At 37.3% G+C, this 144,179-nt stretch overlaps 1 protein-coding gene across 1 annotated transcript; it reads right to left on the bottom strand.

Moving 5' to 3' along the window:
* Nucleotides 1-34,598: 34,598 nt before the first annotated feature.
* On the bottom strand, nt 34,599-99,888 carry LOC306662224 (pregnancy zone protein-like). The gene is given in 38 exon segments (XM_079141754.1): nt 34,599-34,846; nt 35,421-35,462; nt 36,231-36,333; nt 37,034-37,102; nt 37,736-37,826; nt 38,843-38,970; nt 39,145-39,363; nt 41,245-41,468; nt 42,212-42,392; nt 42,812-42,886; nt 43,538-43,694; nt 44,549-44,636; nt 44,925-45,101; nt 45,364-45,447; nt 46,577-46,628; nt 47,099-47,220; nt 47,565-47,691; nt 48,538-48,766; nt 49,428-49,575; nt 53,776-53,878; nt 54,317-54,481; nt 58,256-58,405; nt 59,630-59,761; nt 59,763-59,773; nt 66,346-66,367; nt 66,369-66,410; nt 66,627-66,866; nt 68,202-68,363; nt 69,497-69,606; nt 69,759-69,873; nt 70,195-70,306; nt 94,042-94,126; nt 94,575-94,743; nt 94,950-94,970; nt 95,853-95,905; nt 96,075-96,234; nt 96,910-97,093; nt 99,734-99,888. Coding segments are annotated over 38 exon segments (4,458 nt in total). The 5' UTR covers nt 99,817-99,888; the 3' UTR covers nt 34,599-34,823.
* Between the last annotated feature and the right edge of the window lie 44,291 nt (nt 99,889-144,179).

A 144,179-nucleotide genomic window follows, 5' to 3' on the forward strand; every position in this document is an offset into this window, starting at 1 on the left:
CATGGTGCACTATCTTTTAAATATATTTTTGTATGTGATTTGCTAAAATTTTGTTGAGAATTTTTGTGTTGATGTTCATTAAGAATATTGGTCTGAAATTTTCTTTCCTTGATGTGTCTCTGTCTGGTTTAGGTATCAGGGTGATATTGGCTTCATAGAATGAGTTTGGGAGGGTTCCCTCCTCTTCTATTTTATGGAATACTTTGAGAAGTATTGGAATGAGCTCTTCTTTAAAGGTTTTGTAGAACTTGGCTGAGAACCCATCTGGTCCCAGACTTTTTCTTTGTTGGTAGGCTTTTGATGACCTCTTCTATTTCATTGCTTGAAATTGATTTATTTAAGTTGTGTATGTCCTCCTCGTTCAGTTTAGGTAATTCATATGTCTCTAGAAACTTGTTGATGTCCTCAAGGTTTTCTGTTTTGTTGGAGTATAGCTTTTCAAAATAGCTTCTAATTATGTTTTGTATTTCACTTGTGTCTGTTGTGATATTTCCTTGTTCATTTCGAATTTTAGTAATTTGAGTTTTCTCCCTCTTTCTCTTTGTTAGTGTGGCTAAGGGTTTATCAATTTTGTTGATTTTTTCAAAGAACCAACTATTTATTTTGTTAATTTTTCCAATTGTTTCTTTTGTTTCAATTTCGTTGATTTCGGCTCTGATTTTAACTATTTCCTGTCTTCTACTACTTTTGGTGTTGGTCTGCTCTTCTTTTGTAGGGCTTTGAGCTGTAGTGTTAAGTTGTTTATTTGTTGATTTCTACTTCTTCTGTTGAATGCGCCCCATGAAATAAATCTTCCTCTAAGTACTGCTTTCTTAGTGTCCCAGAGATTTTGATATGATGTGTCTTTGTTCTTGTTTACTTCTAAGAATTTTTTTTTATTTCCCTCCTGATGTCTTCTGTTATCCATTCATCATATAATAGTGTATTATTTAATCTCCAGGTATTAGAGAAGTTTCTGTTTTTTTTCTCTTTCATTTATTTCTAATTTCAATCCATTATGATCTGATAGAGTACAAGGTAGTATCTCTATCTTCTTGTATTTGCTAACCGTAGCTTTGTGGCATAAAACATGGTCTATTTTAGAGAAGGATCCATGTGCTGCTGAGAAGAAAGTGTATTTGTTCTTTGTTGGATGGTATATTCTATATAAGTCGGTTAAGTCTAAATTGTTGATTGTGTTATTGAGATCTATGGTTTCTTTATTCAATTTTTGTTTGGATGATCTATCCAGCGGTGAGAGAGGTATGTTAAAATCTCTTAGTATTATTGTACTGTGGTCTATTTGATTTCTGGAATTGAGAAAAATTTGTTTGACGTACATGGATGAGCCGATGTTCGGGGCATAGATATTTATGATTGTTATGTCTTGCTGATTTATGTTTCCCTTAAGCAGTATGTAATGTCCTTCTTTATCCCTTCTGACTAGTTTTGGCTTGAAGTCCACATTATCTGTGATGAGGATGGATACTCCAGCTTTTTGCTGTGTCCATGTGCGTGGTATGTTTTTTCCCATCCTTTCACCTTTAGTCTATGACTATCTCTTTCTATGAGATGAGTCTCTTGCAGGCAGCATTTTGTTGGATTTTTCTTTTTAATCCAATCTGCCAGTCTATGTCTTTTGATTGATGAGTTCAGGCCATTTACATTCAGGGTTATTATTGTGATATGATTTGTATTCCTGGTCATTTGGCTCATTTTTGTTTTTTTGACATGATTTGGTTTCTCCTTTATTTGGCTATTCCTTTAGGCTAGTTCCTCCCATTGCTGATTTGCATCATTGTTTTTCATCTCTTCCTCATGGAATATTTTGCTGAGAATGTTCTGTAATGCCAGCTTTCTTTTTGTGAATTCCTTTAGCTTTTGTTTATCATGGAAGTATCTTATCTCATTATCAAATTTGAAAGTAATTTTTCTGGGTATAAGATTCTTGGTTGGCATCCGTTTTCTTTCAGGGCCTGGTAAATGTTGTTCCAGGCCCTTCTAGCTTTTAGGGTCTGGATTAAAAAATCTGCTGATATTCTTATTGGTTTCCCCCTGAATGTAATTTGATTCTTTTTTCTCGTGGCCTTTAAAATTCTGTCTTTATTTTTTATGTTAGGTATTTTCATAATAGTGTGCCTTGGTGTGGGTCTGTTGTAATTTTGTATATTTGGAGTCCTATAAGCCTCTTGTACTAGGTTTTCCATTTCATTCTTCAGATTTGGGAAATTTTCTGATATTATTTCATTCAATAGATTGTTCATCCCTTTGGTTTGTTTCTCTAAGCCTTCCTCAATTCCAGTAATTCTTAAATTTGGCCTTTTCATGATATCCCACAATTCTTGTAGATTCTCTTCATGATTTCTTACCATCTTCTCTGTTTGTTCAACTTCGTTTTCAAGATTAAATATTTTGTCTTCAATGTCTGAGGTTCTGTCTTCCAGGTGTTCTATCCTATTGGTTATGCTTTCTATGGAGTTTTTAACTTGGTTTATTGTTTCCTTCATTTCAAGGATTTCTGGTTTTTTTTTTTTTTCTCAGTATCTCTAACTCTATTGAAGTGATCTCTTGCTTCCCGTATTTGCTCTTTTAACTGTTGATTGGTGCGATCATTTAATGCCTGCATTTGCTCTTTCATCTCCTCCTTCAATGCCTGCATTTGCTCTTTCATCTCCTCGTTTGCTTCCCTGATTGTTTTAATTATGTATATTCTGAACTCCCTTTCTGACATTTCTTCTGCTGTGCTGTCATTGAGTTTTATTGATATAGTATCTAGGTTTGTTTGGGACATTTTCTTCCCTTGTTTTTTCATATTGGTCAGATGTCAGTGGGACTCTCTGATATTGCAGATTTCCTCTATTGGCTTATAGTGTCCCTGTAGATTTCCAGTGTATCACCTCCCAGCCTTCAGTAGCCTGAAGTCTTGGAGTAACTTGATAATGCAGTGCTTCCGAAGAAAGCTGTCCCTAGCCTGCTACTGGTTCCAGGGCTTGGAGCTGGCTCTATGTGGAAAGGCTCTCACTGGGGGGCCTGCTCTGAGAAGCTGGCCGTGTGGGAGGAGCCCACTGCTGGAGTGCCCAGGGCTGCCTGGAGAGGACTCTAGCTGCCCTGCCCTACTCTAATAAGCCTCCTGAATCCGGGCCTGCTGCCCTGGCTGAGATTCACCGGGTGGGGGAGACTCACCCCGTGGTTCTATTTTAGTCCGAGTCTCTCAATGCCTCCCCTTCTTGAATCCTGGGCACTGGAGCGACTGGAGATGCAGTCACCCTCTAGTCTGCCATCTTGGATTGCCCTGTTGAAAAAGCCTGTGGGCCGGAGGGGGGCAGGGTCGCCTGGAGAGGTCTCTGGCTGCCCTGCTCTGGTCCCAGAGGCTGCTTGCGGGTCGGAGGTCTCCGCTGGCTTCCAAAATATGTAATCTTGAAAATAAAGTTGACCATGGAGAAATGATGTTAAGAGACCAGGAAGAGGACTTCCAAGAAGTAGGGGATAACCGCTTGGGACGAAGAACCTAAGTTTTCCAATTTCCAGAGCCCAATCCAAGTATTTTTTCGAGGCTATGGTGAATGGGAAAATTTCCCTATTTCTTTTCCAGCAGATTCATCTTTGGAGTATAGGAATGGTATTGATTTATAAGTATTGATCTTGAATCCTGCTACTTTGCTGAATTCATTTGAGACTTCTTCTGGTGGAGTTTTTTGGGTCTTCTGTATATAGATCATGTCCTCAGCAAACAGATAATTTGACTTCTTTTTTCCCTATTCATATCCCTTTAATTTCCTTGTCTTGCCAGATTGCTCTGGCTCAGTTTTCAAGGACTGTCAAGTAGGAATGGTGAAAGGGAGGCAGCCTTGTCTTACTCCTGTTTTTAGACAGAATGCTTTCAGTTTTTGTCCATTCAGAATAAGTACATTTGGCCATGCATTTGTTATACATAACCTTTATAATATTGCGGTAAGTTCCTTCTATCCCTAGTTTTCTTAGTATTGTATATATGAATGAATGCTGTACTTCTTCAAATACTCTTTCTGTATCGATTGAGATAATCATGTGATTGTTGTCCTTAAGTCTAGTTAAGTTGTGAATTACGCTTATGGGTTTCAGCATGTGGTATCAATCTTGCATTCCTGGGAGGACACCCACTTTATCATGGTACACTATCTTCAGTGTGTTTTTGTATGTGGCTTGACAATATTTTATTAAGAAGTTTTTCATTTGTGTTCGTCAAGGATATCGGTCTGAAGTTTCCTTTTCTTGATGTGTCTTGATGTATCAGGGTCTTTAGTATCAGGGTGATACTGGCTTCATAGGATGAGTTTGGTGGAGTTTACTCCTTTTGTTTTTCATGAAATAATTTGAGTAGGATTGGGATTATTTCTTCTTTAATGGTCTGGTAGAGCTTGACTGAAAATCTATCCAGTCCTGGGTTTGACTTTGTTGGAAAGCTTTTGATGGTTGCTTCAGTTTCATTACTTGAAATTGATCTGTTGAAGTTTTCTATATCATCATGGTTCAATTTGAGTAGATCATGTCTCTAGGAATTTGTCAGTATGATACCATTTAATAATGGATTTTCAATTACCGTATTTAATCTGAGATACTATCTTTTTTGCTAATGCACATTCTCAATACACTGACTGTATTTCTAATTCCAGTTTCTCCCTTGTTTGTGAAGCAATTGGAGTGAAGAATCTTCCTAGATTTCCATTTCCCCTTAAAATTTCTAGTTACTTCCTCTATAGCTAATTCAACAGCATTTTAAAATTTTTGCAGGAAATCAAGATTAACATTTTATTCTACCAAATTGAAAGAACAATATCAAAGACTACTAGGGCTGTGTCAAAGGGACTCAGTTGCCAATTGTAAAGGGTTTATATTGGCAAAAGATGGAACACCTTGAGTTTAATAAAGAGATGCATTGTATTTAAGCACTTTCCATATGTTCAAATTCATGAGTTCATAACATCTTTTTGAAAACTCTAATTGATCACTTTATTTTTAATTGACAAAATTGTGTATGCTTATTATGTACAACATGCCATTTTGTAATATACATACATTGTAGAAGGGTGTCAATGACATCTGTAGGTGATTGTTTTCCATTAAGTCCTTCCATAATCTTTCAGGTTAGTTTTTGTATAAAAATTAAGATGCTTTTTATATTTTTATTTTATCAGTTCATGCAATGTATTACTAAATTGATCATTGTGATAATACAACTAGCATAATAGATTTGAGAATATACAATAATGTTTCTGAATAAGCTTATAATACAAATGTTAGCAAAAGTATGTAGGGACCTGGGGTCGTAGCTCAGTAGTAGAGTGCTTGCCTAGCATGTGTGAGGCACTGGAATCGATTCTCAGCACCACATATAAATAAATAAACGTTCATTGACAACTAAAAAAAGATTTAAAAAAATACGTAGGGATAATAGAGATTATGATTAGCTACAAGCATTTGATATTTCACTGATTTCATTTTCTGGAATGGAGAATATTATTTTATCTGGTGTATTTTAAATGAAGATTAGTTAAGAAAATTTTACTGCAATTCATTTAAACCTTATATAAAATGGTATTCTACTGAAATTGTTTTAAAGCAGTAACAACTTTAGATTTCAAATTTAGAACAAATTTTGCTCTATCAAGCAGCTCCTCACGTGACACAGGATTTTTTAGAAGGAAATTAAAATCTGTCTGCTATTTTTTATGGTTCATTTTTTTACAAACCAGGTGAGAGTCCTGGTATAGGCTCCTTATTTTTTGTAGAAGAATGTATAACTTTCCAGCTGCCCATGTGATTCATAATTATGGATCTATCCCACATAGTGATTCAGAATACTGGAACTCCAGGTCCTCATCAAAAGCTTAGACATGGATGATGTCTCTGAAGGCACTGGACAGCTCCAAATCTGGAATTTTACCTACAGTATTGGATGCCTCTTCCCTGTTCTTGTCTCTAACTTGGAATACGATGGTCTACATTTTTTTGCTGACCACTGCCTGTCTGTACATAGATAGTTCTCTTGCCTGAGATTCTGTTACCCTTTTATAGAGGCAGTCATAATTTCTTTTACTCCTCTGTTCATTTAGTCTCTATGTCATCACCACATAATTATGAATCAATGCATTAGACTTTGCTGAAAAGGTTAGAGCAATTAATTCAAGGAAGCATTACAATATGAAAGGAAAAATGCAAAACTACTTAGTAAGTATACCTTTTCCTATAGTCTATGAGTTCTAGGATATTACATTCTTTATAAAAGGTTTGTCATGGGCACACTCAGCTCTTAACCTCAGTTCCTTGTTGTCACCTTACATTCTTTTCCTCTACTCTTCTAGCATTCCTTTTATTTATTTCCCTGTATGTATTTTTTCACTGGCACGTTATAATTATACACCAATGTAGGATTAATTGTAGTATAACCACACATACGCATACTATATTTGGGTCTATTTATTCCCCACTTCTTACCCTTTCCCTCCCTTCTTCCCTCTCCCTTCATCTTCTTCTTGTCCCCCCTGCTTATCTCCCTTCTATTTTTGTAAGTTTGCCCTCCATTTTTAATTCCTTTTTTCTCTCTAGCTTCCACATATGAGGAAAAACTTTCAACTCCTGACTTTCTGAGTCGGGCTTATTTCACATAGCATGATATTTTTCAATTTCATTAACATCTACAAATGACATCATTTCATTTTTCTTTATCTCTGAGCAGAATTGCATCAGATAGATGTACCACATTTTTTATAATCCACTTATCTGTTGACCTATACCTAGGCTGGTTCCATAACTTGGATATTGGGAGTTGCATTGCTATAAACATTGGAATTCATATGTCACTATAGTATGCTGATTTCTGTTCTTTTGGATAAATATCTAGGAATAAATAGCTGGGTCAGATGATGGCTCCATTCCTAGTCTTTTGAGAAACCCCCATCCAGATTTCCACAGGGATTGCACTAATTTGCAGTCTGAGCAACAATGCTTAAGTATTCCTTTCTCCCCACATCTTCACCAGCACTTATTATTTATAACAAGATAGTTGCCATTCTAACTGGGGTGAGATGAAATCTCAGTAGTTTTCAGTTTGTTTCTCTGATTGTTAGTGATGTTGAACTTTTTTCCCATATATTTGTTGGCCATTTGCATTTCTTGTTGTCCATTTATTGATTGGACTATTTGTTTTTTTGGTGCTAGTTTTTTAGTCTATGAATCCTCTATCAGAATAACTGGTAAATATTTTCTCTCATTCTGTAGGCTCTCTCTTCATTGTCTTGTTTGTTGTGTAGAAGCTTTTTAATTTGATGCCATCCCATTTATTAATTCTTTGTTTAACTTCTTGCATTTTGGTTGTCTTATTATAGAAGTCAGTACCTGCACCTAGATTTTGGATAATTCCTATTTTCTTCTATCAGTTACACAGTTTCCAGTCTAATCCTAGGTCTTTTGTCCACTTTGAGTTGACTTTTGTACAGGATGATAGATAGGGGTATAGTTTCATTCTTCTACAAGTGGCTATCCAATTTTTCTAGCACCATCTCCTCCTTCTGTTTTCAGCATCTTAGTAAAAAATGAGATGAACATATCTGTATTGGGTTTGTCTCTGTGTCTTCTATTCTATTGTGTTGGTCTTCATGCTTGTTTTTATGCCAGCGTCATGTTGTTTTCATTACTAGAGCTCTGTAGTATACTTTGAGGTCTGGTATCACAGTGCATCCACCTTGGTCGTATTGCTCAGGATTGCCTTTTATTCCTCCATATGAATTTTAGAATTATTTTTTTTTCTAGTTCTATGAAGAGAGTCATTAGAATTTGGATGGGTAGTCCATTGAATCTGTAGATCAGTATAGTAATCTGGTTGTTTTAACAATATTAATTTTGCCTATCCGTGAACATGACATTTTGTAATGTCATCTTCAATTCCTTTCCTTAGTGTTCTATAATTTTCATTGAGGTATTCCACCTCCTTTGTTAGATTTATTCCCAGGTTTAATTTTTTCTTTTGAGGCTACTCAGAATGAATTTTTTTTCCTGATTTATTTTTCATCAGGTTTGTTATTGTATAGAAAAGTTGTTGATTTTCAATGTTGATCTGTGTCTTGCTATTATGCTGAATTTATAATCTCTAGAAGTCTTTTGGTAGATTTTTTTGGTGATCTTCTATTAAAAATTTATCACAAATATTGCTGAAATACAAAAGATTATTAAAGACTGTTTTGAAAATAAATTCCAATAAATTGGAAAATCTTAACAATATTGACAGATGTCTAGATGCACATTGTCTACATGCACATGATCCACCCAAGTTGAACTAAGAGCATATACAAAACCTAAACAGACCAATAACAAGCAACAAGATTAAAACAATAATAATAAATAATAAACCTTCCAACTAGGAAAAACCCTGGACCAGATGGACTCTCAGCTAACTACTTCCAGACCTTTAGAGAAGAACTAGTATCAATCTTCCTCAAAATATTTTATAAAATAGAAAGGGAGAGACACTACTAGATTCATTCTATGAAGTTAGTATTACCCTGATACCAAAACAAGCTAAGGACACACCAAGGAAAGCAATGTACAGACCAATATTCATCATGAATATAGATGTAAAAGTCATTAACAAAATTTTAGCAATCTAACACAGTAAGAAGATTGTACGTCATGATGAAAATTGGTTTAATTTTGGGTATGCAAGGTCAGTTCAACATTCACAAAAAAATAAATGTAATTCATTACATAAATAGAATTAAGAACAAAAGTCACATGGTCTTCTCAATAGATGATGAAGAAAAACACTTTGACAATTTCAGCACCCATTCATGTTGAAAACATAGAGGAAACAAGGGATAGAAGAAACTTATTTCAACATGTAAGTGCTATATATGACATCTAAAGCCAATATCATACTGAATGGGGAAAAGGGAAAAACATTTCCTCTAAAATCAGGAGCAAGACAGGGATGTCCACTCCTACCACTTCAATTTAGTTCTTGTCATTTTAGCTAGAGCAACTAGGCAAGAAGAGGAAATTAAAGGGATAGAAAAAAAAGTCAAATCATTGCTATTTGCAGATTATATGATCCAATAAACTTTTCAAAGCAACTTATTTTTTAAAAGGTTTTTCAAATATTTCTTGGACTATAAAAGCAGTGCATGCTTATTGTGTAAAATACATAGGTATGAAGAATAGAAAATAAGATGACTTTACCCAATATTTCCAATATCTTGTATTGAAGATACAAATTTTTCTCTCTATCCATCTTAATCATTTCTAAGTGTATAGTCCAGTGGTGTTAAGTATATTTGTAATGTTGTGAAATAGATTTCTAAAAATCTTTTATCTTGAAAATATGAAAAACTTTATATTCATAAAACAACAACTCCTTTTTTTCCTCCTTCCCTAAAACTCTATCATAAACTATGATTCTACTTTCTATTTCTAGGATGTTGGCTATTTTAAGTGGTAGATTTCAATTAGCAAAGTGTTATTGATGTTCATCTATATTCTAGCTCATATTGGAATCTAATTTCTCTTAAAAGAATGGATAGCATTCCAAATTATGTGTATAACACATTTAAAAAATCTATTCATCCATTAGTAAGCATTGGGGCATTGGGGTGCTTCCAACTCTTGGATATTGTGAGTATTTCTGATTATGGATGTGCAAATACCTTTTCAGAACCTTACTTTCATTTTTTTTTTTTTGAAATATGGCTGGACCTCCATATTGGTGGATTCTACATCCATGGATCCAATAAACTGTGTTTGGAAAATATTTGGAAAAACGTTCTAGAAAGTTCCAAAAAACAAACTTGATTTTTCTGCAGGCCAAGCACTTTGCTGAATCTTTATGAATGAAGTGATGTGTAGGCATATATGCTGTAGACTCCTGCCCTATCACAGATCCTCAGTTCCTCAATCTTTCTCCAGCACACTTTTTTAGCATTATTCACCTCATGTTGGTTTGTGTACTATGCAATTAAGTCCATGGCAGTTATGTCCATTCTGAAATATACAGGCATCTTTCCTTTTCCTTCTTTGAACAATACAGTATAACAACTATTATACTGTATTAGTTATTAAGATTTATCTAGATATGATTTGAAAGATAGAGGATAATGTGCATAGTTTATGTGCAAATACTATATTATTTTATATAAAGAACTTGAGTACCCATAGATTTTGATATCTGCAGGGGTCTTGGAATCAATCCCCTATGGTACTGAGGAATAACCCTGTACACTGAAGTGGAAAAACAGAATGGTAGTTTTATTTTCTATTTTCTGAGGAACCTTAACACTTAACACTGCTTTGCATAACTTCTGCATCATTTTACAATTCCAGTAACAGTTCACAGGGTTCTGATGGCTCTACATCTTCATTGACACTTACTATTTTATTTTTTAATTTTTACAGTGACCATTCTCAAAAAACTGCAATATTTCATTGCACATTTGATTTGCATTTCTCAAATAAGTAGTAATTATAAGCATCTTATCACATGATTATTAGCTATTTTTCGTCATCTTTGAAGAAATGTTTATTGAAGTCCTTTGCCCATAATGAAATCACCCTAATTGATTTGTTGTCAAGTTGTAGGAGTTCTTTATACACTATAGAAATTAACCCTTTATCATCCATATGATTTGCAAATATTTTCTCCCATTCCACAGATTATCATTTCGCTCTCTTGACTGTAATCTCTTGATGTTTAAAGTTTTACAGTTGATGAAATCCTATATATAAACTAGGGGTGACTTTTTAATATAGTCTGGTCAAATTAGATGCAAGTAGAAAACTGCTGCCTGGGGCTCATGGGAAGGGGCTTTGCATTTGCTTAATTAAAGATGAGAATTTCAGTGGGCATACCATTGAGTGTTCTTTCTTACTCTTCCTGCATTAGAAATAGATATGCTGCTTGAAATTTCAGTCACTGTCTTGCAATGCTGAAGCAACAAGCATGAGAATGAAGGTTTGCTTGCTAAGCAAATTCAATAGATTGATAGTGTTGAGGTCCTTACCAGCAACACTGGGCTATTGCATCAACCTTGGAATATTAACCTATGGACTTCCTTATTTGTTCAAGCAACTCTTAGTTACTTTTCTGTTATTTATTGCCAGAGGAATTTCCAGCTGACTTGCAAACAGATGCAAAATATATTCTGGAGAGATAAGTCAGTGAGACCAAAAATACATGATTATGAAATAACATGGGTGTTAGGTAATCTGCAACTAAAGAAAGGAGTTCAGATTCACTGGGATTTAGGAATAAAATTAGAGCGAGAACTGGAGATTTGTGTACCAGAATGAAGAATCTGGATTTAGTTATGTAGGCAGTTGTTAGGCAATATAGTGATTTTAGGCATGGAAGAAACATAATCACTCTGGCAGGAATGTGGCATATGCATTGGAGGAAAGCAATGCAAGAGGGAGGGAGATAATTCAAGGGACAATTTCAATGTTCAATTGAGAGAAAATGAGGGTCCAAAAGTAGTTAGAACTGTGGAGAGAGGGAGGAAAGTATGCATTTGAAGTATATTTTCTATGACTTAATACTTTGATATTAATCAATATATTGGACAGAGAAATCATATTACTGCATTTTATAACATCTTAGACACCATAAATATAAAGGACGTGGTTTTCAAATGTGTTCCAGAAGAAAATCCCATTTAATTAAATTATCATAATACTGATTGAAAAACACATCCTGTTTTCAGAGATGTGAAAAGATATGTATCTTAGAATTGACAAAAATTAGTAATATCTAAAACTTGCATATATTATGTTCCAGGCATCATGATAAGCACTTTGCCTTGGTTGTTTCAGTTAGTGCATCTGAAACTTTATAGATATATAGGTATGGACTTTTATTTTCCATGTTAAATATGATAAGTAGAGGATCACTCTAGGTTTCTTACTAGGACAAGTGCATGGATAGTCTTGCTAATGAACGATGAAGGGAAATAGTAGGAAGAATCTTAGATATACTGAATTTGAGGTTCTTTTGAGATATCCAGTGAAGCTATTGAGTAAGGAGTTGGATAAAACATTCAGAAGTTAAAGAAAAGAGATTGATTAAACAAATCATCTATTCAATCAGTCCATATTTAAGAGCCTAGAGTGAACCAGGTTCTTTATTAGGTACTGATGATATTATTGCAAGTAAAACAGACTAGTCTATTTTGTTGGCGCATATGTTTATCTGTATGCCAGTACCATACTATTTTTATGAATGTGACTTCATACTATATTCTGAATTCAGGAAATATGATACTTTTTGTTTCTGCTCTTCTGTCTCAAGATCGTTTTGTTCTGTGTCCTTTTTTTTCATGGTCGTGAATTGGAGAACTGTGTTTTCTCTCTGTAAACAATGCCATTTTGATTTTATTAGAGATTGCATTGAATTTACAAATCACTCTGGATAATATGGTCATTTTAACAATAAAAATTCTTCCAATCCATGGACACAGGAAGTCTTTCCATCTTTTTATATTTTCTTCAATTCTATCATTGATGTTTTGTAGTTTTCAGATACAGGTCTAACTTTTGGTCAAGTTTAATGCTAAGTTTTTTATTTTTTTGGTGCTAATGTAAATGGAATTGTTTTCTTAATTTTATTTTTGCATAGTTTATTGCTAGAATAGAAACGAAGATTTTGGGATGGCTGAAGAGAGTTGCCTAGGGCTTATCTCTTTCTCTACAAAGCAGAACCAAAGTAACAGGTGTATAGCTGCATTTTGAGGTTAGTGACTGAGAAAGAATATTCAAAATCAGCAAGAGAGACCGGAACTTTGTAAGATTGATGGATTGGGAACTCAGAATAGTAAGAGAAACAAAGGATCCCAGCCTCTGCCACCCTGGCTCCATAGCTGTGGAAGGGAAAGCTTCCCCTCTATGTGAGTAAGGATGAAGGAGGCAGTCCTAGCAAACTCCACCAGCATAGGTGCTGCAAATCCTAGCTACTGAAAATTTTCACAGTCCTCACATATTGGCATCTCACTTAGATAAGTATGTCACATCCATCCCCAATGAACCCCCACACATGAACCCTCAGAGATTTTGAGAAGTGAGCTATTGACTCAATTTGGATGTTCTAGGGGTCAGAAACTCCTGGATAGTCCCATTTCTGAGACTCTACAGACATTCCACTGCACTAGGTGGGCAGGTAGCTGGTTCATGAACCAAACTTGGCCCAGCAGAATGATTGTGCTGCAATCCTCCTGGCTGCCTTCCACTTTAGGTGAAGGGTGTTGTGACATGGAGGGGAAGTGGAGGATGTAACTCTTGAGAACCAGGGCCATTACCAGTCATGTTTGGATTTGCACCATGCCAGAACTGAAAGCAGGTGCCCATGCAGTTCACACCTCCTCTACCCCTGCGCTGCACTCAGACACCAGTTACTAGTGGGAGGACACCATGGTTCTGCTGCTGTCCCACCCACAGGAGAGTGATGAGGCAACTTGCAACTTCAGCTGTCTCCCTATCTCCCCCACCCTCCTGTGAACACAGCCACAAGAGACCCTCCTGAGATAAACTTTGTCACGCTCTGTGTCCAACTCCTGCTTGCTTCCAGGCAAGCACTATAGTGGAGTTATTGTAGTTATACTATAATGCTCTAATAAAAGAAAGAATAAAAGAGAGAAGACCCAAATAAAATTGGAGATGAAAAGGAAAACATTACACTTGATACCACAGAAATATGAAGAATAATCAGGGATTATTTTGAAAAACTATATGTTAATCAATTAGAAAACCTAGAAGAAATGGACAAATTTCTAGACATATATGACTTACCAAAATTGATTACATAAGAACATTAATAGGCTAATGAAAATAATAAGCCTGAATCAGTAAATAATTTTCTAACAAAGAAAGCACAGGACCAGATGGCTTTACTGCTGAATTTTACCAACTTTCAAAGAACTAATTCTAGCTCTTCTCAGACTATTCCATAAAAGTGAAAGGGAGGAAACTCTTCAAATCTCATTCTATGAGGCCAGCATTGTCATGTTGTCAAACACAAGAACAACAAAAATAGAGCACAACAACAACAACAAGAGAAGATCAATATCCTTGACAAACAGATTCAAATTTCATCATTAAAATACAGGTAAATCAAATTCAGCATCACTCCTCGAAAGAGAAGCAAGGATGACTCAACATATGCAAATCGATAAGCATAATACATCACATAAACAGAATGAAGCATAAGAATCATACAATTATCTCAATAGATTAAAGAAAATCATTCGATGAAATTCAATATCTCTATTAAGAGACATCTCTATCATCAGATAAAGACCCTGAACCAATTTGGTGTAGAAGGATTACATCTTAGCATAATAAAGGCCATACAAATTCCCTGCCAACATACTAAATGGGGAAAAGCTGACAGCATTTCCCCTAATACACGTGTTTACTCTTAGTGATCTTATTCAATATTTTACTAGAAGTTTTAGCCAGAGCTATTAGACAAGAGGAATAAATAAAAGGCATAAAAAGGGAGAAGGAGAAAGTCAAATCATCTGTGTTTGCAGATTGTGTGATTCTAAATACAGAAAAACCTAAGGACACCACCAAAAAAACTATTATAACTGATGAAGAAATTTCATAAAGTAACAGTATACAAAAATCAACATACAAAAAGTCAATAGCTAGCTTTTCTGTATATCAACAGCATTTACTGAAAGAAATAATGAAAGCAATCCCATCAATAATAGCTACAAAATTTAAAAAATAAAATATGTAGGAATAATCTTAAGGAATTTAAAGACCTCTTCTATGAAAATAACAAAATACTGATGAAAGAAATTTAAGAAGCAAAGAAAGATGAAAAGACCTCCTGTGTTCATGGATTGGAAGAATTAATATTGTGAAAATATTTCTATTATCTCTTGTGTTTTGGATATGAAGTTTTTCCCCAAAGCTTCAGTAATATTCAGAGGTAAAGTGATTGGATTGTGAGATCTGTCACCTGATCAGTCCATCTGAATTTGAATGTACTAACTGGGTGGTAACTACAGTCAGGTAGGGCATGACTGCAGGAGGTGGGTCACTGCACTGGAGTTGTGCTTTGGAAGGGTTTGACCTTCCCCCTGGCCCCTTCCCCTTTCTCTCTCTGTTTCCTGGCTTCCATGAATGGAGCAGTGCCTCTCATCCACACCCTTACACCAGGATTTTCTGCCTCACTTTGAGCAGCCTATCATGGACTAAAATAACCAAAATAAACTTTCCATATCCAAGTTGTTCTTGGTATTTTGGTCACAGCAATGAAAAGTTGACTAACATACTACTCAAAGCAATTTATAGATTCAATGTAATTGTTATGAAAATGCCAATGTTGTTCTTCACAAAACCAGAAAAAACAATCCTAAAGTTCATATTAGAGCATGAAAGACCCCAAATAACCAAAGCAATCTTGAGCAAAAGCAACAAAACTGGAGGAATCAAAATACATGGTTTTATGAAATATGGTACAACCAAAACACAGTTATTGGCACAAACCAGACACAAACCAGTGGAACAAAATAGAGATATCAAAAAATATCAATGTATTTATAGAAAACTGATTTTTGACACAGGTTCCAAGAACATGCTTGGAGAAATAAAAGCCTCTTTAAAAAATGGTGCTGAGAAAACTGAATATCCACATGGATAAAATTGAAACTTCACTCCATCTTTCCATCTTTCACCCTGTTCAAAAATCAAATCAAAGTGAATAAAAAACCTAATTGTAAGACTGGAAACTCTGACATTAAAAGGAACCATAAGGAAAAGAGTTGAAGACATTGGCACAAGAAATGATTTTCTGAGTAGGACCCCCAAAGCATAGGAAACAAGAACGAAAATTGACAAATAGGGTTACATCAAACCAAACATCTGCTGCACAACAAAGGAAACAATTGAGTGAAGGGGCAACTTAAAGAATGAGAGAAAATATTTGCCAACTATTAATCTGAAAGAATATTAATATACAGAATATATGTAGAACTAAAAAAGATTAACAGTATGGAACAAATAATACAATTACAATGGGCAAATGATCTGAATATTCACTTCTCAAAGAAAAAAACACAAATGGTCAATAAATTCATGAAAAAATGCTCAATATCATTAACCATCTGGAAAATACACCCCAAAGTTATAATGAGAGGCAGTATCTCACCCCAGTTAGAATGGCTATTATAAAAAAAAAAATCTAAAAAATAACAAATACTGGAATGAATGTGAACTAAAGGAACTGTTATACACTGTTGGTGGAAATATATAGTAGTATAGCTGCTATAGAGAACAGTATGGATGTTCCTCAAAAAGCTGAAAATAGAACTGTTATATGAGTCAGGTATCAAACTCCTGGGTATATGTTCAAAGGAAATGAAATCAGCATACCAAAGTGACACTTAATAGCCCATGTTTATTGCAGCACTATTCACAATTGCTAAGATATGGAATCAGTCTAAGTGCCCATCAACAGATGAATAGATAAAGAAAATATGATGTATTTGCATAATGGAGTATGTCACAGCCAAAGGAATGAAATCCTGTAATTTGTAGTACAATGAATGGGACTGGAGGACATCATGTTAAATTAAACAACCCAGACGAAGGAAGACAAGTATTGAATATTCTCTCTCATGTGTAGAAACTAAGAAGACCAAAACAAGAGTAAAATAAAACAAATTATAACATACACACACACACACACACACACACACACACACACACCCCAAAACAGAAGAAGAGGAGGAAGAGGAAGAAAAAGACGACCTGACGAGAAGAAAAGGGATTACGAGGGACTGGGAAGGGTGCCAGAGTAGCTGGGCAAAGGTAGAAGAAGAGTGGATGGGTACGATCAATGCTGGCTGTAATGCCCATATGAAAATATCACATTGAATCCCATTAATATGTACAATTAATATGTAAAAAAAGAAATGCAAAGGATTTTTGTATTTTGATTTACTGAATTTATTAGTTCTAACAGTTATGTAAATGGAGTCTTTGGAGGATCTATCTATATATGCATATATATGTATAATATATATATACGATTTTATATAATATATATAATTATGCCATCTGCAAATGGAGAAAATTATACTTCTGATGTGGATTCCTTTTATTTATTTTTCTTGACTAATTGCTCTGGTTAGGACTGTCATACTATGTTGGACAGAAGAGGGAAGAGTGGGCATCCTTGCCTTGCTCCTGATCTTAGAGGGAAAGTTTTCAACTTTTCACCATTGGGTAGGATGTTAGTTATGGGTTTTTCATATATGGCTTTATTATGTTGAGGTACTCATCTTTTAGTTCTACTATTTAAAAAATTTTTTTAGAGGAAGAATGCTGAATTTTGTGAAGTGCTTTATCAGTATCTTATCCTCTTTATGTAGTTTTAGACTTCTTATAGATGTGCGTGCAAAATCATTCTTGCATCCCAGAGACAAATCTAACCAGGTTCTTGTTGTTGGATTCTATTTCCTAGTATTTTGTTGAGGACTTTTGCACCTGTATAGATTAGGGATATTGACCTGTAGTTTTCTTTTCTTGAGATGTCTTTCTTTGGCTTTGGTTTCAGGGTGATACTAAAAATATTAAATAAGTTTGAAGTGTTTCTTCCTCTTTATTTTTAAAAGACAAATTAACATTAATTCTTCTTTTTTGGTATAATCCATCTGTGAGGTTACCTGATCCTGGACCTTTTTGTGTTAGGATGTTTTGATTATTCACTTAATCTGCATATTACTTATAGGGCTGTTCAGACTTTATATTTCTTTATGATTATTCTTGGTAAGTTTTCTATGTCTCATAATTTATCCATTTCTTCTAGGTTATCCAACTTGGTTAAAGAATTGCTCTTATATTTCGTGGGAGAGTTGTAAATTTCATCTTTTGTTTCTGATTGTGTTTGAATCATCTTTTTTTTCTTACTTTAGCTATATCTACGATTTTTAAAAAATTTTTTTAAAAAAACAACTATTAGTTTCATAGTTTTTTTTCTATTTTTATTGGCTTCATTTATTTATTTTCTAATTTTTTTTACTTTCTTTCGTGTAACTTTGGGATTAGTTTATTCTTCTTTTTCTAGCCTCTGGGGGTGTAATGTTTGGTTGGTTGAGAACTTTCTTCTTTGTTAAGGTGTTTATCACAATAATCTTTGTTCTAAGTAGTGCTTTTGCTGAATACTACAAGTTTTAGTATGTTTTGGGTTTGTTTATATTTGCTTAAGATATTTTTAAAATTTCCATTTTGATTTCTTCTTTGACCCAGTGATTGCTTGAGAGCATCTTTTAATTTTCATGTATTTGCCAGTTTTACAGTTTTCCTTCTGCTGTTGATTTCTAACCTAATTACACTGTGGCCAGAGAAGATACTTTGTATGATTTCTACCTTCTTAAATTATTGCAACTTGTTTTGAGACCTTATATGTGACATAATTTGGAAAAAGATTCTTGTGACTTGAGTAATATGTGCATTCAGCAGCTGTTGGGTAGAATATTTTGTATTTGTCTGTTCATTTGATCAATTCATGTCTGCTGTTTCCTTGTGGATTTTCTGTTTGAATGATTTGTCTGTTATTAAAACTGTATTGAAATCTTTTACTATTGTTGTATTGCTATTTCTCCCTTTTAGTTCTATCAATGTTGGCTGTATATGTTACTACTACTATAATTTTGCATACATGTATAATTGTTATATATTCCTGTTGAATTGGTCCTTTATAGTTATAAAATGTCACTTTTTGTAAGTTTTTGACTTAAAGTCTATTTGTTAATTCCTTTTTGGTTACCATTTTCATAGAATATATTTTTCCTTTCCTTCACTTTCCAACTATATGTGTCTAAACTATATGTGTTATCTAAAGTAAGTTTCTTGTAGATAGCATATATTTGGATCTTATTATATTATTTATTCATTGTCTATTTGTTTGAGGAATTTAATCCATTTACATTTAACATAATTATTGATAGGAATGGATTTACTATTCCATTTGTTGGTTGTTTATTATTAGTCTTGTGGTTATTTTGTCTGCCGTTTTCATCTTGCTGTCTTATTTTGTGATTTCTTGATTTTTTTTTTTTTTTGGTGTCAATATGCTTTGATTCCTTCTCTCTCCCTCTTTCCCTCTCTCTTTCTCTGTAACTTCTATAGTTTTTTTGCAGTTACTTTTGAGTTTACATAAAATATCTTATTGGTATGGAGAGATTGCAATGAATCATGGAGTCAATCTTAAGGCAGGAAATGGAATCATCTTTATTCACCAGTTGACAGGATGGAGGTGCAGTCTGCAAGTCTACATCCTTCGACTCCCTCCAAGGGTAAGAGTACACATTTTATGCCATAAATAAAGCATATCAGTACATTAATCATAGTGGCTGTTGCTATGACAATCAGAGAATGGTTACTAACATTTAAACAAATGTTAGGGTACACTGCCCAAGAAAAATGGAACCCAGAGTGAGAACAATATTACATTGTATAAGAACTGCCATTTTGTGCTGCCAAACATACTATGCTAGGCAACTGTTGATGGATACATATGGTGGAGTTTTCCCATGGGAGAAGCATTTACTACATGACATGGAGTTTTAGGGTAAAATGGAGTCTGTTTGGTTATTGCCCATATAGTCTGACCCATAGCATTATAACAGTCTATTTTAAACTGATAACAGCTTAAATTTAATTGTGTACAACATGTATACTTTACCATCTGACTCCACATACCTTGTGTTATTTTGAAAAGTAATATCTATTTGTGTTTTAAAACATATATTTAGTTATTGTTATTATAATACTACTGTCTTCTTTTATGCTACAATTAAAAGTGCTTTACCTACTGCCATTACAGTATTATAGTATTCTGTATTTGTCTTTACTCTTACTTTTACCCATCTAGGAAAATCTTTGTTTCCTTCCTTTCTGAAGAACAGGTTTGTTGCAGATAGCACTCCTGGTTGTCTGGTTTTTGGAAAAAAAAACCATTTTGAATATATCATTACATTCCTTCTTTTGCAAAGTTTCTGATGCAAAATTGGCTCATAGTTTATAAGGATTCCTGTATATCTTACAAGTTGCTTTCTCTGTTGTTTTCAAAATTCTTTCTTTTACTTTTGATGGTTTAATTATAATGAGTCGTCATGCATTTCATTGAGTTTATCTTATTTGGCAATATTTATATTTCTTTGGTTTGGATTCTATTTCCTTTTCTACCTTGTGAAGCTTTTAGTTATTATTTCTATAAATAATCTTTTTAGATTTGTCTCTTTCTATTCTTGTAGAACTCCCACAATTTGTATAATGGTTCACTTGATGGTGTTACATCAGTCATTAAGCTTTGTAGACTCTTTTTTTTCTTTTTGCTCTTCATACTGACTTGCTTTTAATTACTGACCTTCAAATTAAATGATTCTTTTGTCTACTTGACCTAGTCTGCTGTTGAATTCCTATGGTTAATTTTCAGTTCAGTTATTGTGTTCCTCAACTCTATGTTCTCTTTAGTACCTTTTAGCATTTTTGTTTTTATAGAAAGTCTCACTATTCATATATTGTTCTTTTGAACTTTCCTGAGCATTTTTACGACAATTATTTTGAATTCTCTGTCAGGTAAATCTTATAACTTCACTTAATTAGAATTAATTTCTGGAATTTATCCCTTTTTTTTTCAAGCATGTTTGCCTGATTTTCCATTTTCCTTGATTCTCTGTGTTGCTGTCTGTGCATTAAAAAAAGGAAAGAACCTCTCCTATTCTTCCAGGAATAGTTTTGTACAGAAGACCTCTACCAATTAGTATGGGAGCCTCTAACAACATTTTATATCCTAGGGGAGAGAAGCAGGCAGTTGTGGATTTTGTATGTGAACTCTGTGCTGAACTGGAGGAGCTACGTCATCTACCAAATCACTCTCTCTGTTCTCCCCAGGAAATTAAATTGTTCTTGGGGTCATTAGAGCTCCCTATATGGCAAGAAAAATGCCAATTCTTGGACTGGTCTCAGAGAAGTTGGGGTGTTGGATGCGTGGGAAAACTCTTTTGCTCCCAAGAGAAAATATAAGATGATATTTTTATTCACCTGCTGATTGATAGCAGGGAGAAGGATCAATAACATCTACCAGCTCAAGATGTTGCCTCCACTCTTTGCCAGGTGGGGCTAAACTGTGGAGACCCACTAAAGTTACCTAGCCATGAAAATAAATGCAAGTTCTTTGGGATCTTCCAGAGAAATTAAGGTTTTTGATACATGGATTAACTCTTTTTCTCCCTGCGGAAAAGCTGAATTTTTTTTTTTTTTTATGTCTATTCACTGTGATGAGCAGAGAACTGTCTATGGTTTCTACCAGTCCAACCTGGTGTCTTCCTTCTCCATCAGGTATTTACACTGAACCAGTCCTGTGAGAGCTCCATCACTGGTAAGACAGGAACCAGACCTCTGGGGAGACCTCCTGGAAAAGTTGGGATGCTGGACATGTGAACCAATCCCTTCCCTCTTCTGGGATAAGCTAAGACCCAGGGAATCTTTTCCTGATCAAATGACTCTGTGCCAGAGATAGGGATTCTGGAAAGAGTGAAGCAGGGACTACCACAGGGACCAAGGGAAAAATGTACTTCTGGATCTTGGCTCATTGTCAGAGATAAGAGTTTGGGGGATATGATGCATGCCACTCTCAAACAGTTTCAGCTTTGCGTTGTTGAAGTCAGAATGCCTTATATGTGTTCTCTTGAACAACTGCAGTAACCATTCTTTAGCACAGGGCAAAAGGCTTGCATTGAGTATATGTAAGGTCAGTTAACATCCCACCTCTGAAAGTAACCAATAAAATGAACTCCCTTCTTTTATTCAGGGAGTCAGCCTAAAGTCTTATTCTTGGAGCTGTCTTCCTTTCTAAACGGAAGCTCCAATAAAAGTGGCACCTGCATATTTTCTCACCTGACTCAATTTTGTTTCCATTGCAATCAGGTCAAAAGATTCAATGCCCTGCATCAAGAGGATGAAATGAATCTGTTCAGAGATTTCAGTGGGTCTGGTTTTGTATATTTGTTCAGGGTGTTGAAGATTTTCAGTTGCTTTCTGTATTTCTCATATAGGGAATTTGTCCATGAATTGTTGCTAAATTGGTGTGTTTTGGGGTGGGAAGGAAGATTCACATGTTTCTACTCTGCTATCTTGCTAACTTCATCTATTCTCCCAGGTGTTTTTCATTAGTCTCTCATTCTTTTATAGATTCAAGCTTATTCTAATATAATCCAATTTTCTACCCTTCAGTGTGGTTTCAAATCCTTGAAATTCAATTCTTTTAGACTTTAGAATCTATTACTAGCAAAATACCTGACATCCTTCTCCATTTTGCCTTCAACTCTACATTTCAAACATGGCTTCCCACTAAGAATTTGACTCCCTTTATATCTTTATTAAAAGGTGACCATTTTAAAAACTAGAACATAATAATTATACACATTTATGGGCTATGGTGTGATAATTGTATGCACACATAAATGTGTGTAAGATAGATCCAGGCAATTGGCATTTCCCTCTCCTTAAACATTTTATCCTTTCTTTAGTTGGGAAATTTCAAACTCCCCTTTTGTAGTATTTTATAAAATATATAATAAATTGTTATGAACTATAGCTACCCTACTATGCTATGAAACATGGGAACTTATTATTCCTATCTGATTATATTTTGGAACCCATTATCCAACCTCCTTGGTATTTTGATAGGGATTGCCTTTCATCTGTAAATTGCTTATGACATTGAACATTTTTCATATGTTTATTAGTCATTTGTATTTTCCTTTTGAGATATGTCTATTTAGACGTACTCAAATATTACGAATTGGCAACTCTTGGTCTCTGTTCTTAGTTTTTCAAATGTGATTCCAATGTCCACAGAAGCTTGTCTTTCCCAGCATTGTGTTATTTGCAAAACTGATAAGCACTCCTTTTGTGTGTTTAGTTACTGATAGAACATGTAGAACTAAAAAAGCACCACTAAGGAACTGTAGTTTTCTAATAAAGAGCAATTGCCATATTAAAATTTATTTATTGACATTCTAGGTACAGTAATTCAAGTGTGTATTAATCTAATGAGTTCATTAGATTATTTGTCAACATTATGTTAGAAAATTGCCATATTTTCATCCTGGATGACTTGGAAGTAATACCGTTCATCTATACATCCACAGCATTTATTGAGCACACACTGAGTTCAAGGCAGATAAAGTCCTTGAAATCAAATGAGGTTTTTTTCCTTTCTGAATTCATGTGAGTGGTTCCATGGCGTAATGGTGAGCACTCTGGACTTTGAATTCATGTGGTGTAAAATATTGGCAATACACAAAACACTGATATCAACTTGAACAAATATAACCATCAGAGTGGCAACTGAGGAGGAATTTCTCACAGCAAGCTAAACAATTTCTTTTTTCAAATTATTTTTATTTTTACAGACTGTATTTAGATTCATTGTACACAAATAGGGTACAACTTTTTGTTTGTTGTTGTGCATGATGTAGATTCATATCACTTGTGTAATCATGCATGTACATAGGGTAATGATGTCTGTCTCATTCCACCGTCTTTCATAATTCCGCCCACTCCTCCCTCTCATTTTCTTCTATATAATCTAAAGTTCCTGCAATTGCAATGATATTGAACTTTTTTTCAGAATATAGAAACAACATTTTTTAACGAACTGGTTATAATATTGATATCAGATCTTGGTAAAGATAATATGAATGAGAGTATTCTCACGAGTGTGATACTTAAAATTAAAAGTTAGTAGATGTAATCCAGTAGCACATTAAAGAATTAATCATTTTTACAACATGATCAAATTGATTTTTTTCCATATAGAAAGACTTTTTTCAAATAAATACCCACTCCTTACAAAATACCTAGTAAAATAATAATCAATGGATAGTTCTTTAACCAAATATAGTATTTAATATATATAATCGTATATATGTATATATAATCTTCTCCTAAAAGCCAATAACAATAGTTAATAAGAAAACATTATTCATAAGTCAGAAATAATGCATACATCTATCTTCATTAGTCTTTAAATTTGCACTATAAGTTTCAGCCAACCTCCAAAAATAAATAGAGATAGTAACTATCATGACAAGTGAAATAGAAAGTAGTTATCATGTTATTATGAAATAAATAGATAGTAATTATCATGCTAAGTGAAATAAGCCAGTCCCAAAAAACCAAAGATTGAATGTTTTCTTTGATGTAAGGATGTTAACACACAATAAGGGCGGGAGGGAAGAATAGAAGTTCACTGGATTAGCAAAGGGGAATGAAGGGAAGAGAGGCAGGATGGGAATAGGACCGACAGTAGAATGAATTGAACATGACTCTCCTGCATTTATATATGAATACACAACCAGTGAAAGTCCACATCATATACAATCACAAAAATGGGATACTAATTAGAATAAGTTATACTTATGAATGCATAATGTCAAAATACACTCTACTGTCATGTATATCTACAAAGAACAAATAAAAAGAAAAAAAAGGGAAGGTAGAATTATATCTAAATTATCATAGTGCAAACATTATCATAATTTGAATGTGAGATAATTTTATTTCTGTAAAAGACAAGAAAAATCAACAGAGAAATGTCTGAGAACAGTGGGAGAATTCAGCATGCTATCTGGACATATTAATATGCAACAGTATTTGTCAATATATCAAAATATCTATTAAGACTACTATTGCAAAAATCATTCAACTCAGCAATTACATTTCTAGGAATTCAATCTGTACTTATGCTTGCACACTGATGAAATGATGTATGTTCAAGGTTATTCTCTGCAGTATTGTTTGTAGTGGTAAAAGATTGGAAGCAGCCCAGATTTACATCAATAGGGAACTAGTTAATGAATCATGGAGTAGCCATACAATTTAATGCTGCGAAGGTGTGTTATCAAAAACAAATGAAAATTTCTATGTACTAATAAGGAAATATGTACAAGATGTATTATGAATACAAATGAAAAGAGTGTGTTTATACTTTTTATGCTAAGGGAAGGATAAGAATCAATAACCATATTTGCCTGGGTATAAATTAAGAAAAATTGAATGACTACCTAAAACACTAAACCTGAGTTACATAAAAGGGGAAGGGGATGGGAATTGGGCAAAGAGACCAAAATGAAAGGATGACGTTACTATAATTTTTTTACATTCTAGTTTTTTGAACCATATGGATTCTACTATTAAAAACATAAATTAAAAATTCTAGGGGAAACAAGGTAACTTCTGAAACATTGGTTGAGTCCTGAAAATTATTGTTAACAACATATCTGAAAATTTTCTTTGATGGACAATTTATAAATCTACAATGAAAATAGATACATACTACAATGCCTCTTTATATAAACAATTTGATCATTTTACAATTTATATACTACCTGCATATGAGGTGCTCTGTGATTCCTGAGAATAGAAAGCCCTATGAGAACTTAAAATTTGATAAGAGAGTTGAGTAAATAAATATCAGGACCATTCTATATTAGGTGCTTCGAAAGAGTTAAATGTGGAGTATTACGGGAGGGGACAGGAGACACGTAAATCCAGGAGGAGAGAAAGTTCCTGGGGATAATATCTGTGGGTCTTAATGTAAAAGGAAAAATAGAAGTTGTTCAGAGAATGGTTTGGGAAGAAGAGAAAAACGCATGGAAATGTGATAAAGTCTGGCTTCGTTGATGCATGGTACACAATCAAGAACAGATGTGAGCAGCAAGTGAGGCAGAGATAGGGAGCTGAGGAGGAGGCAGCAGTGGCCCGAAAACAAGGGCCTGGGGCAAAGCTAAATGCCATCAGTAAAAGATCCTAAAACAGAGAGGGTGAGGTGGCCAGTTTTGTGCTTTAGTACTATTATGTAGGCAGCAATATGGAATACAGATTAGTGGGTATCCAAGAGGCAGACATTGTCACTAAAGAGATATTGGCAAAACAAAACAAAACCAAAAGCTTGAATAAGTCTCCATTAATGAGAAGATGGATGAGAGACTGGTTAAAGAATCTGAGTGACAGGATTTGAAGATTTTAGGTGAGGTGCAGAACATTATTATCACTAATTATTTCTGTAAATCTTTATTGAGAACATGCTGTGTGTTTGGCACTATTGAAGGTTGAGTGTAGGACAAAACAAGAGAAGGTGACAGGTCGTGTACAGTCTGCATTTTAGTGGAAGGAGATGGACAGCAAACATTCATGTATATAGACAGAAAATATTGATAAATACCATTGAAGAGTAGCTTAGAGTACTGTGAAAGCAAGTGACTGACTTTGTTAGATTGGATGTTCAGAGATATCCTTATTGAGAGAATTGTGTTTAGGATGAGATCTGACTGACGAGAGGAAATTTAAAATAATGGGGAATATCATTCAAGTAAACATAACATCTGTGGAATCTAGGATGAAGAAGTAGCCTGGCATATTGTAAAAAGGGCAAGCAGACTAACATTTCAGAAAACTAAGAACAACACAGGGACTTAAAATCAGCATTCTACAGTGATAAAGCTTCGTCAATGTTTATAGCAGCTCAATTCACAATAGCTAGATTGTGGAACCAACCTAAATGCCCTTAAATAGATGAATGGATAAAGAAACCATGGTACATATACACAATGGAATATCAGCCATAAAGAAGAATAAAATCATGACATTTGCTGGCAAATGGATGGAACTGGAGAATATCATGCTAAGTGAAATAAGCCAATCCCCCAAAACCAAAGACTGAATGATTTCTCTGATAAGTGGATGATGATACATAATGGGACAGGGAGGTAAGGGAAGAATGGAAGAAGGATGGATTGTGTAGAGGGAAATGAGGGGTGGGGTGGGGATGGGGGGAAGGAAAGATAATAGATTGAGACAAAACATCATTACCCTATGTACATGAATGATTACATAAATGGTATGACTACTTCTTGTACAACCAGAGAAAAGATAGTTGTATCCCATTTGTGTACAATGAATAAAGAAAGAAAGAAAGAAAGAAAAAAGACAGGGAGTTACAAAGAATTTGGGATTTATTTCCAAGTTCAATGTGAAGCTAATGGAGAGTTTTAAGCAGAGGGCTGATATGGTCAGATTTATGTTTTAAAAGTATTATTTTAATTATTGTTGAAAAAGTCAATTGCAGGGGGCAATAACAAGCATGAGAACTTATTAGAAAGTTGTTATAATATTACAGGGAATATATCAGTGGTAAAGACAGAAATGGAGGTAAGCAAACTTAAGACTGTTTTGTAGGTATAGCACACAAAGTATACTGGTAGACTGTATTTTGGAGTGAAAGATGAGTTAAAGATTTGATTTTGAGCAATCTGAATAAAATGTGTTAAAAATTTATGTGAGGAAGAGTTAGAGGAGGAGAGTTTAGTGGGGAGGGATTCCAGAGTTAGAGCTCTGTTTGGGGCATGTTAAATTTAGGCTGCCTACTGGATAGCCAAATGGAGAGGTCAAAAAGCTGTGGGTTATTGTATGTAAAATAGCCCCACAGTGTTGATACTGAAGTAGAGATGAGAATGTTCCAAGGAGGGAATGGGCGACTTTGATGACTATTACTGGAAGTTGGGTAAGATAGGAAAGATAAAAATGTTGAAGCAAGGTTCCTTTTCAGTAATGAATCAAACAATCTTTAACTCAGTCTTTGCTGATCTTGTTTTCAGACAGGGTTAAGTCTAGTGAGAGAATCAGGTGCAAAGGAAATTATTTAATAAACAGATAAATCATTACAAAGGGCTTGCATGTTAGAGGTAGGGGAATTGAGGCTAATTCAATTGGAGATCAGAAAAGACCTTCTTAGGAACTGATATTTGAGCTGATTTCTGAAATAAAAGTAAGAGCTAGTCAAGACAAAATTAAAGAGTTTTCCAAACAGATGTGTTGTTACCTGTAAAAGATAAAAGGGCAAAAAATCTTGGTGAATTTAAGGTTGTGAAAGAAAACCAGTGTGAATGGAGGAGAGTGAACAAAGATGTGATATGAGTTTTGAAGAAGCAGGAAGGTGTGAGTCATGCAAGGACATTGAATGTGATTCCAATTGTGAAGAGAAGTTGCAGAAAAGCTTTGAAGCAAACTGATATGAATCTATATTGTGCAAAACCATAGAAATGAAAATTTGTATCCCCCCACAAAAGGGTGATATAATCTTACAGACATTAAAGAAAATCATTATGTTGAATGCTATGTGGTGAATGGATTTGGGAGAGAATGTGTTTTAGTTATCTTTTTCGTAACTGTGACCAAAAGACTTGACAAGAAAAAAGTAGGGGAGGAAAAGTTTATTTGAGGCTCACAGTTTCAGAGGTCTTGGTCCATAGATGTCTGATTCCACAGTTGCAGAACATCATGGTGGAAGGACATGCATAGAAAAGCAACTCAGAACATGGCAACAAGGAAGCAGAGAGTGAAAGAACTCCACTCACCAGGGACAAAGTGTATACCCCAAAGGCCTACCCCCAGTGACATACCTCCTCCAGCCACACCCTACCTGCCTATAGCTAACACCCAGTTAATTCATATCAGTGGATTAATCTACTGACTAGGTCACAAGTCTCATAATCTAATCATTTCACCTTTAAATGTTCTTGAATTGCTCACATATGAACTTTTGGAAGACACTACATATCCATACTATAACAGAATGAAAAGAAGCAAGGAAGTCAGAAAGAAGGTTCTTGCATTGGTAGAAGATGATAGTTTAGGATTTAGAATGAAGATGAAGAGAGTAAATTAAATTGATTGATAAGATAGCACTATTACCAAGATAGTTCATATAGGCAAGGGAAAGTTGGGAAGGTTTGGGCAGGAGTTTGATGTGCTTATAAGACATAAAACTGTGATGTCTGGAAGGCATTTGTATCTTCAGAAGAACATCCTGGAGGTGATACTGTGTTCTTATCATATCTGTATGCATTTTATTGGCCTAGGTTGCAGGTGGGGTTGCACAACCAGTTGGCATGCAGCTCTGTTAGGTGAGGCAAGTTTTCTGTTAACACTGGGCATGGGGCCCTGACTGTGGGAGTGGGGTGCCTGTTAGTTTCAGAGGTTGTATGGGTGGAGCCACCTAGAAGACCAAGGTGAGTGGTACAGTGTGCCCAATAGTGGGGTAGGGTTCCTACCAGTGTCTGAGGGCTCCGTTGGGACTGCACTGTGCCTGTGTGCTCGGTTGGAGCACCTGTCATTGTCTGATGCTTGCACTGGTGATTTTATGGGGTGTACAGGGACCAACCTGGATGGGCTGCCTCGCTGCTTTGTGGTGTGTTGAGGGTAAATGGGCAGGGCCAAGTATTTGCTTCTCAGGACTCAGTGACTGAACTTCTAAAAAGCAGCTGCCCAACTGCTTCTTGGGGCCACAGGAGAGTTAGTGAGACCTTTCTGTGGAACTTTGCTGGCTGTACTACTTAGGAAAGTCTACTTGACTGTTTTCTGGGGTCATGGATAGTGAGTAGGGCCATTCCTCTGTTTCTCTGAACCTCTGTGAACTGAGCTGCCTGGAAACTGCTCCCTGGCTATGTTCTGGGGAAGATGTGGGTGAATAATGCCACCTGGCTGCTTCCCATGAGACTTGGCAGACTGGATCACTCAGGGTAGGTTGCCTAGTTGTTTACCAGGGCCAAGGGAGCAAGGGTAGAGCCACTCAGCTGCGTCTGGGTGTGCAGAATTGCTTGATTGATTTCTAGGGACCTCTGCAGGCCTAACTGCTCAGGGTGAATGACACAGTTTCTTGCTTGGCTGTGGGAAGGCAAGAAAAATCTCCTGGCTGGTTTAACAGAGCCAGGTCAGTAGAGCTGCTGGAGGGAGCTGCCTAATTGTTTCTCAGTACTCTGGGTAGGCGAGGTTTCAAGATTGACTCTGTGTAGTAAGGGCCTGGGTGGGGAGGGATCACAGGAGCTGGACTTTTCCTTTGGGGAAAGAGTAGTGTAGTAACCCCACAGCTTAGCAAACTGGGCTCAGGGTCTATGAAGGGCATAGGGTTCTCCAGGAATAGATGTCTCAGATGTTTGTAGCATGAGTGGGAGTGGGGAATGACTAGGGCTTCCTACTTATCCTTTCTCTGCCAAGTGAAGTGCGTCTTGATTCAGGATTGATTTGAGAGAGAGAATGGCAAATGAGGTGTGCTTAATTTCTATCTTTATAAACTCATCCTGTATCTCTGAGTTTTGCAGCACCTACTCCTGTGCACACTTTCCTGCCTGTTCCCAGGTGGGAGGAGTTTTCCTCTATGCTGTGCTGCCTGAGGTTGAAAAAGGGGTATTGGAGGCAGTTTCTTGGCCACCTGACTAGGAACATTTCAGAGGTTCGGTTTATGGGCACTGGCCTAGGGTCAGGGACCATGCAGTTCTGATCAGCTCATGGTTTCCTTGTGTTTGACTTGGTACTAGGTTTGAAATCTAGGATCTGGAGGTATCTTCTTGCACTCCACTGCTTGGAGTTGCGAGTGTGGCGATTTGGGCAACTCCTTCCTTCTTGCCTTCTTCAGTGCATCATTTTTTTTTATTGTTACATTAAAAACATACAAAAAGTCTCTTACCTGGCTTCCTCAGAGTAAACGTAAAAACTGATATTCAAAGGAGGAACCAAGCCAAGTTAAAAATCAAAAATAAGCCCAAATGACTGGGAATACAAATCACATCTCAATAATAACCCTGAATGTTAATGGCCTAAACTCATCAATAAAAAGACATGGACTCCATCTCACCCCAATTAGAATGGTGATTATCAAGAATACAAGCAACAACAGATGTTGGCGAGGATGTGGGGAGAAAGGTACACTCATACATTGCTGGTGGGGTTGCAAATTAGTGCAGCCACTCTGGAAAGCAGTGTGGAGATTCCTTAGAAAACTTGGAATGGAACCACCATTTGACCCAGCTATCCCACTCCTTGGCCTATACCCAAAGGACTTAAAATCAGTATACTACAGAGATACAGCCACATCAATGTTCATAGCTGCTCAATTCACAATAGCCAGACTGTGGAACCAACCTAGATGCCCTTCAGTTGATGAATGGATAAAGAAACTGTGGTATATATATACAATGGAATATTACTCCGCCATGAAGAATGATAAACTTATGGCATTTGCAGGCAAATGGATGAAATTGGAGAATATCATGCTAAGTGAGATAAGCCAATCTCAAAAAGCCAAAGGACGAATGATATCGCTAATAAGTGGATGATGACACATAATGAGGGGAGGGAGGGGTTAGTGTTAGGGTTAGAGTTAGGGTTAGGGAGGGGGGCAAGAATGGAGGAAGGAAGGATTGTATAGAGGGAAAAGAGGGTGGGAGAGGTGGGAGGAAGGGAAAAAATAACAGAATGAATCAAACAACATTATGTAAATTTATGATTACACAAATGGTATGCCTTTACGCCATGTACAAACAGAGAAACAACATGTATCCCATTTGTTTACAATAAAAAAAATGGAAAAAAAATTAAAAAACTCCTATTCTCCAAGGAGCTACGTAACTGGATCACTAAAATACAGATTCAAATAAGAACAATTCAGTCATAATAAAAAAAAAAGACATGGACTGGCAGAATGGATTAAAAAGAAAGACCCAACAATATGCTGTCTTCAAGAGACTCATCTCATAGAAAAAGACATCCACAGACTGAAAGTGAAGGGATGGGAAAAAACCTATCATGCACCCGGACTTTGTAAAAAAGCAGGGCTTTCCATCCTTACTTCAGATAAAGAGAACTTCAAGCCAAAGATAGTCAGAAGGGATAAAGAAGGACATTTAATACTGCTTAAGGAAACCATAAATCAGGAAGACATAATGATCATAAATATTTATGCCCCAAACAACGATGCATCAAACAAATCCTTCTCAATGCCAGGAATCAAATAGACCACAAGACAATAATTCTGGGTGACTTTAACACACTGCTGTTCCAAACAAAAACTAAACAAAGAAACCATAGAACTCAATAACACAATCAATAACCTAGACTTAATAGACATATACAGAATATTCCATCCATCAACAAATGAATTCACTTTCTTCTCAGCAGCAGAGGGATCCTGCTCGAAAACAGACCATATGTTATGCCACAAAGCAGCCCTTAAGGCAATGCAAAAAAAATAGAGATACTGCCTTGTGTTCTATCGGATCATAATGGAATGAAATTAGAAATCAGTGACAATAAAAAAACAGAAATTACTCCAATACCTGGAGACTAACTAATATGCTATTGAATGAAATATGGATAACAGAAAACATCAGGGAGGAGATAAAAAAATTCTTAGAAGTCAATGAGAACGACGATACAACATATCAAAATCTCTGGGACACTATGAAAGCGGTACTAAGAGGAAAATTCATTGCATGGAGCGCATTCCAGAAAAGAATGAAAAGTCAACAACTAAATGACCTAACATTACAGCTCAAAGCCCTAGAAAAAGAAGAACAGAATAACAGCAAAAGTAGTAGAAGACAGGAAATAATTAAAATCAGAGCTGAAATCAATGAAATTGAAACAAAAGAAACAATTCAAAAAATTGACAAAACAAAAAGTTGGTTCTTTGAAAAAGTAAACAAAATAGACAAACCCTTAGCCACAGTAACAAAGAGGAGAGAGAAAACTCAAATTACTAAAATTCGTAATGAAAAAGGAAATATCACGACAGACACCACTGAAATATATAACGTAATGAGAAACTACTTTGAAAATCTATATTCCAACAAAACAGAAAATACCGAAGACATCGACAAATTTCTAGGGACATATGCTCCTCCAAACTGAACCAGGAGGACATACACAATTTAAACAGATCAATATCAAGCAATGAAATAGAAGAAGCCATTAAAAACCTACCATCCAAGAAAAGCCCAGGATCAGATGGATTCTCAGCCAAGTTCTATAAGACCTTCAAAGAACTCATTCCAATACTTCTCAAAGTATTCCAGGAAATAGAAAAGGAGGGTACCCTACCAAACTCATTCTATGAAGCTAACATCACCTTCATACCCAAACCAGGCAAAGACACATCAAGGAAAGAAAATTTTAGACCAATATCCTTGATGAATATACACACAAAGATCCTTAACAAAATACTGGCAAACTGTATCCAAAAACATATTAAGAAGATAGCGCACCATGATCAAGTGGGGTTAATCCCAGGAATGCAAGGGTGGTTTAACATGAATTATATATTTTTAAGTAATATGGATACAGATTTGTAACATATCTATTTATATTACAAAAGTGGATATAAAGCCAAATCAAGAATAATTTAAGGGGCTGGGGAGATAGCTCAGTCGGTAGAGTGCTTGCCTTGCAAGCATAAGGCCCTGGGTTCAATCCCCAGAACTGCAAAAAAAAGAACAATTTAAAATAACTTATGTTCTGAGAAAAAACATATTCATTAAGGTGCTAGGGGTATATGTAGCTCAGTGGGGTATATGTAGCTCAGTGGTAGAAAACATGCTTAGTATGTGCAAGGCCCCAAGTTCAATCCCGAGCACCAGAAACACCAGAAAAGTTGTTCATTAATCTGGGAAACCTTCACTTGAGAGGAAAAGAGAAAAGTAAATAGTATTGATTAAAAATTAGGATTACACAAATTTTTCATGAGAGGGAATTCCTAAGCAAAAGCATCAAAAATAAACTTGAAGAAACACTAAAATGATTGGAGTAATTAGAGAATATGTCAGAAAGAGGCAATAATGTACAGTTGTCAGAGTCTAGACACAGGAGCCAGACTTCCTGGAATTGAATTCTGACTCTAGCCTGCCTGCCCACCTAAGTCACTAAGACAGTTAACTAACCTCTCTGCTTCCATTTTCTCATTGAGAAATGAGGACAACATCAGACTATCTCAAAAGACTATTGTTTATGAGGATGTGCCACTATCCTGAAAAGAGAAATAGCTGAATCAAACAATAACTCATAAAGCTTCTGTTCAGATGAGGTGTATTTCAGTTTTGTGTCTATTTTGTTTCTAAAACATGTTATATGACCAAGCCATGTTTACGTTTCATATTATTTTTTGTGTAAAAATCCTTATCTTTTAGAAGTATGTACTGTAATACTTATGAATCTTGCTTCAAAATAGCAATAGGAGGGGTAAAGTGATGGGAATATATAAGTAGGATGTGGGCAGGCAAAATTGTACATGGGTTAATAGCTATTGGGGCCGGTATGGTAGGTTCATTTTACTGTTTTAGAATTATAGGTACATCTGGATACATTATTCTATTTTTATAATTTTATTTCTCTCTAATTTTGAAACTCCATTGTAGATAGAAAAATTATGAGTAAATAAAAAATGTAAGTTACAACTCTATGTATAGAATTATAGAATTGAACAACAGAAACATTATATATCAAAATACTTGGAATATTTAAAATGAAACTCAGAATAATATTTTATAAAACCAAACTAAATGTATTGAAAATGAAAGATTTTAAAGTGGGATCACAGGAAAGTGGGGCAAGATGGCAGCTGAGTAAGATCCTCCATCACTATCTCCCCCATAGAGACACAGTTGGAAAAGATATTTGCACACCAGTTTGCCTTTTTTTTTGCATTTGTTTCTTTTTTTTATTATTAAAATAGATATGTTACAAATCTGTAGATATGTTACAAATCTGTAGATATGGTACAAATCTGTATCCATATTACTTAAAAATATATAATTCATATATGAGCATGCAATTAATATTTGATGAATGAATACATGATTGACCAGAAATGCACATTTATTCAGCACTCATTTTGGGCATTTATAGGGAAAAACTCCATTCCTTCTAAATAAAAGTATATGACAGGGAATCCAGCAAGATATGCAGCCTAAATCTGGTCCTCAAACATTTCCATGCTTTCTATCTATGGAGAGAAAAACAGCAAGAAAACCCATCAGGACATTGCAGGGCTTCTTGAGGAGTATTCTTGCAGATGAGTGTGGTAATAGAGTAAAACAGGGGACAATAAAACTTTTTCTATGATAAGCCAGGTGGTAAATATTTTTATTTTTAGGCTTTGTGGGTCATATGGCCATATGGTTTTGTCATTACTAATCAACTCATTAAGAGAGTCATAAACAATAGTAAGAGAATGAGTGTGGCTATGTACTGAACAAACATCTTTTACAAAAAGAGGTGTTGGACTAGATTTGCCTTGAGAGTTGTAATTCATCGACCCTTGTGATGAAGGAAACCCAAGTAGCTATGATACAAAACATTGCCTATTAGGGATAGTTGTCATTACAAATAACAAAGCTTATCGATTTTTCTCAGAAACTGGAGAATCCACTACAGAACAAGTGCTTTACTTGTAAGATTTTTCTTTGTGCGAGAACTCACCATATGAATTATCTCAGATTCTACAGAATTTAAAATTTAAGGGAATGCTAGCAAGCAAGGTTAACAGCATATAAAACTGGTCATAAAATGTGACTTACCTGTACTACAGGGACTGATATACTCAGCAACAGCAAACTCATCTGAAAGAAATGGAGAAACAACAACAAATCTAAACACTAGGGACCATGTTAAGTCTATTCGCTTTTCTCTTGGAGTGAAGTGAATACTATAAGAATGATCAGAACTCCTGGTAAACAGACCAAAGTTGAATAGGATAATTAAAATACCTATATTATCTTTTTCTGGAGAGAGAAAGAATTGATACCTGTTCAGACAGCAGCTGTTCAAGCTGTTTAAATGTTTGGGAAGATAGCCATCATTGCATCAGTTTGTAGTTCTCTCTTTTCTGTATTCTCTACTTCTATTCACTTTGTCCAACTTGTTTCTTTAATCCCTTTTCTAAAATGATGAGTTCAGTTTAGAACACTTTTCCTACTCCTGTAAACTCTAAAATTTGTACTCTCTTCAGGATCCAACCTGGATCTTCCTTTCTCTGTTCTTAATGAGCACCAACCTTCAACATGGTTTTTGTTTTTTAATCTTATTAGCTGGCTAACACGTGTCATTAACTGTTTTTCCTTATTATATTATCTTTCCAAGTGTATTATGTTCTCTGTGTCTAAACTACTTGAAGATCGTGACCTGTATTATCCTTATTCCTAAATTCTTATGTTTCTTACTCAATTTAACTGATAAATTTGTTTTATAGGTCGTTTCTACAGTATATGTCTTGGAGGAAATAAAGATACACTATTGACTAAGTGGATTAAAAATAGAATCACTTGTCACAATAGGATCAATTTCTTGTTTTAGGTTGAGAGAGTTTGTCTCAGTTTTCTCTCACTCACCTGTCTCATAGTAATCATAGACTTTAACAATTGCTGGCTTCAGACCTCTTACTGGGATGTCTTGCAAAACGGTGAAGGAAAAACTTTGTGTCTGATTTGTCACCTAAAACAAAAATGGGAGTAGTTAAGGGCATAGAATACCTTCTACTTTCTTCTTTGAACAAAGCATATTCTTTACTAAATATTCTTTGACTTTTATTCACCTGTATCTTTTACATGAGTAAATATTTGTGGATGACAAGATGGGTTTTAGAACACAACCACGGGCATTCTTGAGGGTGAACAAAGACAACTGAGTCAACCTATATCCTCTTGTAGTCCGTGTGTAAGATTAACTCTCTGGGCCAGTGTGAATATTTGCCAAGATGTAAGACTTGGTTTTCTATAATCCATGGTTATGATATCATCCTGTTCTTTTTGTGTGATTTGATAAAACATTTCCTTTGCTTTACAGTCAGATTTGAAGACATTCATGCAATCTACATTTTATTTTACATAATGATATATTCAAATGTTAACGTTATAATTGATCAACTAAACTGATCATATTTATTCCTTTGGGGGGGTCTGTAAAATGATAGTAATGCATTATAAACTTTTCTATTAATTTTACACTTGAAAATTAACATAATTACAAAAAGTAGAAAATGCCTTGGAGTTAAAAGATTTCTCTTTAGAATAGTAAAACTTTCTGGAAAGGCATTCCAAAGTATTGCTTTCTCATATTACTGCTTTCCTAGTGAAGTGATCCACTTACAAAGCCCCCTGATGTGTAATCGTAGCCAGAATGTCAGAGCTCTCACCTGATCCACATAAATGAGGACATGGTTGTTGCTCACTTCTGTCCTGCTTATGTAGCTAGATCTTTCAAGCTGAAGAAAATTAGAGAACTCAAAAAGTTAGAAAACAGATGGGAGAATAGTACAAGACCAATAGAAAAACTATTTAATCTCCAAATAATGTAAGGACTAGAATTTCTTTAAATCATCTTCTAGATTAAATAATCAGGTACATTAGATATAAAAAGATGGGGGATATCAAGTTTTGGAGACAGGATTCAACAACATCATATCTTGACTGTGAGAAAATCATCTAATTTAGTATGAAGAGAAGGAAACTACACATTCCTCAACATTCAAGTAACAGATGATTTTAGTTCACATTGATTTTTTTTATGACTCCAATGTTTAGTCCCTATTAGTGAGTTTTGGACTTGAATTATATTCCATCTTTCTTGGATTGTTATTTTATAATTTTGTGTTCATGTGGTTTAAATTCTCAGCTAGACCATGAGTGGCCTAAGAATGGGGATCCTTCTTGTTTTTCTCTAGTATCACACTATTCCATTATCACAGAGTCAAATAAATAGTTGAATTTCCTGGATTTGGGGAAAATATTTTTTGAGGCAGGATGACATAGATGTGGTTCTGATATTGTTAGGATTTTAGTTTGGGGCTACATAGCATCCTTTCATCTGAGTTCTGATGGACTTAAAATATACCTACCATTTTTACTGTTGGTTTCAGGGGAATAAAACCAGATATCATTTTTATATCAGCAATCACCATATTGGAAACAGGACGACTTCCTGTGTAACTATAGTGTCAAAGAAAAAAGAATTAGGACTTAATATGTGAAAGAAAGTCAAATTTCCTCCTTCAGGCCTCACCATAAATTTGTCCATCTCCATGCAGTTTTCCCTCAAATTAATATTCATAGAAATCTGTGCGCCTTGGACGTGCATGATATTGATATTGAAAACCTGAGTGTACATCAGATCCACGGCTTGCTAAAATTCCACATCTTCAAGTCTCGCTTCCAGTCAAACCAGAATCTTTAGAAGTGGATCTTGATAATCTGAATTTTAAACATATCTACAGTTCTTGGAAACTCCATCTATACTATTCATTTTTATGCATTACGGTTATATTTTTAGTTAACCAGAATGTATCATATTTTCCAAAGACGCTTTAAACTTTCAGAGATCAGATATACTCTCTTACACAGTACACTTTTTTCCCAGCTGGGTTGGTTGTCTGAAATATGATTTTTTTATAATATTAATATTATTAGTATTAGAGGCATGGGAGCACAATTGCTTTAGTTTTATTAGGATTCCTGTAGTTTTTGATGGGTGATGATAGGGTGAATTCTATATTTTATAATGTAATTTATCTTTGTATTTAGTATTAGTATTTATTACTTATTCATTTGATTAGAGATAATTAAATAAAATTTAATTATTCAGAAGAGGCAAGAAAGACGATCAATTTAAAACACAAATCCTTGAGGAAAATAATTTATTCATTAGCAATAAGTTGAACAAAATTTAGTGTAAAAGTAGGAATTGATTAGAATATTGGACTAATTCACACTTTTAATTTGAAAGATAATACCAGATTTATTTTTAAAGTATTTCTGAAACTTCAAGATAAAAAGACTTACTAGAGAAGGGATTATTTCATAATATTAAAAGTCTTACTTCACTAATAGGTGTACCAATTCTCTATTATTCTCATTTAATAACATAGCTACCAAATAGACGATTAATTACTGATAGTGCTACGTAGTTTTTGGAGTCAGGATTGGGTAATTTAGTCAGAAGGTCCTACCTAATATTCAGTGTGATCTGGAAGCTGGTGTGGGCTTTGGATCCATCACAAATTTCAGGGAGAGTCTGCACCCTCAAAGCAAATGGCGAGTCCTCCTTCTTTGGATAAATATTGTATTTCATGGATGTCTGTGGAACATCAAAGATCATCAGTTTCTTTCTTTTTTCCTGGGTTCTCTCAATTTTTAATCATTTAATGTCACCAGATTCTCCCTTTGCTTGCCCAGGAAGGAAAGAGCAGAGCTTCCATTTCAACCAGAGTTTAAAGTAACTTTCTCCAACATAACAACTCCAGAGTCTCACCTGAAGATACACACATCTTTCCCCGGTTACTGTTATGGCATAGTCCCCAGGCAGCTCTGGCAGTGAGATCTGCTGGAGTAGCAGGAGGTTGTCGTTGTCTACTTGGAAATTTGTGGAAAAAGCCCTGGAGTTCTGAATGGTCACCTGTGCAGTTTTCTCAGTTTTGGTGAAAGTAGCTGCTCCATATCTGGATAGGGCTTGCAGAGCCACCACTGTGTCCTGGAAGAGATGAGTAGAGAACCGCCCCAAAGCCAATCTTTGGTAGCTGAAATTTCCCCCAAAACTCTGTGTCAGCCACCATGAGGGGACAGAAATTTTTCCCCTCTAAAGCACACCTCTGATAGTTGTTTTTCTTTTCTTCTGCCTTTCAGGCATTATCAAAACCCAAAGGACTTAAAATCAGCATACTACAGTGATGCAACCGCATCAATGTTCATAGCAGCTCGATTCACAATAGCTAGATTGTGGAACCAACCTAGATGCCCTTCAATTGACAAATGGATAAAGAAACTGTGGTATATATACACAATGGAATATTACTCAGCCGTAAAGAAGAGTAAAATTATGGCATTTGCTGATAAATGGATGAAGTTGGAAAATATCATGCTCAGTGAAATAGGCCAAGCCCAAAAAACCAAAGGCCAAATGTTTTCTCTGATAAGTGCATGAAAATATATAACGATGGGGGTTGGTGGGGGAAGAGAATAATGAAGGAACTTTGGATGGTGTAGAGGAAAATGGATGGGGATGGGAAAACAGTAGAATGAAACAGACAGTGTTACCCTATATATATGTATGATTACATGAATGGTGTGAATCTACATTGTGTACATCCATAGAAATGAAAAATTGTACCCCGTTTGTGTACAATGAATCAAAATGTGTCTGTAAAAATAAAAAAAAAATTTAATAAAAAAAATCATGCCACACTTACTCCAAGTGGAATAAAATACTACTAATGGTAATTATCTTATAATTTATTTTCATCTAAATTGGTATCATCCTATACCATTCTCTATATTCAGAAATCGAGGTCTGCTCTTTCTTGTTTTTTTTTTTCTCTTTCTTATTAACAGTCCTCTTGGACATGTCCTTCAAAAAACAAATCTAAGATTAAGAAGTAAAACAGAAATAGAGACCACTATTATCCAGATGAAAAATGACCATTTAGATGGAAGGGTGATAGAAACTGGTTGTGAATAAAAAGAATGGTATAAGATAAGCCCTACTTTTCCAAGATTCATTCCCCCTTTATCTAGCTTGTTTTATTTACCCCACCTAATCTCTTTGAAAAAGTTTCATTATGTTTTTATCCTAAATATTGAAAGAAGACAGGTAAGAGGGAAAATAGACTCTCTGGAGGTTTATACCTTTCATAAGCTATTTCCAGAATTGAGTTAGGGGGAAAAAATAGAAAAGGCAATTTTTAAGAGCTTCTGTCTAAAACTCTCACTTAACTGGGAAATAAGAAGGGAGCTCTCAGGGAAAAGAGGCTGAATTCCTTGGAGTAGTTTAAAGGGAATTTCTCAGTCATTCTATAAAGATCAACATGAGCTCAATCTAGTCACTTTCCTTTCAAACACATTTTTTAGGGGGTTCACTTTAGGAGATTTCTTGTTGGATTGTGAAGGTACAGTCTGTATTCTCAAACATTGATTCTCCTCTGGGGGAGGTTCTGCTTTGTCTCAACTGGGAGTTGGCTACTACAGGCATTTAGTGGAGAGAGGCAAGAAATATTACTACTAAATATCATGCAATGCCAAAGCCAGCCCCTACAGTAATAATTATGTGACTCAAAATGACAACAGTGCTGCTACTGAGAAACCTCGGTATAGAAGTGTCCACAGAGCATAGTGTGGCCTTAGAGAGAAATGTTCCTTAGGCTAAGTTGCCACTTGGTAATATATTAACATCGTTTTTAACAAAAACATTGCTTTGTAGAAACATCTTAAGTCTTTCCTGTGTATTCTCACTGTCTGCAAATATCCCTAAATATTTCTCCTTTGATGAACTTATTTCCCGTCTCTTTTCCTTGTAACTTGCAGTTTCAACATTCCTAATTTCCAGATACCCAGAGAACACTTTTTGTGAACCACAGACCTGGGTGGAGGAGAAGCCACCACGGGAATTCTGTTGCTTTGTGATCCACTTTACAATGGGCACTGCGGAGGTGAGGTCCTCTGAGGTCGGGGTCGGCTGGACAGTGAGGTGAGTGAGGAGCACATAGGCCGTCATCTCCACCTCAGCAGAGGGAGCCTGGGGTTGGTACAAAAGCCCCTGTGGTGCCCTGGGCTTCTGAGGCCGTTCCCAGTGGACCGAATTGTCTTAAGGGTGACAAAAGAAAAAGAGAGAGAGAGACAAAGAAAGAATCATAATGGTTTAATTATTAAATAATAAGTGAATGCACTTGGAGTTTGAAATTAATAGAGGAGATAAAGCAAGGCTTTCTCTTTTCCGTAAGTCCCTACAACTCACTCACTCACACTTCTGTTCTATTCGGGTTATTCTGTAAAAATACTAGTGGAGGAAGAAACATAGAGCATCCTTACCATTTTCTCAAATATTATTTTAGTTGGACTGATAGAACAGTGGTAGAGAGATTCTTATCCTTTGTGGCATTTCCTTAGAATTGGAGTATAAATTGAAGTATAAAACCTACCTATTAGATGTAAGGATCTTGCTTGCAAAATTTTAGAGAAAAAAATACACTGAAAATGTCATTATGCTGCCTTTACTTTTTTGTTAATTGTTATTGTACCTCTTCTCATCCAAGTATGTCGTATACAGACATTAAAAGAAAATATACAAATTTGTGTAATATGTTGGGTTAGTAGGTAGGAATAAAATTCTATAATTCATCTGTGTCATTGTCTGTTATGTTTTATACAACATATAATCCTAGAAAAGATATTATAATAAGTGTTGCTCTGATATCACAGCATATGACCCAAGTAAAAAATGAACAGATGAAGCTTCTTGATTTTAGCAGGAGTGCAACACATTTTTTTTTTTTTTTTTTCAGAATCAATGTAAGTGGACAGGGAAAACTTTTGCCATTTACTCTTACCTTCTTTAACAGCTTCCTCACTGAGTGAGCTCAGTATTTCTCTGCTCCTGTTTTGGTTTCCCACTAGGGCAAAAGCATAGGCCAACAAAGCCCGGGTGTAGACATGACTGCCCTGGGCGCCCTGCTTTGCTGTGTTCCAGGCTGATTCCAGGCAGAACAGGGCATTGCGGACAACAGGGTGCTATAGAATCAGAAGAGGTGGTGATGTCTAACTTGGGTAAACAGAAGACAAAGTAAGCCCTACGCTGGATATTGTCAGACAGATGTCATTAATGGTTTTCAGACAGTCCAGTAGATAGCCAGATAACTATCATATTTAAATAGAAGAATGGTTTTTAGACCTCTTAACTTATTGTTAAATTCTAATGAAGAAAACAAGAGATGCTGCATTTTAAGGATCAGTTTTAGTACACAGTCCAAGGGCACCACTGGGCAAGTACGGTAAAAATCTCTCCTTAAAGCATTTACCAAAGAGCTCATTGACCTGAAAATGCCCCATTATTGAGAAAAGGAAGCTTGAGGCTTGGCTTTTCATACGGAGCCATTCCAGATAGCAGGCTTCAGTTTTCACAATAGGAAATGGATTGAGGTGGTACTTACAGTGGCTGGGAGCGGAATCTCCAGAAGGGCAATAGTAACGTAGGCAGACAGGGTGACTTCATCTTCTACTCCTCCCTGTGAATATGAGAGAGTGTGTGAGGGAGACCAAGAGGGTGATTGAATTTGATCTTGATTGGTTCCCACTCCAAGTTTTAGTGTATTCTTTTCTGTTGCTCAATAGAAACTCTCCTTAGTATTTGTCACTATTGCAATACCACCATGAAAAGAACATTTCTTCCTTCTCTGTAGAATGATTAATACAGTCCTCCTCTGAATCTAAAGGTTCTGTGTAGACAGATTCAACTAATTGTGGATTAAAAATTTTTATTAAAAAATTGCATCTATTTTTAAAACGTATGGATATATTTCATCATTATTCCTTAAACAATACAGTGTAATATCTAACTGCATAGCACTTATATTGTATTAGGTATTATAAATAATCTAGAGATAGTTAAAAGATACAGAATTATATGCATGGGTTATGGGTAAATAACACACCATTTTATACAAGGGACTTGAGCGTCTCCAAATTTTGTTATCTGCATAGCGTTCTGGAATCAATCCCTTGTGGTTACTAAGGAACAATGGTTCTCTTTCTTTGATGCCTTCACACTTTACCCAGGACTTTATCTTTAGCCATTTCTCTATGCCTCTTCTCCTCCTAACCTCAGAGATTATTATGTTAATCCATCAGAAGATTCAGAAGTTCTAGGAGGAGTTCACCTTTATGGCATTGTTGAGCAGCGACCCAGAGCTCCTGAAACAGCCATTATCCTTCTGCTGTTGAGACAGCCAGGTGAGGGCTTGGGTAATGTGTGCTTCATCGATGAAGATGTATGCTCGCGCCTGGGCAAATGTCTTCAGTACAAAGGCTGTGAGCCTGCAGGGGAGAAAGAGTGAATGTGGAGGCTGTTTTCATGCAGCATTGTAGTGCTCTGTTTGGGACGCCCAGGCCCCCCACTCCCAGTGCACCCCTGTAGAATTAATGAGCTATAACTGAGAGTTTGGAGACTTTTTAACTTGGAAGCTTCCGTGTTCTTTTTGGTTCACTGCCATATGTTGTCAAGCCCATCATCAACTTGTCCTTGTTTCCTAAAGAATTTCTTTGCTACCTTTAGGGATCTGGAGTTTCTTTGGGGCCCAGGTAAGGCAATTTTTTTTTTTTTTCCACATTCTGGGCATCCTGTATTTCTTTTCACAGATTTCTTATCTTCTTTTCTGCTCTAGTTACTCTAATGGACTAGCTTCTTCTGATGTCCTGCTACAGTAAATACTTCCCACCATTTTGTCCTGCTCTTCCACCACTTTCCTTCCCCTTGTTTGCCTATGCAGTCAGATGAGAATGAGAGCAAATCGTCTAGAAGGGAGTTAAGTAATGCTCTGCGAGTGATGACTGTCACGTTTCCAGCCTATTTAGAACACTCTCAAATGCTGAGCAAAAATGAAAAGGGGCAAATCACAATCTCACAATGTTCTTTTAGCAATATGAGAAAGAAAAGGGTCTTGATATTTTGGATATCAAAAGAATCAGCCTTAAAGTGTTCTCATTTCTTTGAGTAATTGAAATTTGGCCCGAGATGTTTATTTATACAAATTAAATATTAATTTCCTCCTCCATAAAATGAAACTAATAACTCTGATTTCATAAGGTTGCTATAAGAATTAAATAGGGTAATAATATATGTGTGTTCTTTGAACTCATAATTGAAACTCAGAATTGATTTTCTTTCTTACCAAGTGTTTCCCTGGTTTCTGTCATATTGTTCCCCAAAGGTGCTGTAAGAGCCGTCTTGGTGTTTGTAGTTCAGCTGTTTCTGGTAACCTGGAATGGAGGTTCAGATGGTTCAGGAAGCATTAGGGAGGGGCAGGCCACCCATAAGTGTAGGCTGATGCATCCAGCAGCCACTGATAGTAGGATCGCCTATGTTCAGAATCTGCCATAGTTCTATGGGTATTATGGACACCGAAACAACATCCTTTTACAGAATGGAAAGATTGTTATTTCCATAAAAATCACCAACATGAGTTAATATTCAATGATATAGCTCATGGCTAATTGTGAAAAGTCTCATTAGAGTAGCAAAATAAATTTTTTTTCTGTTTCACTTACCACTGATGAGATAACCAATTGCTTTAGACTTGATCTCCTGAGTTAGCTGTTGCGTTTCATTCAGATAATTCAAGACATAAATGTTAGGAGCAAATAAGACCATATTCTGTTCTCCACAGCCATAGGGCATCTGGAGGAGATTTTGTATATTTTGCATAGTGGAACCCAGTATGTCACCTGGGGAATGAGAAGGTTAGATGTCAGGGCACTTTCAGTTCATAAATAGCCAATGTTATGAACAGTAAATTACTTTTATATTTAAAGTCACATACTCTATCATTTAGATAAGGGAAAATTATATTTACAGAGAGTGAGCTTTCTAGGACCCTAATAGAAATAGAAAAGAAAATAAAAAACTTGACAATTGCAGTATAAATATACAGATAATATGCACAGGCAACTCTTTTAGCCCAAGTGTACTAAGCTTAAGGTGACTCACCCACAACTGAGAAAGAGGCTCTGGCAGATTCTTCAATCACATTTGGTGGAAGCTTCAGGGATAGCTGCTCAGATACTTTAGTACCTTTAAAAATAGATACCCCATATCAAGGAAGGTCCTCTGTGATTACTATGTAAGGTCATGATTAGGAGTGGGAGCTTCAGAGACAAACAGCCTTCATATGCTATTGGCCCTGCTATGTGACCTAGGGTAAATGTGATAAGTCAGTGAAATAATAAATGTAAAACATCAGAACAGTGTCTGCAACATATTAAATTTCAATAAATGTAAACAGTTATTAATATTGTTCTTGCTTTATTACTACAGTTAGCCATATAATGTCATTTCATCTCCTTGAAAAATTCTGGGTCTAAGGAATAAGAATTTGACTCAAAGATCAGATTACTTTGAATAGTTCAGTTCCTCTAAACATTGTGTGAATTTCAGACTCCTTTCCCTCCTCATTTAACCATGTTTTTTTGCTTTGCTGTGCTCAGTAGCTGTCTGAAAGAAGGCTAGGAGCTGGTGGGGACCCAGAGCTCTCTGATTTATTATTGCATTAGTAAACATACCCATAAGAATACAGTTATTTCACTTCCTTATTCTACATAATTTTCAATGTGTTCCCATGTTTTAAAATAAATAACATGAATATATATTAACAAGTACAATATTGTATATACTCTGGACACAGAACTAGTATTAAGGTGGCAGTATAAAAGCTACAGATATTTTTTTAATGATATAGTGAAGTCCAAATGTAAATTTTTTTGCCTAGGAATGAAAAAAATGTTTAAAGTGGGATGAGTACAAAATGCCATGTTTTTCAGTAGCAGCAATTTTAGGGACTATTACTTGATTCAAATTCATCATGATTCGGCTCACTTTCTACCTTGTCCTAGGACACTCTGAGCTTCAATATCCAGGCTTGTTAATGGACAACCACTGGTCTATTGAGGTAAGAGAGCTAAATATGAACCACTAAGGCCCCAGAATTAGTTCTGCCTATAACACTTGAGCCATATTAACATGCTCTTTGGGGCTCAGTGTTCTTATCTGTTAAATGTGCATAAAGAAATACTTAGTATGATGCTGATTTTAATGAATCATTCCAAAATTAAGGGAGAGAATATGTGTGGATATACATAGTAACTTGAAATTTCTACCTGTGTGTAGCTTTGTTCTCACATTAATTTTGAGGGTGGACTCTCACCTGAAGCACAGGTCATAGAGTTGAAGGTCTCCTCTTGTTCAATACCTTCAGGCTTGGGTGAAAAGAAAGAAGAGTAGTAATGGTATAAACATATCCCCATGTCACAGAAAGACAACATAGGTCCCTTCCTTTGAAAGGTAGTATTTACAAGAAATGATGTTCAACATCCTACTTATTCGTATTATAAATCCATAAAACACTGAAGAACCAGGGGGACTGGTAGAGGGTAAAATGAAAATTGAGGATAGGACTAGTGAATCAATAATAGTTACAAGAAATCTGCAAATCTTAGGAGAGAGGTAGAAATTTTTAAAAAGGGAATAGTTTTCAAATGATTTATGGAAAAAGTCTACTTACAGTAGCTGGCAATGTTTCCTGTATTTCTTTGAAGGTGAGAAATTCCATTAGTCTTATAGAATGGATTGGGTGAGCATGATATTGTCCTTTGTTGTTTCAAGAGTGAACACACTGTAAGTTGTTAGGGGCTCAGAAAAATATGTCAAGTGGGCCAGACTGACTTACCTCCACCAACAGAGTTTTGATGATCACGTCTTTCCTCCCAATCTCAGGGACCTCAGTAACTTCATTTCCACACAGTTCTAGAGACTGCATTGCCTCTGCGCTCACAGAGAAATTCACATTCCCTAAAACAAAGAACAACATAAAAATTGAGTATCCATCTTGTTAGCAGTTCATATACCTCTAAGGGCTGCACTTCATTCTTACAGTTGGCCAGAGAATGAAATATAGCTAAAAACATCAAGATCAATGTGCAGAGTAAACATTACCCAAGGGTAGTGACTGTGGGGACCAAGTCAGGTGAGAATGGTGGGAAGTGGTCATTGTGGGGAGAAATAAAAAGAGAAGAAATCAACTTTATAGAATTATATCCCTGGAAAACAACAAAAAATATCAAGGCAGTGAAAGAAGTGCTTGGATATCCACTATCCTTGGTGACTGGTAAGCCTTTTGGAGAACTGTCACTCACCCAGAGTTTTAGGAGTCACTGTCCAAGACAAGGTTTGCCTTTCATTCCCACAAACGCAATAGGATTCTTCTGCCTTTTCATTTAGGGAAGCTAAGAATGTTGGAGAAGCTTTCAGCTGCACACTAACCTATACCCACGAGTGAGGCAAAGAGATAGAAATGAACAGAATATGAAAAGACAATGAACACATGAAATCGGGGCCAAGTGTGGGATGTTGCTTTACATTGGAATTTTTTTTTAAAGTTTGATACATAAGTTGATTTATGATTTATGCTTTAAGAAGCATGAAAATAGCAATGATGCAATTCACAATTGCCTATCTACTAGGAAGATCTGGCATTTACATTAGGGCAGATTAGAGAAATTTGCTGACACAGCAGCAGTGGAGGAGGGGGAACAGCAGTGATTACATACTGCCCTTGGGGAAACAACCTCAGGTTCCTGTCTGCTGTATAGATTTTCTTCCTGATTCTGCCTTCTTTCTTTCCTTCCCCCACTTCCTCTAAATTATACATGTCTCCTCTGTACAAAGCATGAAACACTATGAATGGTACCTACTAGGTTCCTGAACTTGAGGATATTGTGTTTCAAAGGAGATAATATACTACAAAATGATGACATAATTTACAAGGAGATAAGTGCTATAAGATAAATTATATCTAGATCCAGTGTTGTGGAGATCTCAAGATGAAGGCCCAGAGAATGCCACTCATGGAATTGATAAAACTGAATTTTGTGTCAATTTTAAGAAACTTTAGGAAAATTTTAAAAAATTGTGTTTTTTAATGATCTGTGGTTTAAACACCTGTAGCATATGTGTCATATTTTCTCAGTGATCATGTCCTGCCCTACCACATACAATTGATTTGTAGTATCAACACATAATTCCCTGGATTATTCTTAGTGCTGTGAACTTTGAGTAAAGGAGTCTTTTGTTCTATCCACCCTTCCAATTCACACTTATTTTCCTTACCCGGATGCATTTGGGAAGGTAGTTCAACACAGTGGCCTTGAGTGTGAAGGCCTCTCCGCGGACCACAGAGTAGGGCATTGCGAGTTCCACAAAGAAGGGCTGGAAGACCCGGAGGGAGGCCGTGGGAGAGAGACCAAGCCCGGTGTCATTGGACAGGCAGAGGGCCCCTGCTTTCCACTCCGTGATGGTGTCAGGGACGGTTCCTCCTACTTCAGCCACACCTGATGAGCTGGGAGGACACCGTGTGAAGAACAGAAAGTAGGTGAAACATTTTCTCAAGTGGGAATCAATAAGTGTAAAACTACTGTGGAGAAATAGATCACTTAAGGGTGCACAAGTGTGGGCCATGTGTGTGGACTAGATTATATATTGGGGACTGAGTTGGGAAAATGAAAGGCACAAAATGGCACCTCTTTCCCTTATTAGCCTGTGGCCATATTACACAAGGCTGTACTTTAAATAAATATATTTGAGTATGATCCAATTTGGTTCTAAAACTTCCTTACTTGTATCATTTCTTATTTAAGCAAAATTTTAAAAACATGGTTCCATGAATAGACCATTATATTAATGTGGCCTGGTTTATGTACTTGTTCTAATTATGCTGTTTATGGAAAGCTCCCTGAATACAGCTTTTGTATATTTTTAGCTCCCATGGTTATTTTCTGCCAGTCTCAGGAATAATTATTTTAGAATTGCTCAGTTCTTGAGATAATTATATTAACAAACTCACATAAATAAAGCATCTGAACTTAAGTCTATCCTGAAAGGGTCGGAGGTTAAGATAAGGGAAAGAGGTGCCATTTCAGAAGAATTATCTTAGGATTGAAAATGCTGGAGGACCTGCAGTCCCTCCCCCACAGCAAACGGAGAAATGTGCAATTACGTACTCTACCACTGCTAACTCCCAGATCCAGGTCTCAGGGAAATAGCTCCGCACGGTTTCAAGAAGCGGCTCTGGACTTTGCATATTATTTGAAGTTATCATATTATGTAAACCTACTTGAGGAATATTATGGCTTGCTAATACTCCTGCTGCTAATAAAATGAGAGAAAATAATAGTTTAATTAAAGAAAATGCATCTATTCATTTCACAGTGCATGTGTGAGATGTAGGAGAGAAAATTTTCAGTTTTCTTAGGTGAATTTTCCTAGGTGAATTTTCTCCTAGGTGTTGTAGAACTTTGGAAATCATTTGTTGCTCTTTTACTCACTGAGCAGAGAGACATCTTTGTTGAAGGTGTCAATTCCATGTATTGTACATATGGCCTAACATATGTGAATGGTAGCTGGAATAACAAGATAACTCACAGATGATTTTATGGGTCTTATGTGAGAAGGGCTGGTTTTTAAGGTGAGAGTATTGCTTCATCCTTAGAGGAACCAAACAAAAAGTTATAAAATGCTATTTAGGTGATGTGAGGGTAGCTATACTGGAAATTTTGATTTACCAATAGAATGAACAGAATCCAATGATACAAATTCTGTGTGCCAGTACTGAAGCTTGAAAATTCACTCCTCTCTAGCCAGACTAGAACATTAGATTTTATTCTGCTTAGTTTATAGAAAAGGGATGTGAAAAATTCAAGATACCAACCATGGTTATTTCCACATGGTTTTAGCCTTATACTTCAGATAAAGAAATCACTTTAAAAGTCAAGAAAGCAGAAAGCAAGATATGAAGGATGCCTGGCTCATATTGTGCCTGAAATCATGTTCATGATAAATTTGAGTTAGGATCTCTATCCAGGTATCCAATTTGATATTTCAGAAATACCTTGTGAAGGAATACTTGTAAGTTATGAAAAACTGATTTCCATTAATTTCCCCCTAATAGATGCTTCTGAAGAAAGCATCAGGAGTAATTTCTTTAATGGATATCATGCAGCTTTTCTCCATGTCCTTCTAAGTGGTAACCTTCTCTATTTCTGACTTAGTTTTCTCATGAATATTTTATTTTCCCTCTATTTATTCTTATCTTCAATACTTAAATATATAAATGGATGATGTGCCCAAGTGAATTCATTTCTGTTTCCTACCCTAGATTTCAAAGACCTGCTAATTCCTCCAGCTATTGTAGCTGACAAACCATACTATTATGTATTATTTTAGCTCCATTTTTTGGGATGATGGATGTATTATTTGTTTTTATTGTCGACTTGACTCTATCCTTTAAGTCTCTATAACAAAGTTCAATACTTCCTCATACCACAATTAATAAACTACTGTTAATGTGTTTGAGTCCAGCCACGTCCCAAGAAAAAAATCATGTCAACTTAACTTCCCCTGTCCTGGCTTGTTTTTCCTGCATGACCTTATGAAAAGGTGCTGATCTCTGGACTAACCCGCTTATATTCTGTTTCATTCCTGATTGCAAAACATTTCCAGTTGAATATTCTATTCATGGCTTAAAATGAACTGCTCAGTCTAATTTTGTAATATTCCCTTTGACCTTCAATAACTTTAAGCAAAAAATTACAAAAACTTGAAACTTGTTTTTCTTAGTTTAGCGTCTAGTGTTTCATTGGAGAAGGATCTTAGGTCATATCACACTTCATCTGAAAGTCCCCACATTTCAGTCACAGTAAAAGTCAAATACTCATCCTTGATTCTAGAAGCCCTACACAGTGTAACCTCAGTTATTGATCTGATCTCTGTCTCCAGTTGCTCACACTTAATTCTGTTTCAACCATGGAAGTTTCCTTACTCTGCTTAGAACACTTCAGGAAAGTTCTAACCTTAAAGTCTTTGAGAGGCAGAACAGCGTAGAGGTTCAGAGCAGGGGATCTGGAGTGAGACTCACTGACATGAATTCCCATTCCACACCTTATTGGTTGGTGACTGAGTTATTTTACCTTTATGGGCCTCAGGATTTTTTTTTTTCCATCTGAAAAAATGGTAATAAGAATGTCTACCATATAAGGTTGCTACAGGAATTAAGGAAATATACCTAACAAAGGACTCCATAAGTACTTTTTGTTATTAATATTGTTTCCTGTGGCCCTAATAATCTTCTTTCAGATAGTCATGTGGTTTGCTCTACTCAGGTTTTCCTTAAATCTCACTCTTGGTAAGACCTCCACAGCCCTCCCTATGTAACTTTGCAACACCTACTAGTTCAAATTCCTTTCCTTATTTGAATTTTCCTTATAGCATTTATCATCTTCTAATGAGCCATATAATATTCTTGCTTATTTTGATTATGATCTCTCATGCCTATTAGAAACATAACCTTCATAAAGTTGAAGATTTTTGTTTCTGATATTTGTTATATAATCAGAAAGTAGGTCAGTTATTGAACTAAAGAATGAATAACTTCTATGCCTTAAACTTATGAGTAAGAATGAATAACTTCTATATTTGTTAATTTTTAACTTTTATTGTTTTAGGAACTATTCGTTTCCATCATTGTCTAACATAATTTTAGTCCCTGGTTTGGTTCAACTATTGTCTTTCTCCCTCCCTCTTTCTCTTAGGTCCTAGGGATACTATTAAAGCCTTCTCTGTATATACCAATCCATATCATCAAAGATTTTGAGATGGTAGGATGGCTTCCCAACAGTTATGGGAAGGATTTCATGTTCTTTAAATAATTATCAAGAGCATTCACAAGATATTCCATTTTTCTTAGTTCCTTCATTTCTTGGCTCATTTATATCTATATGTTCAATCCCCTTTTTGGTACTTATCACACATTTTAGGTGTTCTTTCTTTTGACATATCAGATACCTGAAATTCTATCCTTAACAAAGTCCAGAACATTTCCTTTTCCCCACACCTCAAAAGTTTAAACTTGAAATTCTTTCTATATAGTTCTTATGATTATTTTCCTTTTCTTTATAATTTATTCTTCATCATTTATATAATACCTTACATGACAAAATCATATTTACCATTAATGAAAAAGTGAAATTCATGCTATTACTGAATTTTACGGAAGCCAGCCTATGGCCTGTTGTGGTTTGGATGTGAGGTGTCCCCCAAAAGCTCAAGTGAGACAATGCAAGAAGGTTCAGAGGAGAAGTGATTGGGTAGTAAGAGTCTTAACCCAATCAGTGAATTAAACCCCTGATAGGGATTGATTGAGTGGTAACAGAAGTGGTAGGAGGAGGTGGAAATTGGGGTGTGTCTTTGGGGTATGTATTTGTATCTGGCAAGTGTAAATCTCTCTCTCTCTCTGCTTCGTGATAAACACGTGAGATGCTTCCCTCTGTCACACTCTTCGGCCATGATGTTCTGCCTCCTCATGAGTCCCAGAGTAATGGAGTGGGCTTTTATGGACTAAGACCTCTGAAACTTCGAGCCCTCAAATAAACTTTTCCTCCTCTACAATTGTTCTGGTTGGATCCTGTAAGTCACAACAGTGAAAAAGCTGACTAAAACATGACCTTTTCCAGTAGAGCTGATAGTATGATTTTCATCATGGTAAGACTTGTTTATAAATGGATATTAACATTAAATGTAACCTTAATGTCAAGGAACACAGAAAATAATATTTAAAGAAATTATTAATTTGTGTTGATAAATTACATGTAATTATTTTATTGGGTATTTTGCAAGGCTATAAAGAAGTTTCGGTCAAATTCCTTCAATTTATTAATGAAGGATTTGAGCCTTAGAAAATAGACATTACTTACCTACTCTACACATAGTACTTCTGATTCCCAATTTGAGCTTAAAACATGTAAGTATTTATTAGCAGATAAACATCCAGAATATTTTGGAGAAAAGGTAGTCCAAATCATGTGAAGAGGAATGAGAAAGGGTGAATAATGGGCTTTGAGTGTAGGTAGACCTGAGGATAGGATAGAAGTTTTAATGGGAAGTTGAAAGATCTAGAAGAAGGTTGCTTTATTTAAGTACTATTTTTAGGGGTCATGAATTATGTGATATTTCTGTCCTTTCTCCTGTTTTATAAGATGGAGCATCTCTCAATGTCTTTCCTGATTCCGTAATGATAATTACCCTCTCCTTCCACTATACTCTGATAGTACATTGGAATATTCTGTTTCATCTGATTTTGTACCTTGAAGCATCTGACTAATCTACAAAAAAACCTCTGATCTGTTTTGGATAGGCTGTTTACCAACTAAGTGATCTTAGCAAGAAATAACTAATAAATCATGGTTCTCTGTGTATATGCAAAGGAGATAGGGCTACATTATTGATCTCATTTTACCTTTTTCAGAAAAGTAGTATTGCATATGCAACCAAATTAAAAGCAACTCGTTATTTTACCTCCATAATATCCTTGTCCAGCTGCTCTTGTAGGTATGTAGGTAACTGAACAAGATGGTGTTTTTCGAATTTTTGAGTTGGTGAACACCTTTAATCCCATACCCTGGAAAAAATGATCACTCCCTTTATAAACTTGATTAGACTTTTAAAAATATTACCCTTAGAAATTTTCTGTGTAATTCCAATAGTCTTATATTAATTCCATGGAGATATACACAACTTGGGAAACACACTGTAGAAAAATCACTATAATTTATGGATTGTTCATATTTTTTCTTTATTATTTATTTTGTTTAGTTGGGAAAAAAAACACATAACTATAATTAAAAAGCACCTGATGAATAGCCAGAGGTTGGGTCTAGCCTTAACTGACTTACTAACAGAAATCTTGTGCGATATTGAAAGACGTTTTACTTTTGTCATTGAATTCATTTTCTCAGCTGAAAAATGAAGTGGCAAGGTGAAATAAAAAATTACTAAAATTATTTATAAATAGAAAGTTTTAATAACATAAAAAACCCTAACACAGCACCCGCTTTACCTTGAGAAAACTATAAACATCATCTTCGTCATCACTTGATAAGGGAATGTAGACTGCTCCTCTACGAATGATATAAGAATGTACACAGCTCGCCTGCTCTTCCTCCTGCTGGTCCATATTGTCAGGAAAATCAGTGAGATCCTTCACAGGTAGCAGATTATAGACCTGTAACAGTAGGGAGATCAAAGGCAGAACTTTTACCTGCTTTTTTTAAAAAAAATTATTCAGTGAATTGATAGAAATTGGATGATTATCATCAACCTTTTCTTGAGTACATTCAGATAGTTGGTACCTTAGAGAGAATTTAAAGATTTGGTTGATTTTTAACAGTAAAACCTGCTTGGGGAATTGCTTTCAAAGAGTAATAAAATCTTAAATTGTGAAGTATTAATCAAAACTTCAGTGTGGAGTTTAGAGGTAAAACTAGATCATTTATTGGAAGGAGATATCTAACTTACCTCTGTGTATGATGATGATAATGCCCCATGGAATTTAGGTATGAATTGTTATTGCCCCCTGTTAAATTTTTATGTCTACTCAGCTTTGTTTTTGTACTGAAGAAGGCACATTAATGAGCATATATCATCCATTTTGGGTAGATAGACATTTATGCAATTGCAAAAAGAGATTACTTTTTTATGGAAAAAGAAGGATGACTTAGAACCAAATCCTCATAGCATAGAGCCAGAGGCCTGAATATTTATTCCTAGGCTAGAGTAAGATTGTCTTAACTGAAGACCTTCCAGCATCTGCCTGGCTTGATCTTTGAACTACTGTAGACTAGTAACTCCTGAGTGCCTGCCTTCTGTTTCCCCATTTTGTACAGGGCATCATTAGTGATCATTCCATAACAGTTCCACCATTGTGTGTTTGGTGTGTGGAGGCAAATGACTTAATTTCACTTTAGTTCAAGATATTCATAACTAGAGGTACTATACCTGAAGAATTACCCTGGGAAGCATCCTCTCTACTTGGATCTGATTTACATGGTGAAATTCAGTTTTTGAGCTGTTGTTATTTTAAAACGAGAATTTTAGGAACCACAGACAGAAGATTGAGTGTCTTTTACATGTGGGAGGATCATGAATCACTGGAGGTTAGCAGGCAGCCTATGAAGACCATCTCCAAAATTTCTCTGAATAATAATCTCTGCCTATTGTCATTCATGCCTTTGCAGTGTTCTTCCCATGATGTATAGGACTGACTTGCATCCTGTATCCTGTATCCTGAGGGATATTGTGGATATGATAGTGTACAACTTCCAAGGCTAGGCCAAGAGCTTTAGCTCTCTTGGATCCCTCGTCCTACCAGAAATCTCTCTGGTAATAAGAAGTCTCTGAGATGAGAAATATGAGGTAATGTGAAAAGCCCATCTTGGAATCAGATCTCCCAAATTCAGTCAACTTTGTAAGACTGCAACTCTGGCCAACATGTTGGCAATAATCATATGAGAGATCACAAATCAGAGCCACCTAGATAAGTTGTTCTGAATGCCTGACTCACAGAAACTAGATGAGATAATAGAAGTTACTGTGTTCGGTCACTAAGTTTTTGGGGAAAGTGTTATGCAATAGTAGATAGCTAACAGCTTATACTTCTTTGCTTATTTACCTTTATTCTCCAGTAGAAGAGTTAAATAGGCCCATCGGTGAAGATGCATTGTCTTTATTGGATAAATCAATGTTTTCTAAGTTATTATTCAAAGCAAGTGAGCTTAAATATTTCTATAACTTAAAAAGCTGAAATCTCCATTTATGATTATGATCCTGTCTCATCTCCATAACACTCAAAACTTTGTATGCAACCAAAACAACCATTAAATTTATTGACTAGGGGCTAGGGATGTGACTCACTGGTAGAGATCTTGACTAGCATGTGTGAGCACTGGGTTCAATTACCAGCACCACATAAAAATGAATAAATAAGAAACCTTTAAAAAATTTATATGACTAAACAGAGTAGATATAAATATTGAGAAGTAGACTAAATTCTATTAATATATGCTGAAAGTAATAGTTTAGAATAGACTACCATATATAGGAAGTGTAAAATAATTGTGTTTCCAAAGAAAATAGAGAGAAAATTCCCTTTTCCAGGTTAACTCTTGATGCCATCTTATAATTAAGTAGAGAAATAAAATTGCTCTTCAGTGTGAGAAGTATTATTTTATGAAGAGCTATTTTGAACTATTAAAATAGTAGAGAAGAACTTTGATTATGTGCTTCAAGCTGAAGGACATTAATTTTGATGAACAAAAGTTTATTTTGTTTTTGTTCTAGTTTCTACTTAATATATATGTTTTGATGAACAAAAGTTTATTTTGTGTTTGTTCTAGTTTCTGGTTCATATATATGAATTTTAAACCTGTGAAGTACCTATACCTTTGGTATACCAAAGGTATACCTATACCAAAATAAACTTTAATATTACCGATTTACCTCCCAACATAGAAAAATAGCAATACTTCCCCTCCAGGCAAATTAATCAGTCCTTTAAAATGTTAATTCATGAGGTAGTTAAAGCTATAAAATTTACCATAACTTTTTAAATATTTGATTTTTTTTAGAAATACATGAGAGTGGGATGTATTTTGACATATTACACATACATGGAGTATAACTTAACTCTAATTAGGATCCCATTCTTGTGGTTTAACATAAAGTGGAATTACACTGGTCTACCATAACTTTTTGACAAAGATAAAATCACATTTTTTTACATTATGCTGAAAATTTTCAAAATACAAATAACCTAGTTTTCTATTTAAAACTTGGAGATGTAGTTTCTAAAAATTTCCCTTCCTTCTGATAATTGTTTCTTTGAAAACTATGTATTTGACAGTATTTTTTTCTAAATGGTAATAACATTTTTTTTGCTCTTTTTCTGAGTCACATATAGCCTTTTACGAATTATTCCTAATAATGACAGTTCAGTAAGGACAGGACTGTAATACACTTATTTCTTTTTCCTCTGCTCCTGCAACAGATCCAGCACATAGTGGGCTTAAAATAAGAAGAAGAATGATAAGACAGTAAATAAATTAGCATGACATGTCAGGAGTTAACACCACAAATTATTACAACTACAAGAAAAAGCAGAAAATCAGAATTTTAGTCTGTGAATCAGTGTTTCTATCAAAGATGTAGTAGGGAATTTTTTAAAAAATTATTGAAAATAATTTGTGAATTACTTATTAGCATTTTCACAGATCCCAAGGAATACAGAGACATGAATAGATCTGTTAGAAGGTGCGTGACTTCCCTAAGATGCTTTCTTCTCTTTCTTTCTTTTTTTTTTTTTTTTTTTTTTTCTTGTGGTGCTGGGGATTGAACCCAGGGCCTTGTGCATGTGAGGCAAGCACTCTACCAACTGAGCTATATCTCCAGCCCCCTAATGCTTTCAAGTATCAATTTTATAGCAAGTTTATTTACTCCTGAGACGAAAAATATTTTATTTAGACAGAAGTCATATTATGTAATACTTTTAGCAACTCATTAATCTGTTCTCTTTTTTGAACATAACTGTCTCATAGTGAAGAATCTAAACAAAATGTACCTTTCATTAAGATTATTGAAGACATTAAAATGAAAACATTAGATTCGATTCCTTATAGAAATAGAAGTTGTGCCATAGGGAGAATCAAAACTTGCAGGCAGAGTTTCAGAATCACATCTCAGTTACTTACTTCTGGGTAATCTTGCACAAATACCTCAATTGTCCAGTTCTTAGTATTGTCATCTTAAAATGAGGCTATTATATACTCTCTGGGATGCTGGGGTAAGTAGGTGAGAACACCTCTGTGGGACAGGGAGAGAAACTATCAGGGACTACATAAGTGGTAAGTATCTTTGTTGTCATATTTTACTTTCAGTAGAGGCTTCTCTTGCTCTGAGCCCTTTTCATGGTCTTCCTGATCCCTGAACTCTGACCGGAACTCACCGAGGATACAGAGAATTCAGCTTCAGGCCTCATGAGCAGCACACTTTGGTCCACAGCATGGATGGCACAGAGGGACTGAGGAGAAGCTATGATTCTCAGGTGGGCATGTGAGGCTGGAAGTGTTTGTCCTGGGCTGAAGCTCAAATCCACCTGTGAAATTGAAAGAAAAGTCAAAAAAGTCAACTTTCTGATTCAATCATGCATTTACATGCATCTCTTGAGTCATCCTTACATTCAGCTTTGTAGGACTACATCAGGATTGTCAATTGGGAACCTCTTTTCACGTCTTTTCTTCATTGTTTATTGAAAAGGTTTATTATTTTTTTATTATCAACTACATTTCTTTAATTTAGGTAGATTCTAGATTGTTCAGGGAATAGGAGTCCTTTGAGAAATGCCAACCCTTTGAAATATAGCCACATCAATTAAATTTGACCAAAGATTTGGGTTTTTTTTTTTTGTTCATTTTAGATGTCCATGACAAGTAGTGTATTTGACATATTATACATTCATGGAGTATAATTTATACTAATTAGGATCCCATTCTTGTGATTGTATATGATGTGGAGTTTCACTGGTTATGTATTCATATATGAACATAGGAAAGTTATGTCCCATTTATTCTACTGTCTTTCCTATTCCCATTCTGCCTCCTTTCCCTTCTTTCCCCTTTGTCTAATCCAATGAACTTCTATGCCCTACTCATTGTGTGTTAGCATCTTCATATCAGAAAGAACATTCAGCCTTTGGGATTGGCTTACTTCACTCAACCTAATAGTCTCCAGTTCTATCCATTTACTGGCAAATGCCATAATTTCATTCTTCTTTATGGCTGGGTAACATTCCTGTGTGTGTGTGTGTGTGTGTGTGTGTGTGTGTGTGTCACATTTTCTTTATTCATTTATCTGTTGAAGGGCACCTAGGTTAATTCCATAGCTTAGCTATTGTGAAAAAAACGTTTAATCCTTGTTCAATATATCAATCTTCTCCCAAGACATTAACTTAGACATCACAAGGATAGCTTGTTTGAATTTAGAGGCCCATTGATGTTTCTGGTATATGAAAAGGTATCTCTTGTTATTTGTATTTGTCCTATAGTTGTTTGGAACTTCTGAGTATTGACCTTATATATACATACAGTGGAGTCAGCAAAGAGTTAATATAAAACTGAATTATATTTTATGTGGTGGCAGCTTTGAGTAATTAAAACAGTGCTGTACTAGAAGCCTGAAGTTTTGACTCTGCCATTAATTTATTGGGAACCACTGAACAACTCATTTTACTCTTCTGGGTCCACTTTTCTTTGGGATAAAATTGATGGTAGCTATAGTATCACTTACTTGTGTTCTTACCATTTTATGTTGAATCACTTACCTTGTTGGCTAAGCAATTTTCAATTTCAAAATTCTCAGAATCTCCGATAACTTCTCCATCTGGTAAAATGGTAAAGAGGAGCACTCGTGCGATAGGAGCGATGTTTAACTCCACAGAGAGGGACAAGGAAAAAACTGCCTTTCACTGGAGTGTGGGAAAGAGTGAGAAATGTGGTGGTGAGTTAGGACACTATTGCTTGATCTCACCCAGTTCAGAACTGTGCCTATGCATTTGGTGACTTAGTCTCTTTAAATGTCATTTAAGTTATTTGGTGATATTAATAGACTGATGTCTCCCTTCATGACTTCAATTGTACATTAAATTAACAAGATTCCTTTCACTTACACCTTTCTTCATCTAATTTTCCACCTAACTGATGCCTAAATCAACTTAAATATTAGTATCTTCAAGTCGCTCCACATGTATGCACAATGAATGGTGATCATTTTATTTAGACTTCAGACTAGAGGTGATTTTTTCAACTTAAATAGTGCTCAAATTTGTAAGATATTTTTCAAATATGTGACTTTTAAAATCTCAGAATATGAAAAAAATCATGGGCACTAAACTTCCTAAAGAATATGTAGAACTTCAACTTTTCATTGCAGTTTTAAGCTCTTACAAGTCCTATTAATGTGTGTCTACAGAAGTGTTGAATAGTACTCAGCACATTGAAAAGCACATTAAAATTTAAGACTAGCTAAAAGAAACAAAGACCAGATGCAATATTTCGTTTCTGAAAGTTCAATGCTGACTTGAGTTTATGACCCACATTTAGTTGAATAAAAGTAATTGTAAAACAAAAAAAACTAAGGAATTTTTTTTAATGATAACAAAGAGTTTGGAATATTGGTTCACAAAGGACGGAAAACAATCTGTCATTTGTTCCACACCTTCCTTCCTCTTCTCCACATCCTATACCCAGACACCCAGCTATAAGGCTTCACAGTCCTGCATTTCCAAGTTTTCCAGTCACGTATTCTTGGTACAATTAGGCTACATATAGAAAAAACAAGTCTTTAGACATTGTTATTGTCAAAATAACATAGGACAAGGACATTATAATCATAGATAAATTACAACTGATTTTCCCTTTTGACTATAAGTGTTTAAAAATTAAGTCTAATATCCTTCAGTAAATTTTGTAAAGTATTACATTAGGATGAGAAAGTCTAATGTACAGCATGAATATTATAGTTAACAAAAATATACTGTATTTGGGATTTCTGCTGAGTAGGTTGTAGCTGCCCTTGGTACATATACAATAAAATGTGCAACCAGGTGAGATAATGTATCTATTATTTGGATCACTATAGTAACCATTTTGTTTCCTACATTATCCCATACATCATGTTGAACACCTTATATATGTACAGATAAAATTTATTTTTTTAAAAAGTGTCTTAAAGCCCCTGCTATTGGTGATGCTCAGTTTAAAAGAGGCTTAACTCTCTGTAAAAATGGATTTTTCCAACACTATATAAAGTTTAAACTTAACATTGTTTGCTGGATGTGCTTATGTAGCAAAACTCATAAGCACTCATAAGGTTGGGAGGAAATGGGATTTCTAATGTCACTTAAGCAGTGCCATGGTCATTCATAGCATTGTCCAATTGGACAGGTCAAATTTCATTTCCAATCGTGAAAAAAGACATAAATTGTCCCCTCTAAAAATGATTTCAGTCCTTTCATCACGTGTCTTGAGCTAACTATAGAAAGCAGAGTAGACTTGAAATATCATAAAATCAGAGAGAGGAGTTAGAGCAGACCTCTTTCTGAAAAGAATAATTTAAAGAAATTAAACTCCTTATTACTGACATTTGTGAGGGTTTTGTTATTTAAAATCTATATCTGAATTTTAAACATATTCAAAAATAGTCTGAAATTAGAACTTTGAATGCTGTACGAATAGTGTAAAACAATAACAATGGGAGCCAATCCAAGTTGAGCAATTAAAAAAGTCAAAGTTAAACAAGTGGTGAACAAATATAGAATGTTAGGGTTTTCAATGATTCTTAATGGAGAGCAACTGCATAATTTGTAACAATTATAACATACAATTAAAAATTTCTAATAAATAATTGGTATTTTATTTTCCAAATTGTTAGGGAGAGGGACCATAAAAATAAAGAAAATGTTAGACACAGAACAAGTTCAAATAGTATTTAAATTTAGTTCTGTGGTGAGGTGGAGGCTGGCAAAATGTTTGCCTTAGGTTAGAATTTAGATACTACATGTTCATGTTTCTCTTTAACTCCTTCACATGGATAAAATTAGGATAGAAAATAAACTTGGTTCCCTTCCTCCAATTATTCATGCAGTAAACCCAATTTAATGTATGGAAGTGCTTAAGGTCTGGCACAGAAAGAAACTTTATTACTATTCTTCCAATTTTTCATAATTATCTTTCCTTCTCTGCAATATTAAGATGAATAGTAATACATTTATTTTTAGGGAGAAAATGGAAGGAAGCTTAGATTTTAAAAAGGTTTTACTTTAGTGTCAAATAGAAGAGATGAACTAAAGTGAACAAACTAGTGTACCTTAAAAGAGTGTCTGAGGGGTTTTCAGGATGGCAGAAGAGAGGAGGTCATTTTCTTGGGTTGCTCTGTGGAGTGAAACCAAGAAAGCAGACCGGCACTTCTCAGCAAGTTGGGTGAATAACGACAACAACAACAACAAAAAAGCTGGGGACTTTTCTAGAATTTAAACTGGACATTCAAAGCAGATTTGGACTCAGGAGGTTGGATGTAATAAAATAAGGAAGAAAATCCCTAGCAGCACAGCCCTACCATGGCTAGACCGCAAGCACCAGCCAGAGCGGTCAAATATCCACTGCACATATTCATGTGTAGAGAAAACAAAGCTGCCATCTCTCCAGGTAATGTGCAAAGGACAAAGGAAGGAAATGTTTTGCAACCACTGTGTGGGGGCCCACAGTTGAGGTGACTGATTTCTGGCAAACCTGAGTTCAGCCCCAAATACAGGCCCAGTAAAACAACACTGCATGGCATCGAGTGTGCTTAAGTGACCAGAAAAAAATCAAACGTGAAGAGAGGTTTACACTGGGTACAACTGGTTGTGAAAACCCACCCAACTTTACCCCTGTCCCTCCAATCTGACTGCTTGCTGGACAGGCTGGGAGAGAGAGGCTGCTGGCCAGGAACTATGAAGGGCAGGGGCAGAAGGGTTTGGAGACTGAACCCAAGACCAGGAAACATGGGGTCTGAGGTAACACAGGGGTCTTAGAATTGGGTCCCCCACCACATGAGTGGAACCCAGCGGGGATCCCTGGGGTACAGTCTTCCAGTATGGACCAGCAAGTACTGGCACTAGAGGTGTGCCTGATTTAAAATCTCCAGACTGATTAGCATTCAGTAAAGAGCCTGGAGCCCACCTAAGCCTAAACTGCACCTCCAGGAATTCCACTTATGGGAGCACCACCTTCACTCCAGCAATTTAGAGGGTGGATCATCACACTCCAGACATCCCCACCTAAAGCTGCTGGGAGAAAAGGAGGATCTTTTGAACTCCAATGGAAAGAATTTTTTAACTGTTCGTCAAGATTTTTAAAAATTCTTTTTCTCTGTTTAATTGTGACCTTAATGGTACATGGACCTTTTTACATATTCCCATTTTTTTTTTCTCATTTCTAGCATTTTGAAAGCCAGTTATTTTTCATGGATTAGTTTTTTGTGAACTAGCATGTTTGATTAATATAGTTTTGTTTGTATTCTTTTATTATTTTCTAAAATTTTTACTTTACAAATTTTTTTTCTCCCACCTGTTCCCCTTCATTCTCTCCTTTCTTCGAACAGCCAATCTCTATTGTTCTTTCACTCTTCCTTTAATTTTTTATTTCTTCTTTTCTCCTCCTTCCTCATAATTATCACATCCTAATATAATTTCTGTTCTCTCCCTGTCTACCATTTGAAATTATAAACCCTTTTGCAAACTTGTTGTTTTATTGTAGGCAATAACTGATCATAACATTTCTGTTTATTGTGACAATTAAAATTGTAGATGTCCATAGTAGGAACTATTTGGTTTAAAGCTGCATATTGTTTGCATTGGTTGTTGTTGTTATTTGTCTCCCTCTAAACAGTGAGGTACTGGAAACCTTCAGCAACACTATAAGTCCACCGAGTAGTAAACTCTACTGCCTCAGATCCATACTGTTAGATGGGTAGACACAACAAGCAACATGAAAAATCAAGGGAACAGTCACCCCAAACAAACCAAGATACTCCAATAGCAGAATCCATGACGCCGCAGTGGAAGAATATCAGAGAAGTAGTTAGAATGTACATTGTGTAAGCTGATCTGTGAAGTAAGGGACAGTATAAGAAATGAATCAGAAAGAAAATACATGAAGTGAAAGATCACTTCAATAAAAAAGGCAGAGAGTCTGAAAAGAAAAAAAAAAACAGTCAGAAATCCTCAAAATGATGGAAAACAATAAACCAAATTTAAAATTCAATAGAAAAAGCATCACCACAAACTAAACCACTTGTAGACCAAACCTCAGGCAATGAAGACCAAGTACATATCTTGAAAATAGAGTGGGACCATGGAGAGAAAATGTTAAGAAAACTATGAACAAGACTTCCAAGAACTATGGGATAATCTGAAGAGACCAAATTTCGATTTACTGGATAGGTGAAGGCATGGAGATAGAGACCAAAGAATGCACAATCTTTTCAATGAAATGAAACGGAAAATTTCCTAAACCTAAAGAAGGAAAATGGAAAATCAAATACAAAAGGCTTACAGGACGCGAAATGTACAAAAATACAACAGACCCACATCAAGGCACATTATAATGAAAATGCCTAACATACCGAACAAGGATAGTATTTTAAAGACTGCAAGAGTAAAATATCAGATTATGTATAGGGGGAAACCAATTCAGATCTCAGCTGATTTCTCAACCCAGACCCTCAAAGCTAGGAGGTCCTGGAATAACATATACCAAGCTCTGAAGAAAATGGATGCTAACCAAGAATCCTATATCCAGCAAAATAAGCTTCAGATTTGAAGATGAAATAAACTTCCAATACAAACAAAAGTTAAAAGAATTTGCAACTAGAAAGCCTGCACTACAGAATATTATTAACAAAATATTCCATGAAGAAGAAATGAAAAAACAAAAAAATGTGAAAACCAGCAAAGGGGTAAATACACTAAAGGAATAATCAAAAGGAGAAACTAATTCAAATTAAAAAACTAGAAATAAACCCCAAATGATGGAACACAAATCATATCTCAATAATAACCTTGAACATTATTGACCTAAACCTCATCATCAAAGACACAGACTGGCAGATTGAATTAAAAAACAAGACCCAACAATATGCTGTCTCCAAGAAACTCACTTCATAAGCAAATACTTCACAGACTGAAGATGAAGAAAGGGGAAACAAACATATCACTCACATGGATCATGAAAACAAGCAGGGGTTTCTATCCTCATATCAGATAAAGTTGAATTTAGCCAAAGTTATAAGAAGGGATAAAGTCATTTCATACTTTTAAAGGGAATCACACATCAACAAGACATAAACAGTTTAAATGTTTATGCCCCAAACAATGAAGCATCTGTGTGCATCAAATGAACCCTTCTCAATTTCAAGAATCAAATAGACCACAACACAATAATCAAATAGACCATTGGGTAACTTTAACATGGCTCTGTCACCACTGGATAGATCCTCCAAACAAAAAACTAAATCAAGAAGCTATAGAACTAAAAAATTGGTAATTCAGACTTAAACAGACATATGGCAAAATATTTCTGCCATCAATGACTGAATTCACTTTCTTCTCAGAGCACACAGATCCTTCTTTAATATAAACCATGTTATGTAAGCTATCACATATCTTGCCTTACAATTGTAATAGTACCTTAATATATTTTAACATTTGTAGGGTTATTTTGATAGCTCCTTTTCCATTAATATTAGTTCTTGCTTTAGAATTGTTCATTTTTATCAAATTTTAGCAGTATTATTTCTTCTCTATTTCACATATTTTTGTTCCTACTCTTATTTTTTCCTTCCTACTGTATAATTTGAAAGTAATTTGGCTGTTATTCTAGCTTTTTTTCTAATGAGTACTTTGTTGTGAAAATGTTCATCTGAGTGCTGTTTCATCATAGAGATCCTGCTATTTTTATCACTTAGTTCAAAGCACTTTTACTTACTTTCCTTGTGCTTTTCCCTTGACCCTCTGAAATATTTATAAGTATTGCCCTCTTAATTTTGAAATAGTTTACATGTGGGGTAGTGGTGTTCTATATATCTTAAGGTGATCGATTTCTAATGTAATAAATCATGCAGGAAACCAGTCTGCATGATTTCAAAGTTAAAAAGTAATGGAATGCTTTATATATTGATTTTATTGGTTATCATACATGTCAAAACTGATCAGACTGCATACTTCAAATATGTGCATTTATTGTACTTCAGTTTTACCTCAAGAAAGCCATGGGAAAGGAAGAGTGTTTGATATACTGTAGGCTATCAAACATATCTATTAACCATTGTTGAATTTAAAAAGATGCCAAAGAATCATAAGGAAGCTCTTTATTTCCTTATTGTCTTCCTTCTGTTATGAAGGAATAATAAAAAAATAATTTCCCCATTTGTGAATCATTACTGAGGGAAAGGATAGATGTGTTAGGGAAGAAATGGGGAGATGGATTTGAGGGTACTCACTGTCTCCTGACTCTACAGATAGAGGCGTGCGTCCCTGATCTGACGATGCCTCCCTTAGCCATAATCTGAAATGAAAAATAAACAGAAAAGAGACTTGACCTCTTTGACTTTGACCCACTTTTATTTGTTGAGGTCTGCTGGAGGGAATCAACCTGATAAAAAACTGGAGATAAGGAAGCATGGATGAGAATTACTTGTGGTGCCCAACTAATTTATTTTCACATTTTTGTTACACATGGCCACTTTTGTATACTGAATAAGACTCAAATACATTCCACTGCCTTATTCGTACCACATAATAGAAAATGAGTTCTTTGAGCTTTCACCATGGCTTGTCCATCCAGTATGTAGTGTGCCTTGATATTCTGTGTTTGGCCACAGAGCAGGGGTACCAGCACAGGCTCCAGGTAAAGGTAACTCCCACTTAAGGAGGAAAACATGACTTGCAATGTGTTGAGCTCCCTGGTGTTCTTCTTGGATCCATAGATAGTTAAACATACATCAGGTTGCTGGTGGTAGACCTGATACAACAGAAAAAGCAAAGAAACAAAATTATCTTGAAATACTTTACCTAGTTTCTTACCAAAATGAATAGTTTAAAACTATGTGTCTTTACTCTATGAGTCTCTCTCACACCCACTGACCACCAATACCCGAGTTGTCAGCATCCATATGTTGAAGATATTAAAAAGAAGTCATCCACACAATTTGTCTCCTTTTTCCTGATTCTACTGACTTGTCACTACTTTGATTTTTTTTTGTTTTCCTTCTTCTACTTTTCAGAGCTGGAGGAAAATGATGTTCAAAGACTAAATCAGCCACAAATGAGCAGAAAAAGAGAATCATCAGATAACTGAAATCCCTTGTAAATTGCTTTAATTGAAATTATATTATATACATTAATGTAATATATTATCTTACTGATCTCAAAATCGCTTACAAATAATCTCAGAAAATCAGCATTTATGTTTCTTTTCATTATTATGATTTCCAACTTTTAAGGCCTATGTAGTTCTTGGAACTTTAAACCTTTGCAGATATTTAGCACATAATTCCATATTCCCTAAAGTCACTGCTCCTTAGCTGTTTTCTTGGTGAATGAATTATTTTTTCTGAATTTATTTGGCTTTTTTATAGACTAATCTATTTGATCCTATAAATAAGATTTCTGTTTGTTTAACAAACTATTATACTTAGATACATTCTAGTACTTATTTACTTTATGGATATATCAACTATTTTAAGTTTGGGACTCTGCTTATTTATCTTTCAGACCTAGGGTGAAACAGGTATCCTTCACATGGAAAACATTTAACATCATTACTATTTAAAATTTAATTAACATGTGAATATTGGGAATTAGAAATAATTAAATCTCTTTAAGCTAGACATCACAAATTATAGTCTTTTACCACTTTTGGTTGTGATAACAAGGCCAGAAAACTTTTAAAGGTAGAAATCTTTTTGATCATCATCATTAGGCAATATATACTAGGTGTGTGTATGTATGATCGCTTTACAAAATACCTAAATAAACGTGAAAATATATAACAAATTACATGAATAAATGAAGCAGCTGATGTTACTCAGAGCTGAAATCAAATAGGATTTTTATTTGCACAGTGTATACAATTTTACAAATAATGCTAATGAAATTATCAGTCACTTCTATAATATCCTTTTCTAGTGCCTTAATTATTTTTCATGAAATTCTATTATTCTCAAATTTCTAAATTTTAGAAATTTTAAAGTTTAGACTTCTTATTTCTTTCAAATGCAATGTGTGCTCTGAATATTTCACTGTTAATTAATGTTATTTCTCTCTCTTTGTCCTCAAGGTTTCTTTTTGTACTTACCGTAATAAAAAGTTTGTTGGTTAAAATGTTAGTGGTATTGATTGAAAACTGCACAAGACCCTGTTCATTAGTAGTTGCATTGTAAAGATAATTGGCTCCACTTGCAGAGATGAAGATGAATTTATTGGGAATGGGAATACCTTTCCCATCTACCAGAAGCACCTAAAGAAAAAAAAGTATTTGATAATTTATATGGATAACAAAGATAACAGAACTCACATACAAAAATACCTTTAGTGCTGTAACTAAGTTTACCACGAAGCTTTTCTTCCATTTTGCTCCTCGGTGCTTTCATAACTGTTTTATTTTGGAAGCTTTGTAGTATTTCCATTAAGACTAGGGAGGTTTTAATTTTTTAAAAATTATTTTTCCAGGCAGGAGATTTTTAATAATTACATTTGTCACTTAGTACAAAATTACAGTGAATGTAAAAGGGCTGCTTTCCCCTTTTCACCTGGTGGGAGGCTAGAGTGCTTGGCTGTGCTGACTCTCTTCCTCCCTGAACGAAACATTTTTCTGTTTCATCTTCCCACAAATGGAGCTAATATTAGTGCCTCCTTCACGTGTCACAGTGAAGATTAAGCAAAATAATTCATTAAAAATATTAGAAGATATCTGATACATTTATTCCACAAATATTAGTTAATAACTTTACTATTATCTTCTGAAATAATCAGCTGTGAAAATCACATGAAAATATTTCTTTTTGAGGAAAATAAAATATTTATAAATTTATAAAACTGATAAAATCTTTTTTTAATATGAATAAAATCAATATTTTCCTTGCTTTATTCAATTATATACCTTACATATTAAAACAGTACAACAATAACCATGAAATGCATGATATATAATACCTATACCTAGAATTTGAACAATTTATTCACCTGTTTCTAATAGAAGAACAGATATAAAAAAGGATATTGGGAGTCACGTGAGAAACTGAAAATTCTGTTGCTAGCTGGATAAGGGCAGAAATGGTATTTATTTTGAAATGGGTAAGCAAGGAGATTTTATATAATAACTGTCATATTACATTAAGACTCTTTATTAGTAACATATTCAAATAGAAATGATATGACTGATTCTTTACTATAGGTTTGTACATTTCATCAGTGATATTTACAAAGGGAAATTCTAGTTCTTGGTTCCATGATTTTGGTTATATTGATTAATATATAATTTTATAAAACTGAATCAAGTTAATAACTGAATCAAGTGTGGGTTACATAATTGGGCCCTGGAATAACATCAACTGGAAATTTTGCCTACTTGTGAGTCACACTATACTCTACCTGTCCAGAAAAGGGGATTCCTCGTCTAAAGTGTGAGTCCACTCTCACGAACTTGAGTTTGGTTGCAATGTTTGTGATTTCACTTGTCCCATTTCCAGTGAATATCAGATCTGAAAAATATATAGAAAAGAGTAAATACTCTTGGAAGTTACTTTAGTCCTAAAATTTCCTTCCTATGTCAACCTTTCTTATCCTTATTTTGTTAATGAGAAATAAATCAATGTTCAGTATTTTATCTCCCATATTCATTTAGTACTCAAACCTGTTCCCTCTTCTCTGATCTTGGCTTCCACTCTGAGTTTCATTTCGTAGCCTTTATTTTTAATCTGGAACAAGTTTGTTTTTACTTCTTGGGTGATGCAGCCATTGCTGTTGAGCTGAGAATACAAAAATAATAAATGTCATACTGATTAACATCATTAATCACTAAATTTATTCCCTTTCTGATGCCAAGGAAACTTCTTGTTAAATTGTTAAATTGTTAATTGACCTTCAGGAACCTTATATTCATTTCTGCTTTGTAATCTCCAAGGTTAGTTTTCCAATGAAAATCTTATTTGACTAAGAATATAAATTCCTGTTTTTGGTAAGGGATATTTTGGGATAAGTTTGCCCTAATGTTCTCCTTCTAGTTAGTAAAATGGGTGCCTTCCTGGCTGAAATGGTGATAGTACCAGGACAGAAGACTGAATACTAACCTGCTGACTGAATTCCTCACAGAACTCTTTCTTGAAACAGTTACCAGAATGGAACGGCTTTCTACACATGCTCACAGTTGCAAGTCCTGGAACTGGTTTCCCATAGGTGTATCTATCATGTGAGAAATGAATCAGGAACTGAGAAAGGCCACCTGCATTTCCCACTACCAACCCTCCACAGAGTGGTTATTCTGTACAGTTCCCTACACATGGTTACCCTGTGTTAAACCACACAAAAACATGTCTGGGAAATGTACCTCTTCAAGAAGCATTATCCAAGCAACAGTAGGTGTTGGCGAGGATGTGGTGAAAAAGGTACACTCATACATTGCTGGTGGGGCTGCAAATTAGTGCAGCCACTCTGGAAAGCAGTGTGGAGATTCCTTAGAAAACTTGGAATGGAACCACCATTTGATCCAGCTATCCCACTCCTTGGCCTATACCCAAAGGACTTAAAATCAGCATACTACAGAGATATAGCCACATCAATGTTCATAGCTGCTCAATTCACAATACCAGATTGTGGAACCAACCAAGATGCCCCTCAATTGATGAATGGATAAAGAAACTGTGATATATATATATATATATATATATATATATATATATGCACATACACAATGGAATATTACTCAGCCGTAAAGAATAATAAAATGATGGCATTTTCAGGCAAATGGATGCAGTTGGAGAATATCATGCTAAGTGAGATAAGCCAATCTCAAAAAAACCAAAGGATGAATGATCTCACTGATAAGCAGATGATGACATATATAGAGGGTGGGAAGGGGGCAAGAATGGAGGAAGGAGGGACTGTATACAAGGATAAGAGGGGTGGGAGGGGTGAGAGGAAAAATAACAGAACAAATTGAAAACTATTACCCTAGGTAAATGTATGATTACACGAATGGTGTGCCTCTACTTCATGTACAGAGAAACAAGATGTATCCCATTTGTTCACAAAAAATGAATTAAAAAAGGAGAATTATCCATTAAAACCTTCAAAACCATTCTACACTCTGTCAGAAATATTTTAAGCTTTCTTCCTCTTAGCCTGTTTATTTTTATTATTCTTTTAATTTAGCGATTATAAAATCAAAAATTTATTCTGTATACCAAATGAGATTAGAGAGATGAAGAGAAAAAATAATAATAAGCAAATCCAAAACAATCATAACACACAACCTATCCATGAGAAAGAGAGAAGAGAGAGCGAGAGAGAGAGAGAGAAGAGAGAGAGAGAGAGAAGGGGGACCCTAGAATATCATGGGGTATATACAAAGTAATTTGTGGGGTTGTGTATGTGTGTACATTGTAATTAATTATTTTCTCTCCCTTTATAAAAATGAAATAATTGATAATCATTTTGCTTTGAGCATTAGCTTTTTTTTCTATTTGTGAATATTGATGTATCTCAATAAAAAAAAAAAAAAAAGGATCAGAGCAACTTATGCTGAAACCTAACCAAAATATAGATATCTGCCTTTAAGTTAGATATCTGTCTTTAGTTAGATGATGATTCCTTGGCTATTACTCTGATCCATAAGTACTTTTTGTTATTAATATTGTTTCCTGTGGCCCTAATAATCTTCTTTCAGATAGTCATGTGGTTTGCTCTACTCAGGTTTTCCTTAAATCTCACTCTTGGTAAGACCTCCACAGCCCTCCCTATGTAACTTTGCAACACCTACTAGTTCAAATTCCTTTCCTTATTTGAATTTTCCTTATAGCATTTATCATCTTCTAATGAGCCATATAATATTCTTGCTTTTTGATTATGATCTCTCATGCCTATTAGAAACATAACCTTCATAAAGTTGAAGATTTTTGTTTCTGATATTTGTTATATAATCAGAAAGTAGGTCCGTTATTGAACTAAAGAATGAATAACTTCTATGCCTTAAACTTATGAGTAAGAATGAATAACTTCTATATTTGTTAATTTTTAACTTTTATTGTTTTAGGAACTATTCGTTTCCATCATTGTCTAACATAATTTTAGTCCCTGGTTTGGTTCAACTATTGTCTTTCTCCCTCCCTCTTTCTCTTAGGTCCTAGGGATACTATTAAAGCCTTCTCTGTATATACCAATCCATATCATCAAAGATTTTGAGATGGTAGGATGGCTTCCCAACAGTTATGGGAAGGATTTCATGTTCTTTAAATAATTATCAAGAGCATTCACAAGATATTCCATTTTTCTTAGTTCTTCATTTCTTGGCTCATTTATATCTATATGTTCAATCCCCTTTTTGGTACTTATCACACATTTTAGGTGTTCTTTCTTTTGACATATCAGATACCTGAAATTCTATCCTTAACAAAGTCCAGAACATTTCCTTTTCCCCACACCTCAAAAGTTTAAACTTGAAATTCTTTCTATATAGTTCTTATGATTATTTTCCTTTTCTTTATAATTTATTCTTCATCATTTATATAATACCTTACATGACAAAATCATATTTACCATTAATGAAAAAGTGAAATTCATGCTATTACTGAATTTTACGGAAGCCAGCCTATGGCCTGTTGTGGTTTGGATGTGAGGTGTCCCCCAAAAGCTCAAGTGAGACAATGCAAGAAGGTTCAGAGGAGAAGTGATTGGGTAGTAAGAGTCTTAACCCAATCAGTGAATTAAACCCCTGATAGGGATTGATTGAGTGGTAACAGAAGTGGTAGGAGGAGGTGGAAATTGGGGTGTGTCTTTGGGGTGTATTTGTATCTGGCAAGTGTAAATCTCTCTCTCTCTCTGCTTCGTGATAAACACGTGAGATGCTTCCCTCTGTCACACTCTTCGGCCATGATGTTCTGCCTCCTCATGAGTCCCAGAGTAATGGAGTGGGCTTTTATGGACTAAGACCTCTGAAACTTCGAGCCCTCAAATAAACTTTTCCTCCTCTACAATTGTTCTGGTTGGATCCTGTAAGTCACAACAGTGAAAAAGCTGACTAAAACATGACCTTTTCCAGTAGAGCTGATAGTATGATTTTCATCATGGTAAGACTTGTTTATAAATGGATATTAACATTAAATGTAACCTTAATGTCAAGGAACACAGAAAATAATATTTAAAGAAATTATTAATTTGTGTTGATAAATTACATGTAATTATTTTATTGGGTATTTTGCAAGGCTATAAAGAAGTTTCGGTCAAATTCCTTCAATTTATTAATGAAGGATTTGAGCCTTAGAAAATAGACATTACTTACCTACTCTACACATAGTACTTCTGATTCCCAATTTGAGCTTAAAACATGTAAGTATTTATTAGCAGATAAACATCCAGAATATTTTGGAGAAAAGGTAGTCCAAATCATGTGAAGAGGAATGAGAAAGGGTGAATAATGGGCTTTGAGTGTAGGTAGACCTGAGGATAGGATAGAAGTTTTAATGGGAAGTTGAAAGATCTAGAAGAAGGTTGCTTTATTTAAGTACTATTTTTAGGGGTCATGAATTATGTGATATTTCTGTCCTTTCTCCTGTTTTATAAGATGGAGCATCTCTCAATGTCTTTCCTGATTCCGTAATGATAATTACCCTCTCCTTCCACTATACTCTGATAGTACATTGGAATATTCTGTTTCATCTGATTTTGTACCTTGAAGCATCTGACTAATCTACAAAAAAACCTCTGATCTGTTTTGGATAGGCTGTTTACCAACTAAGTGATCTTAGCAAGAAATAACTAATAAATCATGGTTCTCTGTGTATATGCAAAGGAGATAGGGCTACATTATTGATCTCATTTTACCTTTTTCAGAAAAGTAGTATTGCATATGCAACCAAATTAAAAGCAACTCGTTATTTTACCTCCATAATATCCTTGTCCAGCTGCTCTTGTAGGTATGTAGGTAACTGAACAAGATGGTGTTTTTCGAATTTTTGAGTTGGTGAACACCTTTAATCCCATACCCTGGAAAAATGATCACTCCCTTTATAAACTTGATTAGACTTTTAAAAATATTACCCTTAGAAATTTTCTGTGTAATTCCAATAGTCTTATATTAATTCCATGGAGATATACACAACTTGGGAAACACACTGTAGAAAAATCACTATAATTTATGGATTGTTCATATTTTTTCTTTATTATTTATTTTTGTTTAGTTGGGAAAAAAAACACATAACTATAATTAAAAAGCACCTGATGAATAGCCAGAGGTTGGGTCTAGCCTTAACTGACTTACTAACAGAAATCTTGTGCGATATTGAAAGACGTTTTACTTTTGTCATTGAATTCATTTTCTCAGCTGAAAAATGAAGTGGCAAGGTGAAATAAAAAATTACTAAAATTATTTATAAATAGAAAGTTTTAATAACATAAAAAACCCTAACACAGCACCCGCTTTACCTTGAGAAAACTATAAACATCATCTTCGTCATCACTTGATAAGGGAATGTAGACTGCTCCTCTACGAATGATATAAGAATGTACACAGCTCGCCTGCTCTTCCTCCTGCTGGTCCATATTGTCAGGAAAATCAGTGAGATCCTTCACAGTTAGCAGATTATAGACCTGTAACAGTAGGGAGATCAAAGGCAGAACTTTTCCCTGCTTTTTTTAAAAAAAATTATTCAGTGAATTGATAGAAATTGGATGATTATCATCAACCTTTTCTTGAGTACATTCAGATAGTTGGTACCTAGAGAGAATTTAAAGATTTGGTTGATTTTTAACAGTAAAACCTGCTTGGGGAATTGCTTTCAAAGAGTAATAAAATCTTAAATTGTGAAGTATTAATCAAAACTTCAGTGTGGAGTTTAGAGGTAAAACTAGATCATTTATTGGAAGGAGATATCTAACTTACCTCTGTGTATGATGATGATAATGCCCCATGGAATTTAGGTATGAATTGTTATTGCCCCCTGTTAAATTTTTATGTCTACTCAGCTTTGTTTTTGTACTGAAGAAGGCACATTAATGAGCATATATCATCCATTTTGGGTAGATAGACATTTATGCAATTGCAAAAAGAGATTACTTTTTTATGGAAAAAGAAGGATGACTTAGAACCAAATCCTCATAGCATAGAGCCAGAGGCCTGAATATTTATTCCTAGGCTAGAGTAAGATTGTCTTAACTGAAGACCTTCCAGCATCTGCCTGGCTTGATCTTTGAACTACTGTAGACTAGTAACTCCTGAGTGCCTGCCTTCTGTTTCCCCATTTTGTACAGGGCATCATTAGTGATCATTCCATAACAGTTCCACCATTGTGTGTTTGGTGTGTGGAGGCAAATGACTTAATTTCACTTTAGTTCAAGATATTCATAACTAGAGGTACTATACCTGAAGAATTACCCTGGGAAGCATCCTCTCTACTTGGATCTGATTTACATGGTGAAATTCAGTTTTTTTTGAGCTGTTGTTATTTAAAACGAGAATTTTAGGAACCACAGACAGAAGATTGAGTGTCTTTTACATGTGGGAGGATCATGAATCACTGGAGGTTAGCAGGCAGCCTATGAAGACCATCTCCAAAATTTCTCTGATAATAATCTCTGCCTATTGTCATTCATGCCTTTGCAGTGTTCTTCCCATGATGTATAGGACTGACTTGCATCCTGTATCCTGTATCCTGAGGGATATTGTGGATATGATAGTGTACAACTTCCAAGGCTAGGCCAAGAGCTTTAGCTCTCTTGGATCCCTCGTTCCCTACCAGAATATCTCTCTGGTAATAAGAAAGTCTCTGAGATGAGAAATATGATGGTAATGTGAAAAGCCCATCTTGGAATCAGATCTCCCAAATTCAGTCAACTTTGTAAGACTGCAACTCTGGCCAACATGTGGCAATAATCATATGAGAGATCACAAATCAGAGCCACCTAGATAAGTTGTTCTGAATGCCTGCCTCACAGAAACTAGATGAGATTAATAGGAAGTTACTGTGTTCGGTCACTAAGTTTTTGGGGAAAAGTGTTATGCAATAGTAGATAGCTCACAGCTTATACTTCTTTGCTTATTTACCTTTATCTCCAGTAGAAGAAGAGTTAAATAGGCCCATCGGTGAAGATGCATTGTCCTTATTGGATAAATCAATGTTTTCTAGTTATTATTCAAAGCAAGTGAGCTTAAATATTTCTATAACTTAAAAAGCTGAAATCTCCATTTATGATTATGATCCTGTCTCATCTCCATAACACTCAAAACTTGTATGCAACCAAAACAACCATTAAATTTATTGACTAGGGGCTAGGGATGTGACTCACTGGTAGAGATCTTGACTAGCATGTGTGAGCACTGGGTTCAATTACCAGCACCACATAAAAATGAATAAATAAGAAACCTTTAAAAAATTTATATGACTAAACAGAGTAGATATAAATATTGAGAAGTAGACTAAATTCTATTAATATATGCTGAAAGTAATAGTTAGAATAGACTACCATATATAGGAAGTGTAAAATAATTGTGTTCCAAAGAAAATAGAGAGAAAATTCCCTTTTCCAGGTTAACTCTTGATGCCATCTTATAATTAAGTAGAGAAATAAAATTGCTCTTCAGTGTGAGAAGTATTATTTTATGAAGAGCTATTTTGAACTATTAAAATAGTAGAGAAGAACTTTGATTATGTGCTTCAAGCTGAAGGACATTAATTTTGATGAACAAAAGTTTATTTTGTTTTTGTTCTAGTTTCTACTTAATATATATGTTTTGATGAACAAAAGTTTATTTTGTGTTTGTTCTAGTTTCTGGTTCATATATATGAATTTTAAACCTGTGAAGTACCTATACCTTTGGTATACCAAAGGTATACCTATACCAAAATAAACTTTAATATTACCGATTTACCTCCCCAACATAGAAAAATAGCAATACTTCCCCTCCAGGCAAATTAATCAGTCCTTTAAAATGTTATTCATGAGGTAGTTAAAGCTATAAAATTTACCATAACTTTTAAATATTTGATTTTTTTAGAAATACATGAGAGTGGGATGTATTTTGACATATTACACATACATGAGTATAACTTAACTCTAATTAGGATCCCATTCTTGTGGTTTAACATAAAGTGGAATACACTGGTCTACCATAACTTTTTGACAAAGATAAAATCACATTTTTTTACATTATGCTGAAAATTTTCAAAATACAAATAACCTAGTTTTCTATTTAAAACTTGGAGATGTAGTTTCTAAAAATTTCCCTTCCTTCTGATAATTGTTTCTTTGAAAACTATGTATTTGACAGTATTTTTTTCTAAATGGTAATAACATTTTTTTTGCTCTTTTTCTGAGTCACATATAGCCTTTTACGAATTATTCCTAATAATGACAGTTCAGTAAGGACAGGACTGTAATACACTTATTTCTTTTTCCTCTGCTCCTGCAACAGATCCAGCACATAGTGGGCTTAAAATAAGAAGAAGAATGATAAGACAGTAAATAAATTAGCATGACATGTCAGGAGTTAACACCACAAATTATTACAACTACAAGAAAAAGCAGAAAATCAGAATTTTAGTCTGTGAATCAGTGTTTCTATCAAAGATGTAGTAGGGAATTTTTAAAAAATTATTGAAAATAATTTGTGAATTACTTATTAGCATTTTCACAGATCCCAAGGAATACAGAGACATGAATAGATCTGTTAGAAGGTGCGTGACTTCCCTAAGATGCTTTCTTCTCTTTCTTTCTTTTTTTTTTTTGTTTTTTTTTTTCTTGTGGTGCTGGGGATTGAACCCAGGGCCTTGTGCATGTGAGGCAAGCACTCTACCAACTGAGCTATATCTCCAGCCCCCTAATGCTTTCAAGTATCAATTTTATAGCAAGTTTATTTACTCCTGAGACGAAAAATATTTTATTTAGGACAGAAGTCATATTATGTAATACTTTTAGCAACTCATTAATCTGTTCTCTTTTTTGAACATAAACTGTCTCATAGTGAAGAATCTAAACAAAATGTACCTTTCATTAAGATTATTGAAGACATTAAAATGAAAACATTAGATTCGATTCCTTATAGAAATAGAAGTTGTGCCATAGGGAGAATCAAAACTTGCAGGCAGAGTTTCAGAATCACATCTCAGTACTTACTTCTGGGTAATCTTGCACAAATACCTCAATTGTCCAGTTCTTAGTATTGTCATCTTAAAATGAGGCTATTATATACTCTCTGGGATGCTGGGGTAAGTAGGTGAGAACACCTCTGTGGGACAGGGAGAGAAACTATCAGGGACTACATAAGTGGTAAGTATCTTTGTTGTCATATTTTACTTTCAGTAGAGGCTTCTCTTGCTCTGAGCCCTTTTCATGGTCTTCCTGATCCCTGAACTCTGACCGGAACTCACCGAGGATACAGAGAATTCAGCTTCAGGCCTCATGAGCAGCACACTTTGGTCCACAGCATGGATGGCACAGAGGGACTGAGGAGAAGCTATGATTCTCAGGTGGGCATGTGAGGCTGGAAGTGTTTGTCCTGGGCTGAAGCTCAAATCCACCTGTGAAATTGAAAGAAAAGTCAAAAAAGTCAACTTTCTGATTCAATCATGCATTTACATGCATCTCTTGAGTCATCCTTACATTCAGCTTTGTAGGACTACATCAGGATTGTCAATTGGGAACCTCTTTTCACGTCTTTTCTTCATTGTTTATTGAAAAGGTTTATTATTTTTTTATTATCAACTACATTTCTTTAATTTAGGTAGATTCTAGATTGTTCAGGGAATAGGAGTCCTTTGAGAAATGCCAACCCTTTGAAATATAGCCACATCAATTAAATTTGACCAAAGATTTGGGTTTTTTTTTTTTGTTCATTTTAGATGTCCATGACAGTAGTGTATTTTGACATATTATACATTCATGGAGTATAATTTATACTAATTAGGATCCCATTCTTGTGATTGTATATGATGTGGAGTTTCACTGGTTATGTATTCATATATGAACATAGGAAAGTTATGTCCCATTTATTCTACTGTCTTTCCTATTCCCATTCTGCCTCCTTTCCCTTCTTTCCCCTTTGTCTAATCCAATGAACTTCTATGCCCTACTCATTGTGTGTTAGCATCTTCATATCAGAAAGAACATTCAGCCTTTGGGATTGGCTTACTTCACTCAACCTAATAGTCTCCAGTTCTATCCATTTACTGGCAAATGCCATAATTTCATTCTTCTTTATGGCTGGGTAACATTCCTGTGTGTGTGTGTGTGTGTGTGTGTGTGTGTGTGTCACATTTTCTTTATTCATTTATCTGTTGAAGGGCACCTAGGTTAATTCCATAGCTTAGCTATTGTGAAAAAAACGTTTAATCCTTGTTCAATATATCAATCTTCTCCCAAGACATTAACTTAGACATCACAAGGATAGCTTGTTTGAATTTTAGAGGCCCATTGATGTTTCTGGTATATGAAAGGTATCTCTTGTTATTTGTATTTGTCCTATAGTTGTTTGGAACTTCTGAGTATTGACCTTATATATACATACAGTGGAGTCAGCAAAGAGTTAATATAAAACTGAATTATATTTTATGTGGTGGCAGCTTTGAGTAATTAAAACAGTGCTGTACTAGAAGCCTGAAGTTTTGACTCTGCCATTAATTTATTGGGAACCACTGAACAACTCATTTTACTCTTCTGGGTCCACTTTTCTTTGGGATAAAATTGATGGTAGCTATAGTATCACTTACTTGTGTTCTTACCATTTTATGTTGAATCACTTACCTTGTTGGCTAAGCAATTTTCAATTTCAAAATTCTCAGAATCTCCGATAACTTCTCCATCTGGTAAAATGGTAAAGAGGAGCACTCGTGCGATAGGAGCGATGTTTAACTCCACAGAGAGGGACAAGGAAAAACTGCCTTTCACTGGAGTGTGGAAAGAGTGAGAAATGTGGTGGTGAGTTAGGACACTATTGCTTGATCTCACCCAGTTCAGAACTGTGCCTATGCATTTGGTGACTTAGTCTCTTTAAATGTCATTTAAGTTATTTGGTGATATTAATAGACTGATGTCTCCCTTCATGACTTCAATTGTACATTAAATTAACAAGATTCCTTTCACTTACACCTTTCTTCATCTAATTTTCCACCTAACTGATGCCTAAATCAACTTAAATATTAGTATCTTCAAGTCGCTCCACATGTATGCACAATGAATGGTGATCATTTTATTTAGACTTCAGACTAGAGGTGATTTTCAACTTAAATAGTGCTCAAATTTGTAAGATATTTTTCAAATATGTGACTTTTAAAATCTCAGAATATGAAAAAAAATCATGGGCACTAAACTTCCTAAAGAATATGTAGAACTTCAACTTTTCATTGCAGTTTTAAGCTCTTACAAGTCCTATTAATGTGTGTCTACCAGAAGTGTTGAATAGTACTCAGCACATTGAAAAGCACATTAAAATTTAAGACTAGCTAAAAGAAACAAAAGACCAGATGCAATATTTCTGTTTTCTGAAAGTTTCAATGCTGACTTGAGTTTATGACCCACATTTAGTTGAATAAAAGTAATTGTAAAACAAAAAAAACTAAGGAATTTTTTTTTAATGATAACAAAGAGTTTGGAATATTGGTTCACAAAAGGACGGAAAACAATCTGTCATTTGTTCCACACCTTCCTTCCTCTTCTCCACATCCTATACCCAGACACCCAGCTATAAGGCTTCACAGTCCTGCATTTCCAAGTTTTCCAGTCACGTATTCTTGGTACAATTAGGCTACATATAGAAAAACAAAGTCTTTAGACATTGTTATTGTCAAAATAACATAGGACAAGGACATTATAATCATAGATAAATTACAACTGATTTTCCCTTTTGACTATAAGTGTTTAAAAATTAAGTCTAATATCCTTCAGTAAATTTTGTAAAGTATTACATTAGGATGAGAAAGTCTAATGTACAGCATGAATATTATAGTTAACAAAAATATACTGTATTTGGGATTTCTGCTGAGTAGGTTGTAGCTGCCCTTGGTACATATACAATAAAATGTGCAACCAGGTGAGATAATGTATCTATTAATTTGGATCACTATAGTAACCATTTTGTTTCCTACATTATCCCATAACATCATGTTGAACACCTTATATATGTACAGATAAAATTTATTTTTTTAAAAAGTGTCTTAAAGCCCTGCTATTGGTGATGCTCAGTTAAAAGAGGCTTAACTCTCTGTAAAAATGGATTTTTTCCAACACTATATAAAGTTTAACTTAACATTGTTTGCTGTGAGGTGCTTATGTAGCAAAACTCATAAGCACTCATAAGGTTGGGAGGAAATGGGATTTCTAATGTCACTTAAGCAGTGCCATGTCATTCATAGCATTGTCCAATTGGACAGGTCAAATTTCATTTCCAATCTTGAAAAAGACATAAATTTCCCCTCTAAAATGATTTCAGTCCTTTCATCACTGTGTCTTGAGCTAACTATAGAAAGCAGAGTAGACTTGAAATATCATAAAATCAGAGAGAGGAGTTAGAGCAGACATCTTTTCTGAAAAGAATAATTTAAAGAAATTAAACTCCTTATTACTGACATTTGTGAGGGTTTTGTTATTTAAAATCTATATTCTGAATTTTAAACATATTCAAAAATAGTCTGAAATTAGAACTTTGAATGCTGTACAGAATAGTGTAAAAACAATAACAATGGGAGCCAATCCAAGTTGAGCAATTAAAAAAGTCAAAGTTAAACAAGTGGTGAACAAATATAGAATGTTAGGGTTTTCAATGATTCTTAATGGAGAGCAACTGCATAATTTGTAACAATTATAACATACAATTAAAAATTTCTAATAAATAATTGGTATTTTATTTTCCAAATTGTTAGGGAGAGGGACCATAAAAATAAAAGAAAATGTTAGACACAGAACAAGTTCAAATAGTTATTAAATTTAGTTCTGTGGTGAGGTGGAGGCTGGCAAAATGTTTGCCTTAGGTTAGAATTTAGATACTACAATGTTCATGTTTCTCTTTTAATCCTTCACATGGATAAAATTAGGATAGAAAATAAACTTGGTTCCCTTCCTCCAATTTATTCATGCAGTAAACCCAATTTAATGTATGAAGTGCTTAAGGTCTGGCACAGAAAGAAACTTTATTACTATTCTTCCAATTTTTCATAATTATCTTTCCTTCTCTGCAATATTAAGATGAATAGTATACATTTATTTTTAGGGAGAAAATGGAAGGAAGCTTAGATTTTAAAAAGGTTTTACTTTAGTGTCAAATAGAAGAGATGAACTAAAGTGAACAAACTAGTGTACCTTAAAAGAGTGTCTGAGGGGTTTTCAGGATGGCAGAAGAGAGGAGGTCATTTTCTTGGTTGCTCTGTGGAGTGAAACCAAGAAAGCAGACAGGCAACTTCTCAGCAAGTTGGGTGAATAACGACAACAACAACAACAAAAAGCTGGGGACTTTTCTAGAATTTAAAACTGGACATTCAAAGCAGATTTGGACTCAGGAGGTTGGATGTAATAAAATAAGGAAGAAATCCCTAGCAGCACAGCCACTACCATGGCTAGACCGCAAGCACCAGCCAGAGCGGTCACAATATCCACTGCACAATATTCATGTGTAGAGAAAACAAGCTGCCATCTCTCCAGGTAATGTGCAAAGGACAAAGGAAGGAAATGTTTTGCAACCACTGTGTGGGGGCCCACAGTTGAGGTGACTGATTTCTGGCAAACCTGAGTTCAGCCCCAAATACAGGCCCAGTAAACACACTGCATGGCATCGAGTGTGCTTAAGTGACCAGAAAAAAATCAAACGTGAAGAGAGGTTTACACTGGGTACAACTGGTTGTGAAAACCCACCCAACTTTACCCCTGTCCCTCCAATCTGACTGCTTGCTGGACAGGCTGGGAGAGAGAGGCTGCTGGCCAGGAACTATGAAGGGCAGGGGCAGAAGGGTTTGGAGACTGAACCCAAGACCAGGAAACATGGGGTCTGAGGTAACACAGGGGTCTTAGAATTGGGTCCCCCACCACATGAGTGGAACCCAGCGGGGATCCCTGGGGTACAGTCTTCCAGTATGGACCAGCAAGTACTGGGCACTAGAGGTGTGCTGATTTAAAATCTCCAGACTGATTAGCATTCAGTAAAGAGCCTGGAGCCCACCTAAGCCTAAACTGCACCTCCAGGAATTCCACTTATGGGAGCACCACCTTCACTCCAGCAATTTAGAGGGTGGATCATCACACTCCAGACATCCCCACCTAAAGCTGCTGGGAGAAAAGGAGGATCTTTTGAACTCCAATGGAAAGAATTTTTTAACTGTTCGTCAAGATTTTTAAAAATTCTTTTCTCTGTTTAATTGTGACCTTAATGGTACATGGACCTTTTTACATATTCCCATTTTTTTTTTCTCATTTCTAGCATTTTGAAAGCCAGTTATTTTTCATGGATTAGTTTTTTGTGAACTAGCATGTTTGATTAATATAGTTTTGTTTGTATTCTTTTATTATTTTCTAAAATTTTTACTTTACAAATTTTTTTTCTCCCACCTGTTCCCCTTCATTCTCTCCTTTCTTCGAACAGCCAATCTCTATTGTTCTTTCACTCTTCCTTTAATTTTTTATTTCTTCTTTTCTCCTCCTTCCTCATAATTATCACATCCTATATAATTTCTGTTCTCTCCCTGTCTACCATTTGAAATTATAAACCCTTTTGCAAACTTGTTGTTTTATTGTAGGCAATAACTGATCATAACATTTCTGTTTATTGTGACAATTAAAATTGTAGATGTCATAGTAGGAACTATTTGGTTTAAAGCTGCATATTGTTTGCATTGGTTGTTGTTGTTATTTGTCTCCCTCTAAACAGTGAGGTACTGGAAACCTTCAGCAACACTATAAGTCCACAGAGTAGAAACTCTACTGCCTCAGATCCATACTGTTAGATGGGTAGACACAACAAGCAACATGAAAAATCAAGGGAACAAGTCACCCCAAACAAACCAAGATACTCCAATAGCAGAATCCATGACGCCGCAGTGGAAGAAATATCAGAGAAGTAGTTTAGAATGTACATTGTTAAGCTGATCTGTGAAGTAAGGGACAGTATAAGAAATGAAATCAGAAAGAAAATACATGAAGTGAAAGATCACTTCAATAAAAAGGCAGAGAGTCTGAAAAAGAAAAAAAAAACAAGCAGAAATCCTCAAAATGATGGAAACAATAAACCAAATTAAAATTCAATAGAAAGCATCACCAACAGACTAAACCACTTGTAAGACAAAACCTCAGGCAATGAAGACAAAGTACATAATCTTGAAAATAGAGTGGACCATGGAGAGAAAATGTTAAGAAACTATGAACAAGACTTCCAAGAACTATGGGATAATCTGAAGAGACCAAATTTCAGATTTACTGGATAGGTGAAGGCATGGAGATAGAGACCAAAGGAATGCACAATCTTTTCAATGAAATGATAACGGAAAATTTCCTAAACCTAAAGAATGAAATGGAAAATCAAATACAAGAGGCTTACAGGACGCGAAATGTACAAAAATACAACAGACCCACATCAAGGCACATTATAATGAAAATGCCTAACATACCGAACAAGGATAGTATTTTAAAGACTGCAAGAGTAAAATATCAGATTATGTATAGGGGGAAACCAATTCAGATCTCAGCTGATTTCTCAACCCAGACCCTCAAAGCTAGGAGGTCCTGGAATAACATATACCAAGCTCTGAAAGAAAATGGATGCTAACCAAGAATCCTATATCCAGCAAAATTAAGCTTCAGATTTGAAGATGAAATAAAACCTTCCAATACAAACAAAAGTTAAAAGAATTTGCAACTAGAAAGCCTGCACTACAGAATATTCTTAACAAAATATTCCATGAAGAAGAAATGAAAAAACAAAAAAAAGTGAAAACCAGCAAAGGGAGTAAATACACTAAAGGAATAATCAAAGGAGAAACTAATTCAAATTAAAAACTAGAAATAAACCCAAATGATGGAACACAAATCATATCTCAATAATAACCTTGAACATTATTGACCTAAACTCATCAATCAAAAGACACAGACTGGCAGATTGAATTAAAAAACAAGACCCAACAATATGCTGTCTCCAAGAAACTCACTTCATAAGCAAATACTTCCACAGACTGAAGATGAAAGAAAGGGGAAAAAACATATCACTCACATGGATCATGAAAACAAGCAGGGGTTTCTATCCTCATATCAGATAAAGTTGAATTTAAGCCAAAGTTAATAAGAAGGGATAAAGTCATTTCATACTTTTAAAGGGAATCACACATCAACAAGACATAACAGTTTTAAATGTTTATGCCCCAAACAATGAAGCATCTGTGTGCATCAAATGAACCCTTCTCAATTTCAAGAATCAAATAGACCACAACACAATAATCAAATAGACCATTGGGTAACTTTAACATGGCTCTGTCACCACTGGATAGATCCTCCAAACAAAAACTAAATCAAGAAGCTATAGAACTAAAAAATTGGTAATTCAGACTTAACAGACATATGCAAAATATTTCTGCCATCAATGACTGAATTCACTTTCTTCTCAGAGCACACAGATCCTTCTTTAATATAAACCATGTTATGTAAGCTATCACATATCTTGCCTTACAATTGTAATAGTACCTTAATATATTTTTAACATTTGTAGGGTTATTTTGATAGCTCCTTTTCCATTAATATTAGTTCTTGCTTTAGAATTGTTTCATTTTTATCAAATTTTAGCAGTATTATTTCTTCTCTATTTCACATATTTTTGTTCCTACTCTTATTTTTTCCTTCCTACTGTATAATTTGAAAGTAATTTGGCTGTTATTCTAGCTTTTTTCTAATGAGTACTTTGTTGAAAATGTTCATCTGAGTGCTGTTTCATCATAGAGATCCTGCTATTTTTATCACTTAGTTCAAAGCACTTTTACTTACTTTCCTTGTGCTTTTCCCTTGACCTCTGAAATATTTATAAGTATGCCTCTTAATTTTGAAATAGTTTACATGTGGGAGTGGTGTTCTATATATCTTAAGGTGATCGATTTCTAATGTAATAAATCATGCAGGAAACAGTCTGCATGATTTCAAAGTTAAAAAGTAATGGAAATGCTTTATATATTGATTTTATTGGTTACATACATGTCAAAACTGATCAGACTGCATACTTCAAATATGTGCATTTTATTGTACTTCAGTTTTACCTCAAGAAAGCCATGGGAAAGGAAGAGTGTTTGATATACTGTAGGCTATCAAACATATCTATTAACCATTGTTGAATTTAAAAAGATGCCAAAGAATCATAAGGAAGCTCTTTATTTCCTTATTGTCTTCCTTCTTGTTATGAAGGAATAATAAAAAAATAATTTCCCCATTTGTGAATCATTACTGAGGGGAAAGGATAGATGTGTTAGGGAAGAAATGGGGAGATGGATTTGAGGGTACTCACTGTCTCCTGACTCTACAGATAGAGCGTGCGTCCCTGATCTGACGATGCCTCCCTTAGCCATAATCTGAAATGAAAAATAAACAGAAAAGAGACTTGACCTCTTTGACTTTGACCCACTTTTATTTGTTGAGTCTGCTGGAGGGAATCAACCTGATAAAAAACTGGAGATAAGGAAGCATGGATGAGAATTACTTGTGGTGCCCAACTAATTTATTTTCACATTTTTGTACCCATTGGCCACTTTTGTCTACTGATAAGACTCAAATACATTCCACTGCCTTATTCTTACCACATAATAGAAAATGAGTTCTTTGAGCTTTCCCATGGCTTGTCCATCCAGTATGTAGTGTGCCTTGATATTCTGTGTTTGGCCACAGAGCAGGGTACCAGCCACAGGCTCCAGGTAAAGGTAACTCCCACTTAAGGAGAAAACATGACTTGCAATGTGTTGAGCTCCCTGGTGTTCTTCTTGGATCCATAGATAGTTAAAACATACATCAGGTTGCTGGTGGTAGACCTGATACAACAGAAAAGCAAAGAAACAAAATTATCTTGAAATACTTTACCTAGTTTCTTACCAAAATGAATAGTTAAAACTATGTGTCTTCTACTCTATGAGTCTCTCTCACACCCACTGACCACCAAATACCCGAGTTGTCAGCATCCATATGTTGAAGATATTAAAAAGAAGTCATCCACAAATTTGTCTCCTTTTTCCTGATTCTACTGACTTGTCACTACTTTGATTTTTTTTGTTTTCCTTCTTCTACTTTTCAGAGCTGGAGGAAAAATGATGTTCAAAGACTAAATCAGCCAAATGAGCAGAAAAGAGAATCATCAGATAACTGAAATCCCTTGTAAATTGCTTTAATTGAAATTATATTATATACATTAATGTAATATATTATCTTACTGATCTCAAAATCGCTTACAAATAATCCTCAGAAAATCAGCATTTATGTTTCTTTTCATTATTATGATTTCCAACTTTTAAGGCCTATGTAGTTCTTGGAACTTTAAACCTTTGCAGATATTTAGCACATAATTCCATATTCCCTAAAGTCACTGCTCCTTAGCTGTTTTCTTGGTGAATGAATTATTTTTTTCTGAATTTATTTGGCTTTTTTATAGACTAATCTATTTGATCCTATAATAAGATTTCTGTTTGTTTAACAAACTATTATACTTAGATACATTATAGTAATTATTTACTTTATGGATATATCAACTATTTTAAGTTTGGGACTCTGCTTATTTATCTTTTCAGACCTAGGGTGAAACAGGTATCCTTCACATGGAAAACATTTAACATCATTACATATTTTAAAATTTAATTAACATGTGAATATTGGGAATTAGAAATAATTTAAATACTCTTTAAGCTAGAATCAACAAATTATAGTCTTTTACCACTTTTTGGTTGTGATAACAAGCAAGAAAACTTTTAAAGGTAGAAATCTTTTGATCATCATCATTAGGCAATATATACTAGGTGTGTGTATGTATGATCGCTTTACAAAATACCTAAATAAACGTGAAAATATATAACAAATTACATGAATAAATGAAGCAGCTGATGTTACTCAGAGCTGAAATCAAATAGGATTTTTATTTGCACAGTGTATACAATTTTACAAATAATGCTAATGAAATTATCAGTCACTTCTATAATATCCTTTTCTAGTGCCTTAATTATTTTTCATGAAATTCTATTATTCTCAAATTTCTAAATTTTAGAAATTTTAAAGTTTAGACTTCTTATTTCTTTCAAATGCAATGTGTGCTCTGAATATTTCACTGTTAATTAATGTTATTTCTCTCTCTTTGTCCTCAGAGTGTTTCTTTTTGTACTTACCGTAATAAAAAGTTTGTTGGTTAAAATGTTAGTGGTATTGATTGAAAACTGCACAAGACCCTGTTCATTAGTAGTTGCATTGTAAAGATAATTGGCTCCACTTGCAGAGATGAAGATGAATTTATTGGGAATGGGAATACCTTTCCCATCTACCAGAAGCACCTAAAGAATAAAAAAGTATTTGATAATTTATATGGATAACAAAGATAACAGAACTCACATACAAAAATACCTTTAGTGCTGTAACTAAGTTTACCACGAAGCTTTTCTTCCATTTTGCTCCTCAGGTGCTTTCATAACTGTTTTATTTTGGAAGCTTTGTAGTATTTCCATTAAGACTAGGGAGGTTTTAATTTTTTAAAAATTATTTTTCCAGGCAGGAGATTTTTAATAATTACATTTGTCACTTAGTACAAAATTACAGTGAATGTAAAAGGGCTGCTTTCCCCTTTTCACCTGGTGGGAGGCTAGAGTGCTTGGCTGTGCTGACTCTCTTCCTCCCTGAACGAAACATTTTTCTGTTTCATCTTCCCACAAATGGAGCTAATATTAGTGCCTCCTTCACGTGTCACAGTGAAGATTAAGCAAAATAATTCATTAAAATATATTAGAAGATATCTGATACATTTATTCCACAAATATTAGTTAATAACTTTACTATTATCTTCTGAAATAATCAGCTGTGAAAATCTACATGAAAATATTTCTTTTTGAGGAAAATAAAATAGTTTTATAAAATTTATAAAACTGATAAAATCTTTTTTTAATATGAATAAAATCAATATTTTCCTTGCTTTATTCAATTATATACCTTACATATTAAAACAGTACAACAATAACCATGAAATGCATGATATAATAATACCTATACCTAGAATTTGAACAATTTATTCACCTGTTTCTAAGTAGAAGAACAGATATAAAAAAGGATATTGGGAGTCACGTGAGAAACTGAAAATTCTGTTGCTAGCTGGATAAGGGCAGAAATGGTATTTATTTTGAAATGGGTAAGCAAGGAGATTTTATATAATAACTGTCATATTACATTAAGACTCTTTATTAGTAACATATTCAAAATAGAAATGATATGACTGATTCTTTACTATAGGTTTGTACATTTCATCAGTGATATTTACAAAGGGAAATTCTAGTTCTTGGTTCCATGATTTTGGTTATATTGATTAATATATAATTTTATAAAACTGAATCAAGTTAATAACTGAATCAAGTGTGGGTTACATAATTGGGCCCTGGAATAACATCAACTGGAAATTTTGCCTACTTGTGAGTCACACTATACTCTACCTGTCCAGAAAAGGGGATTCCTCGTCTAAAGTGTGAGTCCACTCTCACGAACTTGAGTTTGGTTGCAATGTTTGTGATTTCACTTGTCCCATTTCCAGTGAATATCAGATCTGAAAAATATATAGAAAAGAGTAAATACTCTTGGAAGTTACTTTAGTCCTAAAATTTCCTTCCTATGTCAACCTTTCTTATCCTTATTTTGTTAATGAGAAATAAATCAATGTTCAGTATTTTATCTCCCATATTCATTTAGTACTCAAACCTGTTCCCTCTTCTCTGATCTTGGCTTCCACTCTGAGTTTCATTTCGTAGCCTTTATTTTTAATCTGGAACAAGTTTGTTTTTACTTCTTGGGTGATGCAGCCATTGCTGTTGAGCTGAGAATACAAAAATAATAAATGTCATACTGATTAACATCATTAATCACTAAATTTATTCCCTTTCTGATGCCAAGGAAACTTTCTTGTTAAATTGTTAAATTGTTAATTGACCTTCAGGAACCTTATATTCATTTCTGCTTTGTAATCTCCAAGGTTAGTTTTCCAATGAAAATCTTATTTGACTAAGAATATAAATTCCTGTTTTTGGTAAGGGATATTTTGGGATAAGTTTGCCCTAATGTTCTCCTTCTAGTTAGTAAAATGGGTGCCTTCCTGGCTGAAATGGTGATAGTACCAGGACAGAAGACTGAATACTAACCTGCTGACTGAATTCCTCACAGAACTCTTTCTTGAAACAGTTACCAGAATGGAACGGCTTTCTACACATGCTCACAGTTGCAAGTCCTGGAACTGGTTTCCCATAGGTGTATCTATCATGTGAGAAATGAATCAGGAACTGAGAAAGGCCACCTGCATTTCCCACTACCAACCCTCCACAGAGTGGTTATTCTGTACAGTTCCCTACACATGGTTACCCTGTGTTAAACCACACAAAAACATGTCTGGGAAATGTACCTCTTCAAGAAGCATTATCCAAGCAACAGTAGGTGTTGGCGAGGATGTGGTGAAAAAGGTACACTCATACATTGCTGGTGGGGCTGCAAATTAGTGCAGCCACTCTGGAAAGCAGTGTGGAGATTCCTTAGAAAACTTGGAATGGAACCACCATTTGATCCAGCTATCCCACTCCTTGGCCTATACCCAAAGGACTTAAAATCAGCATACTACAGAGATATAGCCACATCAATGTTCATAGCTGCTCAATTCACAATAGCCAGATTGTGGAACCAACCAAGATGCCCCTCAATTGATGAATGGATAAAGAAACTGTGATATATATATATATATATATATATATATATATATATATATATGCACATACACAATGGAATATTACTCAGCCGTAAAGAATAATAAAATGATGGCATTTTCAGGCAAATGGATGCAGTTGGAGAATATCATGCTAAGTGAGATAAGCCAATCTCAAAAAAACCAAAGGATGAATGATCTCACTGATAAGCAGATGATGACACATATAGAGGGTGGGAAGGGGGCAAGAATGGAGGAAGGAAGGACTGTATAGAGGGATAAGAGGTGTGGGAGGGGTGGGAGGAATAAAAAAATAACAGAATGAATAAAAAACTATTACCCTAGGTAAATGTGTGATTACACGAATGGTGTGCCTCTACTTCATGTACAGAGAAACAAGATGTATCCCATTTGTTCACAATAAAAATGAATTAAAAAAGGAGAATTATCCATTAAAACCTTCAAAACCATTCTACACTCTGTCAGAAATATTTTAAGCTTTCTTCCTCTTAGCCTGTTTATTTTTATTATTCTTTTAATTTAGCGATTATAAAATCAAAATTTATTCTGTATACCAAATGAGCAAATTTAGATGAGAAGTAGAATAAAATAAATAATAAGCAAATCCAAAACAATCATAACACACATACCTACCCATGCATGAGAAAGAGAAAGAGAGAGAGAGAGAGAGAGAGAGAGAGAGAGAGAGAGAAGGGGGACCCTAAGAATATCATGGGGTATATACAAAAGTAATTTGTGGGGTTGTGTATGTGTGTACATTGTATATTAATTATTTTTCTCTCCTCTTTAATAAAAATGAAATAATTGATAATCATTTTGCTTTGAGCATTAGCTTTTTTTTCTATTTGTGAATATCTTTGATGTTATCTCAATAAAAAAAAAAAAAAAGGATCAGAGCAACTTATGCTGAAACTCCTAACCAAAATATAGATATCTGCCTTTAAGTTAGATATCTGTCTTTAGTTAGATAGATGATTCCTTGGCTATTACTCTGATACAGGACTGAGGCAGAAGCCTGGGAGTGTTGGTATTTTTAGCTTATAATAGTTAGGCTTGCATATTTCTTTATCCAGCCTGCTACCTCTGCTATTGCTTATTTGCCAGAATGAGTTTTAATTCTCAAGCTTTAAAGAAACTGCAAGAGTTATCTGTATTCAAAAAAGATAAAAGTGGAAGGGATGTTTATAGATCAGGTTCACTCCCTCAATTTACTCCTTAAGAATGGAGGATCAACTGGGCCTGGTGGTGCATACCTATAATCCCAGCAACTTGGAAGACTGAGGCAGGAAGAGTTTAAGTTCAAAGCCAGCCTCAGCAATTTGGTGAGTCCCTAAGTAACTTAATGACAACTCGTGTTTAAATAAATAAATAAATAGGCCTGGGGATGTGGCTCAGTGGTTAAATTTCCCTGGGTTCAATCTCCAGGGCCCAAAAAAAAAAAAAAAAAAAAAAAGAAAAGAAAAAGAAAAGAAAAGAAAGAATTGAGAGAAAAAAAGAAAGAAAAATAGCAGCACAGCAACATGCCTCAGTGAAATAGTGCCACTGGTAGTGAAGCATTCTCATGGCTGCTTATTTGAACCTACTGCCCTTATGGTCCTAATTTTGGTCACCAGATCATTTATTTTATGCTTAAGTCACTTCTTTAGAATTCTAATTATTGATTTGGCCCAATATTTTTTTAATTGTACAATGTACAGTTTATTTGAATCACTATGCAAATTAAGAATAAGAAAACATTAATAAAACCTGTCAAAAAATTTAAACATTGAATGGTATTTGATGCTTTTAAAGTTTAGTGATTAACGTGTTAGATGAGGTAATGGCATCTTTATGGTTTACAAATGAATCCATATTTGTGCACAGGTCACACCCAGGTTGAGTCCATTGGGACAAAACACAATCATACACAAGTTACAGTAAATGGATTTTTAAATTACAGATGGGCAGCAAAGGACAAGGAAATCTTAGGATTCCATCTGTCCACCTTCCCAAGACCATTAGTTTTGGCCTGTGATCTTTAACTTTCCTGTCATGTTTTCACTCAGTCTCATGAGATCCTCCTTTTTACTCCATGTCAGGATTAGTATTTATGGTACGTACATGAAGAAAAGGAGAAAGTAAAATATTCTAGAGTAGAAAATTCTGAGGGAAATATTTCAGGCTATTAAACAATTGGTTCCATCACTGTGCCAAAAGGATCTATGTTAATCATCAAAATATTTCCTTAAAATTGCCCACTGGAGAGATTAAACTTAATTCATCCAATGTTCCATGAGGAAGCAAGAAGGCAGATCCAGCAATTGAAATGTTTAGGGTTTAATAGGGCTTTTCTTTTCAATCAGTTAGTGCCATGGGGAGAAATGAGGCTACAGATTTTAAGATATTAAGATATTTATAGGTTTCCTATGGTTTGCTTTAAAATATTAAAGCAAAAGAAAAGTACTATAGGGAGAGTAAATGGAGCAAAAAACTGGAAAATTTCATAGTTTTTAAAAGTAGGTAGCAGATACATGAGGTTTCATTTTACTTTTCTGTCAAATTTTGCACTTGGTTGAAAATTTCCTTTGTAGAGTTGGAACAAAAGGTGCTTATAAGTCAAAATTGCCAAAAATAATGTGTAAACACTCAGATCTAGACACACTCAGAAAAATTTGAGAATCTGACTCTAAGTTTATAACTAATATTGTAAACTATTTTAAATGTTGCTAAGCGTAATAATGGTATTGCGGTAAGTGGGAAGATACCTCTATTTTTAAGAGGTACATACTTGGGGAACATTTTTTGACTTCTAATTGAACCTAAAATATTAAAGCTAAATAATGATGCAAATATGGAAAGCCGTTCCTTGCTAAGTGATGATTAAGGGTGTCTTTTTTTCTTTTCTATATTTGTGATTTTATTAATAAGTAGTCAAAGAGAAGTCAATGGAATACTATTATAAAAGTACTCAGGGAAACTTAAGTTTATTATCTCTACTAAGCAAAATAATCATTCAGAATTGAGGCCAAATATGACAATGTAGACAAAAACAACTCACATCCCACATACTGTTATGTTCACTTTTTCATCCAGGATACTGATTATCTTTGGCACTTGGACTTTAACCTCAAACTTGGGAAGCACTATTAACAGAGATAAAAAGAGAGGTTGGTGAACATTTACTAGAAATGCAAACATTTTTAACACATCTATAATTTTCCCTCAAATGGTAATCTGAAATGTTAGATGCATTTTTCAATGTACTACTTTAAGATGGCACAATTTAACAATCCATGCAGAATCAATTAAAATGAACTCTGTAACCACAGATTTCAGTGGCACTAACAGATGGTGATAGTTGTACTTACATAAGAATTTTCATACTCGTCAAAGAATAACAAGCATACTGAAATGATTTTACAAACTCTTTTGAGTTTCTTTGTTAACATAATCATGATGGCTTTCTTTAGAGACAGGTATGACTGGCTCTAGTTCAAGTTCAACATACTTTTGGAAAATTCAGATGATTTAAGTGAACTTATATTTTATGTACCAAATAATTCTGCCCTTTCCCTCTTGTATTATCCATACCAAATTCCTCCACAGTGAAGGAGTGCTCTGCTGTTCCGCCTGATTCTTTCTGTACCACCACTTTGTAGGAGCCCTGAAGGGGCTCTGATGAGAGGGGAAAGGAGAGTTGGCTGAGGCCACTTTCTAACTTGAGACTCTGCCATTGTGCAATTCTATTTCTTTTGGGGTTCTAAAGGAAAACAAGAAGCACAGGGAGTAATCATTAGGTTGTGATGGTCCTGGAACATCACCAGTGATTTGGGGGTGGTCATTAGCATTGCCTTTGTGAGAGACAAATATAGAAGGGAGATAAAATACAGTAAATTGGGCTTCGGGGAAGAGGAATATGTGAATTTCCTAGCACATCAAAATACGAATTTCCTTTGTGATGCTTACCTCAATGTATATCAGTGGAATCTATAGGAAAAAAGGAAAGAAGTAATGTGTTTATTACTGTGGGCTGCCATTTCCCTGAAAGATATTATTTAATAATATAATTTAAATACTTACATCCTCCTAATGAATATATGACTATGGTATTTACTTTCATAAGAGAAGTATAATCATAAATTTATATGTCATTCTGACTTAGACCCACTAGGAAGAGAATTTCCAGAATTATTGATTTAAAAGCAAATCAAGACTATACTTCTACTAGAAGAGAGGTGTTCAAAGAAATAATAAATGCTGAGGCAGATGGAAATGCTAATTTCCCTGATTTGATGATTACATATTATATACATGTGTCAAATTATTATCCTGTGCTCCATAAATATGTTGATTATTGTATGTCAATTACAAATATTTTAAAAGTAGCTTTGTTCCTTTGTCATAATGTTGAAGATCAGTTGGAGGAAGTGATACTCAATTAGCACATCCAACTCTCTATTATATATATTTTCTAATATATATTTAATGTCTATTATACATAATAAAATTATAAGATACTTACATATATTCAGAAATAAAAACTGTTGCTTTTTACATCAATGAGAATATTATAAACTCAATGAGTATATGAATGGCAACAAAATTCTTTCTTGTGTCTTTATTATTTTTATTGTAGTATATTCAGAGCCATAAATGTAGCTATTATCAGACTGATTAATTACTGTTAAAGTGAAAAGACTTTCTCATCTCTTGTCCCTCACCTTTGTCCTGTATGAGATTCTAAATCTGTAGGCTCCAAAGGGAATGTCTTTCAACTTCCTGCTCTTCTTTGACCTTCCTTCCTGGCTTTGGATGAGAATTCCCACCTGTCCCCACACAGCCCCCAATTCATAGTCATAGGATGCTTACCAGTTCATTTTGGGGGTGAAAATTTTCATCCAGGGAGACAACACGAACTCTTACTAAAAAACAAATTCCTTCATAAGATTAAGACACAAAAAAAGTAGATGATTTGGGTTATAAGTCAAGAAGCTAAAGGATTGGGATAATGGTGACTTTGGCTGGAAAACCTGCAGGGGAGGTGGCCCTTCCTTCTCAGTGTTACCCTGACTGAGGAATTTCCTTATGTACCTGTCTGGCCCGGTTTGTAGATGGGTTTATCTGTTTGGACAAAGACCAGACTTGGAGCATTCTGTACCAGCACTGTGTTCTTCTTCCTGAAATCTTGTGTAGCTCCCTTTATTTGGATAGTGAGGAATCCCACTTCTGAAGAAGATAAGATCCGTGGGAGCTAAAAAATAATAAGGCATTTTTATGATTAAGGAACTCAACACCTATTCCTTCTGAGTTCTTCATTATTATTTACTACCTGTCCTTTAATTTAAAAGCAGCTTGGTAGAAATGACCATTTCTGTGGATATGGGAATGAAGAGGTATTTTGGTCACAGCAACCAAAAATTGTCTGACATAGGCTTCTAGTTACTAAAACTTATTTCTTTTAACTTAGTCTATGAATATTACTTGTCCTGAAAAAAATACAGGAGACTATAAGAACTGAGCATGAACCGTTAGGCAACCTCAAAGAGGTACTTGATGTTTGCTTGGAGTATCTTGGTGCATTAACACGTTCAAATGACACCTAACACCCACCACAAGAAAAAAGTTGCACTGAATACAGAATTATCTTTGTTTAAATCTGTTTCTAGGCAATGTCCGAACCTGACCTTACAAAGAAAATTTGTGTCAAAGCTGGAAAACTCCTCTATATTATACTATTTGGCATTTAGAAAATATTTCTCCCATACTCTAGTGGAAGATTCATGCTTTATGGGAAATCTTAACTGTCTTCGTGGAAGACCTAACTATGTTCTTAAAGTCATTACTTGGGATTGAACACAAGACTTCTATCACCAGGACTATCAGAATTCAATTAGACAGGCATGGCATCCAGTACTCTAGTACTCACAGTGAAGGAGACACAATGGAATAAGTCCTTCTCCACCACCAGGTCAGTGAAGAGGCTTCTGTTTTCCCTTAGAGACTCCAGAGAAGCACTTACAGTTACTGTCTCATTCAGGTGGCTCAGAAGGAGGCAGCCCTTCTCAGGGGTCTCAGTGTGGAGCAGCGAGGGGACCAGTACCACATAGTGCCTGGGAAGGTAAAAGGCTACATCAGTGAAGAACCTACAGTAGTGAGCATTGTCTTCTGTGTTTTCCAGAACAATAGGTATTTATAGCTGCAATCAGTTCTGGACCCAGAGTCAATGGACCAAGAGCAATGAGATGGAGATTCTGTAGCTAATTTGCAATTATAACCTTTTATTTTCTTATACTTTTGTACTACTTTTACCCATCCATCATCAACATAAACTCATACATTAATTTTTTTTAAATAGGAAACTTGGTACAAGAATCATAATATTACTTTGCTATGTTAAGAGCAGAGAGTTGAAGGGGAGAATACCAAAGACATTTAATCTGTGTAATACAGAAGTGAAGTATGTTCTCTCATTCTCCAAGTGGTCTACTCCTTCACATAGATCTTGCTTTACGTGCTTTTAAGAGTTTCTTGGCAAAACAGTATGCCATGAATCTTTAGGGTCACTCTTAAATAACTTAAATCTCATATTTTTTTGCAAAAGTACTAAGTTTTTATTATAAAAAAGAGAAGGTCATGGTAATTAAGTAACTTTACCCATGGTCATTAAGTTTATACTTCCTATTCTTCCCTTCCTTCCCTGGCACTTGAAATTTCTGAGATCTTGTGTACTGTTCTTTCAAGGATATGATGCATGATAAAAATTTATTATTTTTTGCCTTCCCATTTATTTTTTTCCTCTAGTTCTTTGATCTTAGTAGAAAAGGAGACATCAGTGTATAATTTAGTCAACATAGCATTTTATTCTTTAAAATTTAATCTTAATAACAATTTAAAATTTAATTATACACATAATTGATATTTTAAACAACTATTTCATAAGGCCTTGGTTAATATCATCTAATAGATACTGAAGTTGGGACCCACTGAGGTTGAGTAATTTGCCCAAGATTTCACCTGTAGTGAGCAACCACATTTTAATATATTACTCAATTTTAAATGTTTGCATTTTCAATATTTGCATTTGGAGTAGGAGCTAAATTTTGTAAATATTAAACTGATAACTTTTAATTTCCTATTTTTCACCTGTTCCTTTGAAACTTCTGTCTCCAGGAAGTTTACTGTACCAAGCAGAGGAAAATGGCTACTTGATCTCTTTGTCATTCTCAGTTTTCACATCAAAGTCTAACTCTGGAGTGATAAGGTAAGGTTTTCTTCACTATGTAGAGAAAATATCCTTTCTGTTTATGATAACTAGGCTTACTGCTCTTTGCTAAATGGTGATTTTTTAATGGATGGAATAATCCTGTGTAGTGTAGTGCATTTGAGAACACAAACTGCTTAGTGTTTCTGAACCCAGTAAATCCCTGTAGCTTTATCCATTCAGTCTGCACTTGGAAAACCACCTATTATCAAGTGCTGTCTGGATGGGGAACAGTGGGAGTCAATGTATCTGCAGTTGCAGATGAGGTAGAGGAATGTTGGGAGAGAAATTCACCTATAATGATTGCTGGAAAATTGTCAAAGGAGAAGCCTAAGGAAGACAGGAAAGTTAGTCAGAGTCCTAATTCGTGCTTCCTGTAGTTTGACCTGAACAGGGCCAATTGTGGCAGATGAATAAGACTAATCACAGACGGAGGGCCCTTTTACATGTCCAGCAATTTTGAACTCTGGAGGCTGCCCTCTATCAGTCTGGAATGTAGCTCTAACAAAGTCATCTGGGAGTAGTGTGTGTAGGCAAAGGAGGGTTAGAAGTGTAACCTCCCTGGAACACCTCAGTGCCTATGTTTTCTTATCAAATCCAAGAATTCCCACCATTCTTTGTGAGTAATGTGAAGGTAGCTTGGTTGAGGCCAGGGACCTCAAATGAGCCTGAGGTGCAAAGGAGCAAGCTGACCCTTAGCATAAGCTGTGTTGGAACAGTAGTGACTTTACTGGATATAGGATGTGGTAGAAATTCAGGGGTTCAATGGGAGGTGAAAGAGCTGAGGTGAGACAAAGTCAACCAGAGGACTTTTAGGTCTTGGTCAAGCTGATAGAAACCAGCCATTTAATGACTCCAACAGAACATGCGAGTAGGTAAAAAGAAATCAGATTGACAGTGCCCAAAGAGACGGAAAACTCTGAGGCCAAGGACTCTGACCCTCTTCTCCTCCAGAAGGTAGTAGAGACCATAACCCTCTAGACACTATCTTGGAGAGGAACTAGGGAGAGAGGAAATACAATCATTGTATTTCATCAAATTTAAAATTGGATAGGGCTAAATTTATTTTTTCCCCATTGAGCAGTAATTGGGGACTTTTCATGAAGACTTGATAAATGATTAAATGATAAAGCAATTATCCTTTCTTTACAGAGTTGGCCTACAATGTTTGTTAAGTTACCTCAGTATACACCCTGATATTTTTATGTTCAATGCCTTCTGTTCAAAAGAACCTTCATGAGAGGGTAGAGTATGGAGTTTCAAATCATGCTTCCTAGTGACTACTCCTTGTATTTATGATGATTGGCCCACCAGAAAGAAATGATATCAAGAGTTGAGGATACATGAAAGAAAAAAAAGGATTTACCAAGATAATATTCTTTGATTGAAAGGTACCTTAAGGTGTGGAAAGGTAGCATTTAATAGGAAAGGCAAAGTAAAGATAAAAGAGACTGAAATAGGGTCTTAAGGCAATTTGAGTGAGACTTACGGTTCTGCAGAGTCTGAGTCATTGGCAGAAAACAGGACAAGAAGTAACAGGAGATATAAATGAGTAAGTTTGTCTTTTCCCATAGTGAGGGACAAATTTCAGGACCGTGTTGTACCCTACACCTTGCCCTCAGTTTGATCTCTGAGACTCCACATTGACTAAGCTTTATGTGGTTGCTATTTGCAAACAAGCCCCATGCCAAGTCTTTTATTAGAGGTCAGAGTTGGGCACAAGTTCCCCAAAAGGGTCATTGCTCTCAGTGATTGCTTCATTCTTCTCAAGGCTAACCTCTAACAGGCTCTGAGGCATTTCTGAAGGATAAAATTCGTATTCTAGTTAGAAAGAGCTTTAACTTCCACTGCAAACTTCGGATGAGGGTTCTTCAATGAAACTTTCTCCTCAAAATTCTCACATGCAAATAACAAAGGAAACTGTATTTGAGGGTGATGGGATGTGTCACTGTGATAGTAAATATCAGAGCAGAGTCCTTTCTGGGATTGAGGAAGGTCAAGTTTAAGAGAATTTTTTTTTTTTTTATAGTGGATTCCTGGTCCTGGAATAAAATGATTAAAAACAGGTACCTCCCATGGAAGGAGGGACAGATGAAAGAGATGTCAAAAAGGGGTTATCAAAGATCCCATTTGCCTGTTTCATCTACTGCATCAATCCCATCAGACTTCAGTTGCTCCTATCTTTCCTTGTTGCTGACTGGACCCTAAAGTTCACATCAAGAACATTTTTTTGAACCTTCCTATGTATTAAGTGCTATTCTGGTGGTGGAAATACAATAAAGAACAGGGTATTCAGTGTCCATGCTCTCCAAGAACTTGAGGTCCAGGATGGATCACAGATGAAACAACAGCAGATGCAGTGCCAAAGTCTGCTCACATACTGATCCACTTGCAACGTTTTTGAAAAATCAACTTTCTCTTTCTCCATATTTCAACCTAATGTCTTCTCTTTGGAAAGCCCATACCTGACCACTCTGCTTAAAGTCAATGCCTTCCAATTAGTCTTTATTTCTAACTTTATTTATTTCATCAAATTACCATAGAATAAAACATTAATTTTTAATTATGAAATGTTCCATATGTATACTCACAAATATGGAGAACAAGATAGAATATGTTTGTACCTAGCACACATTCAAATTTAACAAAACTAAACATTGACTACTTTTGTTTAAGGCCATTTCTTAAGGAATAAAGCATAATAAATATGGTAGGGGCTGGAACAGTGAACTCGGACAACTGGGAGCATCGGAGAGGAGGCCGCTCAGCACAGTGCTGGGACTCGGGGCAACCACTGGGGCTCCGGTGGCTGCCCAGGGGAGGAGCGGCGAGGAGAGCTGTGTGGACTCAGAACACCGGGGCCTGCCCTGAGGAGGAGGAGGAGGAGCGTGGCCGCTTGGATTTGGAGTGACTACACCGGAGCTACAGGCGGTTGCCAGAGGAGAAGCGGCATGGTGAGCTGTTTGGACTCAGACCACTTCTGAACACCGGGGCCTGCCCGGAGGAGTAGGAGGAGGAGGAGGAGGAGCGCGGCAGGTCATTTGGACTCCCAGTGACTGCATTAGAGCTCCAGGCGGCTGCTCAGAGGAGAAGGCGAGTGGTGAGTTGTTTGGACTTAAAGCGACAGCTCCTGAACACAGGGGGGCTGCCTGGAGGAGGAGCGTGGTGGGTCACTTGGTCTCGAGTGGCCGCACCAGAGGTCCAGGCGGCTGCCCAGAGGAGGCATGCAGAGGGTCACGTGGATTCAGAGCCACTCAGAGCGACCGCTCCTGAACACCCGGGGGGTTACCTGGAGGAGGAGGAGGAACAGGGAGGGTCATTTTGACTCGGAGTGATTGATTGCCCAGGGCTACGGGTGGTTGGTGGGAGGAGGAGGCACACAGTGAGTTTCTCAGACTCCTAGTGACGCACCGGAATACCGGGCGGCTGTCTGGAGGAAGAGGCGTGTGGCGAGTCTCTGGGACGCAGAGCGATTGTACGGGCCCCCCAGGTGGCTGCTCAGAGGAGGGGCCGCATAGCCAGGTGATTAGGTGCAGAGCAGGGTCCCAGGATCTAGGAGGCTTCTTGGTGGAAGAGCCGCACAGAGACAGGCTTAGGGCGGAGCGAAGGATCCAGGCCGGTGGGCAGATTCTCTGAGGAGGGGCAGCCTAAGGAGATTCATCTGCGAAGGGTAAGGCTCCCAGGCTCAGGAGGTAGGGCTGGGTCCCTGGGAACTTTACAGAGGAAGGCAGCCCAGCCCAGGTGGTAGCTGTAAATTGAGGGGAACCTCTAGGAGAGGAACTGACCAGCGAGACCTCCCCACCGGGTGAGTCTTCCCTGGCAAGTGAGGTTTCCCCACAAGGACGGTAAAACCAGAGACACAGGCCCAAACAGGCCTTGCCTCAGCCCGCAGCCTAGGTCCCCTTTGGATGACCATTGGTCAACAAGTGGAGGCATCTCTGCCCACTAGCAGGGAATATACCCCACCTGAAGGCCACGACCCCTAAAGAGGCAGCTTCTTTGTGGCGCACCACATTATCAACTTCCTCCAAGACTTCAGCCTACTGAAGGCTAAGAGGGGATATATATAGAAATCTTCAAGGACATTGTAAGTCAATAGAGGAAATCTGCAATATCTCAGCGGTCCACTGATACCTGAATAATATGAGAAGACAAGTAAAGAAAATGCCACAAACAAATCTAGATGTTACATCAATAAAACCCAATGACAGCATGGCAGAAGAAATGACAGAAAAGGAGTTCAGAATGTACATAATTAAAATGATCAGGGAAGCAAATGATGAGATGAAAGAGCAAATGCACGCACTGAATGATGAGATGAAAGAGCAAATGCAGGCATTGAATGATCGCACCAATCGACAGTTAAAAGAGCAAATACAGGAAGCAAAAGATCATTTCAATAAAGAGTTAGAGATATTGAAAAAAAACCAAACAGAAATCCTTGACATGAAGGAAACAATAAACTAAATTAAGAACTCCATAGAAAGCATATCCAGTAGGATAGAACACCTGGAAGACAGAACCTCAGACATTGAAGACAAAATATTTAACCTTGAAAACAAAGTTGAACAAACAGAGAAGATGGTAAAAAATCATGAACAGAATCTCCAAGAACTATGGGATATCATGAAAAGGCCAAATTTAAGAATTATTGGGATTGAGGAAGGCTTAGAGAAACCAACCAAAGGAATGAACAATCTATTCAATGAAATAATATCAGAAAATTTCCCAAATCTGAAGAATGAAATGGAAAATCAAGTTCAAGAGGCTTATAGGACTCCAAATACACAAAATTACAACAGACCCACATCAAGGCACATTATAATGAAAATACCTAACATACAAAATAAAGACAGAATTTTAAAGGCTGGGAGAGAAAAGAACCAAATTACATTCAGGGGGAAACCAATACGGATATCAGCAGATTTTTCAATCCAGACCCTAAAAGCTAGCAGGGCCTGGAACAACATTTTTCAAGCTCTGAAAGAAAATGGATGCCAACCAAGAATCTTATACCCAGCAAAACTTACCTTCAAATTTGACGATGAAATAAAATCCTTCCATGATAAACAAAAGCTAAAAGAATTTACAAAAAGAAAGCCAGCATTACAGAACATTCTCAGCAAAATATTCCGTGAGGAAGAGATGAAACACAAAGAAGCAAATCAGCAAAGGGAGGAATTATCCTAAAGGAATTGTCAAATAAAAGAGGAACCAAGTTGTGTCAAATAAATAAATAAATAAAATTTAAAAATGAACCATATGACCGGGAAACCAAATCATATCTCAATAATAACCCTGAATGTTAATGGCCTGAATTCATCTATCAAAAGACAGAGACTGGCAGATTGGATTAAAAAGAAGGATCCAACAATATGTTGCCTACAAGAGACTCACCTCATAGAAAAAGATACCCATAGACTAAAGGTGAAAGGATGGGGAAAAACATACCATGCACATGGCCTCAACAAAAAAGCTGGAGTATCCATCCTCATTTCAGATAATGTGGACTTCAAGCCAAAGTTAGTCAGAAGGGATAAAGTAGGTCATTTCATACTGCTTAAGGGAAGCATGAATCAGCAAGATATAACAATCATAAACATCTATGCCCCAAACAGTGGCTCATCCATGTATGTCAAACAAATCCTTCTCAATTTCAGAAACCAAATGGACCATAACACAATAAAACTAGGTGATTTTAACACGCCTCTCTCACCACTGGACAGATCTTCCAGACAAAAATTGAACAAAGAAACCATAGATCTCAATAACACAATCAATAATTTAGACTTAACGGACATTTATAGAATATACCATCCAACCAAGAGCGAATACACTTTCTTCTCAGCAGCACATGGATCCTTCTCTAAAATAGACCATATATTATGCCACAAAGCTAATGTTAGCAAATACAAGAAGATACACTACCATGTATTCTATCAGATCATAATGGATTGAAGTTAGAAATAAATGAAAGAGTAAAACACAGAAACTATTCCAACATCTGGAGATTAAACAATATGCTATTATATGATGAATGGATAACAGAAGATATTAGGAAGGAAATTAAAAAATTCTTAGAGGTAAATGAGAACAAAGAAACATCATATCAAAATCTCTGGGACACTATGAAAGCAGTACTTAGAGGGAAATTTATTTCATGAAGCGCATTTAATAAAAGAAGTAAAACTCAACAAATGAACGACCTAACACTACAGCTCAAAGCCCTAGAAAAAGAAGAACAGACCAGCACCAAAAGTAGTAGAAGACAGGAAATAGTTAAACTCAGAGCTGAAATCAATGAAATTGAAACAAAAGAAACAATACAAAAAATTGACAAAATAAATAGTTGGTTCTTCGAAAAAATAAACAAAATTGATAAACCTTTAGCCACACTAACAAAGAGAAGACGAGAGAAAACCCAAATCACTAAAATTCGTAATGAACAAGGAAATATCACAACAGACAGGATGGAAATACAAAACATAATTAGAAGCTATTTTGAAAATCTATACTCCAACAAAATAGAAAATTTCGAAGACATCAACAGGTTTCTAGAGACATATGAATTGCCTAAACTGAACGAGGAGGACATAAACAATTTAAATAGACCAATTTCAAGTACTGAAATAGAAGAAGTCATCAAAAGCCTACCAACAAAGAAAAGTCCGAGACCAGATGGGTTCTCAGCCGAGTTCTACAAAACCTTTAAAGAAGAGCTCATTCCAATACTTCTCATAGTATTCCATAAAATAGAAGAGGAGGGAACCCTTCCAAACTCATTCTATGAAGGCAATATCACACTGATACCTAAACCAGACAGAGACTCATCAAGGAAAGAAAATTTCAGACCAATATCCTTAATGAACATCGACGCAAAAATTCTCAACAAAATTTTAGCAAATCGCATACAAAAACATATTAAAAAGAGAGTGCACCATGATCAAGTGGGTTTCATCTCAGGGATGCAAGGTTGGTTCAACATCAGGAAATCAATAAACGTAATTCACCATATTAATAGACTTAAAGTCAAGAATCACATGATTATTTCAATAGATGCAGAAAAAGCATTTGATAAAATACAGCACCCCTTCATGCTCAAAACACTAGAAAAAATAGGGATAGTGGGAACATTCCTTAACATTGTAAAGGCCATTTATGCTAAGCCCATGGCTAATATCATTCTAAATGGTGAAAAACTGAAAGCATTCCCCCTAAAAACTGGAACAAGGCAGGGATGCCCTCTTTCACCACTTCTATTCAACATCGTTCTTGAGACTCGGGCCAGAGCAATTAGACAAACCAAAGAAATTAAAGGGATACGAATTGGAAAAGAAGAACTCAAAGTATCCCTGTTCGCTGATGACATGATTATATATTTAGAGGAACCTGGAAATTCCACCAGAAAACTCTTAGAACTCATAAGTGATTTCAGTAAAGTAGCAGGTTACAAGATCAATGCCCATAAATCCAACGCATTTTTATACATAAGTGATGAATCTTCAGAAAGAGAAATTAGGAAAACTACCCCATTCACAATAGCCTCGAAAAAAATAAAATACTTGGGAATCAATCTCACAAAAGAGGTGAAGGACCTCTACAATGAGAACTACAGAACACTAAAGAAAGTAATTAAAGAACACCTTAGAAGATGGAAAGATCTTCCATGTTCTTGGATAGGAAGAATTAATATTGTCAAAATGGCCATACTACCTAAGTGCTATACAAATTCAATGCAATTCCAATTAAAATCCCAATTGTGTACCTTACAGAAATAGAGCAAGCAATTATGAAATTCATCTGGAAGAATAAGAAACCCAGAATAGCTAAAGCAATCCTTAGCAGGAAGAGTGAAACAGGGGGTATTGCAATACCAGATCTTCAACTCTACTACAAAGCAATAGTAACAAAAACGGCATGGTATTGGTATCAAAATAGAAAGGTAGATCAATGGTACAGAATAGAGGACACGGACACAAACCCAAATAAATACAATTTTCTCATACTAGACAAAGGGGCCAAAAATATGCAATGGAGAAAAGATAGCCTCTTCAACAAATGGTGCTGGGAGAATTGGAAATCCATATGCAACAGAATGAAACTAAACCCATGTCTCTCACCATGCACGAAACTAAACTCAAAATGGATTAAGGACCTTGGAATCAGACCAGAGACCCTGCAGATTATAGAAGAAAAAGTAGGTCCAAATCTTCACCTTGTTGGTCTAGGACCAGACTTCCTTAACAGGACTCCCATAGCACAAGAAATAAAAGCTAGAATCAACCACTGGGGTAGATTCAAACTAAAAAGCTTTCTCTCAGCAAAGGAAACTATCAGCAATGCGAAGAAAGAGCCTACAGAGTGGGAGAATATCTTTGCCAATCATACTTCAGATAGAGCACTAATCTCCAGAATCTATAAAGAACTCAAAAAACTCTACTCCAAGAATTCAAATAATCCAGTCAACAAATGGGCTAAGGAAATGAATAGACACTTCACAGAAGAAGATCTACAAGCAATCAACAAACATATGGAAAAATGTTCAACATCTCTAGTAATAAGAGAAATGCAAATCAAAACCACCGTAAGATTCCATCTCACCCCTATTAGAATGGTGATTATCAAGAATACAAGCAACAACAGGTTTTGGTGAGGATGTGGGGAGAAAGGTACACTCATACATTGCTGGTGGGGCTGCAAGTTAGTGCAGCCACTCTGGAAAGCAGTGTGGAGATTCCTTAGAAAACTTGGAATGGAACCACCATTTGACCCAGCTCTCCCACTCCTTGGCCTATACCCAAAGGACTTAAAATCAGCATACTACAGTGATACAGCCACATCAATGTTCATAGCTGCTCAATTCACAATAGCCAGATTGTGGAACCAACGTAGATGTCCTTCAATTGATGAATGGATAAAGAAACTGTGGTATATATATACAATGGAATATTACTTAGCCATAAAGAATGACAAAATTATCGCATTTGAGGCAAATGGATGAAATTGGAGAATATCATGCTAAGTGAGATAAGCCAATCTCAAAAAGCCAAAGAACGAATGATATTGCTAATAAGTGGATGATGACTTATAATGGGGGGAGGGCGGGGTTAGTGTTAGGGTTAGAGTTAGGGTTAGGGAGGGGGGCAAGTATGGAGGAAGGAAGTACTGTATAGAGGGAAAAGAGGGGTGGGAGGGGTGGGGGGATGTAGAAAATAACAGAATGAATCAAACAACATTACTGTATGTAAATTTATGATTACACAAATGGTATGCCTTTACGCCATGTACAAACAGAGAAACAATATGTGTCCCATTTGTTTACAATAAAAAAAAATACATTATTAAAAAATAAATAAATAAATAAATAAATTTTAAAAAATTAAATAAATATGGTAGGATTCTGCTTTATAATCTTTTCTAATTTCATTTCCCTCCCAGTGTTGTGGGATTAGGAGGTTGATATGTACCCTTCAAGTAATGTTTTTATATTTTTATTGCATACAGATGTAAATAATATATAGTATAATTTTTATTTTGTGTTTTGTAAATTTAAGCAGTATTCATGTATGATTATATAATTTATTTTTGCCTCTATTATGTTTTTAAGACTTATTCACAGTGATACTAAAGATGTAATACTGAAGATGTAATTTGCAGATTTTTAGTAAACATCTATACAAATTCCACCACATTAATACAGTAAAATGTGTTAATCTGTTCCCTTACAACTGAACATTAGAATCTTCAATTTTTCAGGTACAAATACTTTTATAGTATCTACTTTGCATATTTAAAAAATTTTCTCTAGGGTAAATAGCAGAAAATGGGTTATGTGCTATATATGCATAAGAATCTTGAAATCTATCAGAAATTAGTAAATTTTCCTTCTTAGGTGTTGACACAGATTTTAATACCTATCAGCAACATAAGGTATTTCCATAATTTTGCTTTGCTAGGCATTTTACTTTTTGTCACTCTGATGAGTGAAACAGTGCCTTTCTAAATATGTACTATTAATGAGGTTACATGTATTTTTATTTGTTTATTGGCTGTTTTGGATTATATCTCAGTTTGATATCTCAATACATTATGTGTTGGATCTATAGAAACTGCTCTCTGCCCCTATTTAGTAGGCCTTGAACTCTACTTGTTGCACCTTTGTTTACTAAAGGCTTCAAAAATTACTCATAGTCTCTTAGCCAAATATTCTACCATCACCAAATACCCTATGGGAAAAGTTCTCTAACACAGGATTAACACCCTGAGTGCTATTTTACCACTGACTCTTGGATTCATAATAATTCTATTTTAGTTTTTTGATACCTTTGGCAAAAAGTATATATGTGCCAATCATTTCAAGTTTTTCTAGTTATTTCTAGTGGGAATTTTTGTTTCAATTTCCTTGTATGTCAATAATGGAAATGAAAGCCTACAAATATATTATCACTATTTACTTTTTGAGGTACTGGGAATTGAACCTGGGGTTGCTCCACCACGGAGCTACAATTTCAGTCTTTTTTACTTTTTATTTTGTGACAGGATCTCATTAATTTGCTGAGACTCTCACTAAGTTGCTGAGACTGACCTTGAACTTTTGATCTTTCTTCTGCCTCAGTCCCTTGAGTAGCTGGGATGACAAGCATGTACCACTTATCTGGCCCTTTAGATATATTTTTAATTAATGCAGATAGAATCGTGACACAGAACTTGCTTGTTCCTTACTCTTTTTAGTCATAGCTGGTTTTTTAAAGACTCTTCCTTGTCTTCATGTATTTTATTGATTGCATCTTATAACAACATAGCACTCTGGTCATCGTCTACCACATTTAATGTTTTCATGCTCCCGATGATAGAAAAAGACTGTCTCCATTGTACTGTCATCACAAATACTGCTTTGATATCTTTTTACATATTCACTTAGATACTTATGTCCTTTTGGGTGATACATACGCAAGAGTGTGATAGAAGCATTTACTTAACTAAATACTGCCAGAGTGCTTTTCAAAATGCTGTATCATGTATGAGTGTGCCTCTTTCCCCATGCCCACTCCAACACTTATTATTGCTTGTGTTCTTGATAACAGCCATTCTAATTGGAGTTAGATGAAATCTGAGGGTGGTTTTAATTTGCATTTCTTTAATTACTAGGGATGATGAGCACTTTTTCATATATTTGTTGATCACCTGTACATCTTCTTCTGTGAAATGTCTGCCCAGTTCCTTAGCCCATTTATTCATTGGGTTCTTTGTATTTTTCATGTAAAGTTTTTTAAGTTCTATATAAACTTTGGAGACTGGTGCTCTGTAGACTCTCTTTTCACATTATTGATTGTTTCCTTTGCTGAGAAAAAGCTTTTTAGTTTGAATCTATCCCATTTATTGATTCTTGCTTTTATTTCTTGCACTATAGGGGTCTCGTTAAGGAAGTCTGGTCCTAAGCCAGCGTGATGGAGATTTGGGCCTACTTTTTCTTCCATTTGGTGAAGGGTCTCAAGTCACTCATACATTGCTGGTGGAGTTGCAAATTGGTGAGTCACTCTGAAAAGCAGTATGGAGATTCCTCAGAAAACTTGGAATGGACCTAGCTATCCCACTCCTCGGTTTCTTCCAAAGGACTTAAAATCAGCATACTACAGTGATGCAGCCACATCAATATTCACAGCAGCTCGATTCACAATAGCTAGATTATGGAACCAACCTAGATGCCCTTCAGTTGATGAATGGATAAAGAAACTGTGGTATACATATACAATGGAATATTACTCAGCCATAAAGAATGATAAAATTATGGCATTTGCAGGCAAATGGATGAAGTTAGAAAATATCATGCTAAGTGAAATAGGCCAAGCCCCAAAAACCAAAGGCTGAATGTTTTCTCTGATAAGTGGATGATGATATATAATGAGGGGGGTTGGGAGGGGGGAAGAGAAGAAAGAAGGAACTTTAGATGGTGTAGAAAATGGGGTGGGAGGGGGTGGGGGACAGAAAGATCGTAGAATGAAACAGACAGTATTACCCTATGTATACATATGATTACATGAATGGTATGATTCTACATTGTGTATGGCCTTGTGCTTGCAAGGCAAGCACTCTACCAGCTGAGCTATCTCCCCAGCCCTGTGAAAAGTCTTTTTATTGAGATAAAATTCATCTAAAATAAAAGTCACCATATTAAACTGCACAATTTAGTGTTTGCTAGTATGTTTGTGGTATTATTCAATGATCACTGCTATCTAGTTATGGAACATTTTTATCATCCCAGAAAGAAACCACATACCTCTTAGCAGTCAATGAATGGAAATTAATGATTTTCTCCTTCTATGGTAACCATAATAGACTTTCTATTTTTAAGGATTTACTTATGCTGGAGATTACTAGGATCATAATACATGTGGTCTTTTGTGTTATGTTATAGTATGTATCAACCATCGATTCATATTAGTGATAAATATTCTATTTTATGGTTATACTCCCTTTTGTTTATCCATTCATCAGTTAATGGATATTTGAGTTATTTACATTTTTTACTATTTTGAATATTGTGTTATGAATATTTGTGTACAAGTTTTTGCAAGAGCATGTTTTCAACTCTCTTAAGAATATACACAGGAGTGAATTGTGGGTCATATCATGGCTCGATATTGAACATTTTGAACATCTGAAAGGCCATTTTCCACAATGTCTGAACTATTTAAAATTCTCACCAGCATTGTATTCACATCTTTACCAATATTTGTCCTATTTTTAATTTTTGTAAAAGTACAGCTACAATAGTAGATATGAAGGGGTAGCTCATTGTTTGATACCCCTTGATTTACATTTCCCTAACAATTAATGATGTTGAGCATCTTTTCATGAGCTTATTGGCCATTGGAACATGTTATTTAAAGAAGTATCTGTTCAATTCCTTTTTCCATCTTTTAATTCAGTTGTTTTAATCTTATTACTGAGTTTTAAGAGTCCTTTATTCTGGATCATACTAGGTGTATGATTTGCAAACGTTTTCTCCCATTGTGAGAGTTACCTTTTCATACATGGTAGTGTCCTGTGATGCACAAAAGTGTTTAGTTTTGATAAAATACAATTCTTAAAATTTTTTGGTTGATTGTGCTTTTATTTTCATATGCAAGATTTTTTTTACCTGATTCAAAGTTACAAAGACTAATTCTTTTTTCTACTAAAACGTATCTTTTATTTATTCCAAAATTTATCCCTTCAGCATTTCTATCTCATTAAAAAGTGCTACATTTTTATCTGATTATTCATGCCTAAAATCATGACATTGTCCTTGACTCTCTTCTTCCTAATACCCCATGTAAAACACTGGCATATTTTGTTATCTCTCCCCTTGAAAAAATCAATAATCAAAATATTTTTCAGCATCACAAAGACTAATTCTTATATTCCTTCTAAGACTTGTAAATTTAGCTTTTATATTTAGGTTCGTAATCCATCTTGAGTTAATTTTTGTATAGGACACGAGTTAGGTGTTCAACTTTATTCTTTGAATCTTTTGATTTCTAGTTGTTCCAACACTGTATATTAAAGTGAATATTCTTTCCTCTACTGAATATTCTTGATACCATTTTCAAAAATTAATTAATTGAAAATAGGTAGATTTATTTATGGATTTCCAATTTAAAAATTTTTATTGTAAAACATTATTTTAATTGTACATATTTATTTGGTATATGCATGCAATATATAATAATGAAATTAAGATAGCATAGAGACACTAAATTCTATTCCACTGATCTGTTTATCTATGCTTATGATGGGACCTCACTGTCTTGTTTACAGCTATGCAGTAAATTTTGAAATAAAGATGTATGAGTCCCTAAGTTTGTTCTTTTTTAAAATTATCATTTTGGCTATTATAAATCCCTACCTTATCCACATGAGGTTTTGAATCTTTCCATTTCTGTAAGAAAGATGTCTGGAATCTTGATGGGATTGCATTAAGTTCATAGCTCAATTTGAGAAGTATTATCATTTTCATAATATTAAATCTTTCACCTCACAAACATGAGATATTTTTGAGTTACTTTTTCTGTCTTTTTTGTTCTGACATCATTTGGCTCAATTTTGATTAGCTTATTAATTTAAAGATGTGATGGGCTGACAGATCTGGCTCCATGAGAATGTTATAGGCCAGACTCTAAGGGAAATGACTAAATAGACTCCATTTTGCTCTGAGACTCCATGTTATGTAGGAAATAAGCTTCTCCCATAGAAACACCCAGCCTCTGGACCCATCATCTGTTACTTAGTGTGACATGTTTAACAATACAGAATGACAATTCCTATGTAAAGAAAAATTGCTCTCTTCTGATTCCTATTGCTCCTAAACAATGTACCATGTGAACAGTAATTGTGTGGGTGTTAGTAACCATTCTTTAGTTTGTACCTAGGTAAGGGTCATTTTGACCCACTTCTCCCTCTGTTGATGATCTCATGACGTTAGTTTGTAGTTTCGAATCATAGCAACAGACACTTATGATTGATGTGATTTTTGGTATAAGAACTCCTACAACCCTGTGGTCAGGACTGTTCTCCAAATAGCAATTTTTTGGGGCATTGTGTGAGACAGTCAGCTGGCCGGCCTAATAAAAACTCTCAAATTTGGACTTCTCAGTGGTGATCAGTCTGTTCTTAAGTTGCGCCCCTTAACAAAGTAAGCTTATAAAAATCTTACTCTCAAATATTTGCTAATGTATTGTCAGAATTTTATTTTCTCTTTGTTAAAGGATATATTAGTTTTAAAGCTCTTCATGAAGATTAAGAGATTACTTACTATATCAATCAGTTTTTCATTACTATAATGAAATACATTGTGATGGATTCTTAAGAAGACGTTTATTTAGCGCACAGTTTTGGAGATTCAAGAACATGGTACCTTCATTGACTTAGTTTTGGTGAGGGCCCTATTGGCTGCATTATATCATTACAAATGGTAATGTGGGAATGATTATATGTTCATATAGAAAGCCAGAGAGCTGGGTGGGGCCAATTTCAAGCTGTCATAACAACCTCTCATGAGAACTACAAAGAGGTTAAACAAGAGATTCCTTAATCCCATCCCAAGGTCAGCGTCTTCAATTGACCTAAGAACCTCTTAATAGCCCGACCTCTTAAATTTCACCTCCCCAAACCACCATCCTGGATACAGAAAACTGGAATCCTTGACATATGTTGGTGGGATTGCAATATGGTGCAGCAATCAAATTTTAAATAGAGTTTACTGAAGATTTTTGGAAAGGACTCTACCAATTGTCTAACCCTCAGATATCTTCAAACAATAGAACTGTGAATTTAGACTGCTGAGTTGTTAATTCTTCAACAACTTTCAGGTTGTAACAGTGGATCAAGACAAGATTTCCAAGACGTTTCAGTTCTGAAACAAATCTACTTCATTAAAGAATACTTGATGCAAGATCAAGCAGGAAGAATGAATTAGTATTGAGTGAATTAAAGAGGAAAATTAAATGTGATTACTTATTTGGAACATAGTGTTACTTTGAATGTATTTTTATGAATATGGGAAAAGCTCATTCCCTATCTTTATACACTACCTAATCCCCAATCTAGTAGATTTTTTTTCTTTCATAGGCAAAACTAAACTTTTTAAAATGGCACATAATAATAATAATAATTATTATTTTTAAAAATTTTTATTGTAAACAAATGGGATACATCTTGTTTCTCTTGATGTGATTATATAAATAAATACCAATAGTGTTAATATTTGACAATAATTTTCATTTAATCAGGCACAGAAAACTCATTATTAAGAAATATTTTGGGGACTTATGCTTATAAAGTTCTCCTTTGGAATTTGGTACCTGACTTATCAGATCCTAGTTTCTCAAGTACAGATTGTTTCCTTGAAAACCAAAGACCTTGGGGACATTGGAGACTTCCAAATAAAGGAAGTCTCATTTATCTTTGTAGTCAACAGGAGGTGAAATAACATGTTATAGATGTTCTTTAAAAGGCCAAGTCAAGATATAAGGATATGTCTCCTGGATATAAGTTAATTTTGTGACCTTAATATTTGCTTGATACTTGTTTTAGTCAGCTTTTTCATTGCTGTGAATAAAAAGACTTGACAAGAATAATTAGAGAATGAAAACTTTGGGGGCTCACTGTTTCAGAGGTCTCAATCCATAGATAGCTGGCTTTATTTTGGGGGCCCTGGAGATGAGGCAGTTCATCATGGTAGAAGTGTATGGTAGAGGAAAGCAGTTGAGATCACGGCACCAGGAAGCAGAGATTTCTCCTCTCACTAAGGACAAATATGCCCCAAAGGCACGTATGCCCCTAATAACCCTCCTCCTCCAGTCACACCCTACAAGTCTATAGTTACCACTCAGTTAATCCTATCAGGGGATTAATTCACTAATTAGGTTAAGACTCTCATAATGCAATAATTTCACCTCTAAACTTTCTCACGTTTTCTCACACATGAGCTTTTGGGGGATGCCTCGTATTAAAACCATAATATTGTTCTTGAAAGTCCAAGTCAATATTATTCTATTTGGTTTCTGGGACAGAAGTTAATTGTGTGGCCTTAATATTTACTTGATACTGAAGGCTCATAAGGACTACATGGCTAATTAGGTCACTTTATACACCAATGAAAATAATCTAAACCTAGTGAGAATTACCAGTCCAATTTTTCTTATCAAGAACAATCTTTAGTGAGGGGAAACTATCAAAAATTATCAGAAACTCAAAAGTAAGATTAAAATAATCATAGTACATTCTTTGTTGCTGTTTGGAGACAAGAGCCACTTAAGGATCATCTACAAGAATATATGAAGTTCATCTCATTATTTATTGTAAAGTGAATGTTCCAGACATACTGAAGTTTTTGTTTAATTTTTTTTTGTCAGATACTGTTGTAAATAATCTCATCTGGTAACCCAAGATTTTATGCCTGTTTTATATTAACCACTGAGATGAGGCATTCTTATTCTACTAGTTTTTTTCAATTGCCTGGGAATAGCCTAGTTTTTTGAATGTTCTTGTAATTTGTATTGTATCTTAATGGTTATGTCATTGTTTAATAGGTTAAACGAAATCTTTGACATATTTGTCTCTTTATTTGCCTGAGAATCGTTTTTAAAAGAATCTCTTTAAAAGTTATACTTCAAAAATAATTTGTCAAAATAGGAAAATATCATAGTTAACAATACCCATCTATGTGTATCCACATGAATCAAAATATTTTAGAAAAAAAGTATTCTTTAAGTACACAATTTGGCAAAGAATTTGTCTTTTGGTTTTAATCTTTTCCTTTTTTGATGCCTGACTCTAAAAAGTTACTTAATTTCACATTCAGCTCCTCTGTCCTACGGAGAGAGCATTTTTGGTCAAAGGGTTATTCAAGTGTTCTGCTGATGAAAGTCTTTTGTGTAGTTAATTTATTAACAGGCTTTGAGTAATCAAAGATCATTTACTGGAAATGGCAGATTTCATCCTGTCAGATTAAGTACACATTACATCTTGGTACATTTTCTCAGGCAAAAATTTTTTCAGTAAGAACTTGAATCTACACAAAACCATTGCCTTTAGTACCTTGGTTATTGTTCGTTTTAATGTTCTCATTCTCATTCCTAAATTTTATAAGAAAAGTAAGAGCATTAAGTGAAAACATAAAGATATCTCTCACACTTGTGCTATCAGCATCTACTTTATTAAAAAAATGATTTTTAATGAAGAAGAGAGGTCTTCAATAATACTTCCTCTTTGTATTAAATACTAATCAAACATTCCTATGGAGGGGACTAGAACAGATAAAATTGACACTAGGCCTTTAACTCACACATATATTGCTGTCCAGAAATACTAATTATTCAGGAATTTTTTTGTTATGAATCATCTTATACTTATTATCACATGAGAAATAAGACAAGAAAATTCTTTCTGAAGAATTTTAACAACAAAAAGACTCATTTTTTTCTTTTTTGAGATAAATACAAATCATGACAGAACTAGAAAAAAAGTAAACTCAACACCTTAGATTTTATTTTTTATTTGCTTGATTTAAATATTGGAACAAGATATTTTCATCATTAAACTATGTCAAAGCTGGAGGTGTCCTACTATCTGACCTAAAACACTGTATAAGGCTATGGTAATGAAAATAATACAGTTGTGGCATAAAAATAGAAATATAGATCAGTGGAAAAGAAATAAAATGCAGAAATAAATCCATGTATTTACAGCCAATTTATTTTCAGCAAAGTTGCCAAGAACATACAATGGAGGTTTCTTCAAGAAAAGGTGCTAAGGAAATTGAATATCCACATGAAGAACAATGAAACTAATCCCCGTCTCTCACCCCTATACAAAATCCAATTCAAAATGGATTGAAGACTTATATGCAAGATCCAAAACAATAATATTGGAGAGAAAGAGCTCATGACAGTCATCTGGGAAAGAATTTTTTAAAATAAGATCTTCCAAACATAGGAAACATAGACAAATAATGTTTGCACCACAATGGTACCACGTTGGATCCAGGCTTCCTTTTTAGGTTAGATAAACAAACTCTATGCACCTCCGGCTATCTTTTATGGAAGAAATTTACCTAGAGTTCTAGGTAACTCCCAGGGCTGGGATGGAGCTGAGTGGTGGAGCTTTTCCTTGGGATTAGTGATGCCCAGGGTTGTATTCCCAGGACTATAATACAAATGAGTGAATGAATGAATGGATGACAATAAAAGAAACACAATCAGGAAAAATGAAAATATCTGCGAGATGCTAGTCTCTCTATATATTTTTTTCTTTTTGGTAGCTGAAAGATTATTGGTGGTGTCAGGAAAAGAAAAAAAAAAATCATCAAAATTTGTTCAAGATGACCCAGGTCCAATTTTTGAAGAGAAATATCATGCATGCAGGATCAGATGAACAAATTAGAAGATAATTCAGACCTTTCAAAAGTAGAAGCAGGTAGGTGCAATAGCCTGTGGTACCTGTGATTACAAAAGCCCAGGCTGGGGGATCATGGGAGCACAGGTGTTCCTGTCCAGCAAGGGGAAACAAAGAAGGGATCCTGCAGCGGAAAAAGAAGAACTGACAGTGATGGAAAATTATGGAAGAAATAGAGAATGAAAACTTTCTCTCCTTCATGCTGTCTACCTTCCAGGAAGAAAGGTATCAAAGAAGAGAGAAATAGGGAAAAGAGGGAGTAGAAGACAGAAGGAAGGAAAACAAAACATTTTTTTCCAAATCTGAGGATTGAACCCAGGTGCATGCTTTCTTGTGGCCTCAGCTTCCTTTTCTGCAGGGTACAGGGTCTCAAGAGCTTTCCCAGCATCACTTTGAGTATGCCATTCTTGTCTTCTGCCTCAGCCTCTGTGGTCACCAGCCAGGGTTTCTTGGGAGTTACCCATGTAAATAGCACATGCAAGAGTATCAAAGGGGGAACTAGGTTCCTTCTTTAGGTTAGATAAACAATTCTGTGTGCCTCAGGCTGTCTTTCCTGCCCTTAGCATTGTTGGGGAAAATGTAGTCTTCTGTACCTTGAATACTAACATATTAGAATATAATTTTGACCTTCTGAAATGAGAAACAGGAGTATAGTATGCTTTGGTCCCAAGCATTCCAGATGCTGAAATTGGGGATCATTCTAGATGTTGAGCCTAGGGCAATCTGACTTCCACCTACACAGGTAAGTCTAAGCCACCTGAGATACTCTGACCTGGCAAAACCTCCATCATGGTCAGAGTTCCATGTGAAGTTCTGGTTTCATTTTTGTGTTCTGTGGAGCTTTAGGACCAGGTGGAAGGAGCCTGTAGAAAGAGTACTTTGTGTGCACAGTGTCTGAGTTGGGCCCTGGTAGCTCCAATGGACTTCTTTCTTCTCTCTTCCTAGGGAGGTTGATAAGCCTAAAAGATTTAACATCCTCCAAACACAACCTTCCTTAGCCCAGAAAGATGACTCCTGGTCAGGCCTGCATGGGACTGGTTACACTGGACAGTGGCCACTTTGAGAGAGAAGGAGCTATGTTTGGAGCCCAGGTAATGCTAGGACATACCTGAAAGATCTGACTAAGGCTGCTTCTGACTCCCAGGGGGTTGGAATGTGTGTTTGAAATGAACAAATAGCCTTGGGTAAGTACCCAGACTCTCTTGTTTGTGGAGTTTGCAGCCAGACCTGAAGCCCATCCCAGGCTATAATGTTCTGTAGTTGGGTCCCCCAGGGAGTGAGGTTGGTTTGGGGTCCAGGCTAAGGACAAGAATTAGATGCAGTCAGGTAGATGCTGCCTCCTCATGGTTCATCACCCTTCAATCTGTCCTGCAGCACAGCATCCCACTGCCAGCAGCAACACCTGCCCCAGGGAACAACACTGTTCCCACCAATGGGACAGGGTCAAAGGAGGGACTGGAATCCCTCCTTTCTTGCCTTGGAGATGGTGCAGGATGGTGGTGAAGTTTGGGTTGGTGTTGTACTTAGGACTCTGACTGTCCTGCTCACCAACATGTGACCCAGGCCAACCTCTTCACTGCTCAGAGCCAGTTTTCATATCAATTTTAAGCTATGAAAACATCCTGGTACAAGGGTTGATGTGACATTCAGGTGCAATATTCAAAATGCTTACTTGTTTCAGGGAAAATTTATGTTCTGACAAACATAAAAAGGTCTAAAAAGGTCTTAGATCTATCCAGCCTTGTCCAGAGTATGTACTCCAAGAACTGAGCATGTCCAGCGAGCTATCCCTAGAGGAGGAAAGAAGTCTTCCCTCCAAGGTCAGGCACAATGAGGTCAGCCGCTCCTCAAAGTCAGGACCATGGAAATGAAATTGTACGGTGAGCCATTAGCATTAGTTTTGAGACTATGGTTGAGGTCAGGCCTGAGCAAATTTGGGGTCTGAATTTGTGGCCAGTTATTGGGTAAAGGTTAGGTCAGCAGGTTTTATGGGTTATGTTAAACAGAATTGCATTGTTTGTGGTCTTAGGAGATAAAGAATGGTGTTAGTGTTTTATGGTTATGGATAAGCAATAGAGGTCAGGATCAGGGTCAAACCAAGGCTTCCTCAGAGCTCAGTCACCCTGAGATACTGTTCTTTACACTGTGTTGTCCTTCACCACCTCCTCTTATGCCCTGTTCTGTAGCCCTCCACTACTTGTCTCACGGCCCCCTGTGTAGCCCTCTATCATGTCTCACAGGGCTGCTGGTGCACCCTCGACTGCCTCCTTTCACAGACCCTGTGTAGCCCTTGACGATCTCCTCTCATCTCTTCTGTTCTGCCCTCCATCTCCTCTTCTCCTGTCTATCTAAATAGTCCACCACCACCTTCTCGTCTTCCCCTGTGAAGTCCTCCAGAACCTCCTCTCGCAGCATTCCATGAAGCCTCCATCATCTCTCCTCAGTGCTTCCTGTACATCCTCCCTTTCTCTCTTCTCAAGGGCCCATGGGTAGTGCTTGACCATCTTCTTTTTTTTTGTACAGTACTGGGGATTGAACTCAGGGCCTTGTGCTTGCAAGGCAAGCACTCTACCAACTGAACTATATCCCCAGCCCGACCATCTTCTTTAATGACCTCTTTATAGCACTCCACCATCTTTTCTCATCCCCTCCTCTGTAGTGCACCACCAACTGCTTTCATTTTCTGCATATCCCTCCACATCTCCTCTCCTATACTCCAGGGTGGCCCTCCAACATACACTTTATCAGCTCCCTGTTTAGCCCTCCACCACCTCCCCTCACAGTACCTATGTAGCTCTCTACCACTTCCTCTCATCTCCACTTTGTAGTCTTCCACCATCTCCTCTCATGGTCCCCTATACAGTCCTCCACCACCAACTGTCACCTTCTGTGTGGCCCCACACCATCTTTCATTTGTGCACCCCTCCACCACCTCCTTTCATGGTCCCTGTGTAGCCCTCCACCACCTGTGACCTCCTGTATAGCCTTCACTTCCTCCTCTTAGCTCCTCCTGCATATCTCCACTTCACCTGCTCTTATCTACTCTTACGTAGCCCTCTACTACCTCCCCATACTGCCACTTTTGTATACTTCCACAACTTTCTCTGCCACAAATCTGTATAACTCTCTGCTAGTTCTTCTCATCCCTTATGAAGACCTCCACCACTTCCTCTCCTCTATGTAGTACCCCACCATCTCCTCTCATATCTTCCTGTGTAGCTCTTCACTTCCTCCTCTCTTGGCCTCTGTTTAGCCCTCCAGCACCTCTTTTCAAATCTTCCTTTGTGGCCCTGCACTATCTCCTCTACTTCTTCCTGATCATCCCTCCATCCTCTTCTCTCATGCCTTTCTTTGGAGCCCGCCGCCACCTCCATTTGCAATCTCCTATGTAGTACTCTACCACTTCCTCTTATACCTGATGTAGCCCTCTACTTCCTCCTCTGGTGATCTTTGTTTAGCCCTCCAATACCTCCTCTCACATCTTCCTGTGCATGACATCTTGTCATTGTCTCCTACATAGCCCTCCACAACTTCTCTGTGTCATTCTGGTTAGCCCTCCACTGTATCCTTTCACAGCCCCTGTGAATCCCTCCACTGAATCACTTCCTCTCAAATCCTCCACTACCTGTTCATATGGCCTTCAGTGTAGTTCAATATCACTTCCTTACATATTTTGTGCATCTCTCCACCTACTCATCTTTTCTGTTACCTCCTCCCATATATGGTGTCACCCTCTAACACCTTCTTTCATGTACCCTGTGTAGCCTTCTACCTCCTCCTCTCATCTCCTACTGTGTTAACCCCCAGCACTGCATCTCACAACTCCCTGTGTATCCCCCTACCACCTCCTTTATGGCCACACATGTAGCGCTCCACCACCTCCTCTCACTCCAAACCTGTCCATTCTGTGGAAGCTCAGCTGGACTCAACTTGGCTGAGAGTTTCTGAGACTTTGACCTGTTCCATAAGTTAGAATTCCTGATACTTTCTAATAACTTGTTCACACAATTGGCTTTTTCAATATGTCCTTTAAATTCTATAAACCTAAGTTAAAAAGATTCTTCAGTAACCTTTGATTTTATTAATTTGTGTTCTTAGTATATTCAAAAGGTCAAGACACTTACTTTTTTTGGGGGGGGGGTGATTATTAGTTCTTTCCCCAGATAATGTAAAGTCTACATCTGCAGCTCTACATTTTTCTTCAAATATTAAAATTTCACCTATTTTCTACACTTCTCTGATATCTAACAGCTCAATGTCCACCTGTTTTTGGTTTTTGTGGACTCACTGTATTAGTCAAATTTGCATTGTGTGACAAAAAAAAAAAAACTGACAAGAACAACTTAGAGGAGGAAAGTTTACTTGAATTCATGGTTTCAGAGGTACAGTTCATGGTAGGATGATTCCATAGCTCTGGGCCTGAGGTGAGGCAGAATATCATGGTGGAGGGGTGTGGCAAAAGAAAACTTTTCAGTTGATGACAGCTTTGAAGCAGAGAAAACAAGATGCCAGGGACAAAATATAAAATTTTTGGTCATGCCTCCATTGGCCTACTGTCTCCAGCCACAGTCTACCTGCCTATAGTTACCTCTGTTAATTCATTTGAGTAAATTATGCATGGATTAGGTTACAGCCCATAATTTATTTTGCTTCTGGACATTCTGGCATTGTCTCACACATGAGCTTTTGAGGGACACCATATATCCAAACCATAACATTCTATCCCTGGCCCCCAAAGTTCTCATGTCTATCTCACAATACAAATTACATTTCGTCCATATCCAAGAATGCCCATTTAACATTTCTGGCATTGTCCAAAATCTCATCTGATATTCAAGGTAAACTCTTACCTAAGAGCCCCTATAAAGATCAAAAGCAAGTTACAAATAACCAATGTATAATTATATAGAGTAAATATTTCCATCCCATAAAGGAGACATAGAGGCATAGAAAGAAGGAATGGGACCAAAGCAAAGCCAAAATCCAGCTGGGCAAGCAAGATATATAGCTCCATATCCAACATCTGGGGCACTTAACATCATGATGTTCTCTCCAAAGAGCTTGCGTAGCTCCACTTGCATTGCCTTGCTGATTGGAGACCATGTGACCTCTCCCTCAGCTTATCTCTTCTCATTCCTGCAGATTACCTTGGCAGATGGTCCACGTTACTGGCATCTCTTCATATTGGAGAGCTACACTTCAGCTTTAACTTTCTCACATCTTTATGCAATGCTCTCTGAGGGCTGTCTTCAGGGGTTCCAAACCTGCTACACTTTTACTGGCCTCGCACGTCTTCCTTTGCAATGTTGATGGAAGCTTTCATGACCCCCTAACTCCAGCATCCTCTATTCCTGAAGAACCAGTACCACATAACTGATGCCAAGGTACGCTGCCATCTTGAGCAGTAGCCAAGTCTCATGGGACCACAGATGTAGTAGCTTTGAGTGCCTGGGTGGCTGAGAACAGTGAAACAACTTTCTAGCCCACTGTGCATGCAGGGTTCTCCTATGATCTCTTCTCAAGGGAATGTTTTTATTTGTTCTTTTAGATATACATGACAGTAGAGTGTAGTTTGAACATCATATTATTCATACATGGAATATAACACATTGAAATTGTTCCTTTACCAGTCATGGTGATACAAATGTATAATACTAATAACCAGGGTAGCTGAGGCAAGAGGATAATAAGTCTGAAGCCGGAATAGGCAATGTATCAAGACTCTTATCAAAATACAACTGAAAAGTGATTGAGATGTAGCTCACTGCTTACCTATCAGGTGTAAAAAATTCAATTCTCAGCTCAAAAAAATAGAGATAATTATAGATTTTTGGAAGCTTGTATTTTGTTCAGGGAATAAGAAAAACCCTACAATTAGTGAAAAATACAGAGTAGGCATCCACTAAATGAAAGGGGAGAGAAAACTCAGAGAGGGTAAGGTGGGGAAGAAGGAGCCTTGCTGGGGGCTTGTGGTGGCTTTGGGTCAGAAGGGGGAGCACAAAAGGAAGTCAGGGAGGCTAGAAGGGAGGAACAATGAAGAGAAGAAGCAAGAGCCCCAGTTCACTCAGTGGGGCAGATTCTATAGGACCTGGTATGTGCTAGAGAATTCCCTGGGTTTAACTGAATACAAAAGGGACAGGAAAGGAGATACAGGAGGATGCTTCTTGACTAGGAAGTGGCAGAGGTGGGACTCACACCTGTTGCAATATAAGAGCTTCATCCTAAGTGCTCCTAAAATAGACAACATTAGATGTTGCAATTAGAAATTCTGCCAGTTACATGGTCTTGTGGGGCATGAAAAGGCTGGACCAGGGCTCGCTCTTCTTCCTGAAGAAACTTCCTGGAACAGGAACTGTTATCATCTAAGATCATGAGAGGAAAGTATGAAGGTGTAGAAGATAAGAGGGGAGATATTTCCATTGCTTTTATTTCTATCAGCAGGGAACAAGGGGTCATTTCCTGTTTACAAATTGAAAGGGGACTCAGAAGAGATCAAGCCCATCACCATTAGAGGTTCCTAGGCTTCATTTGAGTGATCCTGTGGGGGGCGAAACCGGGGCCCAGGGTTACTCCACGTGCATCTAAAGATGGCGACTGGCAGACAGCAAACAGAGTCCTGATTATGCCTGGATAACGGCAGGAAGCGTTTACAATTGGCTGTATGATAATCAGTTCAGCTGCCTAGCACGTGGACAGATATACTTTACATGTATGCTTGAGCAAGTGATCACTTGACCTTTAACAGGATTGGATGGACATATCTGGTTACAATTGCTTATGCATGAGACTGCTTATATATTGAGGGTGTTATTTGAATAAAGGGGAAGCTGCTTCATGAACCTCTGAAGTGTACGTGTCTTCCTGCTGGTTGGGCTGTAAGTGCGAGAAGCGGCACCGAGCCGCTTGGAGCAAACCGGGCAAAGAAGCCCCGGTTTTCCGTAAGCGGCACAAGCCGCTTGAAGCAGCCCCGGCGGGAAGTGCGGTTTTTGTAGATCCATTCCAATTTGCCATTCTCCAGCACATTTCAGAAAACACACAAAGACATGACAATGCTCTGTGCTGGAAACCATCCCATCATGGGAGATTTTGCATTGAGTATTGATCTTTAAATCCTGCCTGGTCAGTGGTCTCTCACGTTCCCCTTACCTTTGGTAGAAATGTAGTAAGCATCCAATTGGTTCTCTGTGCACAAGTCTCATGGGAAGGGTAGCTGAATCTTGAAGTCCCCTAGGAGAAGGGAAAGACACTAGTGTATTGTATTCCATGAAACAGTGAGCACAGGGTGATACAGAACCATGCATGGGGTTAGTGGGAGCTGCTGCCAAGAATGGCCTACTATTCCCTTTCCATTCCTCCAAGATAACTAATCTTTTCATTCTTACAAACTAATTGAACTGCCTTTCTCTCTGCTCATTACCTTTAGCTAGTAAACCACTCTTGACGTCTGAGATGCTTCTTTGTTCCTAAGACTGGGGCCTTGTTTGCCTTCCATTGGAAAAATGGGAGGAAAGTGTTCACCTTCAAGTGTGCAGAAAATCAGCAGAAGTGGCTTGCTGCCATCCTGAAAGATGCAAGGTGGCCTTTCCCTGAAGACATGGAGAGAGCTACCTCCCCTCATGTTCCTCTGACCATGCTTCTGTCCACTTCACACCATCCTTACTTCTTGATCTAGTTTGGGCATCAGCAACTGATATAACCCACCTGATTTCGCCTAGGTGAGCAATTAAGGAATGGAAGCACAGAAAGGCCAGCTCCTTGTTCTCTCATGGGGTCCCTGGGGCTCTGCCTGCGGCTGCACCACCTCTTGCCACAAAGCTCTCGGATCCCCACAGTGTCCACTGCCGTAGGGCTTTGGAGCCAGACAGAAACGAGACTTCCCAGGACTCCAAGTTGCAAGTGATGGCCCTGACCCTTGCTGATGACCATTTCTTTGAAACCAGGTGTGCGTGTGGATCCCCTCCAAGGGCACAAGGCCGCTGTGGCCTCTGGGATCCTTTGTAATGGACCCACATCGCACAATGGCAGGAGACACTGGGGAAGATTCAGAAACTCAGAGGAAGCCATCAGCAGGCCCGGGGCACAGGGAGGCTCTCTCTGAAAATCAGTCCCTATGACCTGGCAGTGGTGCACAGTGGAACATAAGCACCTGGAGAGGAGCAGACGTTCCCGCCCTCGCTGTGGGACTCAGGTCACGGCAGGGTTGCATGTCATTCTCTTTCCCTCGCCTCCCTGTGTCGTGTCATCTGTGTATGTGCGCCACACGCCCATGGCTCCAGCATTAGGGTCCCTCGGGGCCCACTCCTGTATGGGCACGTACAGCTGATGACAACCTGAAACGCCCATGGTGGAAGGACCCCTGGGGAACATTCTGGGAAGCTCTGGAGGCCCTGTGAGCCACCGTGACTCCTTGAAGGTCACACACATGGTCAGAAGGAGGAGATGGGACTGAAGCTGCTAGCCCTGTCTCCGCCAACCCAGGGAGCCGGCTGCACCAGGGTCTTTCTGGGAACCAGATCCAGGCTGTGTTGATAGAACTATGTCCACCTGTGCACGTGTCATGGGAAGATGGGAGCAGCCAGCACCCCAGAGGGGTCTCTGGCACCATCTTGTGTGAGAAAGGGACTCAGGTAAGGAGGCCCCCAGGAAGTGACCTCACTTCCTTGGTCATGGAACTTGGAACCCCCACCCCCTTATACTGGTCAGTCTGAACACTTGTGTGGAGACAGCCAAGTCAGAGCCATGAGTTCTTGTTTCTTACCCATGTGTGGACGCTCAGGTCTCAGGAAAGGCCTGAGGAGGGGCCTTTCGAGAGTGTGGAGGTGCTGGGTCAGCCCAGGGTCTCCAAGATTCGGGTCACGTTTCCCACGGAGACCAGAGGCGACACAGGACAGACCACTGCCGGTGAGTATAGTCAAGACCACCTCTGGGGTTCCCACTGAGAGAGTCCCAGACCCTCCTGGGTGTGCAAGCGTGAGTGAGAGAGTGTGTGTGTATACGCCTGACATCAGCTGAGAATACGGAGGGAAAGTCTTCTTGTGTTCTCTTTGGACCTTGATTGTATGGCAGTGAGTCCTTTTTTCAGATTTCTACTGTATTCCTGCTGAAATGTCCCTCTTTGATCCCTGAAACTAGGGAGATGGCAAAAGTTCCTCCATGGATGTCAAGTGTGTGGTGGACAATTTGATGGCACTTGTGCGACAGGAGGTCTTGGTTGACCTGGTGACTGTCCTGGCGAGGGGGAACACCTCCTGGGTCCAGGAATTTCTGTGGATATGCTAAAATATCCAATACCCAGAAGGTGCTGGAGATGCTGGCCCAGAGGTGTGTAGCAGCTCAAGCCCCAGGACATGGTGAGGTCCTGGCATGGTGTTGGGATGCGGGCATCACCCCCAAGCCCAGTCGTGTGTGTGGAAAGTAGGGTTTTGCGAGGACAACCCTGCCTGGGTGTTGAGAGTAGCAAGTAGGATGAGCCCCCGCAGTGTTTGCCTCCGTCTTGGTCCTGTGGAACAGGCTGCCGAGGGCTCTGGGCTTCCCCTGTGGGCCTGTCCCCTGTTGTTCCCCTGGCAGGAAGTTTTCTGCCTCAGGCCACACTGGGGTGAGCCCTGAGGAAAAGCAGCTGGTGCATTTGGGAGGGAGTATGTGGACCTGCGTGGAGCAGGAGGGGGCCCTGACCCTGAGATGGCCAGGCTGTGGGTGGTTGGGTCGACTCATGGCTCCAGTGTGAGCGAAGCACCTCCCCTTGGTCGGCACACGGCCACTCATGTTCCAAGCAGTGCAGACACACATCCCAGCCCTCCCGAGAGCTTCTGTTATTGGCAGGAAGTTAGTCAACCCACCGGGCATCTAGGCAGATGAAGGGCACAGGATGTTCTAGTGACCGCCCTCCTGGCCTTCTCTAGGTGTGAGAACCCCGGGGCAGATGCGGAGGAGGCGTATCTTCCAGGACACCAGTGAGTGCAATGTCTTTGGGTCCGAGAGGGTGGGGCTCCTGACTCCACACAGTTCACTTGGGGGACCTTGGAAGAGGATGGGTGGGCAAAACCTGGGGAGGTCTCACGCTTGTGTGCGTTCCGGCAGAGGGCTGAGGTCTGGGGCTCTCCCTGTAGAGTGCACACAGAGGGCCGTGCTGGGATCGTGGGGAGCCAAGGGTCAGACGAGGGGCCCCGGAGCTCGGCCCTGTGTGGATCCCTCCCGAACACAGGCAATCCCAGCCAAGACTGCCTGCAGTTTTCTATCTCGAGGCGAGACAGCAGGTGTGGGAAGCCCCCCACCTGCACCCGTCCCTGGCAAGATTTCCCACCTTGCCCTCCTGCATGTTACCTGCTTGGCCACTCTTGGGGAAGCCCATCATGCACGGGGCCATAGAAGGTTCCAGCTAAAGGACAGGCCCAGCCCCTCATGGCTCCCTGCCCCACTACAAACCCCACAGCACCTTCTGCTCCATCATCAAGATCTGGATGTACCTGTATCCCGAGGATTTTGTGGGCTCCACGGACAGCCTGGAGACTCTCAGGACCTTCCTTCTCCCCACCACGCCTCAGTCGGAGGTGACCGTCCATATGGTGAGCCTGCTGACACAGCTGGAGAGCACAGATCCCAGCGAGTCTGCGGCCTCTGAGGAGGGGTCCTGGGGTCGATGCCTGCATGTGTGTGCAGAGGACTCTGTGCTGCTCCCGCTGGGAACCGGCATGTGGTCCCAAGGCACACAAGCCCGACATCCCGCAGCTGGCGCTGCCTAGTCTGGGAAGATGTCCTGTCGTGGGGACAGGGGCTGGGCTCTGCTCAGAGGAAGGCTTCTGCTGAGAACGAGGAGAGGCCAGGGAAAGGTGGTCACGGTGGGGCTCTCTCTCTCTCTCTCTCTTTCTCTCTCTCTCTCTCTCTCTCTCTCTCTCTCTCTCTCGCAGCCATCTCTCCTGGGAAAACCTCAATTCCTCGCAGCCAGACACTACAGTCAGCAGGTCAAGGAGCGCTAGGGCCAGCAGCCACTCCACCTCTGCTGCAGCGTCCACACGGCCCTAGAGCCCATATCGGCCATGGCACCCCTCCCACCGTGAGCGCCTCCACGTTGTCACACAGTGCCAGGGGCCCCACCACGGTCGTCCCTTTCCTCACCTCTACTGCTTTCTGGCACTTCGGGTTGGCTTTGGCTTCTGCTCTTTGCTTTTCCTTTGGTTTGCTTCCTGCTCGCTCTTGTGGTTTGTTTACTATGGTTTTTCATGATTGAGAATGGGATGGCAAGTTTTGGGGCAATAAAATGTTCCGTTCTGTTTGATGAAGTTGCCTGCTGGGTCCATTCATTCACCAGGTGTGCCACCAGCAGCCCTGTGTAGCTCTAGATGGAGTCCCCAGGAGAGCCCATGGGTCCCGTGTTGGAGGACACACGCAGGCCATCCTGGAGGAGGTGAGGTAGAGGCACCTGGGTATGGGGCAGAGAGGATTGCCTCGAGGGTGTGAGGATTCCAGGCCACCAGAGGATGCTGCCTACCCTGGGGCCATGCCCCTGATGACAGTGGACGTGGAACTCAGATACAACAGGGATCTCTGGACCTTTAGGTCTCCTGTTCTCATCTGTGCAGTGGGGCAGTAGCCCCCCTCTGGGTGGTATGCACCCTCATTGAATGCCATGGCGTGGGGAGCTCTCCTTCAGTACTGGGTCTAAGAAGAATGTGGGCACGTGCAACGGAAGCCATGCAAAGACCCAATACTGAATATGGAGAGCCCAGAAGTTCATGTTCAGTAACATTTTCTTCTCTTCTGGGTCTTGAAAGCATCACCATTACCAATTTGAAGATTCATTTTTCCAATTTTTTCCCCCTTGTTTTGCAGTAGTGTGAAATGAACCCAGGGTGTGTTACTCTTGAGTGTTTCCACCACACTTTCTGTTGGTTTATTATGTGACGCTCTCCCTACCTAGCTAGGTTTGGCTCCGAGTTTCTGCCTCCATCCCGCCAGATGCTGAAATGACAGGCGTGTGCCTCCAGGCCCAGCTCTGTGCATCTACTCACAGGCCTGCTACAGGTGTTCAGAGAGGGGAGGGTGGACTCAAAGTCTCCAAAACTTACATGCATTTGATCTTGGTAATATCCTGGACACAAACCCACTGATATCACCGTGTACAAGGCACCCTCTTCAGGAACAGGCCATGGAGAGCACCAATTCAAAGGTCCCCTGGGACGCAGGAGACTCAGAGCTCTAGGTGTTGTCTAGGTGACTCAGGGGGAAAGGCTGTGGGTGGGGCGCCCTCTCCTGGTAGGTGCAGCTCTGTTTAGGTGCCTAGGAAAAGAGTGTCCCACCACACATCACCCTGACACGTGGCCTGAAAGAAGGTAACATACTTCACAGCCACCCAGAGACAGGGGCCAGCTCTCAGGATGCTGGATGTCAGAGGAATGAGGGGGGTTTGGCAGGTGGTGTGCAGTCACACAGGCAGGCCTTCTGAATGTGGGATCTCAGTGGAGGGACACCAAAACACCGCCACTCAACCTCAGAAGAGCCACTGACGCTTGCTCTCTAGCTGATGACTGACTTGAAAATGGACCATCATTGATTTCGATGACATTTGGGAGGGTCAGCAACATGGAGTCACCTGCACTGTGTCCTTCTGCTTTGTACTCCATGGACTGCAGCTCAGTAGGACTCACTCCTGCGTGTGCAGAGAGCCTGATAGGTGCACCTCTCCGGAACTTGCTGCCATGTGAGCTCCAGAATGTAAACAAGTGCCAGCCTGCCCCACTATAGCTTCCTTCCCCTTTCCCTGGAAATTTTTCCTTTTATTTTTTGTGACATTGATATTTTAAATGTTTAGTCTGGCAGTTCAAGTACTTGTAGTAATAAAATTTCATTGCTCTTTCATATCAAGTTGCATGCTCAGTCCATTTGCTAGGCTGTGCCATGACCAACAGTGTCTAGCTCTGTTTGGCAACCTAGGGAAGGAGCGTATCCCCTCCAAGATCCTGAGAGAGCTGACACATGTCAGGGCCACTTACAAGCAGGTGACAGCATTCAGGACAGTGAATGCCATAGATGGGAGGTGTGGAGCTACAGAGGTAGGATGTCTTGTTGATGCCAACGGGGCTGAAGGATACCCCATTCTATGTGCACTGGAAAATGACTTCCAGGAGGAATAGTGCAGTCAGAGAAAGGTGGGCCTGCCCAGCAGAGGAAACAGAGTGGGCAGAGTTCAGAGTCCATGGCAGATATGGGTTGTTGGTGGTGGGAGCACGGCCTAGGCTGTTTCCTTGCAGGGACCCATCTATGTCACTTATTGTGCTGCATGCGTTAAAAATACCAGATAAAAATGGAATGAGCATGCCTATTAAAGTGATGGGAAAAGTGAGTCTTTGGCAATGAGCCCCCTCTGCCTTAAAGAGTGACAGACCTGGGATCTGATCCCAAGGCTATGAGGCCCTGGGGGTCCCACACAATAAGGGGGATGGAAACACTGTGTGCCCTAGTATGAACCTCTTGGATGTACTCGTCCATGAACCAATGCTTCTGGTGCCTGGAGAGAAGCTTTGTACTGCCCACAGGTAGGATGGTCCAGATTCATGGAGAGTAGAGGGCCCAGAGCAGCTTTTCCCAACCAGTATCAATGGAGGTATTGGTGATGGCTCTGTCACATGAGTTCAGTGAGGGAAGAAGAAAAATCACCATTCATGTGTTCTTATGAAACAAACAAACAAACATTACTGTTTGTAAATGCACTCTTAAGGCATGGTGTTCACAGCAGGCAGCATCCAGTTTGAGGAGAGCAGGATTGGAGGAGAAATGCATGCACCATATACAGGTGAAAACATCCACTCACAACAGGAGACTCCTTCATACCAAGAAAATAATGACCTGTTTAAATGCCTGGCCACAGGGCCAAAGGTTCTGCACAAATGTGCTGTTCATGGCACCATGAACCATGGCAAATTCCATCATCAACACAGCTTGGTTTACCTTTTCCAGTTTCTTTGATCCTGAGTCAAGAGCATCATGGAAGATTTAAAGGGTATGATGGTGATGTGAGGACTCATGTCGACCACTGTGTTCAAAATCAAGTAGTTTGATGCACTTCTCATCTTTACAAAAAGACAAGACTTCTTCACAAAGTGTATGTTGTCTTTTTAATAATTTATATCTTCAATATTCATTCTGTCCTGAGTTCTCCCACATCTGCAATCTGCCTCAGGATGGAACAAGTTTCTAGACATAAATAATGAATACTCAGACTTCACTTCCTTACTTGAGAATATTTAACCCCCATCTGGCTGTGTTCCCCAGCCATCAGGGTCATGCATTCAACCCATCAGGGTATTCCCCACGTTTGTGTTTATACCACAAAAGCCCTCCCCAGACAGCTCAGGTGGGAATTGTTCTCAGGGATTTTGCAAGGCCTTTCCCCAGGAAAACGAAGTGGAAGCAAGCCTTTCCTGTAAAGAATCTGCTGAAACCCCATTTGTCTTTGATGATTTCTTTCAAGAGCATGTTCCTAAATTCTCATGCACAAGAGCTACTATTATAGGCCAGCACCAAGGAAAAGAAAAAAATTTTTCTTCTTCTTTTTTTTTTTTTGCTTTGCCATATATTTTTCCTATGACTGTAGTCTTTTACTCCTTTCTTCCTATAAATTAACATGCCTTATGCAAGCAGAGTTCAGTGGCTATATTCAGTAATGCCAGGCACTCAAGGAGTATGCTGAGGCAGGAGGATTGCCAGGTTGAGGCCAACCTCTCTAACTTAGGGAGGCACTGTCTCAAATAAAAGGGTGTGGATGTAGCTCAGTGTCAGAGCACTTGCTTAGTGTGAGTGAGGCTCTGGATTTGATTTCCAATGCTGAGTTATAATAATAATCATAACAATTCAAAAAATTTAGTGCATCATATGCCTAATTTATTACTCAGTAAAGTGCAATTTATTACTGACTTTCACACTGTGATCCAACTCACTTGGGCCAGTGAGTTTTTTAGGCCCAGCTGTACCTGGAACCCTCTGCCTGCTCAGCTGCAGTTCCCAGGCCCCCAGGAATCTTCCTAATTTCCTTTTTATCTTAGGTCAGCAATGGTTCAGGTCCTGGGCCTGAGTGTTTCATAAATTTGCTAGCGTTGCACTTACTCCAAAGCTTCTCTGGATTTAAGTTTCACCAAACCTGGGAATACTGGGACAGGAACTTCCTCTACAAGTTAGCCTGTAGTCAGAACTTGAGGATGAGGTTCAGTCAGATGGAAACTAAACCAGTCACTTCTCCAAATGCAGAACAGAGGCAAAAAGACACCTGTACCTCCTCCTTTCCCCAAAACTCAATTTTGCTGTCATCAGTAACATCTGGAGAGGCCAAGGACTGGAAATGACCTTTGGGCTCAGTGTTCTGTCCTATAGCAATAGCCAACTGTAAAAGTTTGTCATGCTTGATTGCATGGCATAAAATTGAAAAGATGATTTTTAGAATGATATTCCCTTTGGTCTTGGCTGTACTAAAGGATTGAGATTTTGCTCTGTCTTAGCATTGCTTGTAGGTGCAGAGTTGACAAAATCCTTCCTCTATTTTTTGGCGGAGGACACTGCAGATTTAAGCCCCCAGTTTTCCTCCAAACCTAGGGGCCAAGGGGTCAAGTAAGAACCATGTGTGGTTTTCTTTTTTCACTTTTTATTTCCTTCATTCTTTCCTTCTTTCCTATTCTTCTCTTCTTTCATCGTTTTGTGAACTTATTTTTACCGGGGTTTAGAGCATGGGATGTGAAGTCACCTTGGGGGATGACCCTCTCCACAAGGAATGTCCATTCTAATCTTCCTGGAATGATTTTTGCAATGTTTTCTTTTTGTTTGTGCTTATTTTGCCACCAGCATGTTCTTCAGGTCACCTGCTGATATCTCCTCCTTGGAAGACAATTTCCTTTTTCTTTGGGACACTCCTGTTGCCTGCTTCTTGAGGATCAGTAGCTGTTCCTACCTTGGCTAAAGACATCTTCCTCTTGGGAAGACGTGGGCTGCCACCAACTGCCTCTTCAAGAGCACACTAATCAATTCTTCCTTGGAAAAAGATTTTGAAGGAGAAAGAGACAAATGACTCTTCCATTCTATTATCCTGAGGAGCCTCCTGGGGCTTTTGTTTTTTCTTCTCTTTGGATTTTTCATTCATCTCATCACACTCATCTGAATTGCTCCTGCCATTTTCTGAAGGTACCAGGCCAAGGACAGCCAGTTGCTTTGTTTCTTCTTTAAGCAATTCTTTTCCTGTTTCTCCAGTTTCTTGGTAATCTCAGCAGCCCCTTCCTCTGCATGAGCCTTTGCTTCCTTCATGAAATTCAGATTTTTTCATAAATCTCTTTACTCTCATAGAAGGACAGCCAATTCTTAACTTGTTCCTTGGTTTGTATCTCTGTGCCTTCCTCAATCCCAGTAATTCTTAAATTTGGTCTTTTCATGATGTCCCATAGTTCTTGGAGATTCTGTTCATGATTTCTTACCATCTTCTCTGTTTGAACAACTTTATTTTCAAGATGAAATATTTTGTCTTCATTGTCTGAGGTTCTGTCTTCCAAGTGGTCTAGTCTGTTAGTGATGCTTTCCATTGAGTTTTTTATTTGGTTTATTGTCTCCTTCATTTCAAGGATTTTCATTTTTTTTTTTTTTTGAGAATCTCTATCTCTTTGTTGAAATGTACTTTTGCTTCCGGCAAGTCCTCTTTCAGCTTATTGGTATTATCATTCATTGCCTGCATTTGTTCTCTAATCTCATCCTTTGCTTCGCGAATCATCTTAATCATGTATAATCTGAAGTCCTTTTCTGACATTTCTTCTAACATACTGTCATTGGATTCTATTAATATAGAATCTAGATTTGTTTGGGTCATTTTCTTCCCTTGTTTTTTCATGTTGTTCATGTATCTTCCCTTCTAGCAGTGCAGATCTGGGGTATTGCAGATTTCCCCCTATAGGCTTATAGTGGCCCTATAGGTTTCCAAAACCCTTTCTTTAAGGGGAGATCAATATTAACAGTGCCCAAATCAGACACTATGCAATCCTAGACCAAATAGCCCCTATGAGGACAATAACAAAATTGTCATAGTAAACAGAATGAGTTCAAATATTATCTTCAGTAAAACAAACAGGTTTACAATAAGGTCTGCAGTTTCTAATGGAGGACAAAGAGGATGCAGAGGGATGTAGAATGTGGCTGTTAATGGGATAAGAAAAGAATATACAGAAGTTCTAGAAAATAGAAAGGGTGAGTGTATAATCAAAAGAAATCGGATGTTACCATGAAAAAAAGGGAAGAGACTCTAAGGGAACAGGTAAACAAAAGGAAAAGAAAGCAAGAAAAGTAAAAAAATAAAAACTTAAATTTTTTTTAAAAAAGGAGAAAAAAATAAATCTACTGTATAACAGTCATACACTAATGAAACCTCCCAGTGTTCAGTAGCCTGATGCATGAGAGGTACCTGACAGTGAGCTTCAAGCCTCCAGCAGGCGTCTCAGGATGGGATTTGCCCCACCTAAAGATCGGAGCTAGGGCTTCCAGGATTATCCAAGATGGCCGCTCTGGCTTTGAAAGGTATTGGCAAATGGGGAGCTGCAGCTCAGGGGTGGACGTGGTCAGCTGGAGGTTCTGGAGGCGGGATGTGGTTGGTTTGGCAGGGGTCCTGGAGTTCCGGTGTGTTTGGTTTGGTTGTGGGATCCTGGATGCCGGGTGCAATCAGTCGGTCTGGGGTCCTGGTGATAGGGCGCAGTCAGTTGGTCTGGGGCTCCTGCGACAGGGAGCAGTCAGTCGATGTGAGGGCCCCAGAGGCAGGGAGTGATTGGTCGGGCTGAGGGATCCTAGAGATAGTGCTCAGTCAGTCTGGCCAGGGGTCCTACAGGGCCTGGCTGTTGTCTCAAAATGGCGGCATCCACATGTAATCAAACCTGCAGGTACTGTAACAGTGAACTTCCAGGCAACAGCAGGCAGCTGGTGCTCCACTGGCAGTCAGTGATCAGTTAGCTGACTGTAGTTGGGCGATCAGGAGGTGAACCTCGTGCGTTGGGTGATGGATAGGTGTAAGGCAGGCGATGGACAGGCCAGAGGCAGTCAAATGGCGGATGATAGACCTCTTAACTTGTTCTTGAAGCTTCTCCCAAAATACACTCTTGGTAACCTCAGAGAAGCAATCAATTCATGAGGCACTGCTGCACTTTTTAGCCAGGTATGGGAAGATATGGTCTTTGTTCTCAGCAACTGCTCAGTCAAAGAAGGCAGAGTAGAAAATGAGTTCATATTTTGGTGTGTTATTCCTTGTCTTCAGGGCTCTGGAAACTCTGTCCCTCTGGTCTTTATTAACTCTTCTTAACCCTAATTCCTGTGCTATGTACCCAGCCTCTGTTTTGACTTCCATTTGCTACCAATGCTGCCTCTATAGGAGGATCCCTAGGCTCAAGGCTGCGAGTTCAATGCTGAGGGGCTTGTTGAGGTTCCACTACATCTGCTTTCAGTCCAGGGCAGCAGTTCTCACTGGTGTGCAGGCTGGCATTCCATGAAGAACTTTTCAAATTGCACAGATCCTGGGTTCTATTAAAAACTGCTGAAGTCAGCATGTTTTGGGGTGGGAGACTCCCCAGGTGATTCTGGCCTTGGTTAGAATCTCTGCCCTGGGGTTGTGGATATAGTTCAGTGGAGGAGCATTTGCCTAGTATGCACAAGTCCCTAGGTTCCATCAACAGCACAGCAAAAAAGAAAAGGAATAAAATCATGTAGTCCACGAAAACCTACAGTAGTGACTCTGAAGACCTGAACCCAGGCTGTCCAACCTCCCCAGCAAGACCTGCTATCTACACTGAAATTCAACCGTGCTGAAGCTCTTGGCACAGACAATACACTGCCCTCTTGTGGCCATGGGTGAGACCAACAGTTGATGTTGTCTCTTGCCTCTCAGTCCTATTTTCAATCTGGTCAATGGAAATGTGTCAAGTTTTCACCACAAGTCAGTCAGTGCAACAGACTGTCTCTGCCTTTGGACCTGACCACCATATCATGAACTGAATAAAAGTACCTGGTTGATTTTGGAAAGTTCTAGGAAGTGCTATGGGCAAGAGTAGGCAGGAATGGCTTTGGTTGCAGAAACTGCTGCAGTAAGCACAACCAGAGTCTGTCCCCTGCATTATTCTTTTTCTGATCTCTACACTACTCCTTGCCTTTAGACTACAGATCCTGGATTGAACAAAATGGCATTTGCGAAATTGATTATAGGGCTGTACACTGAATTCACGATTGCTCTGGAAATAGTTGGCCTGTGGATTAAATAACCTGGCAAGCCTTGGAAGGAAGGGACACAATACTCTCAACGACTTGATTTAGATAATCGGACATGATTGCTGATGTTGCTAATCTTGTGGCTGGAGGAAAGAGGGACTAGTACATGAGCAACTGAAATGAGGTAAAAAGCGTTGGCAAGAAATTGAGGCACACGTCAATACTAAGGGAGCTGTAAAGAGAAATGGGGACACTTTTTCCTGCAGAGAATAAGGAAAACTTAATTGCCATGAGGTGTAGCTGGGCCTTGCAGGATGGGTACAATGTAGTTTCTTGGACAGTGGAAAGCGGGAATGACCACAGCTTAAGCAAAAGCCTGAAGACAGGAAAGCCCAGGAGGTAAAAAGGGTGCAGTGAATAGTTGAGTTTGGTGAAACATTCAAAAGGAGTGGTTGAAGTTAAGTCAAAGGTAAATGGAGGCCAGGTAGTGACTTGTCACAGGTAGAAGTGAGCGCTGGGAAGGTGCTAGGAGAGAAGCAGTGACATGTGGAATGACATGTATCAAGATGAAGACCACGTGAGGGCCTGCAGCGTGGCGCAGAGTTGGAGCCTTCGCCTAGGCTGTGAAAGCCCATCCCTGGCACCTCAAAGAAACAAAAGATTGCAGGGAGCAAATGAGATCCCTAGAGGCTCTAACTCCCAAAGCTGGGTACAGACTTCTCACTGCCCTCTTCAGTCCTGCCTGCCTCCTAAGGAAGCTGGCTGCTCTGGCCTCCTCCTGTTTCTGAGATGAGCTGTGGACAACAAACGGAAGTGCAGTGTTTTAGTCAGCTTTTTTTGTCATTGGGACTAAAAGACTCAACCAGCACAATTGTAGAGGGTGAAAAGTTTATTTGGGGACTCACAGCTTCAAGGGTCTCAGTCCATAGATAGAAGTCTTTATTCTCAGGACTCAAGGTGAGGCAGGACATCATGGTGGAGAGTGTGGCAGAGGGAAGCAGCTCAGATGATGATCAGAGAGAGAGAGAGAGAGAGAGAGAGAGAGAGAGAGAGAGAGAGAGAGGAGATCTCCACTTGCCAGATACATATACCCCAAAGCCGATCCTCCAGCCACACCTCACCTACCTTCAATTACCACTTGATTAATTCCATCAGGTAATTAATTAACTGATTGCATTAAGGTTCTCATAACCCAATCATTTCTCCTCTAAACCTTCTGGCATTGTCTCACACATAAGCTTTTGGGGAACACCTCACATCCAACCTATAACAGGCAGTGAGTGGGATTAGATTGTTGTCATCCAGCTGGAAGCTCAGAATGAACCCCAACCAGGGTGGCAGCAGGGTGTAGAAGCTAGTCACATCTGTGCAGGAAAAGCAGGATTGACAAGTGACTGAGGGCCAGTGCAGTGAGAATAGTAGGGACTAAGCAAGGTATGAAGTTCCATTCTGCATAAATAAGAATTGAGACAGCAGTTACAAACACAGAAGAACTATAGGATTTCAAAGAATAAAAACTAATAGCTGGCAATTGCTGAATATCTGCCAGGAATTAAGTTCAGGGTCCATTTATGCATAGGTGGAATTAGGTTTTGAGTTTATTTGGGGGCTTTTGCTTGTGTTTATTTTGCAGTGCTGGGTACTGAACCCAGGGTTTTGCTCCTGCTAAGCACACACTGTACCACTGAGTCCCAACCCAGCCCCATGCAATTATTGAGCCCCGCTATATGCCTGCACTGTTTGATTTTTCTATTTGACAATAAAACAAACAGATCAAAAAATTTAAATATGCTGGGTACACTGGTGCACATCTGTAGTCCCAGTAACTAGGAGGTGTGGGGCAGGAGGATCAAGTTAAAGCCATGCTGGGCAACTTAGTGACACCCTGTTTCAAATTTAAAAAAATTTGAATTCTTTCTTCTGTGGGAGAGAGAATGCCATACCCCAAAGACGTCAAATGAATGCTTGTAGCTGCAGGAGATAAGAGACAGAAGATTCTATTCCTTTGACTTCTACCATCTTAGAACACAAATACGTGCTTAGAATTTCAAATACAGGGCTATACTTGAATGAATACACTTGAGCCTAAGGGTGCATCAGGTCAAGCCCACCACCTTTCTTCTTAGCTTGTTTTTATGCTGGCCATCCTTCTTCATCTTCCTTCACCAATAGCTGTCACAGAATGTAGAAGCATCCAGTAATGCAACATCACCTGAAGGGGTGATGTTGCATGAGTATTGAGCTTTAGTCTTTCAAATTCAGTGGTCCATTGTCTGCCTGTCACCTTTTGTAGGAAGGCAATGCACAGTCACTTAGCTAGGTGTGCACAGCAAGATGGTCCTAACTCACCTAAGATGGTTAGCTAATCCTTGAAGTTCCTTAGAAGGGAAAAACTTCAGATTCTTATTTTTATTAGGCACTAGCTAAACATGTATATAGGTTAGTGAGTGTCCCCTGCAGGGGACACTAATAGAGTGGTCTCCTATTTCATTCTATTCCTCAAAACTGAATTTCTGAAACCATATTTTTGCAGACATCTGATACTTGACAAAGGTGCCAAAAATATACATTGAATAGACAACCTTTTCAATAAAAGGTGTGAGGAAAAGTGGATTTTCATGTGTAGTATAATATACTTGGATCTCTGTTTTTCATCCTCCACAAAAATCAAGTCAAAATAGATCAAAACTCAGAAATTAGACTGAACCCTTGCAACTGCTAGAAGAAAACATAGGGTCAATAATCCATCAGATCGGTGCAGGTATCAGCTTCCTCACCAAGACACATACAACTCACAAAATCAAACCAAGAATCAATGAATTTAATGTCATCAAATCAAAAAGCTTGTGCATAGAAACATAACTCCCACAGGGTGAAAAGTGACCTCATATGGATTGCTTTCTGAGAGTGATATGGGTGGAGGTGTATATAACCCCAAGTTGATGCTATTGGTCTCAACTTGTGGAACTCAGGGCTTGCAAAAGTACTAACACTACTGGCTAACCCTGTCATCCCTTTTGGGTCTGCCTTACTTCCATTTTCTCCCCACTTGGTGGGAAGCAGGAGGTTGAGGTCAGGAATTGGGCATGCTCAATGGGGAGGGGCCCTGTCTGGAGCTGCAGCACTGAATGGAAATGGTGGCCTCTCTGGGGCCAGGTCTAGTCATAGTGGAATGACAGGTGTGTGACCCTGGTTCACCTGGGCACTGGATTGTCCTGCCTCAAGCTCTCTCTCTGCCTGTGCTCCACCCACCAGGGTCACCATTCTGCCTCTGCTTCACTCTGCCTCTCTGCAGGGACTAGTGGGTTTACTGCATGACTTGATGGCCAAACCATGTCAGAAATGGGAAGAAAAAGGAAATGAATTTAACCAAGTATTGTTATATTCACATGTAAAGAGAACAAACAAGAATTTCACCTTTTTTGTGTATGTAGAAGAAAGGAAGTTTAGTAGAGTAGAGGAGGGTGAATAGGGGGAGACAGGAAGGAAGGAGAAGCGTGGGGGATTGAAATCAAATTCCTTTCATGTTTGATTTTGTCAAAATGAACCCCAATACTATGTATAGTTTTGGGGGGGGTGATGCTCTAACAAAAGAAAACAACAAACTGAATTGTTTGTCCTTCTTTCTACCCAATAACATTTACTATTGAGTCAATATCACTCTCTGACATGCGTCTTTGTTTTTTCTACTGTAGACTTTTTTCTGTTTAGCTGGAAGACAATTAATTAGTAAACTGTCTTTACCCCTGTGCAAGACAAGAGAAAGTGGCCTGCTGCCCTCCTGAAGGAAGCAAAGACATGCAGAATGAAATGTCTGCACAAAATTATGATCAAACTCTTGGACAAATTGGTGGCCCATTTACTCCAGCCTTGTTCCTTGATGTATTTTGTGCAACAGTGAATTTTATAACCCAACTTTTTTCATCTATGTGAAGCACTTAGAAATGGAAGCCCAAGAATGCCAGCTCCTTGACATTTCCTGGGTTTCCAGGTTTCTGCTTGCTACCACACTAACTTCTCCCCCAAAGATCAAGAATTCCATAAGTATCCTCTGCTGTGATGCCCCTTTCAGCCCTCCTTTTCCTGGTCTCCCTGAAGATGAATGCACAAAAAGACTGTGACAAGACATGCTGCTGTCACCTTGTCACAAACATAAGTACAGATTTTCAAAATACTGCTTACCAAAGGTGAGTGGAAGGATACCAAAAGAAAAGGTCAGAAAATCAGCAGGTGATGTGCCATTTTCCATAACCAGGGAACACGTCTATCACACAACCAGTATATTAAAGGTCAAGGTGTTGATGATACTGCCCAGGAAGGGTAAGATAACCTTCAAATGTGATGCTTCACTTTCATAAACCCCAGTGTAAAAGAAAGGGGACGTATCAGACTGCAAATTCTAAAATATTAGTGGATGTGTGGGTTTTTGTGACATGGCAGAAGAATCGCTCAGGCTGCCCTAATTTTTAAGTAATACGACATCATGCCTTTTTAAAAGTCCTTAAATACATACCCTGTGTGCCATGGTCTTCAGTTACATAGGTATCAACAGAAAGGAGGGTGACTATGAATCTCAAACCAGGGGCTAATCATGCTGAACTGTTGAAAAGAAGGAAGACTGAGTTTTAGAACATCTTTTACCAAGAACCATTTCAAAAACAAGAGGGGAAAGAGCCTGGGGTAACTAGTGGCAGGTGTGAGAGTGTCAGAGAGGTGATACTTCTGCTGAAACTAGAATGACAAGAGAGAGCAGCCATGATCAATTGGGGAAGAAATGCCATGGGGAAGAACGAGCAGGGCAGAGACGGGGAGGGGAAGTGCCTTTGGCGGGTGGGATGTTGGAAAGGAGGCCAGTGTGGCTTTAGAGAGGCTGGGCCAAGATGGAACCCAGGACCTAGAGGCCACACTAGTTGTCCACAGCTGTGGGCAGCATCACAGTGCTGATAACCACAGACAGTAATGATGTCACAGGTTTTGAGCAGTGGGATCTAAGTCAGCTCAGCTTGTGCCTATGTCTCTAGGTCATCAGGATCCTGGGGATGTGGTCTTCAGGAGGCACATCCTAGAGAAACTGCCTCTAAGCTCATTCCTGTCTTATTGGCAGAATCCATCGTGACTGCAAAACATTTTGGGAAGCTATGGAGACCATGCAAGGTGCAATGACTTATCCAATGTCACACACATAGCCAAAAGGAGGGAATGGGTCTGAATCCATCCCTGTCTTCCCATGCCTGGGAAGCTGGCTCTACCTAGGACTTTATTGAAACCTGAGCTAGGCTGTGCTGGTATAAATGTGTCCACTTGTGCATGTGCCACAGGGAGAGGGAAGAAGCCAGGCTCCTAGATAGCTCATATTTTGTGAGGAAGTGCTTCAGGTAAGAGCATCACAAAGAAGTGACCTCACTTCCTCTGCAGTGAAACCAGCAGAACTTGGAACCCTGGTAGCTAGGCACCCACAGTTCAGATACAGCCCCAGTCTGCTCACTTGTTTGAGATAGCAAGTCCAGAGCCATGAGTTCTTGCTGTCTATCAATTGGAAGTTGCCCAGGCCTCAGGAAAGCCCTGTGTAGGGGTGTTTCCTGAGTGTGGAGGTGCTGGGTCAGTGCTCAGCCCTGTTGCCTCCTGTAATTCTTTTCAAGAAACCCAGGAATGAGATAAGGCAGCCTACCACAGGTGAGTATAGGCTAGCCCACCACTATGATTCTCCCTTGGATAGCCTCCAATATGTGCATGTGTGTGTGTGTGTGTGTGTGTGTGTGTACTGTCTCATGTCCCCTGAGAATAAGAAGGAAAATTCTTTTGTTTTCACTTGATTGTATGGCAATGAGTCATTTTGTAGTTTGCTATTATTTTCAGGTTTAAATGTGCCTTTTTGGGCCACCATATGGGGGAGAAGTTAACAAAGTTCCACCAGTGGATATATATCCAGGCTAGTGGAAACCTTCCTTAGGAAATGGGAAAGACATCAGCTCTTTGTGCTCCTTAAAAAGTGAGCACAGGCACTCAGTAAACATGCATTAGGCTAGAGAGTGTCCCTGCAAAAATTAGCCTCCTATTCCCTTTCCATTCCTTAAAATGGAATTGTCTGTCATATTGTCTGCTCAGCAGACTTAGTAACCCAACCCATCTCTCAGCAGCAGCCATTAATTCAGAAAAACCAGTCAGGGGTAATGGGGGATTGCAAAAGACAGGCAGGCACACACAGAAATCTCAAGATATCGAGGGAACACTGACCTCAGATGTAGGCGCAGTGATTCAGAACTGGTACAGAACATTTATTACACATGTTTTACCATCAAAAGTTATTTGTGGGAAAGTTTCAGGAAAGCAGCCAATCTGAAGGACACAGGACTGGTCCTGGGACATTAACATTATCTTGTTATGCTCAGAATTCTCTACCCCTGGGAGTTGGTGCCAGACCTCAAGGTCCAGGTTGATACAGCTCTGTGCCATTGCATGGAGCCTCCTCTGGCCAGGCTTCACCATAGCAACTGGGTCATCCTGACCTGCACCTTTGCCTAGGAAGTTCCTAGCCATAAGGCAGTCAGAGAGACCACGATTCAAGTCACCAATTTCCACATATACCCTTTTTTGTTTTTCACTTTTATTTATTTTTTCTTTTTTGTGGTGCTGGGGACTGAACCCAGAGTCTTGTGCATGCAAGGCAAGCACTTTACCAACTGAGCCCTATCCCCAGCCCTTGTTTTTTAAATGGAATAAATTTAAGTTATTTCTGAAGTGCTAGAACTGGGATCAGACGAACTTGCAGACGGTCCTTTTTGTTTTTCCCTCTGAGTAAGGGAAACCTGACTGCTGTAAGGAGAAATAGGCATTGACTGCTCTGGTTGCTTCAGGCTGAGAGGGGGCGATGTAGGATAAGCAGTTTGGATTCCCCTTTTAGGAATGTTTTGGTCTGTTGAGGCATCCGTGGCAAAATTTGGGTTTGGAAAGAACATGTTGTAAAGTCATGTGGGAAGTGGGTGCTTCTATGAGAGAAACAAGAAAACATGAGTACTGGAGTGAGATTAATAAGAAATAAATGAATATGATGATGATGATAGACACAAACTATTTTCTTTTACCAGGAGGTGCAAGAGCTAAGAAATTATTTGATAGATAAGGGCAGATTAATGTTTTAAGAAAACCTTATTACTTTAACACATGGAAGACTAAACTTTGGTTTGTATTAATACATTAATATTTGGCTTTAGGAAATGCCTTGAATAACTTTAACTGATTGTTACACACAAACTTTTTGAAATTTACCATCCACAAAACTTCCACAACTTACTTAGACATTTTACAACTTTTTGCTTCACCATACAAAGACTTTTCAAACCCAGAAACATTTGCTTTGTCCTTATATTTTTATATTTCCATACCTAGAACCTTGTTTTATCTCTTACCCTTCACAAACCTTGTATTTCTTACCTTCCTTTTAAATTTACATTTTGAATCAACTTTATGAAAATTTTGAATTTAGACAAATTAACCCACTTCAATAAGATGGAATACTTTTCTTTATGATACTTTAATTGGAACCTAACGAAAACCTTTGTACTCTTTGTATATAAAATTACACCCGATAGAATCTTAGCTCTTAGTAAACTTGTTTTAGTGAAAACATGGAAACAAAGAAATCTCAAACTTTTTTCATTTACCAATTTATGACAACACATTTACTATTTAAATCTATTACCTTATGGAATTCAAGAAATGTAGTTGATTATATATTTAGCAGTTGACGTTTAGCACTGCAATTTGCAAATTAATCAGATGTCTCATTTATCACA

The sequence above is a fragment of the Sciurus vulgaris genome, assembly GCF_902686455.1.
Source record: "Sciurus vulgaris genome assembly, chromosome: 5".
NCBI classification, from domain to species: domain Eukaryota; kingdom Metazoa; phylum Chordata; class Mammalia; order Rodentia; family Sciuridae; genus Sciurus; species Sciurus vulgaris.